This window comes from Dama dama, chromosome 29 (assembly GCF_033118175.1).
Source record: "Dama dama isolate Ldn47 chromosome 29, ASM3311817v1, whole genome shotgun sequence".
In the NCBI taxonomy this organism is placed as follows: Eukaryota; Metazoa; Chordata; class Mammalia; order Artiodactyla; family Cervidae; genus Dama; species Dama dama.
In genome coordinates, this window is record NC_083709.1 from 8,250,871 (window position 1) to 8,395,049 (window position 144,179).

Sequence of the window (144,179 nt, forward strand, 5' to 3'; positions counted from 1 at the left end):
TGAAAGTTGTGAAAAATATGAAGAGCTTCAAAAAGTGTCAAATATATGAGGAGAAAGAAACGGTCTGAAAAAAAGGAGGAGCATGAAGCGGTGTTCAAAAACATGAAGAGCCTGAAAAGGTGTGAAAAATATGAAGAGCTTCAAAAGCTGTCAAAAATGAGATGAGCAGGAAATGGTCTGAAAAAAAGCAGGAGCATGAAGCGTTGTTGAAAATCTTGAAGAGCTTGAAAAAGTGTGAAAAATATGAGGAGTTTCATAAGGTTTCAAAATATTAGGATCATGAAACGGTCTGAAAAATAGGAGCAACATGAAACGGTCTGAAAAATAAGAGGAGCATGAAATGGTGTTGAAAAACAGGAAGAGCCTGAAAATGTGAGAAAAATATGAAGAGCTTCAAAAGGTTTCAAAAATATGAGGAGCATGAAACTTTCTGAAAGAGGAGGAGCATGAAACCGTGTTCAAAAACATGAAGAGCCTGAAAAGGTGTGAAAAATATGAAGAGCCTTAAAAAATGTCAAAAATATGAGGAGTATGAAACGGTCTGAAAAATAGCAGGAGCATGAAGCGGTGTTGAAAAACATGAAGAGCCTGAAAAGGTGTGAAAAATATGAAGAGCTTCAAAAGGTGTAAAAAATGAGAGCAGCATGAAACGGTCTGAAACATAGGAGGAGCATGAAGTGGAGCTGAAAAACATGAAGTGCCTGAAAAGATGTGCAAAATATGAAGAGCTTCAAAAGGTGTAAAAAATGAGATGAGCATGAAACGTCTGAAAAATAGGAGGAGCATGAAGGGGAGCTGAAAAACCTGAAGAGCCTGAAAAGGTGTGAAAAATATGAAGAGCTTCAAAAGGTTTGAAAAATATGAGGAGCATGAAACGGTGAAAAATAGGAGGAGCATGAAGCGGGGTTGAAAAACATGAACAGTCTGAAAAGGTGTGGAAAATATGTATAGCTTCAAAAGGTGTTAAATACATGAGGAGCATGAAACGGTCTGAAAAATAAGAGGAGCATGAAGCGGTGTTCAAAAACATGAAGAACCTGAAAAGCTGTGAAAAATATGAAGAGCTTCAAAAGGTGTAAAAAATATGAGGAGCATGATATGGTTTGAAAAATAGGATTAGCATGAAGCGGTGTTCAAAACATGAAGAGCCTGAAAAGTTGTGAAAAATATGAAAAGCTTCAAAAGGTGTCAAAAATGAGATGAGCATGAAACCTTCTGAAAAATAGGAGGTGCATGAAGCGGTGTTGAAAAACATGAAGAGCCTGAAACGGTGTGAAATATATGAAGAGCTTCAAAAGGTGTCAAAAATATGAGGAGAATGAAACGGTCTGCAAAATAGGAGGAGCATGAAGCGGTGTTGAAAATCATGAATAGCCTGAAAAGGTGTAACAAATATGAAGAGCTTCAAAAGGTGTGAAATACATGAGGAGCATGAAACGGTCTGCAAAATAGGAAGAGCATGAAGCGGTATTGAAAATCATGAAGAGCCTGAAAAGGTGTGAAAAATATGAAGAGCTTCAAAAGGTGTGAAAAATATGAAGAGCTTCAAAAGGTGTGAAAAATATGAAGAGCTTCAAAAGATGTCAAAATGAGATGAGTATGAAACGGTCTGATAAACAGGAGGAGAATGAAGCGGTGTTGAAAATAATCAAGAGCCTGAAAAGGTGTGAAAAATATGAAGAGCTTCAAATGGTGTCAAATATTAGATGAGCCTGAAACGGTCTGAAAAATAGGAGGAGCATGAAGTAGAGTTGAAAAAAATGAAGAGCCTGAAGAGGTGTGAAAAATATGAAAAGCTTAAAAAGGTGTCAAAAATATGAGGAGCATGAAACGGTCTGAAAAATAGGAGTAGCATGAAGCGATGTTCAAAAACATGAAGAGCCTGAAAAGGTGTGAAAAATATGAAGAGCTTCAAAAGGTGTCAAAATGAGATGAGCATGAAACGGTCTGAAAACAGGAGGGGAATGAAGCGATGTTGAAAATCATCAAGAGCCTGAAAAGGTGTGAGAAATATGAAGAGCTTCAAAAGGTGTCTAAAATATGAGGAGCATGAAACAACCTGAAAAATATTAGGAGCATGAAGCGGTGTTCAAAAATATGAAGAGCCTGAAAAGGTGTGAAATATATGAAGAGCTTCAAAAGTTGTCAAAAATATGAGGAGCATGAAACGGTCTGAAAAATAGGAGGAACATGAAGCGGTGTTCAAAAACATGAAAAGCCTGAAAATGTGTGAAATATATGAAGAGCTTGAAAAGGTTTCAAAAATATGAGGAGCATGAAACGGTCTGAAAAGTAGGAGGAGCATGAAGCGGTGTTAAAAAACATGAAGAGCCTGAAAAGGTGTGAAAATATGAAGAGATTCAAAAACATGAAAAATATGAAGAGCTTCAAAAGGTGTGACAAATATGAAGAGCTTCAAAAGGTGTCAAAATGAGATGAGCATGAAACGGTCTGAAAAATAGGAGGAGCATGAAGCGGTGTTGAAAAACATGAAGAGCCTGAAGGTGTGAAAATATGAAGAGATTCAAAAATGAAAAATATGAAGAGCTTAAAAAGGTGTGACAAATATGAAGAGCTTCAAAATGTATCAAAAATGAGATGAGCATGAAACGGTCTGAAAAATAGGAGGAGCATGAAACGTTGTTGAAAATCATGAAGAGCAAGAAAAGGTGTGAAAAATATGAAGAGCTTCAAAAGGTGTGAAAAATATGAAGAGCTTCAAAAGGTGTGAAAAATATGAAGAGCTTCAAAAGGTGTCAAAATGAGATGAGAATGAAACGGACTGAAAAACAGGAGGAGAATGAAGCGGTGTTGAAAATCATCAAGAGCCTGAAAAGGTGTGAAAAATATGAAGAGCTTCAAAAGGAGTCAAAAATATGAGGAGCATGAAACGGTCTGAAAAATAGGAGGAGCATGAAACGGTGGTCAAAAACATGAAGAGCCTGAAAAGGTGTGAAAAATATGAAGAGCTTCAAAAGGTGTGAAATACATGAGGAGCATTAAACGGTCTGAAAAATAGGAGGAGCATGAATCGTTGTTCTAAAACATGAAGAGCCTGAAAAGGTGTGAAATATATGAAGAGCTTCAAAAGGTGTCAAAAATATGAGGAGCATGAAAAGGTGTGAAAATATGAAGACCTTCAAAAATATGAAAAATATGAAGAGCTTCAAAAGGTGTGACAAATATGAAGAGCTTCAAAAGGTATCAAAAATGAGATGAGCATGAAAATGTCTGAAAAATAGGAGGAGCATGAAGTGGTGTTGAAAAACATGAAGAACCCAAAAAGGTGTGAAAAATATGAAAAGCTTCAAAAGGTGTCAAAAATATGAGGAGCATGAAACGGTCTCAAAAATAGGAGGAGCATGAAGCGGTGTTCAAAAACATGAAGAGCCTGAAAAGTTGTGAAAAATATGAGGAACTTAAAAAGTGTGAAATACATGAGGAGCATTAAACGGTCTGAAAAATAGGAGGAGCATGAAGCGGTGTTGAAAAACGTGAAGAGCCTGAAAAGGTGTGAAAATATGAAGAGCTTCAAAAATATGAAAAATATGAAGAGCTTCAAAAGGTGTGACAAATATGAAGAGCTTCAAAAGGTATCAAAAATGAGAAGAGCATGAAAAGGTCTGAAAAATAGGAGGAGCATGAAGCGATATTGAATATCATGAAGAGCCTGAAAAGGTGTGAAAAAAATAAAGAGCTTCAAAAGGTGTGAAAAATATGAAGAGCTTCAAAAGGTGTCAAAATGAGATGAGCATGAAACGGTCTGAAAAATAGGAGGAGCATGAAGCGGTGTTGAAAAACATGAAGAGCCTAAAAAGGTGTGAAAATATGAAGAGCTTCAAAAGGTGTGACAAATATGAAGAGCTTCAAAAGCTATCAAAAATGAGATGAGCATGAAACGGTCTGAAAAATAGGAGGAGCATGAAGCGGTGTTGAAAATCATGAAGAGCCTGAAAAGGTGTGAAAAATATGAAGAGATTCAAAAGGTGTGAAAAATATGAAAAGCTTCAAAAGGTGTGAAAAATATGAAGAGCTTCAAAAGGTGTGAAATACATGAGGAGCATTAAACGGTCTGAAAAATATGAGGAGCATGAAGCGGTGTTCTAAAACATGAAGAGCCTGAAAAGGTGTGAAATATATGAAGAGCTTCAAAAGGTGTCAAAAATATGAGGAGCATAAAACTTTCTGAAAAAGAGGAGGAGAATGAAGCGGTGTTGAAAAACATCAAGAGCCTGAAAAGGTGTGAAAAATATGAAGAGCTTCAAAAGGTGTGAAATAGATGAGGAGCATTAAATGGTCTAAAAAATAGGAGGAGCATGAAGCGGTGTTCAAAAACATGAAGAGCCTGAAACGGTGTGAAATATATGAAGAGCTTCAAAAGGTGTCAAAAATATGAGGAGCATGAAACGGTATGAAAAATAGGAGGAGCATGAAGCAGTTTTGAAAAACATGAAGAGCCTGAAAAGGTGTGAAAAATATGAAGAGATTCAAAAGGTGTCAAAAATATGAGGAGCATGAAATGCTGTTGAAAAACATGAAGAGCCTGAAAAGGTGTGAAAAACATGAACAGCTTCAAAAAGTGTCAAAAATATGAGGAGCATGAAACGGTCTGAAAAATAGGAGGAGCATGAAGCGGTGTTGAAAAACATGAAGAGCCTGAAAACGTGTGAAAAATATGAAGAGCTTATAAAGGTGTCAAATTTATGAGGAGAATGAAACGTAATGAAAAATAGGAGGAGCATGAAACTGTGTTGAAAACATGAAGAGCCTGAAAAGGTGTGAAAAATAAGAAGAGCTTCTAAAGGTGTCAAAAATATGAGGAGCATGAAACGGTCTGAAAAATAGGAGCAGCATGAGGCTGTGTTGAAAACCATTAAGAGCCTGAAAAGGTGTGAAAAATATGAAGACCTTCAAAAGGTGTGAAATACATGAGGAACAAGAAACTCTCTGAAAAATAGGAGGAGCAAGAAGCAGTGTTGAAAAACATCAAGAGCCTGAAAAGGTGTGAAAATTATGAAGACCTTCAAAAGGTGTGAAATACATGAGGCGCATGAAACTCTCTGAAAATTAGGAGGAGCAAGAAGCAGTGTTCAAAAACATGAAGAGCCTGAAAAGGTGTGAAAAATATGAGAGCTTCAAAAGGTGTCAAAAATATGAGGAGCATGAAACGGTCTGAAAAATAGGAGGAGCATGAAGCGGTGTTCAAAAACATGAAGAGCTTGAAAGGTGTGAAAAATATGAAGAGCTTTAAAAGGTGTCAAAAATATGAGGAGCATGAAACGTTCTGAAAAATAGGAAGATCATGAAACGTTGTTCAAAAAAATGAAGAGCTTGAAAAGGTGTGAAAAATATGAAGAGCCTCAAAACGTGTCAAAAATATGAGGAGTATGAAACGGTCTGGAAATTAGCAGGAGCATGAAGCGGTGTTCAAAAACATGAAGAGCCTGAAAAGGTGTGAAAACTATGAAGAGCTTCAAAAGGTGTGAAAATATGAAGAGCTACAAAAGGTGTAAAAATTTAGATGAGCATGAAACGGTCTGAAAAATAGGAGGAGCATGAAACGGTGATGAAAAACATGAAGAGCCTGAAAAGGTGTCAAATATATGAAGAGCTTCAAAAGGTGTGAAAAATATGAAGAGCTTCAAAAGGTGTCAAATTTATGAGGAGCATGAAACGGTCTGAAAAATAAGCGGAGCATGAAACGGTGTTCAAAAACATAAAGAGCTTGAAAAGGTGTGAAATATATGAAGAGTTTCAAAACGTGTGAAATACATGAGGAGCATGAAACGATCTGAAAAAAAGGAGGACCATGAAGCGGTGTTCAAATACATGAAGATCCTGAAAAAGTGTGAAAAATATGAAGAGCTTCAAAAGGTGTCAAAAATGAGATATGCATGAAACGGTCTGAAAAATAGGAGGAGCATGAAGTGGTTGTTAAAAACATGAAGAGCCTGAAAAGGTGTGAAAAATATGAAGAGCTTCAAAAGGTGACAAAAATGTGATGAGCATGAAACGGTCTGAAAAATATGAGGAGCATGAAGCGGTGTTGGAAATCATGAAGAGTCTGAAAAGATGTGAAATATATGAAGAGCTTCAAAAGGTGTCAAAAATATGAGGAGCATGAAATGGTCTGAAAAATAGGAGGAGCATGAAACGATATTCAAAAACATGAAGAGCCTGAAGAGGTGTGAAATATATGAAGAGCTTCAAAAGGTGTGAAATACATGAGGAGCATGGAACGGTCTGAAAAATAGGAGAAGCATGAAGTTGTGTTGAAAAACGTGAAGAGTCTGAAAAGGTGTGAAAAATATGAAGAGGTTCAAAAGGTGTGAAAAATATGACGAGCATGATACGGACTTAAAAATAGGAGGAGCATGAAGCGGTGTTCAAAAACATGAAGAGCCTGAAAAGTTGTGAAAAATATGAAAAGCATGAAAAGGTTTCAAAAATATGAGGAGCATGAAACGATCTGAAAAATAGGAGGATCATGAAGCGGTGTTCAAAAACATGAAGAGGCTAAAAAGTTGTGAAAAATATGAAGAGCTTCAAAACGTGTGAAATACATGAGGAGCATGAAACGGTCTGAAAAATAGGAGGAGCATGAAGCGGTGTTCAAAAACATGAAAAGCCTGTAAAGGTGTGAAAAATATGAAGAGCTTCAAAAGGTGTGCAAAATATGAGGAGCATGAAACGGTCTGAAAAATTAGAGGAGCATGAAGAGGTGTTCAAAAATATGAAGAGCCTAAAAAGGTGTGAAAAATATGAAGAGCTTCAAAAAGTGTCAAAAATATGAGGAGCATGAAACGTTCTGAAAAATAGGAGAAGCGTGAAACTGTGTTCAAAAACATTAAGAGCCTGAAAAGGTGTGAAAAATATGGAGAGCTTCAAAACGTGTCAAAAATATGAGAAGCATGAAACGGTCTGAAAAATAGGAGAAGCATGAAACTGTGTTCAAAAACATGAAGAGCCTGAGAAGGTGTGAAAAATATGAAGAGCTTCAAAACGTGTCAAAAATATGAGGAGCATGAAACGGTCTGAAATATAGGAGAGGCAAGAAGCGGTGTTGAAAACATGAACAGCCTGAAAAGGTGTGAAAAATATGAAGAGCTTCAAAAGTTGTGAAAAATATGAAGAGCTTCAAAAGGTATGAAATACATGAGGAGTATGAAACTGTCTTGAAATTAGGAGGAGCATGAAGCGGTGTTAAAAAACATGAAGAGGCTTAAAAGGTGTGAAAAATATGAAGAGCTTCAGAAGGCGTGAAAAATATGAGGAGCATGAAACGGTCTGAAAAATAGGAGGAGCATGAAGCCGTGTTGAAAAACATGAAGAGCCTGAAAAAGTGTGAAATACATGAAGAGCTTCAAAAGGTGTAAAAAATATGAGGAGATTCAAAAGGTGTCAAAAATATGAGGAGCATGAAACGGTCTGAAAAAGAGGAGGAGCATGAATCGGTGTTGAAAATCCTGAAGAGCCTGAAAAGGTGTGAGAAATATGAAGAGCTTCAAAAGGTGTCAAAAATATGAAAAGCTTCAAAAGGTGTCAAAAATGAGAGGAGTATGAAGCGGTCTGAAAAATGGAGGAGCATGAAGCGGTGTTCAAAAACATGAAGAGCCTGAAAAGTTGTGAAAAATATGAAGAGCTTCAAAAGGTGTCAAAAATGAGATGAGCATGAAACGGTCTGAAAAATAGGAGGAGCATGATGTGGTGTTGAAAAAAAAGAAGAGACGGAAAAGGTGTGAAATATATGAAGGGCTTCAAAAGGTGTCAAAAATATGAGGAGAATGATGCGGTCTGAAAAATAGGAGGAGCATGAAGCGGTGTTCAAAAACATGAAGAGCCTGAAAAGGTGTGAAAAATATGAAGAGCTTCAAAAGGTGTCAAAAATATGAGGAGCATGAAACGGTCTGAAAAATAGGAGGAGCATGAAGCGCTGTTCAAAAACATGAAGAGCGTGAAAACGTGTGAAAAATTTGAGGAGCTTCAAAAGGTGTGAAATACATGAGGTGCATTAAACGGTTTGAAAAATAGGAGGAGCATGAAGCGGTGTTAAAAAACAGGAAAAGCCTGAAAAATTGTGAAAAATATGAAGAGCTTCAAAAGTTGTCAAAAATATGAGGAGCATGAAAAGGTCAGAAAAATAGGAGGATCATGAAGCGATGTTCAAAAACATGAAGAGCCTGAAAATGTGTGCAAAATATGAAGAACTTCAAAAGGTGTCAAAAATACGAGGATCATGAAAAGGTCTGAAAAATAGGAGGATCATGAAGCGGTGTTCAAAAACATGAAGAGCCTGAAAAGGTGTGAAAAATATGAAGAGCTTCAAAATGTGTCAAAAATATGAGGAGTATGAAACGGTCTGCAAAAAAGGAGGAGCATGAAGTGGTGTTGAAAAACTTGAAGAGCCTGACAAGGTGTGAAAAATATGAAAAGCTTCAAAAGTTGTCAAAAATATGAGGAGCATGAAACGGTCTGAAAAATAGGAGGAGCATGAAGCGGTGTTCAAAAACATGAAGAGCCTGAAAAGGTGTGAAAAATATGAAGAGCTTCAAAAGGTGTCAAAAATATGAGAAGCATGAAACGGTCTGAAAAATAGGAGGATCATGAAGCGGTGTTGAAAACTTGAAGAGCCTGAAAAGGTGTGAAAAATATGAAGAGCTTCAAAAGGTGTCAAAAATTTGAGGAGCATGAAACGGTCTGAAAAATAGCAGGAGCATGAAGAGGTGTTGAAAAACATGAAGAGCCTGAAAACGTGTGAAAAATTTGAGGAGCTTCAAAAGGTGTGAAATACATGAGGTGCATTAAACGGTTTGAAAAATAGGAGGAGCATGAAGCGGTGTTAAAAAACAGGAAAAGCCTGAAAAATTGTGAAAAATATGAAGAGCTTCAAAAGTTGTCAAAAATATGAGGAGCATGAAAAGGTCAGAAAAATAGGAGGATCATGAAGCGATGTTCAAAAACATGAAGAGCCTGAAAATGTGTGCAAAATATGAAGAACTTCAAAAGGTGTCAAAAATACGAGGATCATGAAATGGTCTGAAAAATAGGAGGATCATGAAGCGGTGTTCAAAAACATGAAGAGCCTGAAAAGGTGTGAAAAATATGAAGAGCTTCAAAATGTGTCAAAAATATGAGGAGTATGAAACGGTCTGCAAAAAAGGAGGAGCATGAAGTGGTGTTGAAAAACTTGAAGAGCCTGACAAGGTGTGAAAAATATGAAAAGCTTCAAAAGTTGTCAAAAATATGAGGAGCATGAACCGGTCTGAAAAATAGGAGGAGCATGAAGCGGTGTTCAAAAACATGAAGAGCCTGAAAAGGTGTGAAAAATATGAAGAGCTTCAAAAGGTGTCAAAAATATGAGGAGCATGAAACGGTCTGAAAAATAGGAGGATCATGAAGCGGTGTTGAAAACTTGAAGAGCCTGAAAAGGTGTGAAAAATATGAAGAGCTTCAAAAGGTGTCAAAAATTTGAGGAGCATGAAACGGTCTGAAAAATAGCAGGAGCATGAAGAGGTGTTGAAAAACATGAAGAGCCTGAAAACGTGTGAAAAATATGAAGAGCTTCAATAGGTGTGAAATACATGAGGAGCATTAAATGGTCTGAAAAATAGGAGGAGCATGAAGTGGTGTTCAAAAACATGAAGAGCCTAAAAAAGGTGTGAAAAATATGAAGATTTCAAAAGGTTTCAAAAATGAAATGAGCATGAAACGGTCTGAAAAATAGAAGGAGTATGATCTGGTGTTGAAAAAAAGGAAGAGACTGAAAAGGTGTGAAATATATGAAGAGCTTCAAAAAGTGTGAAATACATGAGGAGCATTAAACGGCCTGAAAAATAGGTGAAGCATGAAGCGGTGTTCAAAAACATGAAGAGCCTGAAAACGTGTGAAAAATATGAAGAGCTTCAAAAGGTGTGAAATACATGAGGAGCATTAAACGATCTGAAATATAGGAGAAGCATGAAGAGGAGTTCAAAAACAGGAAGAGCCTGAAAAGTTGTGAAAAATATGAAGAGCTTCAAAAGTTGTCAAAAATATGAGGAGCATGAAACGGTCTGAAAAATAGGAGGAGCATGAAGAAGTGTTCAAAAATATGAAGAGCCTGAAAAGGTGTGAAAAATATGAAGAGCTTCAAAAGGTGTGAAATACATGAGGAGCATGAAACTGTTTGAAAAATAGGAGGAGCATGAAGCGGTGTTCAAAACCATGAAGAGCCTGAAAAGGTGTGAAAAATATGAAGAGCTTCAAAAGGTGTCAAAAATATGAGGAGCATGATATGGTCTGAAAAATAGGAGGAGCATGAAGTGGTGTTCAAAAACATGAAGAGCCTAAAAAAGGTGTGAAAAATATGAAGATTTCAAAAGGTTTCAAAAATGAAATGAGCATGAAACGGTCTGAAAAATAGAAGGAGTATGATCTGGTGTTGAAAAAAAGGAAAATACTGAAAAGGTGTGAAATATATGAAGAGCTTCAAAAAGTGTGAAATACATGAGGAGCATTAAACGGCCTGAAAAATAGGTGAAGCATGAAGCGGTGTTCAAAAACATGAAGAGCCTGAAAACGTGTGAAAAATATGAAGAGCTTCAAAAGGTGTGAAATACATGAGGAGCATTAAACGATCTGAAATATAGGAGAAGCATGAAGAGGAGTTCAAAAACAGGAAGAGCCTGAAAAGTTGTGAAAAATATGAAGAGCTTCAAAAGTTGTCAAAAATATGAGGAGCATGAAACGGTCTGAAAAATAGGAGGAGCATGAAGAAGTGTTCAAAAATATGAAGAGCCTGAAAAGGTGTGAAAAATATGAAGAGTTTCAAAAGGTGTGAAATACATGAGGAGCATGAAACTGTTTGAAAAATAGGAGGAGCATGAAGCGGTGTTCAAAACCATGAAGAGCCTGAAAAGATGTGAAAAATATGAAGAGCTTCAAAAGGTGTCAAAAATATGAGGAGCATGATATGGTCTGAAAAATAGGAGGAGCAAGAAGCGGTGTTGAAAAAAAAGAAGAACCTGAAAACGTGTGAAAAATATGAAGAGCTTCAAAAGGTGGGAAAATATGAAGAGCTTCAAAACGTGTCAAAAATATGAGGAGCATGAAATGGTCTGAAAAATAGGAGGAGCATGAAGTGGTGTTGAAAACATGAAGAGCCTGAAAAGGTGTGAAATATATGAAGAGCTTCAAAAGGTGTGAAAAATATGAGGAGCATGAAATGGTCTGAAAAATAAGAGGAGCATGAAGCGGTGTCGAAAAACATGAAGAGCCTGAAAAGGTGTGAAAAATAAGAAGAGCTTAAAATGGTGTCAAAAATATGAGGAGCATGAACGGGTCTGAAAAATAGGAGGAGCATGAAGCGGTGTTGAAAAACTTGAAGAGCCTGAAAAGGCGTGAAAAATATGAAGAGCTTCAAAAGGTGTCAAAAATATGAGGAGCATGAAGCGGTCTGAAAAATACGAGGAGCATGAAACGGTGTTGAAAAACATGAAGAGTCTGAAAACGTGTGAAAAATATGAAGAGCTTCAAAAGGTGGGAAAATATGAAGAGCTTCAAAACGTGTCAAAAATATGAGGAGCATGAAATGGTCTGAAAAATAGGAGGAGCATGAAGTGGTGTTGAATACATGAAGAGCCTGAAAAGGTGTGAAAAATAAGAAGAGCTTAAAATGGTGTCAAAAATATGAGGAGCATGAACGGGTCTGAAAAATAGGAGGAGCATGAAGCAGTGTTGAAAAACTTGAAGAGCCTGAAAAGGTGTGAAAAATATGAAGAGGTTCAAAAGGTGTCAAAAATATGAGGAGCATGAAGCGGTCTGAAAAATACGAGGAGCATGAAACGGTGTTGAAAAACATGAAGAGTGTGAAAACGTGTGAAAAATATGAAGAACTACAAAAGGTGTGAAAAATATGAAGAGCTTCAAAAGGTGTCAAAAATGAGATGAGCATGAAATGGTCTGAAAAATAGTAGGAGCATGAAGTGGTGTTCAAAGAAATGAAGAGCCTGAAAAGGTGTGAAATATATGAAGAGTTTCAAAAGGTGTCAAAAATATGAGGAGAATGAAGCGGTGTCAAAAACATGAAGAGCCTTAAAAAGTGTGAAATACGAAGAGCTTCAAAAGTTGTCAAAAAAATGTGGAGCATGAAACGGTCTGAAAAATTGGAAGAGCATGAAACGGTGTTCAAAAATATGAAGAGCCTGAAAAGGAGTGAAAAATATGAAGAGACTCAAAACGTGTCAAAAATATGAGGAGCATGAAATGGTCTGAAAAATAGGAGGAGTATGAAGTTGTGTTGAAAAACATGAAGAGCCTGAAAAGGTGTGAAAAATATGAAGAGCTTCAAGAGTTGTGAAATACATGAAGAGCATGAAACGGTCTTAAAAATAGCAGGAGCATGAAACGTGTTCAAAAATATGAAGAGCCTGAAAAGGAGTAAAAAATATGAAGAGACTCAAAACGTGTCAAAAATATGAGGAGCATGAAACGGTCTGAAAAATAAGAGGAGCATGAAACCTTGTTCAAAAACATGAAGAGCCTGAAAAGATGTGAAAAATATGAAGAGCTTCAAGAGGTGTGCAATACATGAGGAGCATTAAACGGTGTGAAAAATAGGAGGAGCATGAAGTGTTCTTGAAAAAGATGAAGAGCCTGAAAAGGTGTGAAAAATATGAACAGTTTCAAAGGTTTGAAATACATGAGGATCATGAAATGGTTTGAAAAATAGGAGGAGCATGAAGCGGTGTTCAAAAACATGAAGAGCCTGAAAAGGCTTGGAAAATATGAAGAGCTTCAAAAGGTGTGAAATAAATGAGGATCATGAAACGGTCTGAAAAATAGGAGGAGCAAGAAGCGGTGTTGAAAAACATGAAGAGCCTGAAAACGTGTGAAAAATATGAAGAGTTTCAAAAGGTATGAAAAATATGAAGAACTTCAAAAGGTGTCAAAAAAGAGATGTGCATGAAACCGTCTGAAAAAGAGGGGAAGTATGAAGCAGTGTTGAAAAACATGAAGAGCCTGAAAAGGTGTGAAAAATATGAAGAGCCTCAAAAGGTGTCAAAAATATGAGGAGCATGAAACGGTCTGAAAAATAGGAGGAGCATGAAACCGTGTTCAAAAACATGAATAGCGTGAAAAGGTGTGAAAAATATGAAGAGCTTCAAAAGGTGTAAAAAATAGGAGGAGCATGAAGCAGTGTTAAAAAACATGAAAAGCCTGAAAAGGTGTGAAAAATATGAAGAGCTTCAAAATGTGTCAAAAATATGAGAAGCATGAAACGCTCTGAAAAATATGAGGAGCATGAAACGATGTTCAAAAATATGAAGAGCCTGAAAAGGTGTGAAAAATATGAAGAACTTCAAAAGGTCTGAAAAATAGGAGGAGAATGAAGTGGTGTTGAAAAACATGAAGAGCCTGAAAAGGTGTGAAAAGTATGAAGAGCTTCAAACGTGTCAATCATATGAGCAGCAAGAATCGGTCTGAAATATGCAGGAGCATGAAACGGTGTTCAAAAACATGAAAAGCCTGAAAAGTTGTGAAAATATGAAGAGCTTCAAAAGGTGTGAAATATATGAAGACCTTCAAAAGGTGTCAAAAATGAGATGAGCATTAAACGGTCTGGAAAAAAGGATGACCATGAAACGGTGGTGAAAAACATGAAGAGCCTCAAAATGTGTGAAAAATATGAAAAGCTTCAAAAGGTGTGAAAATATGAAGTGCTTCAAAATTGTCAAAAATGAGAGAAGCATGAAACGGTCTGAAAAATAGGAGGAGCATGAAGCGATGTTGAAAAACATGCAGAGCCTGAAAAGGTGTGAAATATATGAAGAGTTTCAAAAGGTGTCAAAAATATGAGGAGCATGAAACGGTGTGAAAAATAGGAGGAGCATGAAACGGTGTTCAAAAACATGAAGAGCCTGAAAAGGTGTCAAAAATATGAAGAGCTTCAAAAGGTGTGAAAAAAATGATGAGCATGAAACGGTCTTTAAAATAGGAGCAGCATGAAGCGGTGTTCAAAAACATGAAGAGCATGAAAAGGTGTGAAAAATATGAAGAGCTTCAAAAGGTGTGAAAAATATGAGGAGCATGAAACGGTCTGAAAAATAGGAGGAGCATGAAGCCGTGTTGAAAAACATGAAGAGCCTGAAAAGGTGTGAAACATATGAAGAGCTTCAAAAGGTTTCAAAAATATGAGGAGCATGAAATGACCTGAAAAATAGGAGGAGCATGAAGCGGTGTTCAAAAACATGAAGAGCCTGAAAAGGCTTGGAAAATATGAAGAGCTTCAAAAGGTGTGAAATAAATGAGGAGCATGAAACGGTCTGAAAAATAGGAGGAGCAAGAAGCGGTGTTGAAAAACATGAAGAGCCTGAAAACGTGTGAAAAATATGAAGAGTTTCAAAAGGTATGAAAAATATGAAGAACTTCAAAAGGTGTCAAAAAAGAGATGTGCATGAAACCGTCTGAAAAAGAGGGGAAGCATGAAGCAGTGTTGAAAAACATGAAGAGCCTGAAAAGGTGTTAAAAATATGAAGAGCTTCAAAAGGTGTGAAAAATATGAGGAGCATGAAACGGTCTGAAAAATAGGAGGAGCATGAAGCCGTGTTGAAAAACATGAAGAGCCTGAAAAGGTGTGAAACATATGAAGAGCTTCAAAAGGTGTGAAATACATGAGGAGCATGAAACGGTTTGAAAAATAGAGGAGCATGAAGCGGTGTTCAAAAACATGAAGAGCCTGAAAAGTAGTGAAAAATATGAAAGCTTCAAAAGGTGTCAAAAATATGAGGAGCATGAAATGGTCTGAAAATTAGGAGGAGCAAGAAGCGGTGTTGACAATCATAAAGAGCCTGAAAACGTGTGAAAAATATGAAGAGCTTCAAAAGCTGTGAAAAATATGAAGAGTTTCAAAAGATGTCAAAAATGAGATGAGCATGAAACGATCTGAAAAATAGGGGGAGCATAAATTTGTGTTGAAAAACATGAATAGCCTGAAAATGTGTGAAATATTTGAAGAGCTTCAAACGCTGTCAAAAATATGAGGAGCATGAAATGGTCTGAAATATAGGAGGAGCATGAAATGGTGTTCAAAAACATGAAGAGTCTGAAAAGTTGTGAAAAATATGAAGAGCTTCAAAAGGTGTGAAAAATATGAAGAGCTTCAAAAGGTGTGAAAAATATGAGGAGCTTCAAAAGGTGTCAAAAATATGAGGAGCATGAAACGGTCTGAAAAATAGGAGGAGCATGAAGTGGTGTTCAAAAAAATGACGAGCCTGAAAAGGTGTGAAATATATGAAGACCTTTAAAAGGTGTCAAAAATTTGAGGAGCATGAAACGGTCTGAAAAATAGGAGGAGCATGAAGCGGTGTTGAAAAACATGAAGAGCCTGAAATAGTGTGAGAAATATGAAGAGCTTCAAAAGGTGTCAAAAATATGAAGAGCTTCAAAAGGTGTCAAAAATGAGATGAGCATGAAGCCGTTTGAAAAATATTTGGAGGATGAAGTGGTGTTGAAAAACATGAAGAGCCTGAAAAGGTGTGAAATTTATGAAGAGCTTCAAAAGGTGTCAAAAATATGAGGAGCATGGAACGGTCTGAAAATAGGAGGAGCATGATGCGCTGTTCAAAAACATGTGGAGCCTGAAAAGGAGTGAAAAATATGAAGAGCTTCAAAAGGTTTCAAAAATATGAGGAGCATGAAATGACCTGAAAAATAGGAGGAGCATGAAGCAGTGTTCAAAAACATGAAGAGCCTGAAAAGGTGTGAAAAATATGAAGAGCTTCAAAAGGTGTGAAAAATATGAAGAGCTTCAAAAGGTGTGAAACATATGAAGAGCTTCAAAAGGTGTGAAATACATGAGGAGCACGAAACGGTCTGAAAAATAGGAGGATCATGAAACGGATTTCAAAAACATGAAGAGCCTGAAAAGGTGTGAAAAATATGAAGAGCTTTAAAAGGTGTCAAAAATTTGAGGAGCATGAAACGTTCTGAAAAATAGGAGGATCATGAAACGAAGTTCAAAAACATGAAGAGCCTGAAAAGGTGTGAAAAATATGAATAGCTTTAAAAGGTGTCAAAAATATGAGGAGAATGAAACGTTCTGAAAAAAAGGAGGATCATGAAACCGTGTTCAAAAATTTGAAGAGCCTGAAAATGTTTGAAAAATATGAATACCTTTAAAAGGTGTCAAAAATATGAGGAGCATGAAACGGTCTGAAAAATAGGAGGAGCATGAAGTGGTTGTGAAAAACATGAAGAGCCTGAAAACGTGTGCAAAATATGAAGAGCTTCAAAAGGTGTGAAATACATGAGGAGCATGAAACGGGCTGAAAATTCGGAGGAGGATGAAGAGGTGTAGAAAAATATGAAGAACATGAAAAGTTGTTAAAAATTTGAAGAGCTTCAAAAGTTGTGAAAATTATGAGGAGCATGAAACTCTCTGAAAAATAGGAGGACCAAGAAGCGGTGTTGAAAAACATGAAGAGCCTGAAAAGTTGTGATAAATATGAAGAGCTTCAAAAGGTGTCAAATATATGAGGAGCATGAAACGGTCTGAAAAATAGGAGGAGCATGAAACGGTGATCAAAAATATTAAGAACCTGAAAAGGTGTGAAAAATATGAAGAGCTTCAAAAGGTGTCAAATATATGAGGAGTATGAAACGGTCGGAAAAATAGCAGGAGCATGAAGCAATGTGGAAAAACATGAGGAGTCTGAAAACGTGTGAAAAATATGAAGAGCTTCAAAAGGTGTGAAATACATGAGGAGCATGAAACGGTCTGAAAAATAGGAGGAGCATGAAAAGGTGATCAAAAACATGGAGAGCCTGAAAAAGTGGGAAAAATATGAAGAGCTTCCAAAGGCGTGAAATACATGAGGAGCATGAAATGGTCTGCAAAAAAGGAGGAGCATGAAGAGGTGTTGAAAAACATGAAGAGCCTGAAAAGGTGTTAAAAATATGAAGAGCTTCAAAAGGTGTGAAAAATATGAGGAGCATGAAACGGTCTGAAAAATAGGAGGACCAAGAAGCGGTGTTGAAAAACATGAAGAGCCTGAAAAGGTGTGAAAAATATGAAGAGCTACAAAAGGTGTAAATATATGAGGACAATGAAACGGTCTGAAAAATAGGAGGAGCATGAAGCCGTGTTGAAAAACATGAAGAGCCTGAAAAGGTGTGAAAAATATGAAGAGTTTCAAAAGGTGTCAAATCTATGAGGAGCATGAAACGGTAGGAAAAATAGCAGGAGCATGAAGCCGTGTTGAAAAAAAAGAAGAGTCTGAAAACGTGTGAAAAATATGAAGAGCTTCAAAAATGTGAGAAATGTGAAGAGCTTCAAAAGGTGTGAAAAATATGAAGAGCTTCAAAAGGTGTCAAAAAAGCGATGAGCATGAGGGTCTGAAAAATAGGAGGAGCATGAAGTGGTGTGGAAAATCATGAAGATCCTGAAAAGGTGTGAAAAATATGAAGAGCTTCGAAAGATGTGAAAAATATGAAGAGCTTTAAAAGGTGTCAAAATGAGAAGAGCATGAAACGATCTGAAAAATAGTAGGAGCAAAAAGTGGTGTTGAAAAAATGAAGAGCCTGAAAAGGTGTGAAATATCTGAAGAGCTTCAAAAGGTGTCAAAAATATGAGGAGAATGAAATGGTCTGAAAAATAGGCGGAGCATGAAGCGTTGTTGAAAAACATGAAGAGCCTGAAAAGTGTGAAAAATATGAAGAGCTACAAAAGGTTTCAAAAATATGAGGAGCATGAAACGGTCTGAAAAATAGGAGGAGCATGAACTGGTGTTGAAAAACATGAAGAGCCTGAAAACGTGCGAAAAAAATGAAGAGCTTCAAAATGTGTCAAAAATATGTGGAGAACGAAATGGTCTGAAAAATAGGATGATCATGAAACGGTGTTGAAAAACATGAAGAGCCTGAAAAGGTGTGAAAAATATGAAGAGTATCTAAAGGTGTTAAAAATATGAGGAGCATGAAACGGTCTGAAAATTAGGAGGAGCATGAACTGGTGTTGAAAAACATGAAGAGGCTGAAAAGGTGTGAAAAATATGAGGAGCTTCAAAAGGTGTGATAAATATGAGGAGCATGATACGGTCTGAAAAATAGGAGGAGCATGAAGCGGTGTTCAAAACATGAAGAGCCTGAAAAGGTGTGAAAAATATGAAGAGACTCAAAACGTGTCAAAAATATGAGGAGTATGTAATGGTCGGAAAAATAGCAGGAGCATGAAGCGATGTGGAAAAACATGAGGAGTCTGAAAACGTGTGAAAAATATGAAGAGCTTCAAAAGGTGTGAAATACATGAGGAGCATGAAACGGTCTGAAAAATAGGAGGAGCATGAAACGGTGATCAAAAACATGGAGAGCCTGAAAAGGAGTGCAAAATATGAAGAGCTTCAAAAGGTGTAAAATATATGAGGAGCATGAAACGGTCTGAAAAATAGGAGGAGCATGAAGCGGTGGTCAAAAATAAAAAGAGCCTGAAAAGGTTTGAATAAGATGAAGAGCTTCAAAAGGTGTCAAACATATGAGGAACATGAAACAGTCTGAAAAATAGGATGAGCATGAAACGGTTTTTTAAAAGAAGTAGGGCATGAAAAGTTGTGAAAAATATGAAGAGCTTCAAACGTTGTCAAAAATATGAGAAGCATGAAACAGCCTGAAAAATTGGATAAGCATGAAACGGTTTTGAAAAAGATGAATAGAATAAAAGCTGTGAAAATTATGAAGAGCTTCAAAAAGTGTCAAAAATATGAGAAGCATGAAACGACGGAAAATTGGAGGAGCATGAAGCGCTGTTTAAAAACATGAAGAGCCTGAAAAGGTGTGAAAATTTTGAAGAGCTTCAAAAGGTTTCAAAAATATGAGGAGCATGAATCGGTCTAAAAATAGGAGGAGCATGAAGCGGTGTTCACCACTATGAAGAGGATGAAAAGGTGTGAAAAATATGAAGAGCTTCAAAATGTGTCAAAAACATGAGGATCGTAAAACGATGTGAAAAATAGGAGGAGCAAGAAGCGGTGTTGATAACATGAAGACCCTGAAAAGGTGTGAAAAACATGAAGAGCTTCTAAAGGTGTCAAAAATATGTGGAGCATGAAACGGTCTGGAAAATAGGAGGAGCATGAAGCGGTGTTCAAAAACATGAAGAGCCTGAAAAGGTGTGAAAATTATGAAGAGCTTCAAAAGGTTTCAAAAATATGAGGAGCATGAATCGGTCTAAAAATAGGAGGAGCATGAAGCGGTGTTCACCACTATGAAGAGGATGAAAAGGTGTGAAAAATATGAAGAGCTTCAAAATGTGTCAAAAACATGAGGATCGCAAAACGATGTGAAAAATAGGAGGAGCAAGAAGCGGTGTTGATAACATGAAGACCCTGAAAAGGTGTGAAAAACATGAAGAGCTTCTAAAGGTGTCAAAAATATGTGGAGCATGAAACGGTCTGGAAAATAGGAGGAGCATGAAGCGGTGTTCAAAAACATGAAGAGCCTGAAAAGGTGTGAAAAATATGAAGAGCTTCAAAAGGTGTGAAATACATGAGGAGCATGAAACTGTCTGAAAAATAGGAGGATCATGAAGCGGTGTTGAAAAACATTAGGAGCGTGAAAAGATGTGAAAAATATGAAGAGCTTCAAAAGGTGTCAAATATATGAGGTGCATGAAACAGTTTGAAAAATAGGATGAGCAAGAAACGGTTTTGAAAATGTGAAGCGCCTGAAAAGGTGTGAAATATATGAAGAGCTTCAAAAGGTGTCAAAAATATGAGAAGCATGAAACAACTGAAAAATAGGAGGAGCATGAAGCACTTTTAAAAACATGAAGAGCCTGAAAAGGTGTGAAATAATGAAGAGCTTCAAAACTTTAAATATGAGGAGCATGAAATGGTCTGAAAAATAGGAGGAGCATGAAGCTGTGTTCAAAAACATGAAGAGCCTGAAAAGGTGTGAAAAATATGAAGAGCTTCAAAAGGTGTCAAAAATATGAGGAGCATGAAACAGTCTGAAAAATAGGAGGAGCATGATTCATTGTTGTTAAACATGAAGAGCCTGAAAAGGTGTGAAAAATATGAAGAGCTTCAAAAGGTGTGAAAAATATGAAGAGCTTCAAAAAACGTGAAATACATGAGGTGCATTAAATGGTCTGAAAAATAGGAGGAGCATGAAGCGTTGTTGAAAAACATGAAGAGCTTGAAAAGGTGTGAAAAATATGAAGAGCATCAAAAGATGTCAAAAATATGAGGAGCATGAAACAGTCTGAAAAACAGGAGGAGCATGATGCATTGTTGTAAAACATGAAGAGCCTGATAAGGTGTGAAAAATATGAAGAGATTCAAAAGGTGTGAAAAATATGAAGAGCTTCAAAAGGTGTGAAAAATATGAAGAGCTTCAAAAGGTGTGAAAATTATGAAGACCTTCAAAACGTGTGAAAAATATGAAGAGCTTCAAAAGGTATCAAAAATATGAGGAGCATGAAACGGTCTGAAAACTAGGAGGGGCATGAAGCGGTGTGTAAAAACATGAAGAGTCTTAAAACGTGTGAAAATATGAAGAGCTTCAAAAATATGAAAAATATGAAGAACTTCAAATTGTGAAAAATATGAAGAGGTTCAAAGGGTGTCAAAAAAGAGATGAGCATGAAACGGTCTGAAAATTAGGAGGAGCATGAAGCGGTGTTGAAAATCATGAAGAGCCTGAAAAGGTGTGAAAAATATGAAAAGCTTCAAAAGATGTGAAAAATATGAAGAGCTTCAAAATGTGTCAAAATGAGATAAGCATGAAACGGTCTGAAAATTTGGAGGAGAATAAAGTGCTGTTGAAAAAAATGAAAAGCCTGAAAAGGTGTGAAATACATGAAGAGCTTCAAAAGGTGTCCAAAATATGAGGAGAAGAAACGGTCTGCAAAATAGGAGGAGCATGAAATGGTGTTCAAAAACATGAAGAGCCTGAAAATGAGTGAAAAATATGAAGAGCTTCAAAAGGTGTGAAAAATATGAAGAGCTTCAAAATGTGTCAAAAATTTGAGGAGCATGAAACCATCTGAAAAATAGGAGTTGCGTGAAATTGTGTTCAAAAACATGAAGAGCCTGAAAAGGTGTGAAAAATATGAAGAGCTTCAAAAGGTGTCAAAAATATGAGGAGCATGAAATGATCTGAAAAATAGGAGGAACATGAAACGGTCTGAAAGATAGGAGTTGCATGAAGTTGTGTTCAAAAACTTGAAGAGCTTGAAAAGATGTGAAAAATATGAAGAGCTTCAAAAGGTGGGAAATACATGAGGAGCAAGAAACGGACTGAAAAATAGGAGGAGCATGAAGCGGTGTTCAAAAACATGAAGAGCCTGAAAAGGTGTGAAAAATATGAAGAGCTTGAAAAGGTGTCAAAAATATGAGGAGCATGAAATGATCTGAAAAATAGGAGGAACATGAAACGGTCTGAAAAATAGGAGGAGCATGAAGCGGTGTTCAAAAACACGAATAGCCTGAAAAGGTGTGAAAAATTTGAAGAGCTTCAAAAGGTGTGAAATCCATGAGGAACATGAAACGGTCTGAAAAATAGGAGGAGCAGGAAGCTGTTTTCAAAAACATGAGAGCCTGAAAAGGTGTGAAAAATATGAAGAGGTTCAAAAGGTGTGAAATACATGAGGAGCATGAAACGGTCTGAAAAATAGGAGGAGCATGAAACGGTGTTCAAAAACATGAAGAGCCGGAAAAGGTGTGAAACATATGAAGAGCCTCAAAAGGTGTGAAATACATGAGGAGCATGAAACGGCCTGAAAAATAGGAGGAGCAGGAAGCTGTGTTCAAAAATATGAAGAGCCTGAAAAGGTGTGAAAAATATGAAGAGCTTCAAAAGGTTTGAAAAATATCAGGAGCATGAAACGGTCTGAAAAATAGGAGGAGTATGAAGCGGTGTTCAAAAACATGAAGAACCTTAAAAGATGTGAAAAATATGAAGAGCTTCAAAAGGTGTCAAAAATATGAGGAGGATGAAACGGTCTGAAAAATAGGAGGAGCATGAAGCGGTGTTCAAAAACATGAGGAGCCTGAAAAGGTGTGAAAAATATGAAGAGCTACAAAAGGTGTCAAAAATGTGAGGAGCATGAAACGGGGTTCAAAAACATGAAGAGACTGAAAATGTCTGAAAAATATGAAGAGCCTCAAAACGTGTCAAAAATATGAAGAGCTTCAGAAGGTGTGAAAAATATGAGGAGCATGATACAGTGTGAAAAATTAGAGAGGCATGAAACGGTGTTCAAAAACATGAAGACCCTGAAAACGTGTGAAAAATATGAAGAGCTTCAAAAGGTGTGAAATACATGAGGAGCATGAAACGGTCTGAAAAATACAAGGAGCATGAAGCGGTTTTCAAAAATATGAAGAGCCTGAAAAATTGTGAAAAATATGAAGAGCATAAAAAGGTGTCAAAAATATGAGGAGCATGAAACGGTCTGAAAAATAGGAGGAGCATGAAGCTGTGTTCAAAAACATGAAGAGTCTGAAAAGGTGGAAAAATATGAAGAGCGTCAAAAGGTGTGAAAAATATGAAGAGCTTCAAAAGGTGTCAATAATAAGAGGTGCAAGAAACAGTTTGAAATATAGGAGGAGAAAGAAACGATCTGAAAAATAGGAGGAGCATGAAGCGATGTTGAAAAACATGAAGAGCCTGAAAAGGTGTGACAAATATAAAGAGATTCAAAAGGTGTGAAAAATAAGAGGAGCATTAAACGGTCTGAAAAATAGGAGAAGCATGAAACGGTGTTAGAAACATGAAGAGCATGAAAAGGTGTGAAAAAAAGGAAGAGCTTCAAAAGGTGTCAAAAATATGAGGAACATGAAACGTTTTGAAAAATAGAAGGAGCATGAAGCGGTGTGGAAAAACATGATGAGCCTGAAAAGGTGTGAAAAATATGAAGAGCTTCAAAAGGTGTGAAAAATATGAAGAGCATGAAACGGTCTGAAAAATAGGAGGAGCATAAACCGGTGTTCAAAACCATGAAGAGCCTGAAAAGGTGTGAATAATATGAAGAGCTTCAAAATGTGTCATAAATATGAGGAGCATGAAACCGTCTCAAAATTAGGAGGAGCACGAAGCGGTGTTGAAAAACATGAAGAGCCTGAAAAGGTGTGAAAAATATGAAGAGCTTCAAAATTTGTCAAAAATATGAGGAGCATGAAACGTTCTGAAAATAGGAGGAGCATGAAGCGGTGTTGAAAAACATGAAGAGCCTGAAAAGGTGTGAAAAATATGAAGAGCTTCAAAAGGTGCCAAAAATATGAGGAACATGAAACGGTCTGAAAAATAGAAGGCGCATGAAGCGGTGTTTAAAAACATGAAGAGCCTGTAAAGCTGTGAAAAATATGAAGAGCTTCAAAAGGTGTCAAAAATATGAGGAACATGAAACGGTCTGAAAAATAGGAGGAGCACGAAACGGTGTTCAAAAATATGAAGAGCCTGAAAAGGTATGGAAAATATGAAGAGCTTCAAAAGGTGTTAAAAATATGAGGAACCAGAAACGGTCTCAAAAATAGGAGGAGCATGAAACGGTCTGAAAAATAAGAGGAGCATGAAACGGTCTGAAAAATAGGAGGAGCATGAAGCAGTGTTGAAAAACATGAAGAGCCTGAAAAGGTGTGAAAAATATGAAGAGCTTCAAAAGGTGTCAAAAATATGAGGAGCATGAACGGTCTGAAAAACTCTAGGAGCATGAAGCGGCGTAGAAAAACATGAAGAGCCTGAAAAGGTGTGAAAAATATGAAGAGCTTCAAAATATTTCAAAAATATGAGGGGCATGAACGGTCTGAAAAATAGGAGGAGCATGAAGCAGTGTTTCAAAACCTGAAGAGCCTGAAAAGGTGTGAAAAATATGAAGAGCTTCAAAAGGTGTGAAAAATATCAAGAGGTTCAAAAGGTGTCAAAAATGAGATGAGCATGAAACGGTCTGAATAATAGGAGGAACATGAAGTGGTGTTGAAAAACATGAAGAGCTTGAAAAGGTGTGAAAAATATGAAGAGCTTCAAAAGCTGTGAAAAATATGAAGAGCTTCAAAAGGTGTCAAAAATGAGATGAGCATGAAACGGTCTGAAAAATTGGAGGAGGATGAAGTGGTGTTGAAAACATGAAGAGCATGAAAAGGTGTGAAATATATGAAGAGCTTTAAAAGGTATCAAAAATATGAGGAGCATGAAACGGTCTGAAAAATAGGAGGAGCATGAAGTGGTGTTGAAAAACATGAAGAGCCTGAAAAGGTGTGAAAAATATGAAGAGCTTCAAAATATTTCAAAAATATGAGGGGAATGAACGGTCTGAAAAATAGGAGGAGCATGAAGCTGTGTTCAAAAACATGAAGTGACTGAAAAGGTGAGAAAAATATGAAGAGCTTCAAAAACGTGTGAAAAATATGAGGAGCATGAAACAGTCTGAAAAATAGGAGGAGCATGAAACGATGTTCAAAAACAGGAAGAGCCTGAAAAGGTGTGAAAAATATGAAGAGCTTCAAAAGCTGTGAAAAATATGAAGAGCTTCAAAAGGTGTCAAAAATGACATGAGCATGAAACGGTCTGAAAAGTAGGAGGAGGATGAAGTGGTGTTGAAAACATGAAGAGCATGAAAAGGTGTGAAATATATGAAGAGCTTCAAAAGGTATCAAAAATATGAGGAGCATGAAACGGTCTGAAAAATAGGAGGATCATGAAGCGGTGTTGAAAACATGAAGAGCCTGAAAAGATGTGAAATATATGAAGAGCTTCAAAAGGTGTCAAAAATGAGATGAGCATGAAACGGTCTGAAAATTAGGAGGAGGATGAAGTTGTGTTGAAAACATGAAGAGCCTGAAAAGCTGTGAAAAATATGAAGAGCTTCAATAGGTGTCAAAATATGAGGAGCATGAAACAGTCTGAAAAATAGGAGGAGCATGAAACGGTGTTGAAAAAGATGAAGAGCCTGAAAAATTTTGAAAAATAGGAAGAGCTTCAAAAGGTGTGAAATACATGCGGAGAATGAAACGGTCTGTAAAATAGGAGAAGCATGAAGCGGTGTTCAAAAACAGGAAGAGCCTGGAGTGGTGCGAAAAATATGAAGAGCTTCAAAAGATTTGAAAAAATATGAGGAGCATGAAAAGGTCTGAAAAAGAGGAGGAGCATGAAGGGGTGTTTAAAAACATGAACATCCTGAAAAGGTGTGAAAAATATGAAGAGCTTCAAAAGGTGTGAAAAATATCAAGAGCTTCAAAAGGTGTCAAAAATGAGATGAGCATGAAACGGTCTGAATAATAGGAGGAACATGAAGTGGTGTTGAAAAACATGAAGAGACTGAAAAGCTGTGAAAAATATGAAGTGCTTCAAATGGTGTGAAATACATGAGGAGAATGAAACGGTCTGAAAAATAGGAGGAGCATGAAGAGGTGTTGAAAAACATGAAGAGCTTCAAAAGGTGTGAAATATATGAAGAGCTTCAAAAGGTGTGAAAAATATGAAGAGCTTCAAAAGGTGTGAAATACTTGAGGAGAATTAAACGGTCTGAAAATAGGAGGAGCATGAAGCAGTGGTCAAAAACATGAAGAGCCTGAAAAGGTGTGAAAAATATGAAAAGCTTCAAAAGGTGTCAAAAATATGAGGATCATGAAACGGTCTGAAAAATAGGAGGAGCATGAAGCGGTGTTCAAAATATGCAGAGACAGAAAAGGTGTGAAAAATATGAAGAGCTTCAAAAGGTGTCAAAAATATGAAGAGCATAAAACGGTCTGTAAAATAGGAGGAGCATGAAGAGGTGTTCAAAAACATGAAGAGCCTGAAAGGTCTGAAAAATATGAAGAGCTTCAAAAGGTGTGAAATACATGAGGAGCATTAAACTTTCTGAAAAATAGGAGCAGCATGAAGCGGTGTTCAAAAACATGAAGAGCCTGAAAATTTGTGAAAAATATGAAAAGCTTCAAAAGGTGTCAAAAATGAGATGAGCATGAAACTGTACGAAAAACAGGAGGATGATGAAACGGTGTTGAAAAACATGAAGAGCCTGAAAACGTGTGAAAAATGTGAAGAGCTTCAAAAGGTGTGAAAAATATGAGGAGCATGAAACGGTCTGAAAAATAGGCGGAGCATGAAATGGTGTTCAAATACATGAAGAGACTGAAAAGGTGTGAAAAACATGAAGAGCTACAAATGCTGTGAAATATATGAGGAGCATGAAACGGTCTGAAAAATAGGAGGAGCATGAAACGCTGATCAAAGTCATGAAGAGCCTGAAAAGGTGTGAAAAATATGAAGAGCTTCAAAATGTGTCAAAAATATGAGGAGCATGAAACGGTCTGAAAAATAGGAGGAGCATGAAGCGGTGTTCAAAAATATGAAGAGCCTGAAAAGGTGTGAAAAATATGAAGAGCTTCAAAAGGTGTCAAAAATATGAGGAGCATGAAACGTTCTGAAAAATAGGAGGAGCATGAAACGCTGATCAAAATCATGAAGAGCCTGAAAATGTGTGAAAAATATAAAGAGCTTGAAAAGGTGTGAAATACATGAGGAGCATGAAACGGTCTGAAACATATGAGAAGCATGAAGTGGTGTTCAAAAACATGAAAAGCCTGAAAACGTGTGAAAAATATGAAGAGCTTCAAAAGGTGTGAAAAATATGAGGAGCATGATACGGCCTGAAAAATAGGAGGAGCATGAAGCGGTGTTGAAAAACATGAAGAGCCTGAAATATTGTGAAATATATGAAGGGCTTCAAAATATGTGAAAAATATGAGGAGCTTCATGATGTGTCAAAAATATGAGGAGCAGGAAACGGTCTGAAATATAGGAGGAGCATGAAGTGGTTTTGAAAAACTTGAAGAGCCTGAAAAGCTGTGAAAAATATGAAGAGCTTCAAAAGGTGTGAAATACATGAGGAGCATTAAACGGTCTGAAAAATAGGAGGAGCATGAAGCGGTGTTCAAAAACATGAAGAGCCTGAAAAGGTGTGAAAAATATAAAGAGCTTCAAAAGGTGTGAAATACATGAGGAGCATGAAACGGTCTGAAAAATATGAGAAGCATGAAGTGGTGTTCAAAAACATGAAGAGCCTGAAAAGGTGTGAAAAATATGAAGAGTTTCAAAAGGTGTGAAAAATATGAGGAGCATGATACGGTCTCAAAAATAGGAGGAGCATGAAGCGGTGTTCAGAAACATGAAGAGCCTGTCAAGGTGTGAGAAATATGAAGAGCTTCAAAAGGTGTGAAAAATATGAGGAGCATGATACGGTCTCAAAAATAGGAGGAGCATGAAGCGGTGTTCAGAAACATGAAGAGCCTGTCAAGGTGTGAGAAATATGAAGAGCTTCAAAAGGTGTGAAAAATATGAGGAGCATGATACGGTCTCAAAAATAGGAGGAGCATGAAGCGGTGTTCAAAAACATGAAGAGCCTGAAAAGGTGTGAGAAATATGAAGAGCTTCAAAAGGTGTCAAAAATATGAGGAGCATGAAACGGTCTGAAAAATAGGCGGAGCAAGAAGGGGTGTTGAAAAACATGAAGAGCCTGAAAATGTTTGAAAAATACAAAGAGCTTCAAAAGATGTGAAAAATATGAAGAGCTTGAAAAGGTGTCAAAAATGAGATGAGCATGAAACGGTCTGAAAAATAGGAGGAGCATGAAGCGGTGTTGAAAAACATGAAGAGCCTGAAAAGGTGTGTTAATTATGAAGAGGTTCTAAAGGTGTCAAAAATATGAGGAGCATGAAACGGTCTTAAAAATACGAGGAGAATGAAGTGGTGTTGAAAAAGATGAAGACCCTGAAAAGGTGTGAAACATATGAAGAGCATCTAAAGGTTTCAAAAATATGAGGAGCATGAAACGGCCTGAAAATAGGAGGAGCATGAAGCGGTTTTGAAAAACATGAAGAGCCTGAAAAGGTGTGTTAATTATGAAGAGGTTCTAAAGGTGTCAAAAATATGAGGAGCATGAAACGGTCTTAAAAATATGAGGAGAATGAAGTGGTGTTGAAAAAGATGAAGACCCTGAAAAGGTGTGAAAAATATGAAGAGCTTCAAAAGGTGTCAAAAATGAGATGAGCATGAAACGGTCTGAAAAATAGGAGGAGCATGAAGTGGTGTTGAAAAACATTAAGAGCCTGAAAATGTGTGAAATATATGAAGAGCTTCAAAAGGTGTCAAATATATGAGGAGCATGAAACGGCCTGAAAAATAGGAGGATCATGAAACGGTGTTGAAAAACATGAAGAGCCTGAAAATGTGTGAAATATATGAAGAGCTTCAAAAGGTGTCAAAGTTATGAGGGGCATGAAACGGTTTGAAAATACGAAGAGCATGAAGTCGTGTTGAATAACATGAAAAGCCTGAAAAGGTGTGAAAAATATGAAGAGCTTCTAAAAGTGTCAAAAATTTGAGGAGCATGAAACGGTGTGAAAAATAGGAGGAGCATGAAGCTGTGTTCAAAAACATGAAGAGCCTGAAAAGGTGTGAAATATATGAAGAGCTTCAAAAGGTGTCAAAAATGAGATGAGCATGAAAGGGTCTGAAAAATAGGAGAAGCATGAAGCAGTGTTGAAAATCATGAAGAGCCTGAAAAGGTGTGAAAAATATGAAGAGCTTCAAAAGCTGTCAAAATGAGATGAGCATGAAACGGTCTGAAAAATAGCAGGAGCATGAAGTGATGTTGAAAAAAATGAAAAGCCTGAAAAGGTGTGAAATATATGAAGAGTAACAAAAGGTGTCAAAAATATGAGGAGAAGGAAAAGGTCTGCAAAATAGGAGGAGCAAGAAATGGTGTTCAAAAACATGAAGAGCCTCAAAAGCTGTGAGAAATATGAAGAGCTTCAAAAGGTGTGAAATGCATGAGGAGGATTAAACGGTCTGAAAAATAGGAGGAGGATGAAGCGGTGTTCAAAAACATGAAGAGCCTGAAAAGGTATGAAAAATATTTAGAGCTGCAAAAGGTGTTAAAAATAGCAGGAGCATGAAACGGTGTTGAAAATCATGAAGGGCCTTGAAAAGGTGTGAAAAATATGAAAAGCTTCAAAAGGTGTAAAAAATGAGATGAGCATGATACGGTCTGAAAAATAGGAGGAGCATGAAGCAGTGTTGAAAAACATGAAGAGCGTGAAACGGTGTGAGAAATAAGAAGAGATTCAAAAGGTGTCAAAATATGAGGAGCATGAAACGGTCTGAAAAATTGCAGGAGCATGAAGCGGTGTTGAAAATCATGAAGAGCCTGAAACGGTGTCAAAAATATGAAGAGCTTCAAAAGATATGAAAAACATGAAGAGCTTCAAAAGGTGTCAAAATGAGATCAGCATGAAAAGGTCTGAAAAATAGGAGGAGCATGAAGTGATGTTGAAAATAATGAAAAGCCTGAAAAGGTGTGAAAAATATGAAGAGATTCAAAAAGTGTGAAAAATATGAAGAGCTTCAAAAGGTGTGAAAAATATGAGGTGCATGAAACGGTCTGAAAAATAGGAGGAGCATGAAGCGGTGTTGAAAAAAATGAAGAGCCTGAATAGGTATGAAATATATGAAGAGCTTCAAAATGTGTCAAAAATATGGGGAGTATGAAACGGTCTGAAAAATAGGAGGAGCATGAAGCGGTGTTCAAAAACATGAAGAGCCTGAAAAGGTGTGAAAAATATGAAGAGCTTCAAAAGGTTTCAAAAATATGAGGAGCATGAAAAGGTCTGAAAAATAGGAGGAGCATGAAGCGGTGTTGAAAAAGATGAAGACCCTGAAAAAGTGTGAAAAATATGAAGAGCTTCTAAAGGTTTCAAAAATATGAGGAACATGAAACGGCCTGAAAAAAGGAGGAGCATGAAGCGGTGTTGAAAAACATGAAGAGCCTGAAAAGGTGTGTTAATAATGAAGAGGTTCTAAAGGTGTCAAAAATATGAGGAGCATGAAACGGTCTTAAAAATACGAGGAGAATGAAGTGGTGTTGAAAAACATGAAGAGCCTGAAAAGGTGTGAACTATATGAAGAGCTTCAAAAGGTGTCGAAAATATGAGGAGCATGAAACGGTCTGAAAAAAAGGAGGAGCATGAAACGGTGTTGAAAAACATGAAGATCGTGAAAAGATGTGAAAAATATGAAGAGCTTCAAAAGGTGTCAAAAATATGAGGAGCATGAAACGGTCTGAAAAATAGGAGGAGCATGAAGCTGTGTTCAAAAACATGAAGAGTCTGAAAATGTGTGAAAAATATGAAGAGCATGAAACGGTCTGAAAAATAGAAGCTGCATGAAACGCTGTTGAAAAACATGAAGAGCCTGAAAACGTGTGAAAAATATGAAGAGCTTCAAAATGTGTGAAAAATATGAAGAGCTTCAAAAGGTGTCAAAAATGAGATGAGCATGAAACGGTATGAAAAATAAAAGGAGCATGAAGTGGTGTTGAAAAACATGAGGAGCCTGAAAGGTTCTGAAAAATATGAAGAGCTTCTAAAGGTGTCAAAAATATGAGTAGCATGAAACAGTCTGAAAAATAGGAGGAGCATGAAGCTGTGTTCAAAAACATGAAGAGCCTGAAAAGGTGTGAAATATATGAAGAGCTTCAAAAGGTGTCAAAATGAGATGAGCATGAAACGGTCTGAAAAATAGGAGGAGCATGAAGTGGTGTTGAAAAAAATGAAAAGCCTGAAAAGGTGTGAAATATATGAAGAGCTTCAAAAGGTGTCAAAAATATGAGGAGAATGAAACGGTCTGGAAAATAGGAGGAGCATGAAATGGTGTTCAAAAACATGAAGAGCCTGAAAATGTGTGAAAAATATGAAGAGCTTCAAAAGGTGTTAAAAATATGAGGAGCATGAAACGGTCTGAAAAATAGGAGGAGCATGAAGCAGTGTTCAAAAATATGAAAAGCCTGAAAAGTTGTGAAAAATATGAAGAGCTTCAAAACGTGTCAAAAATATTAGGAGCATGAAACGGTCAGAAAAATAGGAGGAGCATGAAACGGTGTTGAAAAACATGAAGAGCCTGAAAAGGTGTGAGAAATATGAAGAACTTGAAAAGGTGTCAAAAATATGAGGAGCATGAAACGGTCTGAAAAATAGGCGGAGCGAGAAGGGGTGTTGAAAAACATGAAGAGCCTGAAAATGTTTGAAAAATATAAAGAGCTTCAAAAGATGTGAAAAATATGAAGAGCTTCAAAAGGTGTCAAAAATGAGATGGGCATGAAACGGTCTGAAAAATAGGAGGAGCATGAAGCGGTGTTGAAAAACATGAAGAGCCTGAAAAGGTGTGTTAATTATGAAGAGGTTCTAAAGGTGTCAAAAATATGAGGAGCATGAAACGGTCTTAAAAATACGAGGAGAATGAAGTGATATTGAAAATAATGAAAAGCCTGAAAAGGTGTGAAAAATATGAAGAGATTCAAAAGGTGTGAAAAATATGAAGAGCTTCAAAAGGTGTGAAAAATATGAGGTGCATGAAACGGTCTGAAAAATAGGAGGAGCATGAAGTGGTGTTGAAAAAAATGAAGAGCCTGAATAGGTATGAAATATATGAAGAGCTTCAAAATGTGTCAAAAATATGAGGAGTATGAAACGGTCTGAAAAATAGGAGGAGCATGAAGCGGTGTTCAAAAACATGAAGAGCCTGAAAAGGTGTGAAAAATATGAAGAGCTTCAAAAGGTTTCAAAAATATGAGGAGCATGAAAAGGTCTGAAAAATAGGAGGAGCATGAAGCGGTGTTGAAAAAGATGAAGACCCTGAAAAGGTGTGAAAAATATGAAGAGATTCTAAAGGTTTCAAAAATATGAGGAGCATGAAACGGCCTGGAAACAGGAGGAGCATGAAGCGGTGTTGAAAAACATGAAGAGCCTGAAAAGGTGTGTTAATTATGAAGAGGTTCTAAAGTTGTCAAAAATATGAGGAGCATGAAACGGTCTTAAAAATACGAGGAGAATGAAGTGGTGTTGAAAAACATGAAGAGCCTGAAAAGGTGTGAACTATATGAAGAGCTTCAAAAGGTGTCGAATATATGAGGAGCATGAAACGGTCTGAAAAAAAGGAGGAGCATGAAACGGTGTTGAAAAACATGAAGATCGTGAAAAGATGTGAAAAATATGAAGAGCTTCAAAAGGTGTCAAAAATATGAGGAGCATGAAACGGTCTGAAAAATAGGAGGAGCATGAAGCTGTGTTCAAAAACATGAAGAGTCTGAAAATGTGTGAAAAATATGAAGAGCATGAAACGGTCTGAAAAATAGAAGCAGCATAAAACGGTGTTGAAAAACATGAAGAGCCTGAAAACGTGTGAAAAATATGAAGAGCTTCAAAAGTTGTGAAAAATATGAAGAGCTTCAAAAGGTGTCAAAAATGAGATGAGCATGAAACGGTCTGAAAAATAGGAGGAGCATGAAGTGGCGTTGAAAAACATGAAGAGCCTGAAAATGTGTGAAATATTTGAAGAGCTTCAAAAGGTGTCAAATATATGAGGAGCATGAAACGGCCTGAAAAATAGGAGGATCATGAAACGGTGTTGAAAAACATGAAGAGCCTGAAAATGTGTGAAATATATGAAGAGCTTCAAAAAGTGTCAAAGTTATGAGGGGCATGAAACGGTTTGAAAAATACGAAGAGCATGAAGTCGTGTTGAATAACATGAAAAGCCTGAAAAGGTGTGAAAAATATGAAGAGCTTCAAAAAGTGTCAAAAATTTGAGGAGCATGAAACGGTGTGAAAAATAGGAGGAGCATGAAGCTGTGTTCAAAAACATGAAGAGCCTGAAAAGGTGTGAAATATAAGAAGAGCTTCAAAAGGTGTCAAAAATGAGATGAGCATGAAAGGGTCTGAAAAATAGGAGGAGCATGAAGCGGTGTTGAAAATCATGAAGAGCCTGAAAAGGTGTGAAAAATATGAAGAGCTTCAAAAGGTGTCAAAATGAGATGAGCATGAAACGGTCTGAAAAATAGCAGGAGCATGAAGTGATGTTGAAAAAAATGAAAAGCCTGAAAAGGTGTGAAATATATGAAGAGTAACAAAAGGTGTCAAATATATGAGGAGAAGGAAAAGGTCTGCAAAATAGGAGGAGCAAGAAATGGTGTTCAAAAACATGAAGAGCCTCAAAAGCTGTGAGAAATATGAAGAGCTTCAAAAGGTGTGAAATACATGAGGAGGATTAAACGGTCTGAAAAATAGGAGGAGCATGAAGCGGTGTTCAAAAACATGAAGAGCCTGAAAAGGTATGAAAAATATTTAGAGCTTCAAAAGGTGTTAATAATAGTAGGAGCATGAAATGGTGTTGAAAATCATGAAGGGCCTTGAAAAGGTGTGAAAAATATGAAAAGCTTCAAAAGGTGTAAAAAATGAGATGAGCATGATACGGTCTGAAAAATAGGAGGAGCATGAAGCAGTGTTGAAAAACATGAAGAGCGTGAAACGGTGTGAGAAATAAGAAGAGATTCAAAAGGTGTCAAAATATGAGGAGCATGAAACGGTCTGAAAAATTGCAGGAGCATGAAGCGGTGTTGAAAATCATGAAGAGCCTGAAAAGGTGTGAAAAATATGAAAAGCTTCAAAAGATATGAAAAACATGAAGAGCTTCAAAAGGTGTCAAAATGAGATCAGCATGAAAAGGTCTGAAAAATAGGAGGAGCATGAAGCTGTGTTCAAAAACATGAAGAGCCTGAAAAGTTGTGAAAAATATGAAGAGCTTCAAAAGATGTGAAAAATATGAGGAGCATTAAACGGTCTGAAAATTAGGAGGAGCATGAAGCGGTGTTGAAAACCATGAAGAGTCTGAAAACGTGTGAAAAATATTAAGAGCTTCAAAAGTTGTCAAAAATATGAGGAGCATGAAACGGTCTGAAAAATAGGAGGAGCATGAAGTCGTGTTGAAAAACATGAAGAGTCTAAAAGGGTGTGAAAAATATGAAGAGCTTCAAAAGGTGTGAAAAATATGATGAGCATGAAACGGTCTGAAAAATAGGAGTCGCATGAAACGGTGTTCAAAAACATGAAGAGACTGAAAAGGTGTGAATAATATGAAGAGCTTGAAAAGATGTGAAATACATGAGGAGCATTAAACGGTCTGAAAAATAGGAGAAGCATGAAATGGTGTTCAAAAACACGAAGAGCCTGAAAAGGTGTGAAAAATATGAGGAGCATGAAACGGTCTGAAAAATAGGAGGAGCATGAAGCGGTGTTCAAAAACATGAAGAGCCTGAAAAGGTGTGAAAAATATGAAGAACATCAAAAGGTGTCAAAAATATGAGGAGCAAGAAACGGACTGAAAAATAGGAGGAGCATGAAACGGTATGATGCAGTGTTTAAAAACATGAAGAGCCTGAAATGGTGTGAAAAATATGAAGAGCTTCAAAAGGTGTCAAAATTTTGAGGAGCATGAAACGGTGTGCAAAAACATGAAGAGCCTGAAAACGTGTGCAAAACATGAAGAGCCTGAAAAGGTGTGAAAATAATGAAGAGCTTCAAAAGGTGTTAAAAATATGAAGAGCTTCAAAAGGTGTCAAATAGGAGATGAGCATGAAACGGTCTGAAAAATAGAAGGAGCATGAAACGGTGTTGAAAAACATGAAAAGCCTGAAAAAGTGTCAAAAATATGAAGAGCTTCAAAAGTTGTGAAAAATATGAAGAGCTTCAAAAGGTGTCAAATACGAGATGAGCATGAAACGGTCTGAAAAATAGGAGGAGCATGACGTGGTGTTGAAAACATGAAGAGCATGAAAAGGTGTTAAAAATATGAAGAGCTTCAAAAGGTGTCAAAAATATGAGGAGCATGAAACGGTCTGAAAAATAGGAGGAACATGAAGTGGTGTTGAAAAACTTGAAGAGCCTGAAAAGATGTGAAAAATATGAAGAGCTTCAAAAGGTGTCAAAAATATGAGGAACATGAAACGGTCTGAAAAATAGGAGGAGCATGAAACGGTGTTCAAAAACAAGAAGAGCCTAAAAACGTGTGAAAAACATGAAGAGCCTGAAAAGGTGTGAAAATTATGAAGAGCTTCAAAAGGTGTCAAAAATATGAGGAGCATGAAACGGTCTGAAAAATAGGAGGCTCATGAAACGGTGTTGAAAAACATGAAAAGCCTGAAAACGTGTCAAAAATATTAAGAGCTTCAAAAGGTGTGAAAAATATGAAGAGCTTCAAAAGGTGTCAAATACGAGATGAGCATGAAACGTTTCTGAAAAATAGGAGGAGCATGAAGTGGTGTTGAAAACATGAAGAGCATGAAAAGGTGTTAAAAATATGAAGAGCTTCAAAAGGTGTCAAAAATATGAGGAGCATGAAACGGTCTGAAAAATAGGAGGAGCATGAAGTGGTGTTGAAAAACTTGAAGAGCCTGAAAAGATGTGAAAAATATGAAGAGCTTCAAAAGGTGTCAAAAATATGAGGAACATGAAACGGTCTGATAAATAGGAGGAGCATGAAACGGTGTTCAAAAACAAGAAGAGCCTGAAAACGTGTGAAAAACATGAAGAGCCTGAAAAGGTGTGAAAATTATGAAGAGCTTCAAAAGGTGTCAAAAATATGAGGAGCATGAAACGGTCTGAAAAATAGGAGGCTCATGAAACGGTGTTGAAAAACATGAAAAGCCTGAAAACGTGTCAAAAATATGAAGAGTTTCAGGCTGGTGGGTAAAGCTGGGAGGTCCCGGCCGGGGGCGCCGGTTGGAGACATGATTGCAATGTGGGCCTTAGGATTTGAGCCAAAGAAAGAAGAAATTAAAAAGATGATAGCTGAAACTGACAAAGAAGGAATTGGCACCATTAATTTTGAAGAATTTTTTGCCATAATGAGTGTAAAAATGAGTGAAAAGGATGAAAAAGAAGAAATATTGAAGGCTTTCAAACTATTTGATGATGATGATACAGGAAGAATATCATTGAACAATATCAAGAGGGTTGCTAAGGAGCTAGGGGAAAATTTAACAGATGATGAACTTCAGGAAATGCTTGATGAGGCTGATCATGATGGGGATGGAGAAATAAACAAGGAAGAATTTTTGAAAATGATGCAAAAGACCACTCTTTATCAACACTGTCTTTAGTGCCTTTTGGAAAGTTGTTAACAAGTTTGTATTTGCTATAAGTTACATAATAGCTGAATATATTCATTTTCAGTGTTTAAGTTTATATACATAAACTGGTCTCTTGATGTCTAATCCATGTGAGAAGTTACATGTTGCTACCAATATGTTGTTAAATCTATAACATCAAGAAATAAAATGTAGTGACTTCCTTAAACTATGAATGTGAAGAACAGTACTAATTACAAGTGCTATTTTTAGAGCCCCAGGTTCTAAAACTTAGATTTTTTATTTCACTTATGGAAATTGGCCCCACATCATAAGCCAGCCATCAATTTCCCTATTATTTTCCTTTTGTGCAACTCTAAAAATGACATTTGCTTTTTAACTGATTATTCAGATATGTAAAGTCTTAAATAAAACTGGCAGCATCAAAAGGTGTGAAAAATATGAAGAGCTTCAAAAGGTGTCAAAAATGAGATGAGCATGAAACTGTCTGAAAAATAGGAGGAGCATGAAACGGTGTTCAAAAACATGAAGAGTCTGAAAAGGTGTGAAAAATATGAAGAGCTTAAAAAGGTGTCAAATACGAGATGAGCATGAAACGGTCTGAAAAATAGGAGGAGCATGAAACGGTGTTCAAAAACCTGCAGAGCCTGAAAAGGTGTGAAAAATATGAAGAGCTTCAAAAGGTATCAAAAACATGAGGAGCATGAACGGACTGAAAATTAGGAGGAGTATGAAGCGGGCTTGAAAAACATGAAGAGCCTGAAAAGGTGTGAATAATATGAAGAGCTTCAAAATGTTTCAAAAATATGAGGAGCATGAACGGTCTGAAAAATAGGAGGAGGATGAAGCGGTGTTGAAAAACATGAAGACCCTGAAAAGGTGTGAAAAACATGAAGAGCTTCAAAATGTGTCTAAAATGAGATGAGCATGAAACGGTCTGAAAAATAGGAGGAGCATGTAGTGGTGTTGAAAAACATGAAGAGCCCGAAAAGGTGTGAAATGTATGAAGAGCTTTAAAAGGTGTCAAAAATATGAGGAGCATGAAATGGTCTGAAAAATAGGAGGAGCATGAATCGGAGTAGAAAAACATGAAGAGCCTAAAAGGTATGAAAAATATGAAGAGCTTCAAAAAGTGTGAAATACATGAGTAGCATGAAACGGTCTGAAACATAGGAGGAGCATGAAGCGGTGTTGAAAAAATGAAGAACCTGAAAAGGTGTGCAAAATATGAAGAGCTTCAAAAGGTGTCAAAAATATGAGGAGCATGAAACGGTCTGAAAAATAGGAATAGCATGAAGTGATGTGGAAAAACATGAAGAGCCTGAAAAAGTGTTAAAAATATGAAGAGCTTCAAAAGGTGTCAAAAATATGAGGAACATGAAACTGTCTGAAAAATAGGAAGAGCATGAAACGGTGTTCAAAAACATGAAGAGCCTAAAAGGTATGAAGAACTTCAAAAGTGTGAAATACATGAGTAGCATGAAACGGTCTGAAAAATAGGCGGAGTATGAAGCGGTGTTGCAAAACATGAAGAGCCTGAAAAGGTGTGAAAAATATGAAGAGCTTCAAAAGGTGTTCAAAAAGGAGATGACCATGAAACGATCTGAAAAATAGGAGAAGGATGAAGCGATGTTGAAAAAAATGAAGAACCTGAAAAGGTGTGAAATACATGATGAGCTTTAAAAGGTGTCAAAAATATGAGGAGCATGAAACTGTCTGAAAAATAGGAGGAGCATGAAGCGGTGTTGAAAAACATGAAGAGCCTGAAAAGATGTGAAAAATATGAAGAGCTTCAAAAGGTGTCAAAAATATGATGTGAAAAATATGAAGAGCTTCTAAAGGTGTCAAAAATATGAGAAGCATGAAATGGTCTGAGAAATAGGAGGAGCATGAAACGGTGTTCAAAAACATGAAGAGCCTGAAAAGGTGTGAAAACCATGAAGACCTTCAAAGGTGTGAAAAATATGAAGAGCTTCAAAAGTTGTGAAAAATTAGATGAGCATGAATCGGTCTGAAAAATAGGAGGAGAATGAAACGGTGTTCAAAAACATGACGAGCCTGAAAAGGTGTGAAAAACATGAAGACCTTCAAGGTGTGAAATATATGAAGAGCTTCAAAAGGTGTGAAAAATATGAAGAGTTTCAAAATGTGTCAAAAATATGAGGAGCATGAAGCGGTCTGAAAAATAGGAGGAGCTGATGTGGTGTTGAAAAACATGAAGAGCCTGAAAAGGTGTGAACAATATGAAGAGCTTCAAAAGGTGTCAAAAATATTAGGAACATGAAACGGTCCGAAAAATAGGAAGAGGATGAAATGCTGTTCAAAAACATGAAGAGCCTAAAATGTGTGAAAAATATGAAGAGCTTCAAAATGTGTGAAATACATGAGGAGCATGAAACGGTCTGAAAAATAGGAGGAGCATTAAGCGCTGTTGAAAAACATGAAGAGCCTGAAAAGGTGTGAATAATATGAAGAGCTTCAAAATGTTTCAAAAATATGAGGAGCATGAACGGTCTGAAAAATAGGAGGAGGATGAAGCGGTGTTGAAAAACATGAAGACCCTGAAAAGGTGTGAAAAACATGAAGAGCTTCAAAATGTGTCTAAAATGAGATGAGCATGATACGGTCTGAAAAATAGGAGGAGCATGTAGTGGTGTTGAAAAACATGAAGAGCCTGAAAAGGTGTGAAATGTATGAAGAGCTTTAAAAGGTGTCAAAAATATGAGGAGCATGAAATGATCTGAAAAATAGGAGGAGCATGAATCGGAGTTGAAAAACATGAAGAGCTTGAAAAGGTGTGAAAAATATGAAGAGATTCAAAAGGTGTCAAAAATATGAGGAGCATGAAACGGTCTGAAAAATAGGAAGAGCATGAAATGGTGTTCAAAAACATGAAGAGCCTAAAAGGTATGAAAAATATGAAGAGCTTGAAAAAGTGTGAAATACATGAGTAGCATGAAACGGTCTGAAACATAGGAGGAGCATGAAGCGGTGTTGAAAAAATGAAGAACCTGAAAAGGTGTGCAAAATATGAAGAACTTCAAAAGGTGGCAAAAATATGAGGAGCATGAAACGGTCTGAAAAATAGGAATAGCATGAAGTGATGTGGAAAAACATGAAGAGCCTGAAAAAGTGTTAAAAATATGAAGAGCTTCAAAAGGTGTCAAAAATATGAGGAACATGAAACTGTCTGAAAAATAGGAAGAGCATGAAACGGTGTTCAAAAACATGAAGAGCCTAAAAGGTATGAAAAATTTGAAGAACTTCAAAAGTGTGAAATACATGAGTAGCATGAAATGGTCTGAAAAATAGGTGGAGTATGAAGCGGTGTTGCAAAACATGAAGAGCCTGAAAAGGTGTGAAAAATATGAAGAGCTTCAAAAGGTGTTCAAAAAGGAGATGACCATGAAACGATCTGAAAAATAGGAGAAGGATGAAGCGATGTTGAAAAAAATGAAGAACCTGAAAAAGTGTGAAATACATGATGAGCTTTAAAAGGTGTCAAAAATATGAGGAGCATGAAACTGTCTGAAAAATAGGAGGAGCATGAAGCGGTGTTGAAAAACATGAAGAGCCTGAAAAGGTGTGAAAAATATGAAGAGCTTCAAAAGGTGTCAAAAATATGATGTGAAAAATATGAAGAGCTTCTAAAGGTGTCAAAAATATGAGAAGCATGAAATGGTCTGAGAAATAGGAGGAGCATGAAACGGTGTTCAAAAACATGAAGAGCATGAAAAGGTGTGAAAAATATGAAGAGCTTCAAAAGTTGTGAAAAATTAGATGAGCATGAATCGGTCTGAAAAATAGGAGGAGAATGAAACGGTGTTCAAAAACATGACGAGCCTGAAAATCTGTGAAAAACATGAAGACCTTCAAGGTGTGAAATATATGAAGAGCTTCAAAAGGTGTGAAAAATATGAAGAGTTTCAAAATGTGTCAAAAATATGAGGAGCATGAAGCAGTCTGAAAAATAGGAGGAGCATGATGTGGTGTTGAAAAACATGAAGAGCCTGAAAAGGTGTGAACAATATGAAGAGCTTCAAAAGGTGTCAAAAATATTAGGAACATGAAACGGTCCGAAAAATAGGAAGAGGATGAAATGCTGTTCAAAAACATGAAGAGCCTAAAATGTGTGAAAAATATGAAGAGCTTCAAAATGTGTGAAATACATGAGGAGCATGAAACGGTCTGAAAAATAGGAGGAGCATGAAGCGCTGTTGAAAAACATGAAGAGTCTGAAAAGGTGTGAAAAATATGAAGAGCTTCAAAAGGTGTCAAAAATATGAGGAGCATGAAACGGTCTGAAAAATAGGAGGAGCATGAAGCGGTGTTGAAAAACATGAAGAGCCTGAAAAGGTGTGCAAAATATGAAGAGCATCAAAAGGTGTCAAAAAAATGAGGAGCATTAAATGGTTTGAAAATTAGGATGAGCATGAAGCGGTGTTCAAAAACATGAAGAGCACGAAAATGTGTGAAAAATATGAAGAGCTTCAAAAGGTGTCAAAAATATGAGGAGCATGAAATGACCTGAAAAATAGGAGGAGAATGAAGCAGTGTTCAAAAACATGAAGAGCCTGAAAAGGTGTGAAAACTCTGAAGAGCATCAAAAGTTGTCAAATATATGAGGAGCATGAAGCGGTCTGAAAAATAGGAGGAGCATGAAACGGTGTTCAAAAACATGAAGAGCTTAAAAAGGTGTGAAAAACATGAAGACCTTCAAGTTGTGAAATATATGAAGAGCTTCAAAAAGTGTGATAAATATGAAGAGTTTCAAAATGTGTCAAAAATATGAGGAGCATGAAGCGGTCTGAAAAATAGGAGGAGAATGAAGTGGTGTTGAAAAACATTAAGAGCCTGAAAAGGTGTGAAATATATGAAGAGCTTTAAAAGGCGTCAAAAGTATGAGGGCATGAAACGGTCTGAAAAATAGTAGGAGCATGAAGCGGTATTGAAAAAGATGAAGAGACTGAAAAGGTATCAAAAATATGAAGAGCTTCAAAAGCTGTCAAATATAGGAGGAGCATGAAACGGTCTTAAAAAAAGGAGGATCATGAAGCGGTTTTGAAAAACATGAAGAGCCTGAAAAGGTGTGAAAAAGATGAAGACCTTCAAAGGTGTGAAATATATGAAGAGCTTCAAAAGGTTTGAAAAATATGAAGAGTTTCAAAATGTGTCAAAAATATGAGGAGCATGAAGCGGTCTGAAAAATAGGAGGAGCATGAAGTGGTGTTGAAAAACATGAAGAGCCTGAAAAGGTGTGAACAATATGAAGAGCTTCAAAAGGTGTCAAAAATATGAGGAACATGAAACGGTCCGAAAAATAGGAAGAGCATGAAATGCTGTTCAAAAACATGAAGAGCCTAAAATGTGTGAAAAATATGAAGAGCTTCAAAATGTGTGAAATACATGAGGAGCATGAAACGGTCTGAAAAATAGGAGGAGCATGAAGCGCTGTTGAAAAACATGAAGAGTCTGAAAAGGTGTGAAAAATATGAAGAGCTTCAAAAGGTGTCAAAAATATGAGGAGAATGAAATGGTCTGAAAAAAAGGAAGAGCATGAAGCGGTGTTGAAAAACATGAAGAGCCTGCAAAGGTGTGCAAAATATGAAGAGCTTCAAAAGGTCGGAAATACATGAGGAGCATGAAATGGTCTGGAAAATAGGAAGAGCATTAAGCGGTGTTGAAAAACATGAAGAGCCTGAAAAGGTGGATAAAATATGAAGAGCTTCAAAAGGTGTCAAAAATATGAGGAGCATGAAACGGTCTGAAAAATAGGAGAAGCATGAAGTGGTGTGAAAAACATGAAGAGCCTGAAAACGTGTGAAAAATATGAAGAGCTTCAAAAGTTGTGAAAAATATGAAGAGCATCAAAAGGTGATAAAAATGAGATGAGCATGAAACGGTCTGAAAAATATGAGGAGCATGAAGCGGTGTTGGATATCATGAAGAGTCTGAAAAGGTGTGAAATATATTAAGAGCTTCAAAAGGTGTCAAAAATATGAGGAGCCTGAAACGGTCTGAAAAATAGGAGGAGCATGAAGCGGTGTTGAAAAACATGAAGAACCTGAAAAGGTGTGAAAAATATGAAGAGCTTCAAAAGGTGTCAAAATTATGAGGAGCATGAAACGGTCTGAAAAATAGGAGGAGCATGAAAGGGTGTTCAAATGCATGAAGAGCCTGAAAAGGTGTGAAAAATATGAAGAGCTTCAAAAGGTGTGAAATACATGAGGAACACGAAACAGTCTGGAAAATAGGATGAGCATGAAGTTGTGTTGAGAAACATGAAGAGACTGAAAAGGTGTGAAAAATATGAAGAGGTTCAAAAGGTGTGAAAAATATGACGAGTATGATACGGTCTGAAAAATAGGAGGAGCATGAAGCTCTGTTCAAAAACATGAAGATCCTGAAAAGTTGTGAAAAATATGGAAAGCTTCAAAACTTGTCAAAAATATGAGGAGCATGAAACATTCTGAAAAATAGGAGGATCATGAAGCGGTGTTCAAAATCATGAAGAGGCTGAAAAGGTGTGAAAAATATGAAGAGCTTCAAAACGTGTGAAATACATGAGGAGCATGGAAAAGTCTGTAAAATAGGAGGAGCATCAAGCGGTGTTCAAAAACATGAAGAGCCTGAAAAGGTGTGAAAAATATGAAGTGCTTCAAAAGGTGTGAAAAACAGGAGGAGCATGAAACGGGCTGAAAAATAGCAGGAGCCTGAAGCGGTGTTCAAAAACATGAAGAGCCTGAAAAGGTGTGAAAAATATGAAGAGCTTCAAAAGGTGTCAAAAATATGAGGAGCATGAAAAGGTCTGAAAAATAGGAGGAGAATGAAACGGTGTTCAAAAACATGAAGAGCCTGAAAAGGTGTGAAAAATATGAAGAGGTCTAGAAGGTGTGAAATACATGAGGAGCACGAAATGGTCTGAAAAATAGGAGGAGCATGAAACCGTGTTCAAAAACATGAAGAGCCTGAAAATTTGTGAAAAATATGAAGAGCTTCAAACGGTTGGAAATATATGAGGAGCATGAAACCGTCTTGAAAAACATGACGAGCCTGAAAAGGTGGATAATGAAGAGCTTCAAAAGGTGTCAAAAATATGAGGGGCATGAAACGGTATGAAAAATAGGAGAAGCGGGAAGTGGTGTTGAAAAACATGAAGAGCCTGAAAACGTGTGAAAAATATGAAGAGCTTCAAAAGTTGTGAAAAATATGAAGAGCATCAAAATTGATAAAAATGAGATGAGCATGAAACGGTCTGAAAAATATGAGGAGCATGAAGCGGTGTTGGAAATCATGAAGAGTCTGAAAAGGTGTGAAATATATTAAGAGCTTCAAAAGGTGTCAAAAATATGAGGAGCATGAAACGGTCTGAAAAATAGGAGGAGCATGAAAGGGTGTTCAAATGCATGAAGAGCCTGAAAAGGTGTGAAAAATATGAAGAGCTTCAAACGGTGTGAAATACATGAGTAACATGAAACGGTCTGGAAAATAGGATGAGCATGATGTTGTGTTGAAAAACATGAAGAGACTGAAAAGGTGTGAAAAATATGAAGAGGTTCAAAAGGTGTGAAAAATATGACGAGTATGATACGGTCTGAAAAATAGGAGGAACATGAAGCTCTGTTCAAAAACATGAAGATCCTGAAAAGTTGTGAAAAATATGGAAAGCTTCAAAACTTGTCAAAAACATGAGGAGCATGAAACATTCTGAAAAATAGGAGGATCATGAAGCGGTGTTCAAAATCATGAAGAGGCTGAAAAGGTGTGAAAAATATGAAGAGCTTCAAAAGGTTTGAAAAATAGGAGGAGCATGAAACGGGCTGAAAAATAGCAGAAGCATGAAGCGGTGTTCAAAAACATGAAGAGCGTGAAAAGGTGTGAAAAATATGAAGAGCTTCAAAAAATGTCAAAAATGAGATGAGCATGAAACGATCTGAAAAATAGGAGCAGCATGAAACGGTGTTCAAAAACATGAAGAGCCTGAAAAGGTGTGAAAAATATGAAGAGCTTCAAACGGTGTTAAATACATGAGGAGCATGAAACTCTCTGAAAAATAGGAGGAGCATGAAGCGGTTTTGAAAAACATGAAGAGCCTGAAAAGGTGAGAAAAATATGAAGAGCTTCAAAAGGTGTCAAAAATATGAGGAGCATGAAACGGTCTGAAAAATAGGAGGAGCATGAAACGGTCTGAAAAAAGGGAGGAGCATTAAGCGGTGTTGAAAAACATGAAGAGCCTGAACACTTGTGAAAAACATGAAGAGCTTAAAAGTTGTGAGAAATATGAAGAGCTTCAAAAGATGTCAAAAATGAGACGAGCATGAAACGGTCTGGAAAATAGGACGAGCATGAAGCGGTGTTGAAAACATGAAGAGCCAGAAAAGGTGTGAAAAATATGAAGAGCTTCAATAAGTGTCAAAAATATGAAGAGCATGAAACGGTCTGAAAAAAGAAGGATCATGAAGCAGTGTTGAAAAACATGGGGAGCCTGAAAAGGTGTGAAAAATATGAAGAGCTTCAAAAGGTGTCAAAAATATGACGAGCATGAAACGGTCTGAAAAATAGGAGGAGAATGAAACGGTGTTCAAAAACATGAAGAACCTGAAAAGGTGTGAAAAATATGAAGCGCTTTAAAAGGTGTGAAATACATGAGGAGCATGAAACGGTCTGAAAAATAGGAGGAGCATGAAACCGTGTTCAAAAACATGAAGAGCCTGAAAAGTTGTGAAAAATATGAAGAGCTTCAAACGGTTGGAAATATATGAGGAGCATGAAACCGTCTTGAAAAACATGACGAGCCTGAAAAGGTGGGTAAAATATGAAGAGCTTCAAAAGGTGTGAAATACATGAGGAGCATGAATCGGTCTGAAAAATAGGAGGAGCATGAAGTAGTGTTTAAAAACATGAAGAGACTGAATAGGTGTGAAAAATATGAAGAGCTTCAAAAGGTGTCAAAATATGAGGAGCATGAAACGGTCTGAAAAACAGGAGGATCATGAAGCCGTGTTGAAAAACATGGGGAGCCTGCAAAGGTGTGAAAAATATGAAGAGCTTCAAAAGGTCGGAAATACATGAGGAGCATGAAATGGTCTGGAAAATAGGAAGAGCATTAAGCGGTGTTGAAAAACATGAAGAGCCTGAAAAGGTGGATAAAATATGAAGAGCTTCAAAAGGTGTCAAAAATATGAGGAGCATGAAACGGTCTGAAAAATAGGAGAAGCATGAAGTGGTGTGAAAACATGAAGAGCCTGAAAACGTGTGAAAAATATGAAGAGCTTCAAAAGTTGTGAAAAATATGAAGAGCATCAAAAGGTGATAAAAATGAGATGAGCATGAAACGGTCTGAAAAATATGAGGAGCATGAAGCGGTGTTGGAAATCATGAAGAGTCTGAAAAGGTGTGAAATATATTAAGAGCTTCAAAAGGTGTCAAAAATATGAGGAGCCTGAAACGGTCTGAAAAATAGGAGGAGCATGAAGCGGTGTTGAAAAACATGAAGAACCTGAAAAGGTGTGAAAAATATGAAGAGCTTCAAAAGGTGTCAAAATTATGAGGAGCATGAAACGGTCTGAAAAATAGGAGGAGCATGAAAGGGTGTTCAAATGCATGAAGAGCCTGAAAAGGTGTGAAAAATATGAAGAGCTTCAAAAGGTGTGAAATACATGAGGAACACGAAACAGTCTGGAAAATAGGATGAGCATGAAGTTGTGTTGAGAAACATGAAGAGACTGAAAAGGTGTGAAAAATATGAAGAGGTTCAAAAGGTGTGAAAAATATGACGAGTATGATACGGTCTGAAAAATAGGAGGAGCATGAAGCTCTGTTCAAAAACATGAAGATCCTGAAAAGTTGTGAAAAATATGGAAAGCTTCAAAACTTGTCAAAAATATGAGGAGCATGAAACATTCTGAAAAATAGGAGGATCATGAAGCGGTGTTCAAAATCATGAAGAGGCTGAAAAGGTGTGAAAAATATGAAGAGCTTCAAAACGTGTGAAATACATGAGGAGCATGGAAAAGTCTGTAAAATAGGAGGAGCATCAAGCGGTGTTCAAAAACATGAAGAGCCTGAAAAGGTGTGAAAAATATGAAGTGCTTCAAAAGGTGTGAAAAACAGGAGGAGCATGAAACGGGCTGAAAAATAGCAGGAGCCTGAAGCGGTGTTCAAAAACATGAAGAGCCTGAAAAGGTGTGAAAAATATGAAGAGCTTCAAAAGGTGTCAAAAATATGAGGAGCATGAAAAGGTCTGAAAAATAGGAGGAGAATGAAACGGTGTTCAAAAACATGAAGAGCCTGAAAATGTGTGAAAAATATGAAGAGGTTTAGAAGGTGTGAAATACATGAGGAGCACGAAATGGTCTGAAAAATAGGAGGAGCATGAAACCGTGTTCAAAAACATGAAGAGCCTGAAAATTTGTGAAAAATATGAAGAGCTTCAAACGGTTGGAAATATATGAGGAGCATGAAACCGTCTTGAAAAACATGACGAGCCTGAAAAGGTGGATAATGAAGAGCTTCAAAAGGTGTCAAAAATATGAGGGGCATGAAACGGTATGAAAAATAGGAGAAGCGGGAAGTGGTGTTGAAAAACATGAAGAGCCTGAAAACGTGTGAAAAATATGAAGAGCTTCAAAAGTTGTGAAAAATATGAAGAGCATCAAAATTGATAAAAATGAGATGAGCATGAAACGGTCTGAAAAATATGAGGAGCATGAAGCGGTGTTGGAAATCATGAAGAGTCTGAAAAGGTGTGAAATATATTAAGAGCTTCAAAAGGTGTCAAAAATATGAGGAGCATGAAACGGTCTGAAAAATAGGAGGAGCATGAAAGGGTGTTCAAATGAATGAAGAGCCTGAAAAGGTGTGAAAAATATGAAGAGCTTCAAAAGGTGTCAAAACTATGAGGAGCATGAAACGGTCTGAAAAATAGGAGGAGCATGAAAGGGTGTTCAAATGCATGAAGAGCCTGAAAAGGTGTGAAAAATATGAAGAGCTTCAAACGGTGTGAAATACATGAGGAACATGAAACGGTCTGGAAAATAGGATGAGCATGATGTTGTGTTGAAAAACATGAAGAGACTGAAAAGGTGTGAAAAATATGAAGAGGTTCAAAAGGTGTGAAAAATATGACGAGTATGATACGGTCTGAAAAATAGGAGGAACATGAAGCTCTGTTCAAAAACATGAAGATCCTGAAAAGTTGTGAAAAATATGGAAAGCTTCAAAACTTGTCAAAAACATGAGGAGCATGAAACATTCTGAAAAATAGGAGGATCATGAAGCGGTGTTCAAAATCATGAAGAGGCTGAAAAGGTGTGAAAAATATGAAGAGCTTCAAAAGGTTTGAAAAATAGGAGGAGCATGAAACGGGCTGAAAAATAGCAGAAGCATGAAGCGGTGTTCAAAAACATGAAGAGCGTGAAAAGGTGTGAAAAATATGAAGAGCTTCAAAAAATGTCAAAAATGAGATGAGCATGAAACGATCTGAAAAATAGGAGCAGCATGAAACGGTGTTCAAAAACATGAAGAGCCTGAAAAGGTGTGAAAAATATGAAGAGCTTCAAACGGTGTTAAATACATGAGGAGCATGAAACTCTCTGAAAAATAGGAGGAGCATGAAGCGGTTTTGAAAAACATGAAGAGCCTGAAAAGGTGAGAAAAATATGAAGAGCTTCAAAAGGTGTCAAAAATATGAGGAGCATGAAACGGTCTGAAAAATAGCAGGAGCATGAAGCGGTGTTCAAAAACATGAAGAGCCTGAAAAGGTGTGAAAAATATGAAGAGCTTCAAAAGGTTTGAAAAATAGGAGGAGCATGAAACGGGCTGAAAAATAGCAGGAGCATGAAGCGGTGTTCAAAAACATGAAGAGCCTGAAAAGGTGTGAAAAATATGAAGAGCTTCAAAAGGTGTCAAAAATATGAGGAGCATGAAACGGTCTGAAAAATAGGAGGAGAATGAAACGGTGCTCAAAAACATGAAGAGCCTGAAAAGGTGTGAAAAATATGAAGAGCTTTATAAGGTGTGAAATACATGAGGAGAATGAAACGGTCTGAAAAATAGGAGGAGCATGAAACCGTGTTCAAAAACATGAAGAGCCTGAAAAGTTGTGAAAAATATGAAGAGCTTCAAACGGTTGGAAATACATGAGGAGCATGAAACGGTGTTGAAAAACATGAAGAGCCTGAAAACGTGTGAAAAATATGAAGAGCTTCAAAAGGTGATAAAAATGAGATGAGCATGAAACGGTCTGAAAAACATGAGGAGCATGAAGCGGTGTTGGAAATCATGAAGAGTCTGAAAAGGTGTGAAATATATTAAGAGCTTCAAAAGGTGTCAAAAATATGAGGAGCATGATACGGTCTGAAAAATAGGAGGAGCATAAAGCGGTGGTGAAAAACATGATAAACCTGAAAAGGTGTGAAGAATATGAAGAGCTTCAAAAGGTGTCAAAACTATGAGGAGCATGAAACGGTCTGAAAAATAGGAGGAGCATGAAAGGGTGTTCAAATGCATGAAGAGCCTGAAAAGGTGTGAAAAATATGAAGAGCTTCAAAAGGTGTAAAATACATGAGGAACATGAAACGGTCTGTAAAATAGGATGAGCATGAAGTTGTGTTGAAAAACATGAAGAGACTGAAAAGGTGTGAAAAATATGAAGAGCTTCAAAAAGTGTGAAAAATAGGAGGAGCATGAAACGGGCTGAAAAATAGCAGGAGCATAAAGCGGTGTTCAAAAACATGAAGAGCGTGAAAAGGTGTGAAAAATTTGAAGAGCTTCAAAAAATGTCAAAAATGAGATGAGCATGAAACGATCTGAAAAATAGGAACAGCATGAAACGGTGTTCAAAAACATGAAGAGCCTGAATAGGTGTGAAAAATATGAAGAGCTTCAAATGGTGTGAAATACATGAGGAGCATGAAACTCTCTGAAAAATAGGAGGAGCATGAAGCGGTTTTGAAAAACATGAAGAGCCTGAAAAGGTGAGAAAAATATGAAGAGCTTCAAAAGGTGTCAAAAATATGAGGAGCATGAAACGGTCTGAAAAATAGGAGGAGCATGAAACGGTGTTCAAAAACATGAAGAGCCTGAAAAGGTGTGAAAAATATGAAGAGCTTCAAAACGTGTCAAAAATATGAGGAGCATGAAACGGTCTGAAAAATAGGAGGAGCAAGAAGCGGTGTTGAAAAAGATTAAGAGCCTGAAAACGTTTGAAAAATATGAAGAGCTTCAAAAGGTGTGGAAAATATGAAGAGCTTCAAAATGTGTCAAAAGCGAGATGAGTATGAAACGGTCTGAAAAATAGGAGGAGCATGAAGTGGTGTTGAAAAACATGAAGAGCCTGAAAATGTGTGAAATATATGAAGAGCTTCAAAATGTGTCAGAAATGAGAGAAGCATGAAACGGTCGGAAAAATAGGATGAGCAAGAAGGGGTGTTGAAAAACATGAAGAGCCTGAAAAGGTTTGAGAAATATGAAGAGCTTCAAAAGCTGTGAAAAATATGAAGAGCTTCAAAAGTTGATAAAATGAGACGAACATGACACAGTTTGAAAAATAGGAGGAGCATGAAACCGTGTTCAAAAACATGAAGAGCCTAAAAAGGTTGAAAAATATGAAGAGCTTCAAAAGGTGTGAAAAATATGAAGAGCTTCAAAAGTTGATAAAATGAGACGAACATGACACAGTTTGAAAAATAGCAGGAGCATGAAACCGTGTTCAAAAACATGAAGAGCCTAAAAAGGTTGAAAAATATGAAGAGCTTCAAAAGGTGTGAAAAATATGAGGAGCATAAAACGGTCTGAAAAATAGGAGAAGCATGAAGTGGTGTTGAAAAACATGAAGAGTCTGAAAACGTGTGAAATATATGAAGAGCTTCAAAAGGTGTCAAAAATATGAGGAGCATCAAACGGTCTGAAAAATAGGAGGAACACAAGTGGTGTTCAAAAACATGAAGAGCCTGAAAAGGTGTGAAAAACATGAAGAGATTCAAAAGGTGTCAAAAATATGAGGAGCATGAATCGGTGTTGAAAAACATGAAGAGCCTGAAAAGGTGTGAAAAATATGAAGAGCTTCAAAAGGTGTCAAAAATATGAGGAGCATGAATCGGTGTTGAAAAACATGAAGAGCCTGAAAATGTGTGAAAAATATGAAGAGCTTCAAAAGGTGTCAAAAATATGAGGAGCATGAACCGGTCTGAAAATAGGAGGAGCATGAAGCGGTGTTCAAAAATATGAAGAGCATTAAAAGGTGTGAAACATATGAAGAGCTTCAAAAGGTGTCAAAAATATGAGGAGCATGAAACAGTCTGAAAAATAGGAAGAGCATGAAGCGGTGTTGAAAAACATGAAGAGCCTGAAAAGGTGTGAAAAATATGAAGAGCTTCAAAAGGTGTCAAAAATATGAGGAGCATGAAACGGTCTGAAAATTAGGAGGAACATGAAGCGGTGTTCAAAAACATGAAGAGCCTGAAAACGTGTGAAAAACATGAAGAGCTTAAAAGTTGTGAGAAATATGAAGAGCTTCAAAAGGTGTCAAAAATGAGACGAGCGTGAAACGGTCTGGAAAATAGGACGAGCATGAAGCAGTGTTGAAAAACATGGGGAGCCTGAAAAGGTGTGAAAAATATGAAGAGCTTCAAAAGGTGTCAAAAATATGAGGAGCATGAAACGGTCTGAAAAATAGGAGCAGCATGAAGCGGTGTAATAAACATGAAGAGCCTGAAAAGGTGTGAAAAATATGAAGAGCTTCAAAAGGTGTGAAAAAAATGAAGAGCTTCAAAATGTGTCAAAAATATGAGGAGCATGAAAAGATCTGAAAAATAGAAGCAGCATGAAACGGTGTTGAAAGACATGAAGAGCCTGAAAACGTTTGAAAAATATGAAGAGCTTCAAAAGGTGTGGAAAATATGAAAAGCTTCAAAATGTGTCAAAAGTGAGATGAGCATGAAACGGTCTGAAAAATAGGAGGAGCATGAGGGGTGTTGAAAAACATGAAGAGCCTGAAAATGTGTGAAATATATGAAGAGCTTCAAAAGTTGTCAGAAATGATAGAAACATGTAACGGTCTGAAAAATAGGATGAGCAAGAAGGGGTGTTGAAAAACATGAAGAGCCTGAAAACGTGTGAAAAATACGAAGAGCTTCAAAAGATGTGGGAAAATATGACGAGCTTCAAAAGGTGTCAAAAATGAGATGAGCATGAAACGGTCTGAAAAATAGGAGGAGCATGAAGCGGTGTTGAAAAACATGAAGAACCTGAAAAGCTGTGAGAAATATGAAGAGCTTCAAATTGTGTCAAAAATATGAGGAGCATGAAACGGTCTGAAAAATAGGAGGAGCATGAAGCGGTCTTGAAAAACATGAAGAACCTGAAAAGCTGTGAGAAATATGAAGAACTTCAAATGGTGTCAAAAATATGAGGAGCATGAAACGGTCTGAAAAATAGGAGGAGCATGAAGCGGTGTTGAAAAACATGAAGTACCTGAAAAGGTGTGAGAAATATGAAGAACTTCAAATGGTGTCAAAAATATGAGGAGCATGAAATGGTCTGAAAAATAGAAGGAGCATGAAGCGGTGTTCAAAAACATGAAGAGCCTGAAGTTGTGTGAAAAATATGAAGAGCTTCAAAAGGTGTCAAAAATATGAGGAGCATGAAACGGTCTGAAAAATAGGAGGAGCATGAAACGGTGTTCAAAAACATGAAGAGCCTGAAAAGCTGTGAAAAATGTGAAGAGCTTCAAAAGGTGTCAAAAAGGGATGAGCATCAAAAGGGCTGAAAAATAGCAGGAGCAAGAAGTGGTGTTGAAAAAAATGAGGATCCTGAAAAGGTGTGAAATATATGAAGAGCTTCAAAAGGTGTGAAATACATGAGGAGCATGAAACTCTCTGAAAACTAGATGGAGGATGAGTGTTGTTGTAAAACATGAAGAGCCTGAAAAGGTGTGAAAAATATGAAGAGTTTCAAAAGGTGTCCAAAATATGAGGAGCATGAAATGGTCTGAAAAATAGGAGTAGCATGAAGTGATGTTGAAAAACATGAAGAGCCTTAAAAGGTGTGAAAAATATGAAGAGCTTCAAAAGGTGTCCAAAATATGAGGAGCATGAAACGGTCTGAAAAACTGGAGGAGCATGAAGCGGTGTTTAAAAACCTGAAGAGCCTGAAAAGCTGTGAGAAATATTAAGAGCTTCAAAAGGTGTCAAAAATATGAGGAGCATGAAACGGTCTGAAAAATAGGAGGAGCATGACGCCGTGTTCAAAAACATGAAGAGCCTGAAAAGGTGTGAAAAATATGAGGAACTTCAAACGGTGTAAAATACATGAGGAGCATTAAACGGTCTGCAAAATAGGAGTAGCATGAAGCGGTGATGAAAATCATGAAGAGCCTGAAAACTTGTGAAAAATATGAAGAGCTTCAAAAGGTGTGAAAAATATGAAGAGCTTCAAAAGGTGTCAAAATGAGATGAGAATGAAATGGTCTGAAAAACAGGAGGAGAATGAAGTGGTGTTGAAAAAAATGAAGAGCCTGAAAAGGTGTGAAATATATGAAGAGCTTCAAAAGGTGTGAAAAATATGAGGAGAACGAAACGGTGTGAAAAATAGGAGGAGCATGGAGTGGGGTTGAAAAACATGAAGAGCCTGAAAAGCTGTGAGAAATATGAAGAGCTTCAAAAGGTGTGAAAAATATGAAGAGCTTCAAAAGGTTTCAAAAATATGAGGAGAATGAAACGGTCTGCAACATAGGAGGAGCATGAAATGGTGTTCAAAAACATGAAGAGCCTTAAAAGGTGTGAAAAATATGAAGTGATTCAAAAGGTGTGAAATACATGAGGAGGAATAAACGGTCTGAAACATAGGAGGAGCATGAAGCTGTGTTGAAAAACATGAAGAGCCTGAAAACGTGTGAAAAATATGAAGAGCTTCAAAAGGTGTGAAAAATATGAAGAGCTTCAAAAAGTGTCAAAAATTAGATGAGCATGAAACGGTCTGAAAAATAGGAGTAGCATGAAGTGGTGTTGAAAAATATGAAGAGCCTGAAAAGGTGTGAAAAATATGAAGAGCTTCAAAATGTGTGAAAAATATGAAGAGCTTCAAAAGGTGTCAAAATGAGATGAGCATGAACCGGTCTGAAAAATAGGAGGAGCATTAAGTCGGGTTGAAAAAATGAAAAGCCTGAAAAGGTGTGAAATATATGAAGTGCTTCAAAGGTGTCAAAAATATGAGGAGAATGAAACGGTCTGAAAAATAGGAGGAGCATGAAGTGGTTTTGAAAAACATGAAGAGCCTGAAAACGTGTGAAAAATATGAAGACCTTCAAAAAGTGTGAAAAATATGAAGAGTTTCAAAAGGTGTGAAAAAAGAGATGAGCATGAAAAGGTCTGAAAAATAGGAGGAGCATGAAGCGGTGTTGAAAATCATGAAGAGCCTGAAAAGGTGTGGAAAAATATGAAGAGCTTCAAAAGGTGTCAAAATGAGATGAGCATGAAACGGTCTGAAAAACAGGAGGAGAATGAAGCGGTGTTGAAAATCATGAAGAGCATGAAAAGGTGTGAAAAATATGAAGAGCTTCAAAAGGTGTCAAAAAGGGATGAGCATGAAAAGGTCTGAAAAATAGGAGGAGCAAGAAGTGGTGTTGAAAAAAAATGAGAAGCCTGAAAAGGTGTGAAATATGTGAAGAGCTTCAAAAGGTGTGAAATACATGAGGAGCATGAAACTCTCTGAAAAACAGGAGGAGCATGAAACGGTGATGACAATCATGAAGACCCTGAAAAGGTGTGAAAAATATGAAGAGATTCAAAAGGTCTCAAACATATGAGGAGCATGAAACAGTCTGAAAAACAGGATGAGCATGAAACGGTATTGAAAAAGATGAAGAGCAGGAAAAGGTGTGAAAAATATGAAGAGCTTAAAAACGTGTCAAAAATATGAGGAGCATGAAACGGTTTGAAAAATAGAAGCAGCATGAAGCGGTGTTCAAAAACATGAAGAGCCTGAAAAGTGTGAAGAATATGAAGAGCTTCAAAAGGTGTCAAAAATATGAGGAGCATGAAACGGTCTGAAACATAAGAGGAGCATGAAGCGGTGTTGAAAAACATGAAGAGTCTGAAAACGTATGAAAAATATGAAGAGCTTCAAAAGATGTGAAAAATATGAAGAGCTTCAAAAGGCGTCAAAAATATGAGGAGCAGGAAACGGTCTGAAATATAGGAGAGGAATGAAGTTGTGTTGAAAAACATGAAGAGCCTGAAAAGGTGTGAAATATATGAAGAGCTTGAAAAAGTCTGAAATATATGAGGAGCATGAAACTGTCTGAAAAATAGGAGGTGCATGAAGTGGTGTTCAAAAACATGAAGAGCCTGAAAAGGTGTGAAAAATATGAAGAACTTCAAAAGGTGTCAAAAATATGAGGAGCATGAAACTGTCTGAAAAATAAGATGAGCAAGAAACGGTTTTTAAAAAGATGAAGAGCATGAAAAGATGGGAAAAATATGTAGAGCTTCAAAATTTGTCAAAATTATGAGAAGCATGAAACGGTCTGAAAAATAGGAGGAACATGAAGTGTTGTTGAAAAACATGAAGAGCCTGAAAAAGTGTGAAATATATGAAGAGCTTCAAAAGATCTGAAAAATATGAGGAGCAGGAAACGGTCTGAAAAATATGAGAAGCATGAAACGGTCTGAAAAATATGAGGAGCATGAAGCGGTCATCAAAAACAGGAAGAGCCTGAAAAGGTGTGAAAAATATGAAGAGCTTCAAAAGGTGTGAAAAATATGAGGAGCATGAAACGGTCTGAAAAATAGGAGGAGCAGGAAACGGTGTTCAAAAACATGAAGAGCATGAAAAGATGTGAAAAATATGAAGAGCTTCAAAAGGTGTCAAACATATGAGAATCATGAAACGGTCTGAAAAATAGGAGGAGCATGAAACGGTGTTGAAAAACATGAAGAGCCTGAAATGGTGTGAAAATGTGAAGAGCTTCAAAATGTGTCAAAAATATGAGGAGCCTGAAAAGGTCTGAAAAATAGTAGGAGCATGAAACGGTGTTGAAAAACATGAAGAGCCTGAAAAGATGTGAAAAATATGAAGAGCTTCAAAAGGTGTCAAAAATATGAGGAGCATAAAACGGTCTAAAAAATAGGAGGAGCATGAAGTGGTCGTCAAAAAAAGGAAGAGCCCGAAAAGGTGTGAAAAATATGAAGAGCTTCAAAATGTGTCAAAATTATGAGAAGCATGAAACGATCTGAAAAATAGGAGGAACATGAAGTGTTGTTGAAAAACATGAAGAGCCTGAAAAAGTGTGAAATATATGAAGAGCTTCAAAAGATCTGAAAAATATGAGGAGCAGGAAACGGTCTGAAAAATATGAGGAGCATGAAACGGTCTGAAAAATATGAGGAGCATGAAGCGGTCATCAAAAACAGGAAGAGCCTGAAAAGGTGTGAAAAATATGAAGAGCTTCAAAAGGTGTGAAAAATATGAGGAGCATGAAACGGTCTGAAAAATAGGAGGAGCATGAAACGGTGTTCAAAAACATGAAGAGCATAAAAAGATGTGAAAAATATGAAGAGCTTCAAATGTGTCAAACATATGAGAAACATGAAACGGTCTGAAAAATAGGAGGAGCATGAAACGGTGTTGAAAAACATGAAGAGCCTGAAATGGTGTGAAAATGTGAAGAGCTTCAAAATGTGTCAAAAATATGAGGAGCCTGAAAAGGTCTGAAAAATAGTAGGAGCATGAAACGGTGTTGAAAAACATGAAGAGACTGAAAAGATGTGAAAAATATGAAGAGCTTCAAAAGGTGTCAAAAATATGAGGAGCATAAAACGGTCTAAAAAATAGGAGGAGCATGAAGTGGTCGTCAAAAACAGGAAGAGCCCGAAAAGGTGTGAAAAATATGAAGAGCTTCAAAATGTGTCAAAAATATGAGGAGCATGAAACTGTCTGAAAAATAGGAGGAGCATGAAGCGGTGTTGAAAAACATGAAGAGCCTGAAAAGGTGTGAAATATATGAAGAGCTTCAAAAGATTTCAGAAATGAGAGGAGCATGAATCGGTCTGAAAAATAGGAGAAGCATGAAGCGGTGTTGAAAAACATGAAGAGCCTGAAAAGGTGTGAAAAATATGAATATTTCAAAAGATGTGAAAAATAGGAAGAACTTCAAAAGCTGTCAAAAATGAGATGAGCATGAAACGGTCTGAGAAATAGGAGAAGCATGAAGTGGTGTTGAAAAACATGAAGAGCCTGAAAAGGTGTGAAAAATAGGAAGAGCTTCAAAAAATGTCAAAAATATGAGGAGCATGAAATGGTCTGAAAAATAGGAGCAGCATGAAACGGTGTTCAAAAACATGAAGAGCCTTTAAAGGTGTGAAAAATAGGACAAGCCTCAAAACGTGTCAAAAATATGAGGAGCATGAAACGGTCTGAAAAATAATAGGAGCATGAAGCGGTGTTGAAAAACATGAAGAGTCTGAAAAGGTGTGAAAAATATGAAGAGCTTCAAAAGGTATAAAAAATATGAGGAGCATGAAACGGTCTGAAAAATATGAGGAGCATGAAGCTATGTTGAAAAATATGAAGAGCTTGAAAAGCTTTGAAATATATGAAGAGCTTCAAAAGGTGTGAAATACATGAGGAGCATGAAACGATCTGAAAAATAGGAGGAGCATGAAACGGTGTTCAAAAACATGAAGAGCCTGAAAAGGTGTGAAAAATATGAAGAGCTTCAAAAAATGTCAAAAATATGAGGAGCATGAAATGGTCTGAAAAATAGGAGCAGCATGAAACGGTGTTCAAAACATGAAGAGCCTGAAAAAGTGTGAAAAATATGAAGAGGTTCAAAAGGTGTGGAATACATGAGGAGCATGAAACGGTCTGAAAAAAAACAGGAGCATGAAGCGGTGTTGAAAAACATGAAGAGCCTGAAAAGATGTGAAAAATATGAAGAGCTTCAAAAGGTGTCAAAATTATGAGGAGCATGAAACGATCTGAAAAATAGGAGGAGCATGAAGCGGTGTTCAAAAACATGAAAAGCCTGAAAAGGTGTGAAAAATATGAAGAGCTTCAAAAGGTGTCAAAAATATGAGGAGCATGATTGGAATGAAAAAGAGGAGCAGCATGAAGCGGTGTTGAAAAACATGAAGAGCCTGAAAACGTGTGAAAAATATGAAGAGCTTCAAAAGGTGTTAAAAATACGAGGAGCATGAAACGGTCTGAAATATAGCAGGACCATGAAGCAGTGTTGAAAAGCATGAAGAGCTTGAAAAGGTGTGAAAAATATGAAGAGCTTCAAAAGGTGTCAACAATATGAAGAGCTTCAAAAGGTGTCAAAAATGAGATGAACATGAAACGGTATAAAAACTAGGAGGAGCATGAAGTGGTGTGGAAAAACATGAAAAGCCTGAAAAGGTTTGAAAAATATGAAGAGTTTCAAAAGGTGTGAAATACATGAGGAGCAAGAAACGGTCTGAAAAATAGGAGAAGCATGAAGCGGTGTTGAAAAACATGAAGAGCCTGAAAAGGTGTGAAAAATATGAAGAGCTTCAAAAGGTGTGAAATACATGAGGAGCATGAAACGGTCTGAAAAATAGGAGGAGCATGAAGCGGTGTTCAAAAACACGAAAAGCCTGTAAAAGTGTGAAAAATATGAAGAGCTTCAAAAGGTGTCAAAAATATGAGGAGCATGAATCGGTATGAAAAAGAGGAGGAACATGAAGCGGTGTTCAAAAACATGAAGAGCCTGAAAAAGTTTAAAAAATATGAAGAGCTTCAAAAGATGTGAAAAATATGAACAGCTTCAAAAGGTGTCAAAAATGAGATGAGCATGAAGCGGTCTGAAAAAAGGAGGAGCATGATGCGGTGTGCAAAAACATGAACAGCCTGAAAAGGTGTGAAAAATATGAAAATCTTCAAAAGGTGTCAAAAATATGAGGAGCATGAAACGATCTGAAAAATAAGAAGAGCATGAAGTGGTGTTGAAAAACATGAAGTGCCTGAAAAGGTGTGAAAAACATGAAGAGCTTCAAAAGGTGTCAAAAATATGAGGAGCATGGAACGGTCTGAAAAATAGGAGGAGCATGAAGCTGTGTTCAAAAACATGAAGAGCCTGAAAAGGTGTGAAAAATATGAAGAGCCTCAAAACGTGCCAAAAATATGAGGAGTATGAAACGGTCTGGAAATTAGCAGGAGCATGAAGCGGTGTTGAAAAACATGAAGAGCCTGAAAACGTGTGAAAGATATGAAGAGCTTCAAAAATGTGAAAAATATGAACAGCTTCATAAGGTGTGAAAAATATGAAGAGCCTCCAAAGTTGTCAAAAATGAGATGAGCATGAAACGGTGTGAAAAATAGGAGGAGCATGAAGCGGTTTTAAAATTCATAAAGAGCCGAAAAAGGTTTGAAAAATATGAAGAGCTTCAAAAGGTGTCAAAAATATGAAGAGCTTCAAAATTTGTGAAAAATATGAGGAGCATGAAACGGTCTGAAAAACAGGAGGAGCATGAAGCAGTGTTCAAAAACATGAAGAGCCTGAAAAGGTGTGAAAAATATGAAGAGCTTCCAAAGGTGAGAAAAATATGAAGAGCTTCAAAAGGTGTCAAAAATTAGATTAGCATGAAAGGGTCTGAAAAATAGGAGGAGCATGAAGTGATGTTGAAAAACATGAAGAGCCTGAGAAGGTGTGAAATATATGAAGAGCTTCAAAAGGTGTGAAAAATATGAAGAGCTTCAAAAGTTGTGAAAAATATGAGGAGCATAAAACGGTCTGAAAAACAGGAGGAGCATGAAACGGGGTTCAAAAACATGAAGAGCCTGAAAAGGTGTGAAAAATATGAAGAGCTTCAAAAGGTGTGATATACATGAGGAGCATGAAACGGTCTGAAAAATAGGAGGACCATGAAGCGTCGTTCAAAAACATGAAGAGCCTGAAAAGGTGTGAAAAATATGAAGAGCTTCCAAAGGTGTCAAATATATGAGGAGCATGACGGTCTGAAAAATAGGAGGAGCATGAAGCGGTGTTCAAAAACATGAAGAGCCTGAAAAGGTGTGAAAAATATGAAGAGCTTTAAAAGATGTGAAAATACGAAGAGCTTCAAAAGATGTGAAAAATACGAAGAGCTTCAAAATGTGACAAAAATGTGATGAGCATGAAACGGTCTGAAAAATATGAGGAGATTGAAGCGGTGTTGGAAATCATGAAGAGTCTGAAAAGATGTGAAATATATGAAGAGCTTCAAAAGGTGTCAAAAATATGAGGAGCATGAAACGGTGATTAAAACACGACGAGCCTGAAAAGGTGTGAAAAATATGAAGAGCTTCAAAAGGTGTGAAATACATGAGGAGCATGAAACGGTCTGAAAAATAGGAGGAGCATTAACCAGTGTTCAAAAAAATGAAGAGCCTGAAAAAGTGTGAAAAATATGAAGAGCTTCAAATGTGTCAAAAATATGAAGAGCATGAAATGTTCTGAAAAATAGGAGGATCATGAAGCAGTGTTCAAAAACATGAAGAGCCTGAAAAGGTGTGTATAATATGAAGAGCTTCAAAAGGTGTGAAAAATATGAGGAGCATGAAACGGTCTGAAAAATAGAAGCGGCATGAAATGATGTTGAAAAACATGAAGAGCCTGAAAAGGTGTGAATAATATGCACAGCTTCAAAAGGTGTGAAATAAAATAGGAGCATGAAACTCTCTGAAAAATAGGAGGAGCATGAAGTGGTGTTCAAAAACATGAAGAGCCTAAAAAGTTGTGAAAAATATGAAAAGCTTCAAAAGGTGTCAAAAATGAGATGAGCATGAAACGGTCTGAAAAATAGGAGGATCATGAAACGGTGTTGAAAGACATGAAGAGCCTGAAAAGGCGTCAAAAATATGAAGAGTTATAAAAGGTGTCAAAAATATGAGGAGCATGAAACGGTCTGAAAAATAGGTGGAGCATGTAGCTGTGTTCAAAAACATGAAGAGCCTGAAAAGGTGTGAAAAATATGAAGAGCTTCAAAAGGTGTGAAAAATATGGAGAGCATGAAACGGTGTGAACAATAGAAGCAGCATGAAACGGTGTTGAAAAACATGAAGAGCATGAAAAGGTGTGAAAAATATGAAGAGGTTCAAAAGGTGTCAAAAATATGAGGAGCATGAAACGTTCTGAAAATTAGGAGGATCATGAGCGGTGTTCAAAAACATGAAGAGCCTGAAAAGTTGTGAAAAATATAAAGAGCTTAAAAAGGTGTGAAATATATGAGGAGCATGAAACTCTCTGAAAAATAGGAGGAGCATGAAGTGGTGTTCAAAAACATGAGGAGTCTTAAAAGGTGTGAAAAATATGAAGAGCGTCAATAGGTGTGAATAATATGAGGAGCAGGATACGGTCTGAAAAATAGGAGGAGCATGAAGCGGTGTTCAAAAACATGAAGAGCCTGAAAAATTGTGAAAAATATGAAAAGCTTGAAAAGGTGTCAAAAATGAGATGAGCATGAAACGGTCTGAAAAATAGGAGGAGCATGAAGCGGTGTTGAAAATCATGAAGAGCATGAAAACGTGTGAAAAATATGAAGAGCTTCAAAAGGTGTCAAAAATATGAGGAGCATGAAACGGTCTGCAAAAAAGGAGGAGCATGAAGTGGTGTTGAAAAACTTGAACAGCCAGAAAAGGTGTGAAAAATATGAAAAGCTTGAAAAGGTGGCAAAAATATGCGGAGCATGAAATGGTCTGAAAAATAGGAGGAGACTGAAGCGGTGTTTAAAAACAAGAAGAGTCTGAAAAGGTGTGAAAAATATGAAGAGCTTCAAAATGTGTCAAAAATATGAGGAGCATGAAACGGTCTGAAAAATAGCAGGAGCATGAAGCGGTGTTGAAAAACATGAAGAGCCTGAAAAGGTGTGAAAAATATGAAGAGATTCAAAAGGTGTCAAAAATATGAGGAGCATGAAATGGTGTTGAAAAACATGAAGAGCCTGAAAAGGTGTGAAAAACATGAACAGCTTCAAAAAGTGTCAAACATATGAGGAGCATGAAACGGTCTGAAAAATAGGAGGAGCAAAGCGGTGTTGAAAAACATGAAGAGCCTCAAAACGTGTGAAAAATATGAAGAGCTTCAAAAGGTGTGAAAAATATGAAGAGCTTCAAATGTGTCAAAAATGAGATGAGCATGAAACGGTCTGAAAAATAGGAGGAGCATGAAATGGATTTGAAAAAAATGAAGAGAGTGAAAAGGTGTGAAAAATATGAAAAGCTTCAAAAGGTGTCAAAAATGACATGAGCATGAAACGGTTTGAAAAAAAGGAGGAGCATGAAGTGGTGTTGAAAAAAAAGAAGAGACAAAAAAGTGTGAAAAATATGAGGATCATTGAAAGGTGTCAAAAATATGAGGAGCATGAAAAGGTCTGCAAAAAGGAGGAGCATGAAGTGGTGTTGAAAAACTTGAAGAGCCTGAAAAGGTGTGAAAAATATGAAAAGCTTCAAAATCTGTCAAAAATATGAGGAGCATGAAACGGTCTGAAAAATAGGAGGCGCATGAAGCGGTGTTCAAAAACATGACGAGCATGAAAAGGTGTGAAAAATATGAAGAGCTTCAAAAGGTGTCAAAAATATGATGAGAATGAAACGTTCTGAAAAATAGGAGGAGCATGAAGCTGTGTAGAAAACATGAAGAGCCTGAAAAGGTGTGAAAAATAAGAAGAGCTTCTAAAGGTGTCAAAAATATGAGGAGCATGAAACGGTCTGAGAAATAGCAGGAGCATGAAGCGGTGTTGAAAAACATGAAGAGCCTGAAAAGGTGTGAAAAATATGAAGAGATTCAAAAGGTGTCAAAAATATGAGGAGCATGAAACGGTCTGAAAAATAGCAGGAGCATGAAGCGGTGTTGAAAAACATGAAGAGCCTGAAAAGGTGTGAAAAATATGAAGAGATTCAAAAGGTGTCAAAAATATGAGGAGCATGAAATGGTGTTGAAAAACATGAAGAGCCTGAAAAGGTGTGAAAAACATGAACAGCTTCAAAAAGTGTCAAATATAAGAGGAGCATGAAACGGTCTGAAAATAGGAGGAGCAAAGCGCTGTTGAAAAACATGAAGAGCCTCAAAACGTGTGAAAAATATGAAGAGCTTCAAAAGGTGTGAAAAATATGAAGAGCTTCAAAAGGTGTCAAAAATATGAAGAGCTTCAAAAGGTGTCAAAAATGAGATGAGCATGAAACGGTCTAAAAACTAGGAGGAGCATGAAGTGGTGTGGAAAAACATGAAAAGCCTGAAAAGGCTTGAAAAATATGAAGAGTTTCAAAAGGTGTGAAATACATGAGGAGCAAGAAACGGTCTGAAAAATAGGAGAAGCATGAAGCGGTGTTGAAAAACATGAAGAGCCTGAAAAGGTGTGAAAAACATGAAGAGCTTCAAAAGGTGTCAAATATATGAGGAGCATGAAACAGTCTGAAAAATAGGAGGAGCTGAAGCTGTGTTCAAAAACATGAAGAGCCAGAAAAGGTGTAAAAAATATGAAGAGCTTCAAAAGTTGTCAAAAATATGAGGAGCATGAAACGGTCTGAAAAATAGCAGGAGCATGAAGCGGTGTTGAAAAACATGAAGAGCCTGAAAAGGTGTGAAAAATATGAAGAGATTCAAAAGGTGTCAAAAATATGAGGAGCATGAAACGGTCTGAAAAATAGCAGGAGCATGAAGCGGTGTTGAAAAACATGAAGAGCCTGAAAAGGTGTGAAAAATATGAAGAGATTCAAAAGGTGTCAAAAATATGAGGAGCATGAAATGGTGTGGAAAAACATGAAGAGCCTGAAAAGGTGTGAAAAACATGAACAGCTTCAAAAAGTGTCAAATATATGAGGAGCATGAAACGGTCTGAAAATAGGAGGAGCAAAGCGGTGTTGAAAAACATGAAGAGCCTGAAAACGTGTGAAAAATATGAAGAGCTTCAAAAGGTGTCAAAAATGAGATGAGCATGAAACGGTCTAAAAACTAGGAGGATCATGAAGTGGTGTGGAAAAACATGAACAGCCTGAAAAGGTTTGAAAAATATGAAGAGTTTCAAAAGGTGTGAAATACATGAGGAGCAAGAAACGGTCTGAAAAATAGGAGAAGCATGAAGCGGTGTTGAAAAACATGAAGAGCCTGAAAAGGTGTGAAAAATATGAAGAGCTTCAAAAGGTGTGAAATACATGAGGAGCATGAAACGGTCTGAAAAATAGGAGTAGCATGAGACGGTGTTGAAAAACATGAAGAGCCTGAAAAGATGTGAAAAATATGAAGAGCTTCAAAAGGTGTCAAAATTATGAGGAGCATGAAACGATCTGAAAAATAGGAGGAGCATGAAGCGGTGTTCAAAAACACGAAAAGCCTGTAAAAGTGTGAAAAATATGAAGAGCTTCAAAAGGTGTCAAAAATATGAGGAGCATGAATCGGTATGAAAAAGAGGAGGAACATGAAGCGGTGTTCAAAAACATGAAGAGCCTGAAAAAGTGTAAAAAATATGAAGAGCTTCAAAAGATGTGAAAAATATGAACAGCTTCAAAAGGTGTCAAAAATGAGATGAGCATGAAGCGGTCTGAAAAAAGGAGGAGCATGATGCGGTGTGCAAAAACATGAACAGCCTGAAAAGGTGTGAAAAATATGAAAATCTTCAAAAGGTGTCAAAAATATGAGGAGCATGAAACGATCTGAAAAATAAGAAGAGCATGAAGTGGTGTTGAAAAACATGAAGTGCCTGAAAAGGTGTGAAAAACATGAAGAGCTTCAAAAGGTGTCAAAAATATGAGGAGCATGAAACAGTCTGAAAAATAGGAGGAGCCTGAAGCTGTGTTCAAAAACATGAAGAGCCTGAAAAGGTGTAAAAAATATGAAGAGCTTCAAAAGTTGTCAAAAATATGAGGAGCATGGAACGGTCTGAAAAATAGGAGGAGCATGAAGCTGTGTTCAAAAAGATGAAGAGCCTGAAAAGGTGTGAAAAATATGAAGAGCCTCAAAACGTGTCAAAAATATGAGGAGTATGAAACGGTCTGGAAATTAGCAGGAGCATGAAGCGGAGTTGAAAAACATGAAGAGCCTGAAAACGTGTGAAAGATATGAAGAGCTTCAAAAATGTGAAAAATATGAACAACTTCATAAGGTGTGAAAAATATGAAGAGCCTCCAAAGTTGTCAAAAATGAGATGAGCATGAAACGGTGTGAAAAATAGGAGGAGCATGAAGCGGTTTTAAAATTCATAAAGAGCCAAAAAAGGTTTGAAAAATATGAAGAGCTTCAAAAGGTGTCAAAAATATGAAGAGCTTCAAAATTTGTGAAAAATATGAGGAGCATGAAACGGTCTGAAAAACAGGAGGAGCATGAAGCAGTGTTCAAAAACATGAAGAGCCTGAAAAGGTGTGAAAAATATGAAGAGCTTCAAAAGGTGTCAAAAATTAGATTAGCATGAAAGGGTCTGAAAAATAGGAGGAGCATGAAGTGATGTTGAAAAACATGAAGAGCCTGAGAAGGTGTGAAATATATGAAGAGCTTCAAAAGGTGTGAAAAATATGAAGAGCTTCAAAAGTTGTGAAAAATATGAGGAGCATAAAACGGTCTGAAAAACAGGAGGAGCATGAAACGGGGTTCAAAAACATGAAGAGCCTGAAAAGGTGTGAAAAATATGAAGAGCTTCAAAAGGTGTGATATACATGAGGAGCATGAAACGGTCTGAAAAATAGGAGGACCATGAAGCGTCGTTCAAAAACATGAAGAGCCTGAAAAGGTGTGAAAAATATGAAGAGCTTCAAAAGGTGTCAAATATATGAGGAGCATGACGGTCTGAAAAATAGGAGGAGCATGAAGCGGTGTTCAAAAACATGAAGAGCCTGAAAAGGTGTGAAAAATATGAAGAGCTTTAAAAGATGTGAAAATACGAAGAGCTTCAAAAGATGTGAAAAATACGAAGAGCTTCAAAAGGTGTCAAAAATTACATGAGCATGAAACGGTCTGAAAATTTGGAGGAGCAAGAAGTAGTGTTGAAAAAATGAAGAGCCTGAAAAGGTGTGAAAAATATGAAAAGCTTCAAAAGGTGTCAAAAATGAGATGAGCATGAAACGGTCTGAAAAATAGGAGGAGCATGAAGCTGTGTTGAAAAACATGAAGAGTCTGAAAAGTTGTGAAAGATATGAAGAGTTTCTAAAGATGTCAAAAATATGAGAAGCATGAAACGTTCTGAAAAATAGAAGGAGCATGAAGCGGTGTTGAAAGACATGAGGAGCCAGAGAACTTGTGAAAAATATGAAAAGCTTCAAAGGTGTGAAAAATATGAGGAGCATGAAACGGTCTGAAAATTAGAAGTGGCATGAAATGGTGTTCAAAAACATGAAGAGCTGAAAAGGTGTGAAAAATATGAACAGATTCAAAAGGGGTGAAATACATGAGGAGCATGAAACGGTCTGAAAATTAGGAGAAGCATGAAGTGGTGTTGGAAAACATGAAGAGCCTGAAAAGGTGTGAAAAATATGAAGAGCTTCAAAAGGTGTCAAACATATGAAGAGCATGAAACCGTCTGAAAAATAGTAGGATCATGAAGCAGTGTTCAAAAACATGAAGAGCCTGAAAATGTGTGAAAAATATTCAGAGCTTCAAAATGTGTCAAATATATGAGGAGCATGAAACGGTCTGAAAAATAGGAGGAGGATGAAACGGTGATTAAAAACATGAAGAGCCTGAAAACGTGTGAAAAATATGAAGAGCTTCAAAAGGTGTGAAATACATGAGGAGCATGAAACAGGCCGAAAAATAGGAGAAGCATGAAGTGGTGTGGAAAAACATGAAGAGCCTGAAAAGGTGTGAAAAATATGAAGGGCTTCTAAAGGTGTCAAAAATATGAGGAGCATGAAGGTCTGAAAAATAGGAGGAGCTTAAAGCGGTGTTCAAAAACCTGAAGAGCCAGAAAAGTGTGAAAAATATGAAGAGCTTCAAAAGGTGTCAAAAATATGAGGAGCATGAAACGGTCTGACAAATAGGACGAGCATGAAGAGGCGTTGAAAAAAAAGAAGAGCCTGAAAAGGTGTGAAATATATGAAGAGCTTCAAAAGGTGTCAAAAATATGAGGAGAATGAAACGGTCTGAAAAATAGGAGGAGCATGATGTGGTGTTGAAAAACATGAAGAGCCTGAAAAGGTGTGAAAAATATGAAGAGCTTCAAAAGGTGTGAAATACATGAGGACCATGAAACAGGCCGAAAAATAGGAGAAGCATGAAGTGGTGTGGAAAAACATGAAGAGCCTGAAAAGGTGTGAAAAATATGAAGAGCATCAAAAGGAGTGAAATACATGAGGAGCATGAAACGGTCTGAAAAATAGGAGAAGCATGAAGTGGTATTGAAAAACATGAAGAGCCTGAAAAGGTGTGAAAAATATGAAGAGCTTCAAAAGGTGTGAAATACATGAGGAGCATGAAACAGGCCGAAAAATAAGAGAAGCATGAAGTGGTGTGGAAAAACATGAAGAGCCTAAAAAGTTGTGAGAAATATGAAGAGCTTCAAAAGATGTGAAATACATGAGGACCATGAAACTCTCTGAAAAATAGGAGGAGCATGAAGCGGTGTTCAAAAATACGAAGAGCCTAAAAAGTTGTGAGAAATATGAAGAGCTTCAAAAGGTGTCAAAAATGAGATCAGCATGAAACGGTCTGGAAATAGGAGGAGCATGAAGCAGTGTTGAAAAACATGAACAGCATAAAAAGTTGTGAAAAATATGAAAAGCTTCAAAAGGGGTCAAAAATGAGAAGAGCATGAAACGGTCTGAGAAATAGGAGGATCAAGAAACGGTGTTGAAAAACATGAAGAGCCTGAAAACGTGTGAAAAATATGACGAGCTACAAAAGGTGTCAAAAATGAGATGAGCATGAAACGGTCTGAAAAATAGGAGGAGCGAGAAGCGGTGTTGAAAGACATGAGGAGCCAGAGAACTTGTGAAAAATATGAAGAGCTTCAAAAGGTGTGAAAAATATGAGGAGCATGAAACGGTCTGAAAATTAGAAGTGGCATGAAATGGTGTTCAAAAACATGAAGAGCTGAAAAGGTGTGAAAAATATGAAGAGCTTCAAAAGGGGTGAAATACATGAGGAGCATGAAACGGTCTGAAAATTAGGAGAAGCGCGAAGTGGTGTTGAAAAACATGAAGAGCCTGAAAAGGTGTGAAAAATATGAAGAGCTTCAAAAGGTGTCAAACATATGAAGAGCATGAAACCGTCTGAAAAATAGGAGGATCATGAAGCAGTGTTCAAAAACATGAAGAGCCTGAAAATGTGTGAAAAATATTCAGAGCTTCAAAATGTGTCAAATATATGAGGAGATTGAAACGGTCTGAAAAATAGGAGGAGGATGAAACGGTGATTAAAAACATGAAGAGCATGAAAACGTGTGAAAAAATATGAAAAGCTTCAAAATGTTTGAAGAATATGAAGAGTTTCAAAAGGTGTCAAAAATATGAGGAGCATGAAACGGTCTGAAAAATAGGAGGAGCATGAAATGGTGATCAAACACATGAAGGGCCTGAAAAGTTTTGAAAAATATAAAGAGCTTCAAAAGGTGTGAAATTCATGAGGAGCATGAAACTCTCTGAAATATAGTAGGAGCATGAAGCGGTGTTCAATAACATGAAGAGCCTGAAATATAGTGAAAAATATGCAAAGCTTCTACAGGTGTTAAAGATGAGATGAGCATGAAACGGTCTGAAAAATAGGAGGATCAAGAAACGGTGTTGAAAAACATGAAGAGCCAGAAAATGTGTGAAAAATATGAAGAGCTACAAAAGGTGTCAAAAATGAAATGAGCATGAAACGGTCTGACAAATAGGACGAGCATGAAGATGCGTTGAAAAAAAAGAAGAGCCTGAAAAGGTGTGAAATATATGAAGAGCTTCAAAAGGTGTCAAAAATATGAGGAGCATGAAACGGTCTGAAAAATAGGAGGAGCATGAAGCGGTGTTGAAAAATATGAAGAGCCTGAAAAGGTGTGAAAAATATGAAGAGCTTCAAAAGGTGTCAAAAATATGAGGAGCATGAAACGGTCTGAAAAATAGGAGGAGCATGAAATGGTGATCAAACACATGAAGGGCCTGAAAAGTTTTGAAAAATATAAAGAGCTTCAAAAGGTGTGAAATACATTTGGACATGAAACGGTCTGAAAAATAGGAGGAGCATGAGGCGGTTTTCAAATACATGAAGAGCCTGAAAAGTGTGAAAAATATGAAGTGCTTCAAAAGGTGTCAAAAACATGAGGAGCATGAAACGGTCTGTAAAATAGGAGGAGAATGAAGCTGTGTTGAAAAACAAGAAGAGCCTGAAAAGGTGTGAAATATATGAATAGTTTCAAAAGGTGTAACAAATATGAGGACCATGAAACAGTTTGAAAAATAGGAATAGCATGAAACGGTGTTCAAAAACATGAAGAGCCTGAAAAGGTGTGAAATATATGAATAGCTTCAAAAGGTGTAACAAATATGAGGACCATGAAACAGTTTGAAAAGTAGGAATAGCATGAAACGGTGTTCAAAAACATGAAGAGCCTGAAAAGGTGTGAAAAATATGAAGAGCTTCAAAAGGTGTCAAAAATATGAGGAGCATGAAACGGTCTGAAAAATAGGAGGAGCATGAAGCGGTGTTGAAAAAAAAGAAGAGACTGAAAAGGTGTGAAAAATATGAGGATCATCAAAAGGTGTCAAAAATATGAGGAGCATGAAAGGGTCTGCAAAAAGGAGGAGCATGAAGTGGTGTTGAAAAACTTGAAGAGCCTGAAAAGGTGTGAAAAATATGAAGAGCTTCAAAAGGTGTCAAAAATATGAGGAGCATGAAACGGTCTGAAAAATAGGAGGAGCATGAAGCGGTGTTGAAAAAAAAGAAGAGACTGAAAAGGTGTGAAAAATATGAGGATCATCAAAAGGTGTCAAAAATATGAGGAGCATGAAAGGGTCTGCAAAAAGGAGGAGCATGAAGTGGTGTTGAAAAACTTGAAGAGCCTGAAAAGGTGTGAAAAATATGAAAAGATTAAAAATCTGTCAAAAATATGAGGAGCATGAAACGGTCTGAAAAATAGGAGGAGCATGAAGCAGTGTTCAATAATATGAAGAGCCTGAAAAGGTGTGAAAAATATGAAGAGCTTCAAAAGTGTGAAAAATATGTGGAGCATAAAACGGTCTGAAAAATAGGAGGAGCATGATGTGGTGTTGAAAAAAATGAAAAGCCTGAAAAGGTGTGAATTATAGGAGGAGCTTTAAAAGGTGTCAAAAAAATGAAGAGAATGAAACGGTCTGTAAAATAGGCGGAGCATGAAGCGGTGTTGAAAAACATGAAGAGCCTGAAAAGGTGTGAAAAATATGAAGAGCTTCAAAAGGTGTGAAAAATATGAGGTGCATGAAATGGTCTGAAAAATAGGAGGAGCATGAAGCGGTGTTGAAAAACATGAAGAGCCTGAAAAGGTGTGAAAAATATGAAGAGCTTCAAAAGGTGTGAAAAATCTGAAGAGCTTCAAAAGGTGTCAAAAATTAGATGAGCATGAAACGGTCTGAAAAATAGGAGGAGCATGAAGTGGTGTTGAAAAAAATGAAGAGCCTGAAAAGGCGTGAAAAATATGAACGACTTCAAAAGATGTGAAATATATGAAGAGCTTCAAAAGGTGTCAAAAATATGAGGAGCATGAAACGGTCTGAAAAATAGGAGGAGCATGAAACGGTGTTCAAATACATGAACAGCCTAAAAAGGTGTGAAAAATATGAAGAGCTTCAAAAGGTGTGAAAAATAGGAGGTGCATTAAGCGGTGTTCAAACACAAGAAGAGCCTGAAACGGTGTGAAAAAAATGAAGAGCTTCAAAAGGTGTGAAAAATAGGAGGTGCATTAAACGGTGTTCAAACAAAAGAAGAGCCTGAAAAGGTGTGAAAAATATGAAGAGCTTCAAAAGGTGTTAAAAATATGTGGAGCATGAAACGGTCTGAAAAATAGGAGGAGCATGAAGTGTTGTTTAAAAGCATGAAGAGCCTAAAAAGGTGTGAAAAATATGAAGAGCTTAAAAAGGTGTGAAAAAAAAGAAGAGCTTCAAAAGGTGTCAAAAATATGAGGAGCATGAAACGGTCTGAAAAATAGGAGGAGCATGAAACGGTGTTCAAATACATGAAGAGCCTAAAAAGGTGTGAAAAATATGAAGAGCTTCAAAAGGTGTGAAAATATGAAGACCTGCAAAATGTGTAAAAATCGATGAGCATGAAATGATCTGAAAATTAGGAGCAGCACGAAGCGGTGTTGAAAAACATGAAGAACCTGAAAACGTGTAAAATATATGAAGAGCTTCAAAAAATATGAGAAATATGAACAGCTTCAAAATGTGTCAAAAATGAGATGAGCATGAAGCGGTCTGAAAAAAGGAGGAGCATGAAGTGGTGTTGAAAAACATGAAGAGCCTGAAAAGGTGTGAAATATATGAAGAGTTTCAAAAGATGTCAAAAATATGAGGAGGATGAAACGGTCTGAAAAATAGGAGGAGCATCAAACTGTGCTGAAAAACATGAAGAGCCTGAAAAGGTGTGAAAAATATGATGAGCTTCAAAACGTGTCAAAAATATGAGGAGCATGAAACGGTCTGAAAAATAGGAGGAGCATGAAACTGTGCTGAAAATCATGAAGAGCATGAAAACGTGTGAAAAATATGAAGAGCTTCAAAAGGGAAGAATGATATTAAGAGCTTGAATAGGAGTCAAAAAGAGATGAGCATGAAACGTTCTGAAAAATAGGAGGAGCATGAAGTGGTGGTCAAAAAAATGAAGACACTGAAAAAGTTTGAAATATATGAAGAGCTTCAAAAGGTGTCAAAAATATGAGGAGCATGAAACGGTCTGAAAAATAGGAGGAGCATGACGTGGTGGTGAAAAACATGAAGAGCCTGAAAAGGTGTGAAATATATGAAGAGCTTCAAAGGTGTGAAATATATGAAGAGCTCCAAAAGGTATCAAAAATATGAGGAGCATTAAACGGTCTGAAAAATAGGAGGAACATGAATCAGTGTTCAAAAACATGAAGAGCCTGAAAAGGTGTGCAAAATATGAAGAGCCTTAAAAAGTGTCAAATATATGAGGAGCATGAAACGGTCTGAAAAATAGGAGGAGTATGAAGCGGTGTTGAAAAAGGTGAAGAGCCTGAAACCGTGTGAAAAATATGAAGAGCTTCAAAACGTGTGAAAATAAGAAGATCTTCCAAAGGTGTCAAAAATGAGATGAGCATGAAATGGTCTGAAAAATAGGAGGAGCATGAAACGTTGTTCAAAAATATGAAGAGCCTGAAAAGGTGTGAAAATTAGTAAGAGCTTCGAAAGGTGTGAGAAATATGAGGAGCATGAAAAGGTCTGAAAAACAGGAGGAGCATGAAGTGGTGTTGAAAAACATGAAGAGCCTGAAAAGTTGTGAAATATATGAAGAGCTTCAAAAGGTGTCAAAAATATGAGGAGCATGAAACGGTCTGAAAAATAGGAGGAGCATGAAGTGGTGTTGAAAAACATGAAGTGCCTGAAAAGTTGTGAAATATATGAAGAGCTTCAAAAGGTGTGAAAAATATGAGGAGCTTCAAAAGGTGTCAAAAATATGAGGAGCCTGAAACGGTATGAAAAATAGGAGGAGGATGATACGGGGTTCCAAAACATGAAGAGCCTGAAAAGGTGAGAAAAATATGAAGAGCTTGAAAAGATGTGAAATACATGTGGAGTATGAAACGGTCTGAAAAATACAAGAAGCATGAATAGGTGTTCAAAAACATGAAGAGCCTGAAAAGGTGTGAAAAATATGAAGAGCTTCGAAAGGTGTCAAAAATATGAGGAACATGAAACGGTCTGAAAAATAGGAACAGCATGAAGCGGTGTTCAAAAACATGAAGAGCCTGAAAAGGTGTGAAAAATATGAAGAACTTCAAAAGGTGTGAAATACATGAGGAGGTTGAAACGGTCTGAAAATAGTAGGAGCATGAAGCGGTGTTGAAAAACATGAAGAGCCTGAAAACGTGTGAAAAATATGAAGAGCTTCAAAAGGTGTGAAAAATATGAAGAGCTTTCAAAGGTGTCAAAAATGAGATGCGCAGGAAACGGTCTGAAATATAGGAGGAGCATGAAGCGGTGTTCAAAAACATGAAGAGCCTGAAAAGGTGTGAAAAATATGAAGAGCTTCAAAAGGTTTCAAAAATATGAGGAGCATGAAACGGTCTGAAAAGTAGGAGGAGCAAGAAGCGGTCGTCAAAAATATGAAGAGCCTGAAAAAGTGTGAAAAATATGAAGTGCTTCAAAAGGTGTCAAAAATATGAGGAGCATGAAACGGTCTGAAAAGTAGGAGGAGCCTGAAGCACTCTTGTAAAACATGAAGAGCCTGAAAAAGTGTGAAAAATATGAAGAGCTTCAAAAGGTGTGAAAAATATGAAGAGCTTTCAATGGTGTCAAAAATGAGATGAGCAGGAAACGGTCTGAAAAATAGGAGGAGCATGAAGCGCTGTTCAAAAACATGAAGAGCCTAAAAAGGTGTGAAAAATATGAAGAGCTTCAAAAGGTGTGAAAAATATCAAGAGCTTGAAAAGGTGTCAAAAATGAGATGAGCATGAAACGGTCTGAAAAATAGAAGGAGCATAAAGTGGTGTTGAAAAACAAGAAGAGCCTGAAAATTTGTGAAATATATTAAGAGCTTCAAAAGGTGTCAAAAATATGAGGAGCATGAAAAGGTCTGAAAAATAGGAGGAGCATGAAGTGGTATTGAAAAACATGAAGAGCCGGAAAAGGTTTGAAAAATATGAAGAGCTTCAAAAAGTATCAAAAATATGAGGAGCATGAAACGGTCTGAAAAACAGGAGGAGCAAGAAGCGGCGTTGAAAATCATGAAGAGCCTGAAAAGGTGTGAAAAATATGAAGAGCTTCAAAAGGTGTGAAAAATATGAAGAGCTTCAAAAGGTGTGAAAAATATGAGGAACATGAAACGGTCTGAAAAACAGGAGGAGCAAGAAGCGGCGTTGAAAATCATGAAGAGCCTGAAAACGTGTGAAAAATATGAATAGTTTCAAAAGGTGTGAAAAATATGAAGAGCTTCAAAAGGTGTCAAAAATGAGATGAGCATGAAACGGTCGGAAAAAGAGGAGGAACATGAAGCAGTGTTCAAAAACATGAAGCGTCTGAAAAGGTGTGAAAAATGTGAAGAGCTGCAAAAAGTGTCAAAAATATGAGGAGCATGAAACGGTCGGAAAAATAGGAGGAGCATGAAGTAGTGTTGAAAAACATGAAAACACTGAAAATGTGTGAAAAATATGAAGAGCTTCAAAAGGTGTGAAATACATGAGGTGCATGAAACGGTCTGAAAAATAGGAGGAGCATGAAGCTGTGTTCAAAAACATGAAGAGCCTGAAAAGGTGTGAAAAATATGAAGAGCTTCAAAAGGTGTGAAAAATATGAGGAGCATGAAACAGTCTGAAAAATAGGAGGAGCATGATGCGGTGTTCAAAAAAATGAAGACCCTGAAAAGTTGTGAAAAATATGAAGAGCTTCAAAAGGTGTCAAAAATATGAGGAGCATGAAATGGTGTGAAATATAGGAGGAGCATGAAACGGTGTTGAGAAACATGAAGAGCCTGAAAAGGTGTGAAAAATATGAAGAGCTTCAAAAGGTGTGAAATATATGAGGAGCATTAAACGGTCTGAAAAACAGGAGGAGCATGAAGTGGTGTTCTAAAACATGAAGAGCCTAAAAAGGTGTGAAAAATATGAAGAGCTTCAAAAGGTGTGAAAAATAGGAGGTGCATTAAGCGGTGTTCAAACACAAGAAAAGCCTGAAACGGTGTGAAAAATATGAAGAGCTTCAAAAGGTGTGAAAAATAGGAGGTGCATGAAGCGGTGTTCAAACACAAGAAGAGCCTGAAAAGGTGTTAAAAATATGAAGAGCTTCAAAACGTGTCAAAAATATGAGGAGCATGAAACGGTCTGAAAAATAGGAGGAGCATGAAACGGTGTTCAAAAACAGGAAGAGCCTAAAAAGGTGTGAAAAATGTGAAGAGCTTCAAAACGTGTTAAAAATATGTGGAGCATGAAACGGTCTGAAAAATAGGAGGAGCACGAAGTGTTGTTTAAAAGCATGAAGAGCCTGAAAAGGTGTGAAATATATGAAGAGGTTAAAAAGGTGTGAAAAAAAAGAATAGCTTCAAAAGGTGTCAAAAATATGAGGAGCATGAAACGGTCTGAAAAATATGAGGAGCATGAAACGGTGTTCAAATACATGAAGAGCCTAAAAAGGTGTGAAAAATATGAAGAGCTTCAAAAGGTGCGAAAATATGAAGACCTGGAAAAGGTGTAAAAATCGATGAGCATGAAATGATCTGAAAATTAGGAGCAGCTCGAAGCAGTTTTGAAAAACATGAAGAGCCTGAAAACGTGTAAAATATATGAAGAGCTTCAAAAGATATGAAAAATATGAACAGTTTCAAAATGTGTCAAAAATGAGATGAGCATGAAGTGGTCTGAAAAAAGGAGGAGCATGAATTGGTGTTGAAAAACATGAAGAGCCTGAAAAGGTGTGAAAAATATGAAGAGCTTCAAAAGGTGTCAAAAATGAAATGAGCATGAAACGGTCTGAAAAATAGGAGGAGCATGAAGTGGTCGTGAAAAACATGAAGAACCTGAAAACGTGTGAAAAATATGAAGAGCTTCAAAAAGTGTGAAAAATATGAACAGCTTCAAAAGGTGTGAAAAATGAGATGAGCATGAAGCGGTCTGAAAAATAGGAGGAGCATGAAGTGTTGTCGAAAAACATGAAGAGCATGAAAAGGTGTGAAATATATGAAGATCTAGAAAAGGTGTCAAAAATATGCGGAGCATGAAACGGTCTGAAAAATAGGAGGAGCATGAAGTGTTGTAGAAAAACATGAAGAGCCTGAAAATGTGTGAAAAATATGAAGATCTACAAAAGGTGTCAAAAATATGAGGAGCATGAAACGGTCTGACAAATAGGAGGAGCATGAAGCGGTGTTGAAAAACATGAAGACCCTGAAAAGCTGTGAAAAATATGAAGAGCTACAAAAGGTGTGAAAAATATGTGGAGCATGAAAGAGTCAGAATTATAGGAGGAGCATGAAGTGGTGTTGAAAAACATGAATAGCCTGAAAAGGTGTGAAAAATATGAAGAGCTTCAATAGGTGTGAAAAATATGAGGAGCATGAAAAGGTCTGAAAAATAGTAGGAACATGAAGTGGTGTTGAAAAACATGAAGAGCCTGAAAAGGTGTGAAAATGAAGAAGAGCTTCAAAAGGTGTCAAAAATGACATGAGCATGAAACGGTCTGAAAAATAGGAGGAGCATGAAGTGGTCGTGAAAATCATGAAGAGCCTGAAAAGGTGTGAAATATATGAAGAGCTTCAAAAGTTGTGATAAAATGAGGAGGATCAAAAGGTGTCAAAAATATGAGGAGCATGAAACGGTCTGAAAAATAGGAGGAGCATGAAACGGTGTTCAAAAACATGAAGAGCCTGAAAAGGTGTGAAAAATATGAAGAGCTAAAAATTGTGAAATACATGAGGAGCCTGAAGCGGTCTGAAAAATAGGGGGAGCATGAAACGGTGTTGAAAAACATGAAGAGCCTGAAAAGGTGTGAAAAATAGGAAGAGCTTCACAAGGTGTCAAATATATGAGGAGCATGAAACGGTCTGAAAAATAGGAGGAGCATGAAGCAGTCATCCAAAACATGAAGAACCTGAAAAGTTTTGAAAAATATGAAGAGCTTCAAAAGGTGTGAAAAATATGAGGAACATGAAACGGTTTGAAAAATAGGAGGAGCATGAAACGGTCTTAAAAAAAGGAGGAGCATGAAACGGTGTTGAAAAACATGAAGAGCCTGAAAAGGTGTGAAAAATAGGAAGAGCTTCACAAGGTGTCAAATATATAAGGAGCATGAAACGGTCTGAAAAATAGGAGGAGCATGAAGCAGTCGTCAAAAACATGAAGAACCTGAAAAGTTTTGAAAAATATGAAGAGATTCAAAAGGTGTGAAAAATATGAGGAACATGAAATGGTCTGAAAAATAGGAGGAACATGAAACGGTCTGAAAAATAGGGGCAGCATGAAACAGTGTTGAAAGACATGAAGAGCTTCAAAGGTGTCAAAAATATGAGGAGCATGAAACGGTCTGAAAAATAAGAGGATCATGAAACGGTCTGAAAAATAGGAGCAGCATGAAATGGTGTTGAAAGACATGAAGAGCTTCAAAGGTGTCAAAAATATGAGGAGCATGAAACGGTCTGAAAAATAAGAGGATCATGAAACGGTCTGAAAAATAGGAGCAGCATGAAATGGTGTTGAAAGACATAAAGAGCTTCAAAAAGTGTCAAAAATATGAGGAGAATGAAACGGTTTGAAAAATAGGAGTAGCATGAAACGTTCTGAAAAATAGAGGCAGCATGGAATGGTGTGGAAAAACATGAGGATCTTCAAAAGTTGTGAAAAAATGAGGAGGTTCAAAAGGTGTCAAAAATATGAGGAGAATGAAACGGTCTGAAAAATAGGAGGGGCTTGAAACGGTGTTCCAAAACATGAAGAGCCTGAAAAGATGTGAAATATATGAACAGCTTCAAAAGCTGTGAAAAATATGAGGAGCATGAAACAGTTTGAAAAATAGGAGAAGCATGAAACAGTGTTGAAAACATGAAGAGCATGACAAGTGTGAAAAATATAAAGAGCATTAAAAGGTGTCAAAAATATGAGGAGCATGAAATGGTCTGGAAAAAAGGAGGAGTATGAAGCGGTGTTGAAAACATGAAAAGCCTGAAAATGTGTGAAAAATATGAAGAGCTTCCAAAGGTGTGAAAAATATGAATAGCTTCGAAATGTGTCAATATTGAGAGGAGCATGAAACGGTGTGAAAAATAGGAGGAGCATGAAGCGGTGTGCAAAAAGATGAAGAGCCTGAAAATGTGTGAAATATATGAAGAGCTTCAAAAGGTGTCAAATATATGAGGAGAATGAAACGGTCTGAAAAATAGGAGGCGCATGAAGTGGTGTTGACAAACATGAAGAGCTGAAAAGCTGTGAAAAATATGAAGAGCTTTAAAAGGTCTCAAATATATGTGGAGCATGAAATTTTCTGAAAATTAGGAGGAGCATGAAACGTTGTTCAAAACATGAAGAGCCTCAAAAGGTGTGAAAAATATAAAGAGCTTCAAAACCTGTCAAACATTGAGGAGCATGAAACGATCTGAAAAATAGGAAGAGCATGACGCAGTGTTGAAAAACATGAAGAGGCTGAAAAGGCGTGAAAAATATGAAGAACTTCAAAATGTGTCAAAAATATGAGGAGATTGAAACGGTCTGAAAAATATGAGGAGCATGAAACGGTGTTGAAAAACATGAAGAGCCTTAAAAAATGTGAAAAATATGAAGAGCTTCAAAACGTGTCAAAAATATGAGGAGACTGAAACGGTCTGAAAAATATGAGGAGCATGAAACGGTGTTGAAAAACATGAAGAGCCTTAAAAAATGTGAAAAATATGAAGAGCTTCCAAATGTGTCAAAAACAGGAGGAGATGAAACGGTGTTCAAAACCTGAAGAGCCTGAAAAGGTGTGAAAAATATGAAGAGCTTCAAAAGGTGTCAAAAAATATGAGGAGCATGAAACGGTCTGAACAAAAGGAGGAGCATGAAGCGGTGTTGAAGAACATGAAGAGCCTGCAAAGGTGTGAAAATATAAAGAGCTTCAAAAGGTGTCAAAAATATGAGAAGCATGAAACGGTCTGAAATATAGGAGGAGCATGAAACGGTGTTCAAAAACATGAAGAGCCTGAAAAGGTGTGAAAAATATGAAGAGCTTGAAAATGTGTGAAATACATGAGGAGCCTGAGGCGGTCTGAAAAATAGGAGGAGCATGAAACGATGTTGAAAAACAGGAAGACCCTGAAAATGTGTGAACAATATGAAGAGGTTCAAAAGGTGTCAAAAATATGAGGACCATGAAACAGTCTGAAAAATAGGAGGAGCATGAAGCGGTGTTGAAAAACATGAAGAACCTGAAAACGTGTGAAAAATAGGAAGAGCTTCAAAAGGTGTGAAAAATATGAACAGCTTCAAAAGGTGTGAAAAATGAGATGAGCATGAAGCTGTCTGAAAAATAGGAGGAGCATGAAGTGTTGTCGAAAAACATGAAGAGCATGAAAAGGTGTGAAATATATGAAGATCTAGAAAAGGTGTCAAAAATATGCGGAGCATGAAACGGTCTGAAAAATAGGAGGAGCATGAAGCGGTGTTGAAAAACATGAAGACCCTGAAAAGCTGTGAAAAATATGAAGAGCTACAAAAGGTGTGAAAAATATGTGGAGCATGAAAGGGTCAGAATTATAGGAGGAGCATGAAGTGGTGTTGAAAAACATGAAGAGCCTGAAAAGGTGTGAAAATGAAGAAGAGCTTCAAAAGGTGTCAAAAATGACATGAGCATGAAACGGTCTAAAAAACAGGAGGAGCATGAAGTTGTCGTGAAAATCATGAAGTGCCTGAAATGGTGTGAAATATATGAAGAGCTTCAAAAGTTGTGAAAAAATGAGGAGGTTCAAAAGGTGTCAAAAATATGAGGAGCATGAAACGGTCTGAAAAATAGGAGGAGCATGAAAAGGTGTTCAAAAACATGAAGAGCCTGAAAAGGTGTGAAAAATATGAAGAGCTGAAAAGGTGTGAAATACATGAGGAGCCTGAAGCGGTCCTAAAAAATAGGGGGAGCATGAAACGGTGTTGAAAAACATGAAGAGCCTGAAAAGGTGTGAAAAATATGAAGAGCTTCAAAATGTGTCAAAAATATGAGGAGCATGATACGGTTTGAAAAATAGGAGGAGCATGAAGTGGTGTTGAAAAACATGAAGAGCCTGAAAACGTGTGAAAAATATGAAGAGCTTGAAAAGGTGTGAAAAATATGAAGAGCTTCAAAAGGTGTCAAATATATGATGAGCATGAAACGGTCTGAAAAATAGGAGGAGCATGACGCGGTTTTCAAACACATGAAGTGCCTGAAAAGGTCTGAAAAATACGAAGAGCTTGAAAAGGTGTGAAAAATATGAAGAGCTTCAAAAGGTGTCAAAAATGAGATGAGCATGAAACGGTGTGAAATATAGGAGGAGCATGAAGCGGTGTTCAAAAACATGAAGAGCCTGAAAAGCTGTGAAAAATATGAAGAGCCTCAAGGTGTGAAATACTTGAGGAGCATGAATCATTCTGAAAAATAGGAGGAGCATGAAGCGGTATTGAAAAACATGAAGAGCCTGAAAAGGTGTGAAAAATATGAAGAGCTTCAAAAGGTGTCAAAACTATGAGGAGTATGAAAGGGTCTGAAAAATAGGAGCAGCATGAAACGGTGTTCAAAAACATGAAGAGCCTGAAAAGGTGTTAAAAATATGAAGAGCTTCAAAAGTTGTCAAAAATATGAGGAGCATGAAACGATCTGAAAAATAGGAGGAGCATGAAGCGGTGTTCACAAACATGAAGAGCCAGAAAAGGTGTGAAAAATATGAAGAGCTTCAAAAGGTGTCAAAAATATGAGGAGCATGTAACGGTCTGAAAAATAGGAGGAGCATGAAGCCGTGTTCAAAAACATGAAGAGCCTGAAATGGTGTGAAAAACATGAAGAGCCTAAAAGGTGTGAAAAATATGAAAAGCTTCAAAAGATGTCACAAATATGAGGAGCTTGAAACGGTCTGAAAAATTGGAGGATCATGAAGCGGTGTTCAAAAACATGAAGAGCCTGAAAAGGTTTGAAAAATACGAAGAGCTACAAAGGTGTGAAAAATATGAAGAGCTTCAAAAGCTGTCAAAAATGAGATGAGCATGAAACGGTCTGAAAAATAGGAGGAGCATGAAGTGGTGTTGAAAAACATGAAGAGCCTGAATAAGTGTGAAATATATGAAGAGATTCAAAAGTTGTGAAAAATATGAAGAGCTTCAAAAGGTGCGAAATACATGAGGAGCATGAAACGGTCTGAAACATAGGAGGAGCATGAAGCGGTGTTGAAAAACATGAAGAGACTTAAAACGTGTGAAATATATGAAGAGCTTCAAAAAGTGTGAAAAATATGAAGAGCTTAAAATGGTGTCAAAAATGAGATGAGCATGAAACGGTCTGAAAAATAGGTGGATCATGATGTGGTGTTGAAAAACATGAAGAGCCTGAAAAGTTGCGAAAAATATGAAGACCTTCAAAAGGTGTCAAGAATATGAGGAGCATGAAACGGTTTGAAAAATAGGAGGAGCATGAAACGGTGTTCAAAAACATGAAGAGCCTGAAAAGCTGTGAAAAATATGAAGAGCCTCAAGGTGAAATACTTGAGGAGCATGAATCGGTCTGAAAAATAGGAGGAGCATGAAGCGGTTTTGAAAAACATGAAGAGCCTGAATAAGTGTGAAATATATGAAGAGCTTCAAAAGTTGTGAAAAATATGACGAGCTTCAAAAGGTGGGAAATACATGAGGACCATGAAACGGTCTGAACAATAGGAGGAGCATGAAGCGGTTTTGAAAAACATGAAGAGCCTGAATAAGTGTGAAATATATGAAGAGCTTCAAAAGTTGTGAAAAATATGACGAGCTTCAAAAGGTGGGAAATACATGAGGACCATGAAACGGTCTGAACAATAGGAGGAGCATGAAGCGGTGTTGAAAAACATGAAGAGCCTGAAAAGTTGCGAAAAATATGAAGACCTTCAAAAGGTGTCAAAAATATGAAGAGCTTCAAAAAGTGCGAAAAATGAGATGAGCATGAAACGGTCTGAAAAATCGGAGGAGCATGAAGTGGTGTCGAAAAACATGAAGAGCCTCAAAAGGTTTGAAATAGTTGAGGAGCATGAATCGGCCTGAAAAATAGGAGGAGCATGAAGCGGTGTTGAAAGACATGAAGAGCCTCAAAAGGTGTGAAAAATATGAAGAGTTTCAAAAAGTGTCAAGAATGAGATGAGCATGAAATGGTCTGAAAAGTAGGAGGAGCATGAAGTGGTGTTGAAAAACATGAGGAGCCTGAAAAGATGTGAAAAATACGAAGAGCTTCAAAAGGTGTCCACAATATGAGGAGCATGAAACTGTCTGAGATATAGGAGGAGCATGAAGTGGTGCTGTAAAACATGAAGAGCCTAAAAGGTGTGAAAAATATGAAAAGCTTCAAAAGATGTCATAAATATGGGGAGCATGAAACGGTCTGAAAAATTGGAGGATCATGAAGCGGTGTTGAAAAACATGAAGAGCCTGAAAAGGTGTGAAAAATATTAAGAGCTTCAAAAGGTGTGAAAAATATGAAGAGCTGCAAAAAGTGTCAAGAATGAGATGAGCATGAAATGGTCTGAAAAGTAGGAGGAGCATGAAGTGGTGTTGAAAAACATGAAGAGCCTGAAAAGGTGTGAAATATATGAACAGATTCAAAAAGTGTCAAAAATATAAGGAACATGAAACGGTCTGAAAAATAGGAAGAGCATGAAGCCGTGTTAAAAAACATGAAGAGCCTGGAAGGGTGTAAAAAATATGAAGAGCTTCAAAAGGTGTCAAAAATATAAGGAACATGAAACGGTCTGAAAAATAGGAGGAGCATGAAGTGGTGTTGAAAATCATGAAGAACCTGAAAAGGTGTGTAAAATATGAAGAGCCGCAAAATGTGTGAAATACATGAGGAGCATGAAACGGTCTGAAAAATAGGAGGAGCATGAAGCGGTGTTCAAAAATATGAAGAGCCTGAAAATTTGTGAAAACTATGAACCGCTTCAGAAGGTGTCAAAAATGAGATGAGCATGAAACGGTCTGAAAAATAGGAGGAGCCTGAAGTGGTGTTGAAAAGCATTAAGAGCCTGAAAATGTGTGAAATATATGAAGAGCTTCAAAAGATTTCAGAAATGAGAGGAGCATGAAACGGTCTGAAAAATAGGAGGAGCATGAAGCGGTGTTGAAAAACATGAAGAGCCTGAAAAGGTGTGAAAAATATGAATAGTTTCAAAAGATGTGAAAAATATGAAGAACTGCAAAAGCTGTCAAAAATAAGATGAGCATGAAACGGTCTGAAAAATAGGAGGAGCATGAAAAGGTGTTCAAGAACATGAAGAGCCTGAAAAGTTGTGAAAAATATGAAGAGCTTCAAGTTGTGAAATACATGAGGAGCATGAATCGGTCTGAAAAATAGGAGAAGCATGAAACGATGTTGAAAAACATGAAGAGCCTCAAAACGTGTGAAAAATATGAAGAGCTCAAAAGGTGTCAAAAATATGAAGAGCTTCAAAAAGTGCGAAAAATGAGATGAGCATGAAATGGTCTGAAAAAGGAGGAGCATGAAGCGGTGTTGAAAAACATGAAGAGCCTGAAAAGTTGTGAAAAATATGAAGAACTTCAAAGGTGTCAAAAATGTGAGGAGCATGAACGGTCTGAAAAATAGGAGGAGCATGAAATCGTGTTCAAAAACATGAAGAGCCTGAAAAGGTGTGAAAAATATTAAGAGCTTCAAAATGTGTGAAATACAAGAGGAGCATGAATCGGTCTTAAAAATAGGAGGAGCATGAAGCGGTGTTGAAAAACATGAAGAACCAGAAAGGTGTGAAAAATATGAAGAGCCTGAAAATCTGTGAAAAATATGAAGAGCTTCAAAAGGTGTGAAAAATATGAAGAGCTTCAAAAAGTGTCAAAAACATGAGGAGCTTCAAAAGCTGTCAAAATTATGAGGAGCATGACACGGTCTGAAAAATATGAGCAGCATGAAACGTTGTCCAAAAACTTGAAGAGCCTGAAAAGGTGTGAAACATATGAAGAGCTTCAAAAGGTGTGAAATACAAGAGGAGCATGAATCGGTCTGAAAAATAGGAGGAGCATGAAGCGGTGTTGAAAAACATGAAGAACCAGAAAAGGTGTGAAAAATATGAAGAGCTTCAAAAGATGTCAAATATATGAGGAGCTTGAAACTGTCTGAAAAATAGGAGCAGCATGAAACGGTGTTCAAAAACATGAAGAGCCTGAAAAGGTGTGAAAAATATGAAGAGCTTCAGAGGTGTGAAATACATGAGGAGCATGAAGCGGTCTGAAAAATAGGAGGAGCATGATGCAGTTTTGAAAATCATGAAGAGCCTGAAAAAGTGTGAAATATATGAAGAGCTTCAAAAGGTGTCAAAAATATGAGGAGTATGAAACGGTCTGAAAAATAGGAAGAGCATGAAAAGGTCTGAAAAATAGGAGGAGCATGAATCGGTGTTGAAAAACATGAAGATCCTGAAAAGGTGTGAAAAATATGAAGAGCTTCAAAAGGTGTCAAAATTATGAGGAGCATGAAACGGTCTGAAAAATAGGAGGAGCATGAAACGGTCTGAAAAGTAGGAGGAGCATGAAGCGGTGTTGAAAAACCTGAAGAGCCTGAAAAGGGGTGAAATATATGAAGAGCTTCAAAAGGTGTCAACAAAAGGAGGAGCATGAAACGATGTGAAAAATAGGAGGAATATGAAGCGGTGTTGAAAAACCTGAAGAGCATGAAAAGGTGTGAAAAATATGAAGAGTTTCAAAAGGTGTCAAAACTATGAAGAGCATGAAACGGCCTGAAAAATAGGAGGAGCATGAAACGGCCTGAAAAATACGAGGAGCATGAAACGGTCTGAAAAATAGGAGGAGCATGAAGCGGTGTTGAAAAACCTGAAGAGCCTGAAAAGGCGTGATATATATGAAGAGCTTCAAAAGGTGTCAAAAATAGGAGGAGCATGAAACGGTCTGAAAAATAGGAGGAACATGAAGCGGTGTTGAAAAACCTGAAGAGCCTGAAAAAGTGTGAAATATATGAACAGCTTCAAAAAGTGTCAAAAATAGAAGGAGCATGAAATGGTCTGAAAAATAGGAGGAGCATGAAGCGGTGTTGAAAAACATGAAGACCCTGAAAAGCTGTGAAAAATATGAAGAGCTACAAAAGGTGTGAAAAATATGTGGAGCATGAAAGGGTCAGAATTATAGGAGGAGCATGAAGTGGTGTTGAAAAACATGAAGAGCCTGAAAAGGTGTGAAAATGAAGAAAAGCTTCAAAAGTTGTCAAAAATGACATGAGCATGAAACGGTCTGAAAAATAGGAGGAGCATGAAGTTGTCGTGAAAATCATGAAGTGCCTGAAATGGTGTGAAATATATGAAGAGCTTCAAAAGTTGTGAAAAAATGAGGAGGTTCAAAAGGTGTCAAAAATATGAGGAGCATGAAACGGTCTGAAAAATAGGAGGAGCATGAAAAGGTGTTCAAAAACATGAAGAGCCTGAAAAGGTGTGAAAAATATGAAGAGCTGAAAAGGTGTGAAATACATGAGGAGCCTGAAGCGGTCCTAAAAAATAGGGGGAGCATGAAACGGTGTTGAAAAACATGAAGAGCCTGAAAAGGTGTGAAAAATAGGAAGAGCTTCACAAGGTGTCAAATATATGAGGAGCATGAAACGGTCTGAAAAATAGGAGGAGCATGAAGCAGTCATCCAAAACATGAAGAACCTGAAAAGTTTTGAAAAATATGAAGAGCTTCAAAAGGTGTGAAAAATATGAGGAACATGAAACGGTCTGAAAAATAGGCGGAGCATGAAACGGTCTTAAAAATAGGAGGAGCATGAAACGGTGTTGAAAAACATGAAGAGCCTGAAAAGGTGTGAAAAATAGGAAGAGATTCACAAGGTGTCAAATATATAAGGAGCATGAAACGGTCTGAAAAATAGGAGGAGCATGAAGCAGTCGTCAAAAACATGAAGAACCTGAAAAGTTTTGAAAAATATGAAGAGATTCAAAAGGTGTGAAAAATAGGAGGAACATGAAACGGTCTGAAAAATAGGGGCAGCATGAAACAGTGTTGAAAGACATGAAGAGCTTCAAAGGTGTCAAAAATATGAGGAGCATGAAACGGTCTGAAAAATAAGAGGATCATGAAACGGTCTGAAAAATAGGAGCAGCATGAAACTGTGTTGAAAGACATAAAGAGCTTCAAAAGGTGTGAAAAATATGAACAGCTTCAAAAGGTGTCAAAAATGAGACGAGCATGAAACGGTCTGAAAAATAAGAGGAGCATGAAGCGGTGTTCAAAAATATGAAGAGCCTGAAAAGTTGTGAAAAATATGAAGAGCTTCAAAAGGTGTTAAAAATATGAGGAGAATGAAACGGTCTGCAAAAGAGGAGGAACATGAAATGGTGTTCAAAAACATGAAGAGCATGAAAAGGTGTGAAAAATATGAAAAGCTTCAAAAGGTGTCAAATATATATGGAGCATGAAAAGGGCTGAAAATTAGGAGGAGCATGAAGCGGTGTTCAAAAATATGAAGAGCCTGAAAAGGTGTGAAAAATATGAAGAGCTTCAAAATGTGTCAAAAATATGAGGAGCATGATACGGTTTGAAAAATAGGAGGAGCATGAAGTGGTGTTGAAAAACATGAAGAGCCTGAAAACGTGTGAAAAATATGAAGAGATTGAAAAGGTGTGAAAAATATGAAGAGCTTCAAAAGGTGTCAAATATTAGATGAGCATGAAACGGTCTGAAAAATAGGAGCAGCATGAATCGGTGTTGAAAAACATGAAGAGCCTGAAAAAGTGTGAAAAATATGAAGAGTTTCTATAGGTGTCAAAAATATGCGGAGCATGAAACGGTCTGAAAAATAGGAGCATGAAGTGCTGTTGAGAAACATGAAGAGCCTGAAAAGGTGTTAAAAATATGAAGAGCTTCAAAAGGAGTCAAAAATATGAGGAGCATGAAACGGTCTGAAAAAATAGGAGGAGCATGAAGCGGTGTTCAAAAACATGAAGAGCCTGAAAAGGTGTGAAAAATATGAAGAGCTTCAAAAGGTGTCAAAAATATGAGGAGCATGAAACGGTCTGAAAAATAGGAGGAGTATGAAGCGGTGATCAAAAACATGAAGAGCCTGAAAAGTTGTGAAAAATATGAAGAGCTTCAAAAGATGTGAAATACATGAGGAGCATGAAACGGGCTGAAAAATAGGAGAAGCATGAAGTGGTGTGGAAAAACATGAAGAGCCTGAAAAGGTGTGAAAAATATGAAGAGCTTCAAAAGGTATGAAATACATGAGGAGAATGAAATTCTCTGAAAAGTAGAAGGAGTTGAAGTGGTGTTGGAAAACATGAAGAGCCAGAAAAGGTGTGAAAAATATGAAGAGCTTCAAAAGGTGTCAAAAATACGAGGAGCATGAAACAGTCTGAAAAATAGGAGGAGCATGAAGCGGTGTTCAAAAATATGAAGAAACTGAAAATATGTGAAAAATATGAAGAGCTTCAAAAGGTATCAAAAATATGAGAAGCATGAAACGGTCTGAAAAATAGGAGGAGCATGAAGCGGTGTTGAAAAACATGAAGCGCTTGAAAAGGTGTGAAAAATATGAAGAGCTACAAAAGGTGTCAGAAAAATGAGGAGCATGAAACGGTGTGAAAAACAAGTGGAGCAAGAAGGAGTTTTGAAAAACATGAAGAGCCTGAAAATGTGTAAAAAATATAAAGAGCTTCAAAAGATGTGAAAAATATGAAGAGCTTCAAAAGGTGTCAAAAATGAGATGAGAAAGAAACGGTTTTAAAAATAGGAGCAGCATGAAGCGGTGTTGAAAAACATGAAGAACCTGAAAAGTTGTGAGAAATATGAAGAGCTTCAACAGGTGTCAAAAATATGACGAGCATGAAACGCTCTGAAAAAGAGGAGGAGCATGAAGCGGTGTTGAAAAACATGAAGAGCCTGAAAAGTAGTGAAAAATATGAAGAGCTTCTAAAGGTGTCAAAAATATGAGGAGCATGTAACGGTCTTAAAAATACGAGGAGCATGAAGTGATGTTGAAAAACATGAATAGCCTGAAAATGTGTGAAATATATGAAGAGATTAAAAATGTGACAAATATATGAGGAGCATGAAACGGTCTGAAAAATATGAGGAGCATGAAGCGGTGTTCAAAAATATGAAGAGCCTGAAAATGTGTGAAAAATATGAAGAGCTTTAAAAGGTGTCAAAAATATGAGGAGCATGAATCGGTCTGAAAAATAGGAAGAGCATGAAGCTGTGTTCAAAAACATGAAGAGCCTGAAAATGTGTGAAAAATATGAAGAGCTTCAAAAGGTGGAAAAATATGAGGAGCATGAAACGGCCTGACAAATAGGAGGAGCATGAAATGGTGTTCAAAAAGCTGAAGAGCCTGAAAAGGTGTGAAAAATATGAAGAGCTTCAAAAGGTGTCAAATATATGAGGAGCATGAAACGGTCTGAAAAAGGGGAGGAGCAAGAAGTGGTGCTGAAAAATATGAAGAGCCTAAAAGGTGTGAAAAATATGAAAAGCTTCAAAAGATGTCACAAATATGAGGAGCATGAAACGGTCTGAAAATAGGAGGAGCATGAAACGATGTTCAAAAACATGAAGAGCCTGAAAAGTTGTGAAAAATATGAAGAGCTTCAAAAGGTGTGAAAAATATGAGGAGCATGAAACGGTCAGAAAAATAGGAGGAGCATGAGGCGGTGTTGAAAAACATGAAGAGCTTCAAAAGTTGTGAAAAATATGAAGAGTTTCAAAAATGTGAAATATATGAAGAGCTTCAAAAGTTGTGAAAAATATGAACAGCTTCAAAAGGTGTCAAAAATGAGACGAGCATGAAACGGTCTGAAAAATAGGAGGAGCATGAAGCGGTGTGCAAAAAGATGAAGAGCCTGAAAATGTGTGAAATATATGAAGAGCTTCAAAAAGTGTCAAATATATGAGGAGAATGAAACGGTCTGAGAAATAGGAGGAGCATGAAGTGGTGTTGACAAACATGAAGAGCTGAAAAGCTGTGAAAAATATGAAGAGCTTTAAAAGGTCTCAAATATATGCGGAGCATGAAATTTTCTGAAAATTAGGAGGAGCATGAAACGTTGTTCAAAACATGAAGAGCCTCAAAAGGTGTGAAAAATATAAAGAGCTTCAAAACCTGTCAAACATTGAGGAGCATGAAACGATCTGAAAAATAGGAAGAGCATGACGCAGTGTTGAAAAACATGGAGAGGTTGAAAAAGCCTGAAAAATATGAAGAACTTCAAAATGTGTCAAAACTATGAGGAGACTGAAACGGTCTGAAAAATATGAGGAGCATGAAACGGTGTTGAAAAACATGAAGAGACTTAAAAAATGTGAAAAATATGAAGAGCTTCAAAACGTGTCAAAAATATGAGGAGATTGAAACGGTCTGAAAAATATGAGGAGCATGAAACGGTGTTGAAAAACATGAAGAGCCTTAAAAAATGTGAAAAATATGAAGAGCTTCCAAATGTGTCAAAAACAGGAGGAGATGAAACGGTGTTCAAAAACATGAAGAGCCTGAAAAGGTGTGAAAAATATGAAGAGCTTCAAAAGGTGTCAAAAAATATGAGGAGCATGAAACGGGCTGAACAAAAGGAGAAGCATGAAGCGGTGTTGAAGAACATGAAGAGCCTGCAAAGGTGTGAAAATATGAAGAGCTTCAAAAGGTGTCAAAAATATGAGGAGCATGAAACGGTCTGAAAAATAGGAGGAGCATGAAACGGTGTTCAAAAACATGAAGAGCCTGAAAAGGTGTGAAAAATATGAAGAGCTTGAAAATGTGTGAAATACATGAGGAGCCTGAAGCGGTCTGAAAAATAGGAGGAGCATGAAACGATGTTGAAAAACAGGAAGAGCCTGAAAATGTGTGAACAATATGAAGAGGTTCAAAAGGTGTCAAAAATATGAGGACCATGAAACAGTCTGAAAAATAGGAGGAGCATGAAGCGGTGTTGAAAAACATGAAGAACCTGAAAACGTGTGAAAAATATGAAGAGCTTCAAAAGGTGTGAAAAATATGAACAGCTTCAAAAGGTGTGAAAAATGAGATGAGCATGAAGCGGTCTGAAAAATAGGAGGAGCATGAAGTGTTGTCGAAAAACATGAAGAGCATGAAAAGGTGTGAAATATATGAAGATCTAGAAAAGGTGTCAAAAATATGCGGATCATGAAACGGTCTGAAAAATAGGAGGAGCATGAAGTGTTTTAGAAAAACATGAAGAGCCTGAAAATGTGTGAAAAATATGAAGATCTACAAAAGGTGTCAAAAATATGAGAAGCATGAAACGGTCTGACAAATAGGAGGAGCATGAAGCGGTGTTGAAAAACATGAAGACCCTGAAAAGCTGTGAAAAATATGAAGAGCTACAAAAGGTGTGAAAAATATGTGGAGCATGAAAGGGTCAGAATTATAGGAGGAGCATGAAGTGGTGTTGAAAAACATGAAGAGCCTGAAAAGGTTTGAAAAATATGAAGAGCTTCAATAGGTGTGAAAAATATGAGGAGCATGAAAAGGTCTGAAAAATAGTAGGAACATGAAGTGGTGTTGAAAAACATGAAGAGCCTGAAAAGGTGTGAAAATGAAGAAGAGCTTCAAAAGGTGTCAAAAATGACATGAGCATGAAACGGTCTGAAAAATAGGAGGAGGATGAAGTTGTCGTGAAAATCATGAAGTGCCTGAAATGGTGTGAAATATATGAAGAGCTTCAAAAGTTGTGAAAAAATGAGGAGGTTCAAAAGGTGTCAAAAATATGAGGAGCATGAAACGGTCTGAAAAATAGGAGGAGCATGAAAAGGTTTTCAAAAACATGAAGAGCCTGAAAAGGTGTGAAAAATATGAAGAGCTGAAAAGGTGTGAAATACATGAGGAGCCTGAAGCGGTCCTAAAAAATAGGGGGAGCATGAAACGGTGTTGAAAAACATGAAGAGCCTGAAAAGGTGTGAAAAATAGGAAGAGCTTCACAAGGTGTCAAATATATGAGGAGCATGAAACGGTCTGAAAAATAGGAGGAGCATGAAGCAGTCATCCAAAACATGAAGAACCTGAAAAGTTTTGAAAAATATGAAGAGCTTCAAAAGGTGTGAAAAATATGAGGAACATGAAACGGTCTGAAAAATAGGCGGAGCATGAAACGGTCTTAAAAATAGGAGGAGCATGAAATGGTGTTGAAAACCATGAAGAGCCTGAAAAGGTGTGAAAAATAGGAAGAGCTTCACAAGGTGTCAAATATATAAGGAGCATGAAACGGTCTGAAAAATAGGAGGAGCATGAAGCAGTCGTCAAAAACATGAAGAACCTGAAAAGTTTTGAAAAATATGAAGAGATTCAAAAGGTGTGAAAAATAGGAGGAACATGAAACGGTCTGAAAAATAGGGGCAGCATGAAACAGTGTTGAAAGACATGAAGAGCTTCAAAGGTGTCAAAAATATGAGGAGCATGAAACGGTCTGAAAAATAAGAGGATCATGAAACAGTCTGAAAAATAGGAGCAGCATGAAACGGTGTTGAAAGACATAAAGAGCTTCAAAAGGTGTGAAAAATATGAACAGCTTCAAAAGGTGTCAAAAATGAGACGAGCATGAAACGGTCTGAAAAATAAGAGGAGCATGAAGCGGTGTTCAAAAATATGAAGAGCCTGAAAAGTTGTGAAAAATATGAAGAGCTTCAAAAGGTGTTAAAAATATGAGGAGAATGAAACGGTCTGCAAAAGAGGAGGAACATGAAATGGTGTTCAAAAACATGAAGAGCATGAAAAGGTGTGAAAAATATGAAAAGCTTCAAAAGGTGTCAAATATATATGGAGCATGAAAAGGGCTGAAAATTAGGAGGAGCATGAAGCGGTGTTCAAAAATATGAAGAGCCTGAAAAGGTGTGAAAAATATGAAGAGCTTCAAAATGTGTCCAAAATATGAGGAGCATGATACGGTTTGAAAAATAGGAGGAGCATGAAGTGGTGTTGAAAAACATGAAGAGCCTGAAAACGTGTGAAAAATATGAAGAGCTTGAAAAGGTGTGAAAAATATGAAGAGCTTCAAAAGGTGTCAAATATATGATGAGCATGAAACGGTCTGAAAAATAGGAGGAGCATGACGCGGTTTTCAAACACATGAAGTGCCTGAAAAGGTCTGAAAAATACGAAGAGCTTGAAAAGGTGTGAAAAATATGAAGAGCTTCAAAAGGGTGTCAAAAATGAGATGAGCATGAAACGGTGTGAAATATAGGAGGAGCATGAAGCGGTGTTCAAAAACATGAAGAGCCTGAAAAGCTGTGAAAAATATGAAGAGCCTCAAGGTGTGAAATACTTGAGGAGCATGAATCATTCTGAAAAATAGGAGGAGCATGAAGCGGTATTGAAAAACATGAAGAGCCTGAAAAGGTGTGAAAAATATGAAGAGCTTCAAAAGGTGTCAAAACTATGAGGAGTATGAAAGGGTCTGAAAAATAGGAGCAGCATGAAACGGTGTTCAAAAACATGAAGAGCCTGAAAAGGTGTTAAAAATATGAAGAGCTTCAAAAGTTGTCAAAAATATGAGGAGCATGAAACGATCTGAAAAATAGGAGGAGCATGAAGCGGTGTTCACAAACATGAAGAGCCAGAAAAGGTGTGAAAAATATGAAGAGCTTCAAAAGGTGTCAAAAATATGAGGAGCATGTAACGGTCTGAAAAATAGGAGGAGCATGAAGCCGTGTTCAAAAACATGAAGAGCCTGAAATGGTGTGAAAAACATGAAGAGCCTAAAAGGTGTGAAAAATATGAAAAGCTTCAAAAGATGTCACAAATATGAGGAGCTTGAAACGGTCTGAAAAATTGGAGGATCATGAAGCGGTGTTCAAAAACATGAAGAGCCTGAAAAGGTTTGAAAAATACGAAGAGCTACAAAGGTGTGAAAAATATGAAGAGCTTCAAAAGCTGTCAAAAATGAGATGAGCATGAAACGGTCTGAAAAATAGGAGGAGCATGAAGTGGTGTTGAAAAACATGAAGAGCCTGAATAAGTGTGAAATATATGAAGAGATTCAAAAGTTGTGAAAAATATGAAGAGCTTCAAAAGGTGCGAAATACATGAGGAGCATGAAACGGTCTGAAACATAGGAGGAGCATGAAGCGGTGTTGAAAAACATGAAGAGACTTAAAACGTGTGAAATATATGAAGAGCTTCAAAAAGTGTGAAAAATATGAAGAGCTTAAAATGGTGTCAAAAATGAGATGAGCATGAAACGGTCTGAAAAATAGGTGGATCATGATGTGGTGTTGAAAAACATGAAGAGCCTGAAAAGTTGCGAAAAATATGAAGACCTTCAAAAGGTGTCAAGAATATGAGGAGCATGAAACGGTTTGAAAAATAGGAGGAGCATGAAACGGTGTCCAAAAACATGAAGAGCCTGAAAAGCTGTGAAAAATATGAAGAGCCTCAAGGTGAAATACTTGAGGAGCATGAATCGGTCTGAAAAATAGGAGGAGCATGAAGCGGTTTTGAAAAACATGAAGAGCCTGAATAAGTGTGAAATATATGAAGAGCTTCAAAAGTTGTGAAAAATATGACGAGCTTCAAAAGGTGGGAAATACATGAGGACCATGAAACGGTCTGAACAATAGGAGGAGCATGAAGCGGTGTTGAAAAACATGAAGAGCCTGAAAAGTTGCGAAAAATATGAAGACCTTCAAAAGGTGTCAAAAATATGAAGAGCTTCAAAAAGTGCGAAAAATGAGATGAGCATGAAACGGTCTGAAAAATAGGTGGAGCATGAAGTGGTGTCGAAAAACATGAAGAGCCTCAAAAGGTTTGAAATAGTTGAGGAGCATGAATCGGCCTGAAAAATAGGAGGAGCATGAAGCGGTGTTGAAAGACATGAAGAGCCTCAAAAGGTGTGAAAAATATGAAGAGTTTCAAAAAGTGTCAAGAATGAGATGAGCATGAAATGGTCTGAAAAGTAGGAGGAGCATGAAGTGGTGTTGAAAAATATGAGGAGCCTGAAAAGATGTGAAAAATACGAAGAGCTTCAAAAGGTGTCCACCATATGAGGAGCATGAAACTGTCTGAGATATAGGAGGAGCATGAAGTGGTGCTGTAAAACATGAAGAGCCTAAAAGGTGTGAAAAATATGAAAAGCTTCAAAAGATGTCATAAATATGGGGAGCATGAAACGGTCTGAAAAATTGGAGGATCATGAAGCGGTGTTGAAAAACATGAAGAGCCTGAAAAGGTGTGAAAAATATTAAGAGCTTCAAAAGGTGTGAAAAATATGAAGAGCTGCAAAAAGTGTCAAGAATGAGATGTACATGAAATGGTCTGAAAAGTAGGAGAAGCATGAAGTGGTGTTGAAAAACATGAAGAGCCTGAAAAGGTGTGAAATATATGAACAGATTCAAAAAGTGTCAAAAATATAAGGAACATGAAACGGTCTGAAAAATAGGAAGAGCATGAAGCCGTGTTAAAAAACATGAAGAGCCTGGAAGGGTGTAAAAAATATGAAGAGCTTCAAAAGGTGTCAAAAATATAAGGAACATGAAACGGTCTGAAAAATAGGAGGAGCATGAAGTGGTGTTGAAAAACATGAAGAGCCTGAATAAGTGTGAAATATATGAAGAGCTTCAAAAGTTGTGAAAAATATGACGAGCTTCAAAAGGTGGGAAATACATGAGGACCATGAAACGGTCTGAACAATAGGAGGAGCATGAAGCGGTGTTGAAAAACATGAAGAGCCTGAAAAGTTGCGAAAAATATGAAGACCTTCAAAAGGTGTCAAAAATATGAAGAGCTTCAAAAAGTGCGAAAAATGAGATGAGCATGAAACGGTCTGAAAAATAGGAGGAGCATGAAGCGGTGTTGAAAAACATGAAGACCCTGAAAAGCTGTGAAAAATATGAAGAGCTACAAAAGGTGTGAAAAATATGTGGAGCATGAAAGGGTCAGAATTATAGGAGGAGCATGAAGTGGTGTTGAAAAACATGAAGAGCCTGAAAAGGTGTGAAAATGAAGAAGAGCTTCAAAAGGTGTCAAAAATGACATGAGCATGAAACGGTCTAAAAAACAGGAGGAGCATGAAGTTGTCGTGAAAATCATGAAGTGCCTGAAATGGTGTGAAATATATGAAGAGCTTCAAAAGTTGTGAAAAAATGAGGAGGTTCAAAAGGTGTCAAAAATATGAGGAGCATGAAACGGTCTGAAAAATAGGAGGAGCATGAAAAGGTGTTCAAAAACATGAAGAGCCTGAAAAGGTGTGAAAAATATGAAGAGCTGAAAAGGTGTGAAATACATGAGGAGCCTGAAGCGGTCCTAAAAAATAGGGGGAGCATGAAACGGTGTTGAAAAACATGAAGAGCCTGAAAAGGTGTGAAAAATATGAAGAGCTTCAAAATGTGTCAAAAATATGAGGAGCATGATACGGTTTGAAAAATAGGAGGAGCATGAAGTGGTGTTGAAAAACATGAAGAGCCTGAAAACGTGTGAAAAATATGAAGAGCTTGAAAAGGTGTGAAAAATATGAAGAGCTTCAAAAGGTGTCAAATATATGATGAGCATGAAACGGTCTGAAAAATAGGAGGAGCATGACGCGGTTTTCAAACACATGAAGTGCCTGAAAAGGTCTGAAAAATACGAAGAGCTTGAAAAGGTGTGAAAAATATGAAGAGCTTCAAAAGGTGTCAAAAATGAGATGAGCATGAAACGGTGTGAAATATAGGAGGAGCATGAAGCGGTGTTCAAAAACATGAAGAGCCTGAAAAGCTGTGAAAAATATGAAGAGCCTCAAGGTGTGAAATACTTGAGGAGCATGAATCATTCTGAAAAATAGGAGGAGCATGAAGCGGTATTGAAAAACATGAAGAGCCTGAAAAGGTGTGAAAAATATGAAGAGCTTCAAAAGGTGTCAAAACTATGAGGAGTATGAAAGGGTCTGAAAAATAGGAGCAGCATGAAACGGTGTTCAAAAACATGAAGAGCCTGAAAAGGTGTTAAAAATATGAAGAGCTTCAAAAGTTGTCAAAAATATGAGGAGCATGAAACGATCTGAAAAATAGGAGGAGCATGAAGCGGTGTTCACAAACATGAAGAGCCAGAAAAGGTGTGAAAAATATGGAGGATCATGAAGCGGTGTTCAAAAACATGAAGAGCCTGAAAAGGTTTGAAAAATACGAAGAGCTACAAAGGTGTGAAAAATATGAAGAGCTTCAAAAGCTGTCAAAAATGAGATGAGCATGAAACGGTCTGAAAAATAGGAGGAGCATGAAGTGGTGTTGAAAAACATGAAGAGCCTGAATAAGTGTGAAATATATGAAGAGATTCAAAAGTTGTGAAAAATATGAAGAGCTTCAAAAGGTGCGAAATACATGAGGAGCATGAAACGGTCTGAAACATAGGAGGAGCATGAAGCGGTGTTGAAAAACATGAAGAGACTTAAAACGTGTGAAATATATGAAGAGCTTCAAAAAGTGTGAAAAATATGAAGAGCTTAAAATGGTGTCAAAAATGAGATGAGCATGAAACGGTCTGAAAAATAGGTGGATCATGATGTGGTGTTGAAAAACATGAAGAGCCTGAAAAGTTGCGAAAAATATGAAGACCTTCAAAAGGTGTCAAGAATATGAGGAGCATGAAACGGTTTGAAAAATAGGAGGAGCATGAAACGGTGTTCAAAAACATGAAGAGCCTGAAAAGCTGTGAAAAATATGAAGAGCCTCAAGGTGAAATACTTGAGGAGCATGAATCGGTCTGAAAAATAGGAGGAGCATGAAGCGGTGTTGAAAAACATGAAGAGCCTGAATAAGTGTGAAATATATGAAGAGCTTCAAAAGTTGTGAAAAATATGACGAGCTTCAAAAGGTGGGAAATACATGAGGACCATGAAACGGTCTGAACAATAGGAGGAGCATGAAGCGGTGTTGAAAAACATGAAGAGCCTGAAAAGTTGCGAAAAATATGAAGACCTTCAAAAGGTGTCAAAAATATGAAGAGCTTCAAAAAGTGCGAAAAATGAGATGAGCATGAAACGGTCTGAAAAATCGGAGGAGCATGAAGTGGTGTCGAAAAACATGAAGAGCCTCAAAAGGTTTGAAATAGTTGAGGAGCATGAATCGGCCTGAAAAATAGGAGGAGCATGAAGCGGTGTTGAAAGACATGAAGAGCCTCAAAAGGTGTGAAAAATATGAAGAGTTTCAAAAAGTGTCAAGAATGAGATGAGCATGAAATGGTCTGAAAAGTAGGAGGAGCATGAAGTGGTGTTGAAAAACATGAGGAGCCTGAAAAGATGTGAAAAATACGAAGAGCTTCAAAAGGTGTCCACCATATGAGGAGCATGAAACTGTCTGAGATATAGGAGGAGCATGAAGTGGTGCTGTAAAACATGAAGAGCCTAAAAGGTGTGAAAAATATGAAGAGCTTCAAAAGATGTCATAAATATGGGGAGCATGAAACGGTCTGAAAAATACGAGGAGCATGAAACCGTGTTGAAAAATATGAAGACCATGAAAGGGTGTGAAAAACATGAAGAGCTTCAAAAGGTGTCAAAAATATGAGGAGCATGAAACGGTCTGAAAAATAGGAGGAACATGAAACGGTTTGACAAATAGGAGGAGCATGAAACGGTGTTGAAAAACATGAAGAACCTGAAAGGTGTCGAAAATATGAAGAGCTTCAAAATGTGTCAAAAATATGAGGAGCATGAAACGGTTTGAAAAATAGGAGGAGCATGAAACGGTGTTGAAAAACATGAAGAACCTGAAAGGTGTCGAAAATATGAAGAGCTTCAAAATGTGTCAAAAATATGAGGAGCATGAAACGATCTGAATAATCGGAGGAGCATGAAAGCGTGTTGAAAAACATGAAGAGCACGGAAAGGTGTGAAAAATATGAAGAGCTTCAAAAGGTGTCAAAAATATGAGGACCATGAAACGGTCTGAAAAATAGGAGGAGCATGAAGCGGTGTTGAAAAACATGAAGAGCCTGAAAAGTTGTGAAATATATGAAGAGCTTCAAAAGGTGTAAAAAATATGAGGAGTTTGAAACGGTCTGAAAAATAAGAGGATCTGGTTTCCTCAGTGTGTATGCCCAGAAGTGGAATTGCTGGGTCATATGGCAGTTCTATTTCCAGTTTTTTAAGAAATCTCTACACCGTTTTCCATAGCGGCAGTACTAGTGTGCATTCCCACCAACAGTATAAGAGGGTTCCCTTTTCTCCACTCCCTCTCCAGCATTTATTGCTTGTAGACTTTTGGATAGCAGCCATCCTGACTGGCATGTAATGGTACCTCATTGTGGTTTTGATTTGTATTTCTCTAATAATGAGTGATGCTGAGCATCTTTTCATGTGTTTGTTATCCATCTGTATGTCTTCTTTGGAGAAATGTCTGTTTAGTTCTTTGGCTCATTTTTTATTGGGTCATTTATTTTTCTGGAATTGAGCTGCAGGATTTGCTTGTATATTTTTGAGATTAATCCTTTGTCTGTTTCTTCATTTGCTATTATTTTCTCCCAATCTGAGGGCTGTCTTTTCACCTTACTTATAGTTTCCTTTGTAGTGCAAAAGCTTTTAAGTTTCATTAGGTCCCATTTGTTTAGTTTTGCTTTTATTTCCAATATTCTGGGAGGTGGGTCATAGAGGATCTTGCTTTGATTTATGTCGGAGAGTGTTTTGCCTATCTTCTCCTCTAGGAGTTTTAGTTTCTGGTCTTACATTTAGATCTTTAATCCATTTTGAGTTTATTTTTGTGTATGGTGTTAGAAAGTGTCCTATTTTCATTCTTTTACAAGTGGTTGACCAGTTTTCCCAGCACCACTTGTTAAAGAGGTTGTCTTTTTTCCATTGTATATCCTTGCCTCCTTTGTCAAAGATAAGGTGTCCATAGGTTCGTCTGAAAGAGACACGTGCACCCCAATGTTCATCGCAGCACTGTTTATAATGGCCAGGACATGGAAGCAACCTAGATGCCCGTCAGCAGATGAATGGATAAGAAAGCTGTGGTACATATACACCATGGAATATTACTCAGCCATTAAAAAGAATTCATTTGAATCAGTCCTAATGAGATGGATGAAGCTGGAGCCCATTATACAGAGTGAAGTAAGCCAGAAAGATAAAGAACATTACAGCATACTGACACATGTATATGGAATTTAGAAAGGTGACAACGATAACCCTATATGCAGAACAGAAAAAGAGACACAGAAATACAGAACAGACTTTTAAACTTTGTGGGAGACTGTGAGGGTGGGATATTTCAAAAGAACAGCATGTATGCTATCTATGGTGAAACAGATTACCAGCCCAGGTAGGATGCACGAGACAAGTGCTCCGGCTTGGTGCACTGGGAAGACCCAGAGGAATCGGGTGGAGAGGGAGGTGGGAGGGGGAATCGGGACTGGGAATACATGTAAATCCATGGCTGATTCATATCAAAGCATGACAAAACCCACTGGAAAAAAAATAAAAAAAATAAAAAAAAAATAAAAAAAAATAACAATAAAAAAAAAAAAAGGGGAGCATGAAACGGTGTTCAAAAACATGAAGAGCCTGAAAAGGTGTGGAAATTATGAAGAGCTTCAAAAGGTGTCAAATATATGAGGAGCATAAAACGGTCTGAAAAAAAGGAGGAGCATGAAATGGTGTTGAAAAACATGAAGAGCCTGAAAAGGTGTGAAAAATATGAAGAGCTTCAAAAGGTTTCAAAAATATGAGAGGCATGAATGGTCTGAAATATAGGGGGAGCATGAAGCGGTGTAGAAAAACAAAAGGTGTCAAATATATGAGGAGCATGAAACGGTCTGAAAAAAAGGAGGAGCATGAAATGGTGTTGAAAAACATGAAGAGCCTGAAAAGGTGTGATAAATATGAAGAGTTTCAAAACGTGTCAAAAAGATGAGGAGCATGAAACGGTCTGAAAAATAGGAGAAGCATGAAGCGGTGTTGAAAAATATGAAGAGCCTGAAAAGGTGTGATAAATATGAAGAGTTTCAAAACGTGTCAAAAAGAAGTGGAGCATGAAATGGTTTGAAAAATAGGAGGAGCATGAAACGATGTTGAAAAAAAATGAAGAGCTTGAAAAAGTGAGAAAAATATAAAGAGCTTCAAAAAGTGTGAAAAATATGAAGAGCGTCAAAAGGTGTCAAAAATGAGATGAGCATGAAACGGTCTGAAAAGTAGGAGGAGCATGAAGTGGTGTTGACAAACATGAAGAGCCTGAAAACGTGTGAAAAATATGAAGGGCTTTAACAGGTGTGAAAAATATGAAGAGCTTCCAAAGGTGTCAAAAATATGAGGAGCATGAATCGGTCTCAAAAAATAGGAGAGAGCATGAAGCGGATTTGAAAAACATGAAGAGCCTGAAATGGTGTGATAATTATGAAGCACTTCAAAAGGTGTCAAAATTATGGGGAGCATTAAACGGTATGAAAAATAGGAGGAGCTTGAAACCTTGTTGAAAAATATGAAGAGCATGAAAAGGTGTGAAAAATAGGAGGAACATGAAGCGGTGTTGAAAAACATGAAGAACCTGAAAAGGTGTGAAAAAATATGAAGAGCTTCAAAAGGTGTCAAAAATATGAGGAGCATGAAACAGTCCGAAAAATAGGAGCAGCATGAAGCGGATTTGAAAAACATGAAGAGCCTTAAAAGATGTCAAAAATATGAAGCACTTCAAAAGGTTTCAAAAATATAAGGAGCATGAAACGGTCTGAAAAATAGGAGGAGCATGAAACGCTTTTCAAATCGTGAACAGCCGGAAAAGGTGTGAAAAATATGAAGAACTTCAAAAGCTGTCAAAAATATGAGGAGTATGAAACGGTGTTCAAAAACATGAAAAGCCTGAAAATGTGTGAAATATATGAAGAGCTCCAAAAGGTGTCAAAAATAGGAGGAGCATGAAGCGGTGTAGAAAAACCTGAAGAGCCTGAAAAGGTGTGAAAAATATGAAGATCTTCAAAAGGTGTCAAAAATATGAGGAGCATGAAACAGTCTGAAAGAGAGGAGGAGCATGAAACGGTGTTGAAAAACATGAGGAGCATGGAAAGGTGTGAAAAATATGAAGAGCTTCAAAAGGTGTCAAAAATATGAGTAGCATGAAACTGTCTGAAAAATACGAGGAGCATGAAACCGTGTTGAAAAATATGAAGACCATGAAAGGGTGTGAAAAACATGAAGAGCTTCAAAAGGTGTCAAAAATATGAGGAGCATGAAACGGTCTGAAAAATAGGAGGAACATGAAACGGTTTGACAAATAGGAGGAGCATGAAACGGTGTTGAAAAACATGAAGAACCTGAAAGGTGTCGAAAATATGAAGAGCTTCAAAATGTGTCAAAAATATGAGGAGCATGAAACTGTTTGAAAAATAGGAGGAGCATGAAACGGTGTTGAAAAACATGAAGAACCTGAAAGGTGTCGAAAATATGAAGAGCTTCAAAATGTGTCAAAAATATGAGGAGCATGAAACGATCTGAATAATCGGAGGAGCATGAAAGCGTGTTGAAAAACATGAAGAGCACGGAAAGGTGTGAAAAATATGAAGAGCTTCAAAAGGTGTCAAAAATATGAGGACCATGAAACGGTCTGAAAAATAGGAGGAGCATGAAGCGGTGTTGAAAAACATGAAGAGCCTGAAAAGTTGTGAAATATATGAAGAGCTTCAAAAGGTGTAAAAAATATGAGGAGTTTGAAACGGTCTGAAAAATAAGAGGATCTGGTTTCCTCAGTGTGTATGCCCAGAAGTGGAATTGCTGGGTCATATGGCAGTTCTATTTCCAGTTTTTTAAGAAATCTCTACACCGTTTTCCATAGCGGCAGTACTAGTGTGCATTCCCACCAACAGTATAAGAGGGTTCCCTTTTCTCCACTCCCTCTCCAGCATTTATTGCTTGTAGACTTTTGGATAGCAGCCATCCTGACTGGCATGTAATGGTACCTCATTGTGGTTTTGATTTGTATTTCTCTAATAATGAGTGATGCTGAGCATCTTTTCATGTGTTTGTTATCCATCTGTATGTCTTCTTTGGAGAAATGTCTGTTTAGTTCTTTGGCTCATTTTTTATTGGGTCATTTATTTTTCTGGAATTGAGCTGCAGGATTTGCTTGTATATTTTTGAGATTAATCCTTTGTCTGTTTCTTCATTTGCTATTATTTTCTCCCAATCTGAGGGCTGTCTTTTCACCTTACTTATAGTTTCCTTTGTAGTGCAAAAGCTTTTAAGTTTCATTAGGTCCCATTTGTTTAGTTTTGCTTTTATTTCCAATATTCTGGGAGGTGGGTCATAGAGGATCTTGCTTTGATTTATGTCGGAGAGTGTTTTGCCTATCTTCTCCTCTAGGAGTTTTAGTTTCTGGTCTTACATTTAGATCTTTAATCCATTTTGAGTTTATTTTTGTGTATGGTGTTAGAAAGTGTCCTATTTTCATTCTTTTACAAGTGGTTGACCAGTTTTCCCAGCACCACTTGTTAAAGAGGTTGTCTTTTTTCCATTGTATATCCTTGCCTCCTTTGTCAAAGATAAGGTGTCCATAGGTTCGTCTGAAAGAGACACGTGCACCCCAATGTTCATCGCAGCACTGTTTATAATGGCCAGGACATGGAAGCAACCTAGATGCCCGTCAGCAGATGAATGGATAAGAAAGCTGTGGTACATATACACCATGGAATATTACTCAGCCATTAAAAAGAATTCATTTGAATCAGTCCTAATGAGATGGATGAAGCTGGAGCCCATTATACAGAGTGAAGTAAGCCAGAAAGATAAAGAACATTACAGCATACTGACACATGTATATGGAATTTAGAAAGGTGACAACGATAACCCTATATGCAGAACAGAAAAAGAGACACAGAAATACAGAACAGACTTTTAAACTTTGTGGGAGACTGTGAGGGTGGGATATTTCAAAAGAACAGCATGTATGCTATCTATGGTGAAACAGATTACCAGCCCAGGTAGGATGCACGAGACAAGTGCTCCGGCTTGGTGCACTGGGAAGACCCAGAGGAATCGGGTGGAGAGGGAGGTGGGAGGGGGAATCGGGACTGGGAATACATGTAAATCCATGGCTGATTCATATCAAAGCATGACAAAACCCACTGGAAAAAAAATAAAAAAAATAAAAAAAAAATAAAAAAAAATAACAATAAAAAAAAAAAAAGGGGAGCATGAAACGGTGTTCAAAAACATGAAGAGCCTGAAAAGGTGTGGAAATTATGAAGAGCTTCAAAAGGTGTCAAATATATGAGGAGCATAAAACGGTCTGAAAAAAAGGAGGAGCATGAAATGGTGTTGAAAAACATGAAGAGCCTGAAAAGGTGTGAAAAATATGAAGAGCTTCAAAAGGTTTCAAAAATATGAGAGGCATGAATGGTCTGAAATATAGGGGGAGCATGAAGCGGTGTAGAAAAACAAAAGGTGTCAAATATATGAGGAGCATGAAACGGTCTGAAAAAAAGGAGGAGCATGAAATGGTGTTGAAAAACATGAAGAGCCTGAAAAGGTGTGATAAATATGAAGAGTTTCAAAACGTGTCAAAAAGATGAGGAGCATGAAACGGTCTGAAAAATAGGAGAAGCATGAAGCGGTGTTGAAAAATATGAAGAGCCTGAAAAGGTGTGATAAATATGAAGAGTTTCAAAACGTGTCAAAAAGAAGTGGAGCATGAAATGGTTTGAAAAATAGGAGGAGCATGAAACGATGTTGAAAAAAAATGAAGAGCTTGAAAAAGTGAGAAAAATATAAAGAGCTTCAAAAAGTGTGAAAAATATGAAGAGCGTCAAAAGGTGTCAAAAATGAGATGAGCATGAAACGGTCTGAAAAGTAGGAGGAGCATGAAGTGGTGTTGACAAACATGAAGAGCCTGAAAACGTGTGAAAAATATGAAGGGCTTTAACAGGTGTGAAAAATATGAAGAGCTTCCAAAGGTGTCAAAAATATGAGGAGCATGAATCGGTCTCAAAAAATAGGAGAGAGCATGAAGCGGATTTGAAAAACATGAAGAGCCTGAAATGGTGTGATAATTATGAAGCACTTCAAAAGGTGTCAAAATTATGGGGAGCATTAAACGGTATGAAAAATAGGAGGAGCTTGAAACCTTGTTGAAAAATATGAAGAGCATGAAAAGGTGTGAAAAATATGAAGAGCTTCAAAAGGTGTCTAAATATGAGGAGAAGGAAACGGTCTGAAAAATAGGAGGAGCATGAAACGGTGTTCAAAAACAGGAGGAACATGACAAATTGTGAAAAATATGAAGAGTTTCAAAAGGTGTCAAAAATATGAGGAGCATGAGACGGTCTGAAAAATAGGAGGAGCAAGAAACGGTGTTCAAAAATATGAAGAGCCTGAAAAGTTGTGAAAAATATGAAGAGCTTCAAAAGGTGTCAAAAATATGAGGAGCATGAAATGGTCTGAAAAATATGAGGAGCATGAAACGGTGTTCAAAATCATGCAAACCCTGAAAAGGTGTGAAATATATGAAGAGCTTCAAAAGGTGTCAAAAATGTGAGGAGCATGAAACGGTCTGAAAAATAGGAGGAACATGAAGCGGTGTTGAAAAACATGAAGAACCTGAAAAGGTGTGAAAAAATATGAAGAGCTTCAAAAGGTGTCAAAAATATGAGGAGCATGAAACAGTCCGAAAAATAGGAGCAGCATGAAGCGGATTTGAAAAACATGAAGAGCCTTAAAAGATGTCAAAAATATGAAGCACTTCAAAAGGTTTCAAAAATATAAGGAGCATGAAACGGTCTGAAAAATAGGAGGAGCATGAAACGCTTTTCAAATCGTGAACAGCCGGAAAAGGTGTGAAAAATATGAAGAACTTCAAAAGCTGTCAAAAATATGAGGAGTATGAAACGGTGTTCAAAAACATGAAAAGCCTGAAAATGTGTGAAATATATGAAGAGCTCCAAAAGGTGTCAAAAATAGGAGGAGCATGAAGCGGTGTAGAAAAACCTGAAGAGCCTGAAAAGGTGTGAAAAATATGAAGATCTTCAAAAGGTGTCAAAAATATGAGGAGCATGAAACAGTCTGAAAGAGAGGAGGAGCATGAAACGGTGTTGAAAAACATGAGGAGCATGGAAAGGTGTGAAAAATATGAAGAGCTTCAAAAGGTGTCAAAAATATGAGTAGCATGAAACTGTCTGAAAAATACGAGGAGCATGAAACCGTGTTGAAAAATATGAAGACCATGAAAGGGTGTGAAAAACATGAAGAGCTTCAAAAGGTGTCAAAAATATGAGGAGCATGAAACGGTCTGAAAAATAGGAGGAACATGAAACGGTTTGACAAATAGGAGGAGCATGAAACGGTGTTGAAAAACATGAAGAACCTGAAAGGTGTCGAAAATATGAAGAGCTTCAAAATGTGTCAAAAATATGAGGAGCATGAAACGGTTTGAAAAATAGGAGGAGCATGAAACGGTGTTGAAAAACATGAAGAACCTGAAAGGTGTCGAAAATATGAAGAGCTTCAAAATGTGTCAAAAATATGAGGAGCATGAAACGATCTGAATAATCGGAGGAGCATGAAAGCGTGTTGAAAAACATGAAGAGCACGGAAAGGTGTGAAAAATATGAAGAGCTTCAAAAGGTGTCAAAAATATGAGGACCATGAAACGGTCTGAAAAATAGGAGGAGCATGAAGCGGTGTTGAAAAACATGAAGAGCCTGAAAAGTTGTGAAATATATGAAGAGCTTCAAAAGGTGTAAAAAATATGAGGAGTTTGAAACGGTCTGAAAAATAAGAGGATCTGGTTTCCTCAGTGTGTATGCCCAGAAGTGGAATTGCTGGGTCATATGGCAGTTCTATTTCCAGTTTTTTAAGAAATCTCTACACCGTTTTCCATAGCGGCAGTACTAGTGTGCATTCCCACCAACAGTATAAGAGGGTTCCCTTTTCTCCACTCCCTCTCCAGCATTTATTGCTTGTAGACTTTTGGATAGCAGCCATCCTGACTGGCATGTAATGGTACCTCATTGTGGTTTTGATTTGTATTTCTCTAATAATGAGTGATGCTGAGCATCTTTTCATGTGTTTGTTATCCATCTGTATGTCTTCTTTGGAGAAATGTCTGTTTAGTTCTTTGGCTCATTTTTTATTGGGTCATTTATTTTTCTGGAATTGAGCTGCAGGATTTGCTTGTATATTTTTGAGATTAATCCTTTGTCTGTTTCTTCATTTGCTATTATTTTCTCCCAATCTGAGGGCTGTCTTTTCACCTTACTTATAGTTTCCTTTGTAGTGCAAAAGCTTTTAAGTTTCATTAGGTCCCATTTGTTTAGTTTTGCTTTTATTTCCAATATTCTGGGAGGTGGGTCATAGAGGATCTTGCTTTGATTTATGTCGGAGAGTGTTTTGCCTATCTTCTCCTCTAGGAGTTTTAGTTTCTGGTCTTACATTTAGATCTTTAATCCATTTTGAGTTTATTTTTGTGTATGGTGTTAGAAAGTGTCCTATTTTCATTCTTTTACAAGTGGTTGACCAGTTTTCCCAGCACCACTTGTTAAAGAGGTTGTCTTTTTTCCATTGTATATCCTTGCCTCCTTTGTCAAAGATAAGGTGTCCATAGGTTCGTCTGAAAGAGACACGTGCACCCCAATGTTCATCGCAGCACTGTTTATAATGGCCAGGACATGGAAGCAACCTAGATGCCCGTCAGCAGATGAATGGATAAGAAAGCTGTGGTACATATACACCATGGAATATTACTCAGCCATTAAAAAGAATTCATTTGAATCAGTCCTAATGAGATGGATGAAGCTGGAGCCCATTATACAGAGTGAAGTAAGCCAGAAAGATAAAGAACATTACAGCATACTGACACATGTATATGGAATTTAGAAAGGTGACAACGATAACCCTATATGCAGAACAGAAAAAGAGACACAGAAATACAGAACAGACTTTTAAACTTTGTGGGAGACTGTGAGGGTGGGATATTTCAAAAGAACAGCATGTATGCTATCTATGGTGAAACAGATTACCAGCCCAGGTAGGATGCACGAGACAAGTGCTCCGGCTTGGTGCACTGGGAAGACCCAGAGGAATCGGGTGGAGAGGGAGGTGGGAGGGGGAATCGGGACTGGGAATACATGTAAATCCATGGCTGATTCATATCAAAGCATGACAAAACCCACTGGAAAAAAAATAAAAAAAATAAAAAAAAAATAAAAAAAAATAACAATAAAAAAAAAAAAGGGGGAGCATGAAACGGTGTTCAAAAACATGAAGAGCCTGAAAAGGTGTGGAAATTATGAAGAGCTTCAAAAGGTGTCAAATATATGAGGAGCATAAAACGGTCTGAAAAAAAGGAGGAGCATGAAATGGTGTTGAAAAACATGAAGAGCCTGAAAAGGTGTGAAAAATATGAAGAGCTTCAAAAGGTTTCAAAAATATGAGAGGCATGAATGGTCTGAAATATAGGGGGAGCATGAAGCGGTGTAGAAAAACAAAAGGTGTCAAATATATGAGGAGCATGAAACGGTCTGAAAAAAAGGAGGAGCATGAAATGGTGTTGAAAAACATGAAGAGCCTGAAAAGGTGTGATAAATATGAAGAGTTTCAAAACGTGTCAAAAAGATGAGGAGCATGAAACGGTCTGAAAAATAGGAGAAGCATGAAGCGGTGTTGAAAAATATGAAGAGCCTGAAAAGGTGTGATAAATATGAAGAGTTTCAAAACGTGTCAAAAAGAAGTGGAGCATGAAATGGTTTGAAAAATAGGAGGAGCATGAAACGATGTTGAAAAAAAATGAAGAGCTTGAAAAAGTGAGAAAAATATAAAGAGCTTCAAAAAGTGTGAAAAATATGAAGAGCGTCAAAAGGTGTCAAAAATGAGATGAGCATGAAACGGTCTGAAAAGTAGGAGGAGCATGAAGTGGTGTTGACAAACATGAAGAGCCTGAAAACGTGTGAAAAATATGAAGGGCTTTAACAGGTGTGAAAAATATGAAGAGCTTCCAAAGGTGTCAAAAATATGAGGAGCATGAATCGGTCTCAAAAAATAGGAGAGAGCATGAAGCGGATTTGAAAAACATGAAGAGCCTGAAATGGTGTGATAATTATGAAGCACTTCAAAAGGTGTCAAAATTATGGGGAGCATTAAACGGTATGAAAAATAGGAGGAGCTTGAAACCTTGTTGAAAAATATGAAGAGCATGAAAAGGTGTGAAAAATATGAAGAGCTTCAAAAGGTGTCTAAATATGAGGAGAAGGAAACGGTCTGAAAAATAGGAGGAGCATGAAACGGTGTTCAAAAACAGGAGGAACATGACAAATTGTGAAAAATATGAAGAGTTTCAAAAGGTGTCAAAAATATGAGGAGCATGAGACGGTCTGAAAAATAGGAGGAGCAAGAAACGGTGTTCAAAAATATGAAGAGCCTGAAAAGTTGTGAAAAATATGAAGAGCTTCAAAAGGTGTCAAAAATATGAGGAGCATGAAACGGTCTGAAAAATATGAGGAGCATGAAACGGTGTTCAAAATCATGCAAACCCTGAAAAGGTGTGAAATATATGAAGAGCTTCAAAAGATATCAAAAATAGGAGGAGCACGAAGCGGTGTAGAAAAACATGAAGAGCCTGAAAAGGTGTGAAAAATATGAAGAGCTTCATAAGGTGTCAAATATATGAGGAGCATGAAACGGTCTGAAAAATGGGAGGAGCATGAGGTGGTGTTCAAAAACATGAAGAGCCTGAAAAGGTGTGAAAAATATGAAGAGCTTCAAAATGTGTCAAAAATATGAGGAGCAAGAAACGGTCTGAAAATTAGGAGGAGCATGAAGCCATTTTCAAAAACTTGAAGAGCCTGAAAAGGTGTGAAAAATATGAAGAGCTTCAAAACGTCACAAAAAAATGAGGAGCATGAAACAGTCTGAAAATAGAAGGAGCATGAAGCGGTGTTCAAAAACATGAAGAACCTGAAAATGTGTGAATAATATGAAGAGCTTCAAAAGGTGTCAAAAATATCAGGAGAATGAAACGGTCTGAAAAAAAGGAGGAGCATGAAGCGTTGTTGAAAAACATGAAGAGCCTGAAAAATTGTGAAAAATATGAAGAGCTTCAAGAGGTGTCAAAAATATCAGGAGCATGGAACGGTCTGAAAAATAGGAGGAGCATGAAGCGTTGTTGAAAAACATGAAGAGCCTGAAAAGGTGTGAAAAATATGAGAGCGTGAAAAGGTATGAAAAATATGCAGAGCATGAAACTGTGTTCAAAAACATGAAGAGCCTGAAAAGTTGTTCAAAATATGAAGAGCTTCAAAAGGGGTCAAAAATGTGAGGAGCATGAGACGGTCTGAAAAATAGGAGGAACATGAAACGGTGTTCCAAAACATGAAGAGCCTGAAAAGGTGTGAAAAATATGAAGAGCTTCAAAAGGTGTCAAAAATATGAGGAGCAAGTAACGGTCTGAAAATTAGGAGGAGCATGAAGCCGTGTTCAACATCTTGAAGAGCGTGAAATGGTGTGAAAAATATGAAGAGCTTCAAAAGGTGTCAAAGATATGAGGAGCATGAAACGGTCTGAAAAATAGGAAGAGCATGAAATGGTGTTCAAAAACATGAAGAGGCTGAAAAGGTGTGAAATATATGAAGAGCTTCCAAAGCTGTCAAAAATATGAAGAGCATGCAACGGTCTGAAAAATAGGAGGAGCATATAAAGGTGTTCAAAAACATGAAGAGCCTGAAGGGTATTAAAAATATGCAGAGCTTCAAAACTTCTCAAAAACATGAGGAGCATGAAACGGTCTGAAAAATAGGAGGAGTATGAAACGGTGTTCAAAAACATGAAGAGCCTGAAAAGGTGTGAAAAATATGAAGAGCATGAAAATGTGTGAAAAATATGAGGAGAATGAAACTGTGTTCAAAAACATGAAAATCCTGAAAAGGTGTGAAAAATATGAAGAGCTTCAAAACGTCTCAAAAACATGAGGAGCATGAAACAGTCTGAAAATAGAAGGAGCATGAAGCGGTGTTCAAAAACATGAAGAGCCTGAAAAGGTGTGAATAATATGAAGAGCTTCAAAAAGTTTCAAAATATGAGGAGCATGATACGGTCTAAAAATAGGAGGAGCATGAAACTGTGTTGAAAACATGAAGAGCCTTAAAAGGTGTGAAAAATATGAAGAGCTTCAAAAGGTGTCAAAAATATGAGGAACATGAAACGGTGTTCAAAAACATGAAGAGCCTGAAAAGGTGTGAAAAATATGAAAAGCTTCAAAAGGTGTCAAAAATATGAGGAGCATGAAACGGTCTGAAAAATAGGAGGAGCACGAAATGGTGTTCAAAACCATGAAGAGCCTGAAAATGTGTGGAAAATATGAAGAGATTCAAAGGGTGTCAAAAATATGAGGAGCATGAAACTGTCTGAAATAAAGGAGGAGCATGAAGCGGTGTTGAAAACCATGAAGAGCCTGAAAAGGTGTGAAAAATATGAAGAGCTTCAAAAGGTGTCAAACATAGGAGGAGCAGAAAACGGTCTGAAAAATAGGAGGAGCATGAGGCCGTGATCAAAAACATGAAGAGCATGAAAAGGTGTGAAAAATATGAAGAGCTTCAAAAGGATTGAAATACATGAGGAGCACGAAACGGTCTGAAAAAAAGGAGGAGCATGAAGCGGTGTTCAAAAACATGAAGAGCCTGAAAAGGTGTGAAAAATATGAAGAGCTTCAAAATGTGTCAAAAATATTAGGAGCAGGAAACGGTCTGAGAAATAGGAGGAGCATGAAACGGTGTTCAAAAACATGAAGAGCCTGGAAAAGTGTGAAAAATATGAAGAGCTTCAAAAGGTGTGTAATATATGAGGAGCATGAAACGGTCTAAAAAATAGGAGGAGCATGAAGCTGTGTTGAAAAACATGAAGAGCCTGTAAAGGAGTGAAATAAATGAAGAGCTTCAAAAGGTGTCAAAAATATGAGGAGCAAGAAACGGTCTGAAATATAGGAGGAGTATGAAGCGGTGTTGAAAAACCTGAAGAGACTGAAAACGTGTGAAATATATGAAGAGCTTTAAAAGGTGTGAAAAATATGAAGATCTTCAAAAGGTGTCAAAAATATGAGGAGCATGAAACGGTCTGAAAAATAGGAGAATGAAGCGGTGTTGAAAAACAAGAAAAACCTGAAAAGGTGTCAAAAATATGAAGAGCTTCAAAACGAGTCAAAAATATGAGGAGCATGAAACAGTCTGAAAAATGGAGGAGCATGAAGCGGTGTTCAAAAACATGAGAACCAGAAAAGGTGTGAAAAATATGAAGAGCTTCAAAAGTTGTGAAATATATGCGGAGCATGAAACGGTCGGAAAAGTATGAGGATCATGAACCGGTGTTCAAAACATGAAGAGACTGAAAAGGTGAGAAAAATATGAAGAGCTTCAAAATGTGTCAAAAATATTAGGAGCAGGAAACGGTCTGAAAAATAGGAGGAGCATGAAACGGTGTTCAAAAACATGAAGAGTCTGGAAAGGTGTGAAAAATATGAAGAGCTTCAAAAGGTGTGTAATATATGAGGAGCATGATACGGTCTAAAAAATAGGAGGACCATGAAGCCGTGTTGAAAAACATGAAGAGACAGTAAAGGAGTGAAATAAATGAAGAGCTTCAAAAGGTGTCAAAAATATGAGGAGCAAGAAACGGTCTGAAATATAGGAGGAGCATGAAGCGGTGTTGAAAAACATGAAGAGCATCAAAAGGTGTCAAAAATATGAAGAGCTTCGAATGGTGTCAAAAATATTATGAGCATGAAACGGTCTGAAAAATAGGAGGAGCATGAAGCGGTGTTGAAAAACATGAAGAGCTTGAAAAGGTGTGAAAAATATGAAGAGCTTCAAAATGTGTCAAAATTATGAGGAGCATGAAATGATCTGAAAAATAGGAGGAGCAGGAAGCCGTGTTGAAAAACATGAAGAGCCTGAAAAGCTGTGAAAAATATGAAGAGCTTCAAAAGGTGTCAAAACTATGAGGAGCATGAAACGGTCTGAAAAACTGGAGGAGCATGAAGCGGTGTTGAAAAACATGAAGAGAATGAAAAGGTGTGAAAAATATGAAGAGCTTCAAAATGTTTCAAAAATATGAGGAGCATGAAATCGTCTGAAAAATAGGAGAAGCATGAAGCGGTGTTGAAAAACATGAAGAGCCTGAAAAGATGTGAAATATGTGAAGAGCTTCCAAACGTGTCAAAAATACCAGGAGCATGAAACAGTCTGAAAAATAGGAGGAGCATGAAGCGGTGTAGAAAAACATGAAGAGCTTGAAAAGGTGTGAAAAAAATGAAGATATTCAAAATGTGTCAAAAATATGAGGAGCATGAAACGGTCTGAAAAATAGGAGGAGCATGAAATGCTGTTGAAAAACATGAAGAGCCTGAAAAGGTGTGAAAAATATGAAGAGCTTCAAAAGGTGTGAAATATATGAAGAGCATGAAACGGTCTGAAAAATAGGAGGAGCATGAAGCTGTATTCAAAAACATGAGAACCAGAAAAGGTGTGAAAAATATGAAGAGCTTCAAAAGGTGTCAAAAATATGAGGAGCATGAAACGGTCTGAAAAATAGGAGAATGAAGCGGTGTTGAAAAACAAGAAAAACCTGAAAAGGTGTGAAAAATATGAAGAGCTTCAAAACGTGTCAAAAATATGAGGAGCATGAAACAGTCTGAAAAATGGAGGAGCATGAAGCGGTGTTCAAAAACATGAGAACCAGAAAAGGTGTGAAAAATATGAAGAGCTTCAAAAGTTGTGAAATATATGCGGAGCATGAAACGGTCGGAAAAGTATGAGGATCATGAACCGGTGTTCAAAACATGAAGAGACTGAAAAGGTGTGAAAAATATGAAGAGCTTCAAAATGTGTCAAAAATATTAGGAGCAGGAAACGGTCTGAAAAATAGGAGGAGCTTGAAGCGGTGTTGAAAAACATGAAGAGCATGAAAAGTAGTGAAAAATATGAAGAGCTTCAAAAGGTGTCACAAATATGAGGAGCATGAAACGGTCTGAAAAATAAGAGGAGATGCAGTAGTGTTCAAAAACATGAAGAGCCTGAAAATGTGAGAAAAATATGAAGAGCTTCAAAAGGATTGAAATACATGAGGAGCATGAAACGGTCTGAAAAAAAGGAGGAGCATGAAGCGGTGTTCAAAAACATGAAGAGCCTGAAAAGGTGTGAAAAATATGAAGAGCTTAAAAAGGTGTCAAAACTATGAGGAGCATGAAACGGTCTGAAAAAAAGGAGGAGCATTAAGCGGTGTTCAAAAATATGAAGAGCCTGAAAAAGTGTGAAAAATATGAAGAGCTTCAAAATGTGTCAAATATATTAGGAGCAGGAAACGGTCTGAAAAATAGCAGGAGCATGAAACGGTGTTCAAAAACATGAAGAGCCTGAAAATGTGTGAAAAATATGAAGAGCTTCAAAATGTGTCAAAAATATTAGGAGCATGAAACGGTCTAAAAAATAGGAGTAGCATGAAGCTGTGTTGAAAAACATGAAGAGCCTGTAAAGGAGTGAAATAAATGAAGAGCTTCAAAAGGTGTCAAAAATATGAGGAGCAAGAAACGGTCTGAAATATAGGAGGAGTATGAAGCGGTGTTGAAAAACCTGAAGAGACTGAAAACGTGTGAAATATATGAAGAGCTTCAAAAGGTGTGAAAAATATGAAGATCTTCAAAAGGTGTCAAAAATATGAGGAGCATGAAACAGTCTGAAAAATAGGAGAATGAAGCGGTGTTGAAATACAAGAAAAACCTGAAAAGGTGTCAAAAATATGAAGAGCTTCAAAACGTGTCAAAAATATGAGGAGCAGGAAACGGTCTGAGAAATAGGAGGAGCATGAAACGGTGTTCAAAATCATGAAGAGCCTGGAAAAGTGTGAAAAATATGAAGAGCTTCAAAAGGTGTGTAATATATGAGGAGCATGAAACGGTCTAAAAAATAGGAGGAGCATGAAGCTGTGTTGAAAAACATGAAGAGCCTGTAAAGGAGTGAAATAAATGAAGAGCTTCAAAAGGTGTCAAAAATATGAGGAGCAAGAAACGGTCTGAAATATAGGAGGAGTATGAAGCGGTGTTGAAAAACCTGAAGAGACTGAAAACGTGTGAAATATATGAAGAGCTTCAAAAGGTGTGAAAAATATGAAGATCTTCAAAAGGTGTCAAAAATATGAGGAGCATGAAACGGTCTGAAAAATAGGAGAATGAAGCGGTGTTGAAAAACAAGAAAAACCTGAAAAGGTGTGAAAAATATGAAGAGCTTCAAAACGTGTCAAAAATATGAGGAGCATGAAACAGTCTGAAAAATGGAGGAGCATGAAGCGGTGTTCAAAAACATGAGAACCAGAAAAGGTGTGAAAAATATGAAGAGCTTCAAAAGTTGTGAAATATATGCGGAGCATGAAACGGTCGGAAAAGTATGAGGATCATGAACCGGTGTTCAAAACATGAAGAGACTGAAAAGGTGTGAAAAATATGAAGAGCTTCAAAATGTGTCAAAAATATTAGGAGCAGGAAACGGTCTGAAAAATAGGAGGAGCTTGAAGCGGTGTTGAAAAACATGAAGAGCATGAAAAGTAGTGAAAAATATGAAGAGCTTCAAAAGGTGTCACAAATATGAGGAGCATGAAACGGTCTGAAAAATAAGAGGAGATGCAGTAGTGTTCAAAAACATGAAGAGCCTGAAAATGTGAGAAAAATATGAAGAGCTTCAAAAGGATTGAAATACATGAGGAGCACGAAACGGTCTGAAAAAAAGGAGGAGCATGAAGCGGTGTTCAAAAACATGAAGAGCCTGAAAAGGTGTGAAAAATATGAAGAGCTTAAAAAGGTGTCAAAACTATGAGGAGCATGAAACGGTCTGAAAAAAAGGAGGAGCATTAAGCGGTGTTCAAAAATATGAAGAGCCTGAAAAAGTGTGAAAAATATGAAGAGCTTCAAAATGTGTCAAAAATATTAGGAGCAGGAAACGGTCTGAAAAATAGCAGGAGCATGAAACGGTGTTCAAAAACATGAAGAGCCTGAAAATGTGTGAAAAATATGAAGAGCTTCAAAATGTGTCAAAAATATTAGGAGCATGAAACGGTCTAAAAAATAGGAGGAGCATGAAGCTGTGTTGAAAAACATGAAGAGCCTGTAAAGGAGTGAAATAAATGAAGAGCTTCAAAAGGTGTCAAAAATATGAGGAGCAAGAAACGGTCTGAAATATAGGAGGAGTATGAAGCGGTGTTGAAAAACCTGAAGACACTGAAAACGTGTGAAATATATGAAGAGCTTCAAAAGGTGTGAAAAATATGAAGATCTTCAAAACGTGTCAAAAATATGAGGAGCATGAAAGAGTCTGAAAAATAGGAGAATGAAGCGGTGTTGAAAAACAAGAAAAACCTGAAAAGGTGTCAAAAATATGAAGAGCTTCAAAATGTGTCAAAAATATTAGGAGCAGGAAACGGTCTGAGAAATAGGAGGAGCATGAAACGGTGTTCAAAAACATGAAGAGCCTGGAAAAGTGTGAAAAATATGAAGAGCTTCAAAAGGTGTGTAATATATGAGGAGCATGAAACGGTCTAAAAAATAGGAGGAGCATGAAGCTGTGTTGAAAAACATGAAGAGCCTGTAAAGTGGTGAAATAAATGAAGAGCTTCAAAAGGTGTCAAAAATATGAGGAGCAAGAAACGGTCTGAAATATATGAGGAGTATGAAGCGGTGTTGAAAAACCTGAAGAGACTGAAAACGTGTGAAATATATGAAGAGCTTCAAAAGGTGTGAAAAATATGAAGATCTTCAAAAGGTGTCAAAAATATGAGGAGCATGAAACGGTCTGAAAAATAGGAGAATGAAGCGGTGTTGAAAAACAAGAAAAACCTGAAAAGGTGTGAAAAATATGAAGAGCTTCAAAACGTGTCAAAAATATGAGGAGCATGAAACAGTCTGAAAAATGGAGGAGCATGAAGCGGTGTTCAAAAACATGAGAACCAGAAAAGGTGTGAAAAATATGAAGAGCTTCAAAAGTTGTGAAATATATGCGGAGCATGAAACGGTCGGAAAAGTATGAGGATCATGAACCGGTGTTCAAAACATGAAGAGACTGAAAAGGTGTGAAAAATATGAAGAGCTTCAAAATGTGTCAAAAATATTAGGAGCAGGAAACGGTCTGAAAAATAGGAGGAGCATGAAACGGTGTTCAAAAACATGAAGAGTCTGGAAAGGTGTGAAAAATATGAAGAGCTTCAAAAGGTGTGTAATATATGAGGAGCATGAAACGGTGTAAAAAATAGGAGGACCATGAAGCCGTGTTGAAAAACATGAAGAGACAGTAAAGGAGTGAAATAAATGAAGAGCTTCAAAAGGTGTCAAAAATATGAGGAGCAAGAAACGGTCTGAAATATAGGAGGAGCATGAAGCGGTGTTGAAAAAAATGAAGAGCATCAAAAGGTGTCAAAAATATGAAGAGCTTCGAATGGTGTCAAAAATATTATGAGCATGAAACGGTCTGAAAAATAGGAGGAGCATGAAGCGGTGTTGAAAAACATGAAGAGCTTGAAAAGGTGTGAAAAATATGAAGAGCTTCAAAATGTGTCAAAATTATGAGGAGCATGTAATGATCTGAAAAATAGGAGGAGCAGGAAGCCGTGTTGAAAAACATGAAGAGCCTGAAAAGCTGTGAAAAATATGAAGAGTTTCAAAAGGTGTCAAAACTATGAGGAGCATGAAACGGTCTGAAAAACTGGAGGAGCATGAAGTGGTGTTGAAAAACATGAAGAGAATGAAAAGGTGTGAAAAATATGAAGAGCTTAAAAATGTTTCAAAAATATGAGGAGCATGAAATCGTCTGAAAAATAGGAGAAGCATGAAGCGGTGTTGAAAAACATGAAGAGCCTGAAAAGATGTGAAATATGTGAAGAGCTTCAAAACGTGTCAAAAATACCAGGAGCATGAAACAGTCTGAAAAATAGGAGGAGCATGAAGCGGTGTAGAAAAACATGAAGAGCTTGAAAAGGTGTGAAAAAAATGAAGATATTCAAAATGTGTCAAAAATATGAGGAGCATGAAACGGTCTGAAAAATAGGAGGAGCATGAAATGCTGTTGAAAAACATGAAGAGCCTGAAAAGGTGTGAAAAATATGAAGAGCTTCAAAAGGTGTGAAATATATGAAGAGCATGAAACGGTCTGAAAAATAGGAGGAGCATGAAGCTGTGTTCAAAAACATGAGAACCAGAAAAAGTGTGAAAAATATGAAGAGCTTCAAAAGGTGTGAAATATATGCGGAGCATGAAACGGTCGGAAAAATAGGAGGATCATGAAGCGGTGTTCAAAACATGAAGAGACTGAAAAGGTGTAAAAAATATGAAGAGCTTCAAAAGGTGTGAAAAATATGAGGAGCATGAAACGGTCTGAAAAATAAGAGGAGCATGAAGTGATGTTCAAAAACATGAAGAGTCTGAAAATGTGTGAAAAATATGAAGAGCTTCAAAAGGTTTCAAAAACATAAGGAGCATGAAACGGTCTGAAAAATAGTAGGAGCATGAAACGGTGTTCAAAAAGATGAGAAGCCTGAAAAGGTGTGAAAAATATGAAGAGCTTCAAAATGTGTGAAATACTTGAGGAGCATGAAACGGTCTGAAAAACAGGAGGAGCATGAAGCGTTGTTGAAAAACATGAAGAGCCTGAAAAGATGTAAAAAACATGAAGAGCTTCAAAAGGTGTCAAAAATATGAGGAACATGAAACGGTCTGAAAAATAGGAGGAGCATGAAATGGGGTTGAAAATCATGAAGAGTCTGAAAAGGTGTGTAAAATGAGAAGAGCTTCAAAAGGAGTGAAATACATGAGGAGCATGAAACCGTCTGAATTATAGGAGGAGCATGAAGTGGTGTTCATAAACATGAAGAGCCTGAAAAGGTGTGAAAAATATGAAGAGCTTCAAAAGCTGTCAAATAAGAGATGAGCATGAAACGGTCTGAAAAATAGGAGGAGCATGAAGCGGTGTTCACAAACATGAAGAGCCAGAAAAGGTGTGAAAAATATGAAGAGCTTCAAAAGGTGTCAAAAATATGAGGAGCATGAAACGGTCTGAAAAATAGGAGGAGCATGAAGCCGTGTTCAAAAACATGAAGAGCCTGAAATAGTGTGAAAAACATGAAGAGCCTAAAAGGTGTGAAAATATGAAAAGCTTCAAAAGATGTCACAAATATGAGGAGCATGAAACGGTCTGAAAAATTGGAGGATCATGAAGCGGTGTTCAAAAACATGAAGAGCCTGAAAAGGTGTGAAAAATATGAAGAGCTTCAAAATGTGTCAAAAATATGAGGAGCATGAAACGGTCTAAAAAACGGAGGAGCATGAAGCGGTGTTGAATAATATGAAGAGACTGAAAAGGTGTGAAAAATATGAAGAGCTTCAAAAGATGTGAAAAATATGAGGAACATGAAACGGTCTGAAGAATAGGAGGAGGATTGTAGCGATGTTCAAAAACATGAAGAGCATGAAAAGGTGTGAAAAATGTGAAGAGTTTCAAAAGGTGTGAAATACAAGAGAAGCATGAAACAGCCTGAAAAATAGGAGGAGCATGAAGCGGTGTTGAAAAACATGACGAAACAGAAAAGGTGTGAAAAATATGAAGAGCTTCAAAATGTGTCAAAAATATGAGGAGCATGAAACTGTCTGAAAAATAGGAGGAACATGAAACGGTGTTCAAAAACATTAAGAGCCTGAAAAGGTGTGAAAAATATGAAGAGCTTCAAAAGGTGTCAAAAATATGAGGAGCATGAAAAGGTCTGAAAAATAGGAGGAACATGAAACGGTGTTCCAAAACATGAAGAGCCTGAAAAGGTGTGAAAAATATGAAGAGCTTCAAAAGGTGTCAAAAATATGAGGAGCATGAAACGGTCTGAAAAATAGGAGGAGCATGAAACGGTGTTCAAAAACATGAAGAGCCTGAAAATGTGTGAAAAATATGATGAGCTTCAAAGGTGTGAAAAATATGAAGAGCTTCAAAAGCTGTCAAAAATGAGATGAGCATGAAACGGTCTGAAAAATAGGAGGAGCATGAAGTGGTGTTGAAAAACATGAAGACCCTTAAAAGGTGTGAAAAATATGAAGAGCGTCAAAAGGTGTAAAAATGAGATGAGCATGAAACGGTCTGAAAAATAAGAGGAGCATGAAGTGGTGTTGAAAACATGAAGATCCTGAAAAAGTGTGAAATATATGAAGAGCTTCAAAAGGTGTCAAAAATATGAGGAACATGAAACGGTCAGAAAAATAGGAGGATCATGAAGCGGTGTTGAAAAACATGAAGAGCCTGAAAAGGTGTGAAAAATATGAACAGCTTCAAAAGGTGTAAAAAATATGAAGACATTCAAAGGTGTCAAAATTATAAGGAGCAAGAAACGGTCTGAAAATAGGAGGAGCATGAAACGGTGTTGAAAAACATGAAGAGCCTGAAAAGGTGTGAAAAATATGAAGAGCTACAAAAGGTGTCAAAAATATGAGGAGCATGAAACGGTCTGAAAAATAGTAGGATCATGAAGCGGTGTTGAAAAACATGAAGAGCCTGAAAAGGTGTGAAAAATAAGAAGAGCTTCAAAAGGTGTCAAAAATATGAGGTGCATGAAACAGTCTGAAAAATATGAGGAGCATGAAACGGTGTTCAAAAACATGAAGAGCCTGAAAAGGTGTGAAAAATATGAAGAGCTTCAAAAGGTGTGAAATTCATGAGGAGCATGAAACGGTCTGAAAAATAGGAGGAGCATGAAGCGGTGTTGAAAAACATGAAGAGCCTGAAAAGGTGTGAAAAATATGAAGAGCTTCAAAAGGTGTGAAAAATATGAGGATCATGAAACGGTCTGAAAAACAGGAAGAGCATGAAGCCGTGTTGAAAAACATGAAGAGCCTGAAAAGATGTAAAAAACATGAAGAGCTTCAAAAGGTGTCAAAAATATGAGGAACATGAAACGGTCTGAAAAATAGGAGGAGCATGAAATGGGGTTGAAAATCATGAAGAGTCTGAAAAGGTGTGTAAAATGAGAAGAGCTTCAAAAGGAGTGAAATACATGAGGAGCATGAAACCGTCTGAATTATAGGAGGAGCATGAAGTGGTGTTCATAAACATGAAGAGCCTGAAAAGGTGTGAAAAATATGAAGAGCTTCAAAAGCTGTCAAATAAGAGATGAGCATGAAACGGTCTGAAAAATAGGAGGAGCATGAAGCGGTGTTCACAAACATGAAGAGCCAGAAAAGGTGTGAAAAATATGAAGAGCTTCAAAAGGTGTCAAAAATATGAGGAGCATGAAACGGTCTGAAAAATAGGAGGAGCATGAAGCCGTGTTCAAAAACATGAAGAGCCTGAAATAGTGTGAAAAACATGAAGAGCCTAAAAGGTGTGAAAATATGAAAAGCTTCAAAAGATGTCACAAATATGAGGAGCATGAAACGGTCTGAAAAATTGGAGGATCATGAAGCGGTGTTCAAAAACATGAAGAGCCTGAAAAGGTGTGAAAAATATGAAGAGCTTCAAAATGTGTCAAAAATATGAGGAGCATGAAACGGTCTAAAAAACGGAGGAGCATGAAGCGGTGTTGAATAATATGAAGAGACTGAAAAGGTGTGAAAAATATGAAGAGCTTCAAAAGATGTGAAAAATATGAGGAACATGAAACGGTCTGAAGAATAGGAGGAGGATTGTAGCGATGTTCAAAAACATGAAGAGCATGAAAAGGTGTGAAAAATGTGAAGAGTTTCAAAAGGTGTGAAATACAAGAGAAGCATGAAACAGCCTGAAAAATAGGAGGAGCATGAAGCGGTGTTGAAAAACATGACGAAACAGAAAAGGTGTGAAAAATATGAAGAGCTTCAAAATGTGTCAAAAATATGAGGAGCATGAAACTGTCTGAAAAATAGGAGGAACATGAAACGGTGTTCAAAAACATTAAGAGCCTGAAAAGGTGTGAAAAATATGAAGAGCTTCAAAAGGTGTCAAAAATATGAGGAGCATGAAACGGTCTGAAAAATAGGAGGAACATGAAACGGTGTTCCAAAACATGAAGAGCCTGAAAAGGTGTGAAAAATATGAAGAGCTTCAAAAGGTGTCAAAAATATGAGGAGCATGAAACGGTCTGAAAAATAGGAGGAGCATGAAACGGTGTTCAAAAACATGAAGAGCCTGAAAATGTGTGAAAAATATGATGAGCTTCAAAGGTGTGAAAAATATGAAGAGCTTCAAAAGCTGTCAAAAATGAGATGAGCATGAAACGGTCTGAAAAATAGGAGGAGCATGAAGTGGTGTTGAAAAACATGAAGACCCTTAAAAGGTGTGAAAAATATGAAGAGCGTCAAAAGGTGTAAAAATGAGATGAGCATGAAACGGTCTGAAAAATAAGAGGAGCATGAAGTGGTGTTGAAAACATGAAGATCCTGAAAAAGTGTGAAATATATGAAGAGCTTCAAAAGGTGTCAAAAATATGAGGAACATGAAACGGTCAGAAAAATAGGAGGATCATGAAGCGGTGTTGAAAAACATGAAGAGCCTGAAAAGGTGTGAAAAATATGAACAGCTTCAAAAGGTGTAAAAAATATGAAGACATTCAAAGGTGTCAAAATTATAAGGAGCAAGAAACGGTCTGAAAATAGGAGGAGCATGAAACGGTGTTGAAAAACATGAAGAGCCTGAAAAGGTGTGAAAAATATGAAGAGCTACAAAAGGTGTCAAAAATATGAGGAGCATGAAACGGTCTGAAAAATAGTAGGATCATGAAGCGGTGTTGAAAAACATGAAGAGCCTGAAAAGGTGTGAAAAATAAGAAGAGCTTCAAAAGGTGTCAAAAATATTAGGAGCATGAAACTCTCTGAAAAATAGGAGGAGCATGAAACGGTGTTCAAAAACATGAAGAGCCTGAAAAGGTGTGAAAAATATGAAGAGCTTCAAAAGGTGTGAAATTCATGAGGAGCATGAAACGGTCTGAAAAATAGGAGGAGCATGAAGCGGTGTTGAAAAACATGAAGAGCCTGAAAAGGTGTGAAAAATATGAAGAGCTTCAAAAGGTGTGAAAAATATGAGGATCATGAAACGGTCTGAAAAACAGGAAGAGCATGAAGCCGTGTTGAAAAACATGAAGAGCCTGGAAGGGTGTAAAAAATATGAAGAGCTTCAAAAGGTGTCAAAAATATAAGGAACATGAAACGGTCTGAAAAATAGGAGGAGCATGAAGTGGTGTTGAAAATCATGAAGAACCTGAAAAGGTGTGTAAAATATGAAGAGCCGCAAAATGTGTGAAATACATGAGGAGCATGAAACGGTCTGAAAAATAGGAGGAGCATGAAGCGGTGTTCAAAAATATGAAGAGCCTGAAAATTTGTGAAAACTATGAAGCGGTTCAGAAGGTGTCAAAAATGAGATGAGCATGAAACGGTCTGAAAAATAGGAAGAGCATGAAGTGGTGTTGAAAAACATTAAGAGCCTGAAAATGTGTGAAATATATGAAGAGCTTCAAAAGATTTCAGAAATGAGAGGAGCATGAAACGGTCTGAAAAATAGGAGGAGCATGAAGCGGTGTTGAAAAACATGAAGAGCCTGAAAAGGTGTGAAAAATATGAATAGTTTGAAAAGATGTGAAAAATATGAAGAACTTCAAAAGCTGTCAAAAATGAGATGAGCATGAAACGGTCTGAGAAATAGGAGAAGCATGAAGTGGTGTTGAAAAACATGAAGAGCTTGAAAAAGTGTGAAATATATGAAGAGCTTCAAAAGGTGTGAAAAATATGAAGAGCTTCAAGAGTTGTCAAAAATATGAGGAGCATGAAACGGTCTGAAAAATAGGAGGAGCATTGTAACATTGTTGAAAAAATTGCAGAGCCGGAAAAGGTGTGAAAAATATGAAGAGCTTCAAAAAGTGTCAAAAATATGAGGAGCATGAAAAGGTCTGAAAAATAGGAGGAGCATGAAGCGGTGTTGAAAAATATGAAGAGCCTGAAAAGGTGTGAAAAATATGAAGAGCTTCAAAAGGTTTCAAAAATATAAGGAGCATGAAACGGTCTGAAAAATAGTAGGAGCATGAAACGGTGTTCAAAAAGATGAGAAGCCTGAAAAGGTGTGAAAAATATGAAGAACTTCAAAATGTGTGAAATACTTGAGGAGCATGAAACGGTCTGAAAAACAGGAGGAGCATGAAGCGTTGTTGAAAAACATGAAGAGCCTGAAAAGGTGTGAAATTTATGAAGAGCTTCAAAAGGTGTGAAAAATATGAGGAGCATGAAACGGTCTAAAAAATAAGAGGAGCATGAAGCCGTGTTGAAAAACATGAAGAGCCTGAAAAGATGTAAAAAACATGAAGAGCTTCAAAAGGTGTCAAAAATATGAGGAACATGAAACGGTCTGAAAAATAGGAGGAGCATGAAGTGGAGTTGAAAATCATGAAGAGTCTGAAAAGGTGTGTAAAATGAGAAGAGCTTCAAAAGGAGTGAAATACATGAGGAGCATGAAACCGTGTGAATTATAGGAGGAGCATGAAGCGGTGTTCATAAACATGAAGAGCCTGAAAAGGTGTGAAAAATATGAAGAGCTTCAATAGCTGTCAAATAAGAGATGAGCATGAAACGGTCTGAAAAATAGGAGGAGCATGAAGCGGTGTTCACAAACATGAAGAGCCAGAAAAGGTGTGAAAAATATGAAGAGCTTCAAAAGGTGTCAAAAATATGAGGAGCATGAAACGGTCTGAAAAATAGGAGGAGCATGAAACGGTGTTCAAAAACATGAAGAGCCTGAAAATGGATGAAAAATATGAAGAGCTTCAAAGGTGTGAAAAATATGAAGAGCTTCAAAAGCTGTCAAAAATGACATGAGCATGAAACGGTCTGAAAAATAGGAGGAGCATGAAGTGGTGTTGAAAAACATGAAGACCCTGAAAAGGTGTGAAAAATATGAAGAGCTTCAAAAGGTGTCAAAAATACGAGGAATATGAAACAGTCTGAAATATAGGAGGAGCATGAAGTGGTGTTGAAAATCATGAAGAGATGAAAAGGTGTGTAAAATATGAAGAACTTCAAAAGGTGTGAAATACAAGAGGAGCATGAAACGGTCTGAAAAATAGGAGGAGCATGAAGTGGTGTTCAAAAACATGAAGAGCCTGAAAAGGTGTGAAAAATATTAAGAGCTTCAAAAGGTGTGAAATACAAGAGGAGCATGAAACAGCCTGAAAAATAGGGGGAGCATGAAGCGGTGTTGAAAAACATGACGAAACAGAAAAGGTGCGAAAAATATGAAGAGGTTCAAAAGGTATGAAAAATATGACGAGATTCAAAGCTGTCAAAAATATGAGGAGCATGAAACGGTCTGAAAATAGGAGGAGCATGAAACAGTGTTCAAAACATGAAGAGCCTGAAAAATGTGAAAATATGAAGAGCTTCAAAATTTGTCAAAAATATGAGGAGCATGAAACGGTCTGAAAAATACGAGGAGAATGAAGCGGTGTTCAAAAACATGAAGATCCTGAAAAGGTGTGAAAAATACGAAGAGCTTCAAATGGGGTGAAATACATGAGGAGCATGAAACTGTCTGAAAAATAGGAGGAGCATGAAGCGGTGTTCAAAAATATGAAGACACTGAAAATGTGTTAAAAATATGAAGAGCTACAAAAGGTGTGAAATACATGAGGAGCATGAAACGGTGTATAAATAGGAGGAGCATGAAGCGGTGTTCAAAAACATGAAGAGTCTGAAAAGGTCTGAAAAATATGAAAAGCTTCAAAAGGTGTGAAATACATGAGGAGCATGAAACGGTCTGAAAAATAGGAGGATCATGAAGCGGTGCGGAAAAATATGAAGAGCCTGAAAACGTGTGAAAAATATGAAGAGCTTCAAAATGTGTCAAGAATGAGATGAGCATGAAATGGTCTGAAAAATAGGAGGAGCATGAAGCGGTGTAGAAAAATATTAAGAGCCTGAAAAGGTGTGAAAAATATGAAGAGCTTCAAAAGGTGTGAAAAATATGAAGAGCTTCAAAAGGTGTCAAAGATATGAGGAGCATGAAACGGTCTGAAAAATAGGAGGAGCATGAAGCGGTGTTCAAAAATATGAAGACACTGAAAATGTGTTAAAAATATGAAGAGCTTCAAAAGTGTCAAAAATATGAGGAGCATGAAACGGTCTGAAAAATAGGAGGAGCATGAAACGGAGTTCAAAACCATGAAGAGCCTGAAAAGGTGTGAAAAATATGAAGAGCTTCAAAAGGTGTCAACAATATGAGCAGCATGAAACGGTCTGAAAAATAGGAGGAGCATGAAACGGTGTTCATCAACATGAAGAGCCTCAAAAGGTGTGAAAAATATGAAGAGCTTCAAAAGCTGTCAATAATATGAGGAGCATGAAACGGTCTGAAAAACAGGACGATCATGAAGCGGTGTTGAAAAATTTGAAGAGCCTGAAATGTTGTGAAAAATATGAAGAGCTTCAAAAGGTGTGAAAAATATGAAGAGCTTCCAGAGGTGTCAAAAATGAGATGAGCATGAAACGGTCTGAAAAATAGGAGGAGCATGAAGTGGTGTTGAAAAACATGAAGTGCCTGAAATGGTGTAAATATATGAAGAGCTTCAAAAGGTGTGAAAAATATGAAGAGCTTTAAATGGTGAGAAATATATGAGGAGCATGAAACGGTCTGAAAAATATGAGGAGCATGAAGCGGTGTTGAAAAACCTGAAGGGCCTGAAAAGTTGTGAAATATATGAAGAGCATCAAAAGGTGTCAAAAATATGAGGAGCATGAAACGGTCTGAAAAATAGGAGGAACATGAAGCCGTGTTGAAAAACATGAAGAGCCTGAAAAGGTGTGAAAAATATGAAGAGCTTCAAAAGGTGTCAAAAAATGTGGAGCATGTAACGGTTTGAAAAATAGGAGGAACATGAAGCGGTGTTCAAAACCATGAAGATCCTGAAAAGGTGTGAAAAATACGAAGAGCTTCAAATGGGGTGAAATACATGAGGAGCATGAAACTGTCTGAAAAACAGGAGGAGCATGAAGCGGTGTTCAAAAATATGAAGACACTGAAAATGTGTTAAAAATATGAAGAGCTTCAAAAGTGTCAAAAATATGAGGAGCATGAAACGGTCTGAAAAATAGGAGGAGCATGAAACGGTGTTCAAAACCATGAAGAGCCTGAAAAGGTGTGAAAAATATGAAGAGCTTCAAAAGGTGTCAACAATATGAGCAGCATGAAACGGTCTGAAAAATAGGAGGAGCATGAAACGGTGTTCATCAACATGAAGAGCCTCAAAAGGTGTGAAAAATATGAAGAGCTTCAAAAGCTGTCAATAATATGAGGAGCATGAAACGGTCTGAAAAACTGGACGATCATGAAGCGGTGTTGAAAAAATTGAAGAGCCTGAAATGTTGTGAAAAATATGAAGAGCTTCAAAAGGTGTGAAAAATATGAAGAACTTCCACAGGTGTCAAAAATGAGATGAGCATGAAACGGTCTGAAAAATAGGAGGAGCATGAAGTGGTGTTGAAAAACATGAAGTGCCTGAAATGGTGTAAAATATATGAAGAGCTTCAAAAGGTGTGAAAAATATGAAGAGCTTCAAATGGTGAGAAATATATGAGGAGCATGAAACGGTCTGAAAAATATGAGGAGCATGAAGCGGTGTTGAAAAACCTGAAGGGCCTGAAAAGTTGTGAAATATATGAAGAGCATCAAAAGGTGTCAAAAATATGAGGAGCATGAAACGGTCTGAAAAATAGGAGGAACATGAAGCCGTGTTGAAAAACATGAAGAGCCTGAAAAGGTGTGAAAAATATGAAGAGCTTCAAAAGGTGTCAAAAAAATGTGGAGCATGTAACGGTTTGAAAAATAGGAGGAGCATGAAGCGGTGTTCAAAAACATGAAAATCCTGAAAAGGTTTGAAAAATACGAAGAGCTTCAAATGGGGTGAAATACATGAGGAGCATGAAACTGTCTGAAAAATAGGAGGAGCATGAAGCACTGTTCAAAAACATGAAGAGCTTGAAAAGGTGTAAAAAATATGAAGAGCTACAAAAGGTGTGAAATACATGAGGAGCATGAAACGGTGTATAAAATAGGAGGAGCATGAAGCGGTGTTCAAAAACATGAAGAGTCTGAAAAGGTCTGAAAAATATGAAAATCTTCAAAAGGAGTGAAATACATGAGGAGCATGAAACGGTCTGAAAAATAGGAGGATCATGAAGTGGTGTGGAAAAATATGAAGAGCCTGAAAACGTGTGAAAAATATGAAGAGCTTCAAAAAGTGTCAAGAATGAGATGAGCATGAAATGGTCTGAAAAATAGGAGGAGCATGAAGCGGTGTAGAAAAATATTAAGAGCCTGAAAAGGTGTGAAAAATATGAAGAGCTTCAAAAGGTGTGAAAAATATGAAGAGCTTCAAAAGGTGTGAAATATATGAGGAGCATGAAACGGTCTGAAAAATAGGAGGAGCATGAAGCGGTGTTCAAAAATATGAAGACACTGAAAATGTGTTAAAAATATGAAGAGCTTCAAAAGTGTCAAAAATATGAGGAGCATGAAACAGTCTGAAAAATAGGAGCAGCATGAAACGGTGTTCAAAACCATGAAGAGCCTGAAAAGGTGTGAAAAATATGAAGAGCTTCAAAAGGTGTCAACAATATGAGCAGCATGAAACGGTCTGAAAAATAGGAGGAGCATGAAACGGTGTTCATCAACATGAAGAGCCTCAAAAGGTGTGAAAAATATGAAGAGCTTCAAAAGCTGTCAATAATATGAGGAGCATGAAACGGTCTGAAAAACAGGACGATCATGAAGCGGTGTTGAAAAATTTGAAGAGCCTGAAATGTTGTGAAAAATATGAAGAGCTTCAAAAGGTGTGAAAAATATGAAGAGCTTCCAGAGGTGTCAAAAATGAGATGAGCATGAAACGGTCTGAAAAATAGGAGGAGCATGAAGTGGTGTTGAAAAACATGAAGTGACTGAAATGGTGTAAAATATACGAAGAACTTCAAAAGGTGTGAAAAATATGAAGAGCTTCAAATGGTGAGAAATATATGAGGAGCATGAAACGGTCTGAAAAATATGAGGAGCATGAAGCGGTGTTGAAAAACCTGAAGGGCCTGAAAAGTTGTGAAATATATGAAGAGCATCAAAAGGTGTCAAAAATATGAGGAGCATGAAACGGTCTGCAAAATAGGAGGAACATGAAGCCGTGTTGAAAAACATAAAGAGCCTGAAAAGGTGTGAAAAATATGAAGAGCTTCAAAAGGTGTCAAAAAAATGTGGAGCATGTAACGGATTGAAAAATAGGAGGAGCATGAAGCGGTGTTCAAAAACATGAAGATCCTGAAAAGGTGTGAAAAATACGAAGAGCTTCAAATGGGGTGAAATACATGAGGAGCATGAAACTGTCTGAAAAATAGGAGGAGCATGAAATGGGGTTGAAAATCATGAAGAGTCTGAAAAGGTGTGTAAAATGAGAAGAGCTTCAAAAGGAGTGAAATACATGAGGAGCATGAAACCGTCTGAATTATAGGAGGAGCATGAAGTGGTGTTCATAAACATGAAGAGCCTGAAAAGGTGTGAAAAATATGAAGAGCTTCAAAAGCTGTCAAATAAGAGATGAGCATGAAACGGTGTGAAAAATAGGAGGAGCATGAAGCGGTGTTCACAAACATGAAGAGCCAGAAAAGGTGTGAAAAATATGAAGAGCTTCAAAAGGTGTCAAAAATATGAGGAGCATGAAACGGTCTGAAAAATAGGAGGAGCATGAAGCCGTGTTCAAAAACATGAAGAGCCAGAAAAGGTGTGAAAAATATGAAGAGCTTCAAAAGGTGTCAAAAATATGAGGAGCATGAAACGGTCTGAAAAATAGGAGGAGCATGAAGCCGTGTTCAAAAACATGAAGAGCCTGAAATAGTGTGAAAAACATGAAGAGCCTAAAAGGTGTGAAAATATGAAAAGCTTCAAAAGATGTCACAAATATGAGGAGCATGAAACGGTCTGAAAAATTGGAGGATCATGAAGCGGTGTTCAAAAACATGAAGAGCCTGAAAAGGTGTGAAAAATATGAAGAGCTTCAAAATGTGTCAAAAATATGAGGAGCATGAAACGGTCTAAAAAACGGAGGAGCATGAAGCGGTGTTGAATAATATGAAGAGACTGAAAAGGTGTGAAAAATATGAAGAGCTTCAAAAGATGTGAAAAATATGAGGAACATGAAACGGTCTGAAGAATAGGAGGAGGATTGTAGCGATGTTCAAAAACATGAAGAGCATGAAAAGGTGTGAAAAATGTGAAGAGTTTCAAAAGGTGTGAAATACAAGAGAAGCATGAAACAGCCTGAAAAATAGGAGGAGCATGAAGCGGTGTTGAAAAACATGACGAAACAGAAAAGGTGTGAAAAATATGAAGAGCTTCAAAATGTGTCAAAAATATGAGGAGCATGAAACTGTCTGAAAAATAGGAGGAACATGAAACGGTGTTCAAAAACATTAAGAGCCTGAAAAGGTGTGAAAAATATGAAGAGCTTCAAAAGGTGTCAAAAATATGAGGAGCATGAAACGGTCTGAAAAATAGGAGGAGCATGAAGCGGTGTTCAAAAATATGAAGACACTGAAAATGTGTTAAAAATATGAAGAGCTTCAAAAGTGTCAAAAATATGAGGAGCATGAAACAGTCTGAAAAATAGGAGCAGCATGAAACGGTGTTCAAAACCATGAAGAGCCTGAAAAGGTGTGAAAAATATGAAGAGCTTCAAAAGGTGTCAACAATATGAGCAGCATGAAACGGTCTGAAAAATAGGAGGAGCATGAAACGGTGTTCATCAACATGAAGAGCCTCAAAAGGTGTGAAAAATATGAAGAGCTTCAAAAGCTGTCAATAATATGAGGAGCATGAAACGGTCTGAAAAACAGGACGATCATGAAGCGGTGTTGAAAAATTTGAAGAGCCTGAAATGTTGTGAAAAATATGAAGAGCTTCAAAAGGTGTGAAAAATATGAAGAGCTTCCAGAGGTGTCAAAAATGAGATGAGCATGAAACGGTCTGAAAAATAGGAGGAGCATGAAGTGGTGTTGAAAAACATGAAGTGACTGAAATGGTGTAAAATATACGAAGAACTTCAAAAGGTGTGAAAAATATGAAGAGCTTCAAATGGTGAGAAATATATGAGGAGCATGAAACGGTCTGAAAAATATGAGGAGCATGAAGCGGTGTTGAAAAACCTGAAGGGCCTGAAAAGTTGTGAAATATATGAAGAGCATCAAAAGGTGTCAAAAATATGAGGAGCATGAAACGGTCTGCAAAATAGGAGGAACATGAAGCCGTGTTGAAAAACATAAAGAGCCTGAAAAGGTGTGAAAAATATGAAGAGCTTCAAAAGGTGTCAAAAAAATGTGGAGCATGTAACGGATTGAAAAATAGGAGGAGCATGAAGCGGTGTTCAAAAACATGAAGATCCTGAAAAGGTGTGAAAAATACGAAGAGCTTCAAATGGGGTGAAATACATGAGGAGCATGAAACTGTCTGAAAAATAGGAGGAGCATGAAATGGGGTTGAAAATCATGAAGAGTCTGAAAAGGTGTGTAAAATGAGAAGAGCTTCAAAAGGAGTGAAATACATGAGGAGCATGAAACCGTCTGAATTATAGGAGGAGCATGAAGTGGTGTTCATAAACATGAAGAGCCTGAAAAGGTGTGAAAAATATGAAGAGCTTCAAAAGCTGTCAAATAAGAGATGAGCATGAAACGGTGTGAAAAATAGGAGGAGCATGAAGCGGTGTTCACAAACATGAAGAGCCAGAAAAGGTGTGAAAAATATGAAGAGCTTCAAAAGGTGTCAAAAATATGAGGAGCATGAAACGGTCTGAAAAATAGGAGGAGCATGAAGCCGTGTTCAAAAACATGAAGAGCCAGAAAAGGTGTGAAAAATATGAAGAGCTTCAAAAGGTGTCAAAAATATGAGGAGCATGAAACGGTCTGAAAAATAGGAGGAGCATGAAGCCGTGTTCAAAAACATGAAGAGCCTGAAATAGTGTGAAAAACATGAAGAGCCTAAAAGGTGTGAAAATATGAAAAGCTTCAAAAGATGTCACAAATATGAGGAGCATGAAACGGTCTGAAAAATTGGAGGATCATGAAGCGGTGTTCAAAAACATGAAGAGCCTGAAAAGGTGTGAAAAATATGAAGAGCTTCAAAATGTGTCAAAAATATGAGGAGCATGAAACGGTCTAAAAAACGGAGGAGCATGAAGCGGTGTTGAATAATATGAAGAGACTGAAAAGGTGTGAAAAATATGAAGAGCTTCAAAAGATGTGAAAAATATGAGGAACATGAAACGGTCTGAAGAATAGGAGGAGGATTGTAGCGATGTTCAAAAACATGAAGAGCATGAAAAGGTGTGAAAAATGTGAAGAGTTTCAAAAGGTGTGAAATACAAGAGAAGCATGAAACAGCCTGAAAAATAGGAGGAGCATGAAGCGGTGTTGAAAAACATGACGAAACAGAAAAGGTGTGAAAAATATGAAGAGCTTCAAAATGTGTCAAAAATATGAGGAGCATGAAACTGTCTGAAAAATAGGAGGAACATGAAACGGTGTTCAAAAACATTAAGAGCCTGAAAAGGTGTGAAAAATATGAAGAGCTTCAAAAGGTGTCAAAAATATGAGGAGCATGAAACGGTCTGAAAAATAGGAGGAACATGAAACGGTGTTCCAAAACATGAAGAGCCTGAAAAGGTGTGAAAAATATGAAGAGCTTCAAAAGGTGTCAAAAATATGAGGAGCATGAAACGGTCTGAAAAATAGGAGGAGCATGAAACGGTGTTCAAAAACATGAAGAGCCTGAAAATGTGTGAAAAATATGATGAGCTTTAAAGGTGTGAAAAATATGAAGAGCTTCAAAAGCTGTCAAAAATGAGATGAGCATGAAACGGTCTGAAAAATAGGAGGAGCATGAAGTGGTGTTGAAAAACATGAAGACCCTTAAAAGGTGTGAAAAATATGAAGAGCGTCAAAAGGTGTAAAAATGAGATGAGCATGAAACGGTCTGAAAAATAAGAGGAGCATGAAGTGGTGTTGAAAACATGAAGATCCTGAAAAAGTGTGAAATATATGAAGAGCTTCAAAAGGTGTCAAAAATATGAGGAACATGAAACGGTCAGAAAAATAGGAGGATCATGAAGCGGTGTTGAAAAACATGAAGAGCCTGAAAAGGTGTGAAAAATATGAACAGCTTCAAAAGGTGTAAAAAATATGAAGACATTCAAAGGTGTCAAAATTATAAGGAGCAAGAAAAGGTCTGAAAATAGGAGGAGCATGAAACGGTGTTGAAAAACATGAAGAGCCTGAAAAGGTGTGAAAAATATGAAGAGCTACAAAAGGTGTCAAAAATATGAGGAGCATGAAACGGTCTGAAAAATAGTAGGATCATGAAGCGGTGTTGAAAAACATGAAGAGCCTGAAAAGGTGTGAAAAATGAGAAGAGCTTCAAAAGGTGTCAAAAATATGAGGTGCATGAAACAGTCTGAAAAATATGAGGAGCATGAAACGGTGTTCAAAAACATGAAGAGCCTGAAAAGGTGTGAAAAATATGAAGAGCTTCAAAAGGTGTGAAATTCATGAGGAGCATGAAACGGTCTGAAAAATAGGAGGAGCATGAAGCGGTGTTGAAAAACATGAAGAGCCTGAAAAGGTGTGAAAAATATGAAGAGCTTCAAAAGGTGTCAAAAAATGTGGAGCATGTAACGGTTTGAAAAATAGGAGGAACATGAAGCGGTGTTCAAAACCATGAAGATCCTGAAAAGGTGTGAAAAATACGAAGAGCTTCAAATGGGGTGAAATACATGAGGAGCATGAAACTGTCTGAAAAACAGGAGGAGCATGAAGCCGTGTTCAAAAATATGAAGACACTGAAAATGTGTTAAAAATATGAAGAGCTTCAAAAGTGTCAAAAATATGAGGAGCATGAAACGGTCTGAAAAATAGGAGGAGCATGAAACGGTGTTCAAAACCATGAAGAGCCTGAAAAGGTGTGAAAAATATGAAGAGCTTCAAAAGGTGTCAACAATATGAGCAGCATGAAACGGTCTGAAAAATAGGAGGAGCATGAAACGGTGTTCATCAACATGAAGAGCCTCAAAAGGTGTGAAAAATATGAAGAGCTTCAAAAGCTGTCAATAATATGAGGAGCATGAAACGGTCTGAAAAACTGGACGATCATGAAGCGGTGTTGAAAAAATTGAAGAGCCTGAAATGTTGTGAAAAATAAGAAGAGCTTCAAAAGGTGTGAAAAATATGAAGAGCTTCCACAGGTGTCAAAAATGAGATGAGCATGAAACGGTCTGAAAAATAGGAGGAGCATGAAGTGGTGTTGAAAAACATGAAGTGCCTGAAATGGTGTAAAATATATGAAGAGCTTCAAAAGGTGTGAAAAATATGAAGAGCTTCAAATGGTGAGAAATATATGAGGAGCATGAAACGGTCTGAAAAATATGAGGAGCATGAAGCGGTGTTGAAAAACCTGAAGGGCCTGAAAAGTTGTGAAATATATGAAGAGCATCAAAAGGTGTCAAAAATATGAGGAGCATGAAACGGTCTGAAAAATAGGAGGAACATGAAGCCGTGTTGAAAAACATGAAGAGCCTGAAAAGGTGTGAAAAATATGAAGAGCTTCAAAAGGTGTCAAAAAAATGTGGAGCATGTAACGGTTTGAAAAATAGGAGGAGCATGAAGCGGTGTTCAAAAACATGAAAATCCTGAAAAGGTTTGAAAAATACGAAGAGCTTCAAATGGGGTGAAATACATGAGGAGCATGAAACTGTCTGAAAAATAGGAGGAGCATGAAGCACTGTTCAAAAACATGAAGAGCTTGAAAAGGTGTAAAAAATATGAAGAGCTACAAAAGGTGTGAAATACATGAGGAGCATGAAACGGTGTATAAAATAGGAGGAGCATGAAGCGGTGTTCAAAAACATGAAGAGTCTGAAAAGGTCTGAAAAATATGAAAATCTTCAAAAGGAGTGAAATACATGAGGAGCATGAAACGGTCTGAAAAATAGGAGGATCATGAAGCGGTGTGGAAAAATATGAAGAGCCTGAAAACGTGTGAAAAATATGAAGAGCTTCAAAAAGTGTCAAGAATGAGATGAGCATGAAATGGTCTGAAAAATAGGAGGAGCATGAAGCGGTGTAGAAAAATATTAAGAGCCTGAAAAGGTGTGAAAAATATGAAGAGCTTCAAAAGGTGTGAAAAATATGAAGAGCTTCAAAAGGTGTGAAATATATGAGGAGCATGAAACGGTCTGAAAAATAGGAGGAGCATGAAGCGGTGTTCAAAAATATGAAGACACTGAAAATGTGTTAAAAATATGAAGAGCTTCAAAAGTGTCAAAAATATGAGGAGCATGAAACAGTCTGAAAAATAGGAGCAGCATGAAACAGTGTTCAAAACCATGAAGAGCCTGAAAAGGTGTGAAAAATATGAAGAGCTTCAAAAGGTGTCAACAATATGAGCAGCATGAAACGGTCTGAAAAATAGGAGGAGCATGAAACGGTGTTCATCAACATGAAGAGCCTCAAAAGGTGTGAAAAATATGAAGAGCTTCAAAAGCTGTCAATAATATGAGGAGCATGAAACGGTCTGAAAAACAGGACGATCATGAAGCGGTGTTGAAAAATTTGAAGAGCCTGAAATGTTGTGAAAAATATGAAGAGCTTCAAAAGGTGTGAAAAATATGAAGAGCTTCCAGAGGTGTCAAAAATGAGATGAGCATGAAACGGTCTGAAAAATAGGAGGAGCATGAAGTGGTGTTGAAAAACATGAAGTGACTGAAATGGTGTAAAATATACGAAGAACTTCAAAAGGTGTGAAAAATATGAAGAGCTTCAAATGGTGAGAAATATATGAGGAGCATGAAACGGTCTGAAAAATATGAGGAGCATGAAGCGGTGTTGAAAAACCTGAAGGGCCTGAAAAGTTGTGAAATATATGAAGAGCATCAAAAGGTGTCAAAAATATGAGGAGCATGAAACGGTCTGCAAAATAGGAGGAACATGAAGCCGTGTTGAAAAACATGAAGAGCCTGAAAAGGTGTGAAAAATATGAAGAGCTTCAAAAGGTGTCAAAAAAATGTGGAGCATGTAACGGATTGAAAAATAGGAGGAGCATGAAGCGGTATTCAAAAACATGAAGATCCTGAAAAGGTGTGAAAAATACGAAGAGCTTCAAATGGGGTGAAATACATGAGGAGCATGAAACTGTCTGAAAAATAGGAGGAGCATGAAGCGGTGTTCAAAAATATGAAGACACTGAAAATGTGTTAAAAATATGAAGAGCTTCAAAAGGTGTGAAATTCATGAGGAGCATGAAACGGTCTGAAAAATAGGAGGAGCATGAAGCGGTGTTGAAAAACATGAAGAGCCTGAAAAGGTGTGAAAAATATGAAGAGCTACAAAAGGTGTCAAAAATATGAGGAGCATGAAACGGTCTGAAAAATAGTAGGATCATGAAGCGGTGTTGAAAAACATGAAGAGCCTGAAAAGGTGTGAAAAATAAGAAGAGCTTCAAAAGGTGTGAAAAATATGAAGAGCTTCAAAAGGTGTGAAATATATGAGGAGCATGAAACGGTCTGAAAAATAGGAGGAGCATGAAGCGGTGTTCAAATATATGAAGACACTGAAAATGTGTTAAAAATATGAAGAGCTTCAAAAGTGTCAAAAATATGAGGAGCATGAAACAGTCTGAAAAATAGGAGCAGCATGAAACAGTGTTCAAAACCATGAAGAGCCTGAAAAGGTGTGAAAAATATGAAGAGCTTCAAAAGGTGTCAACAATATGAGCAGCATGAAACGGTCTGAAAAATAGGAGGAGCATGAAACGGTGTTCATCAACATGAAGAGCCTCAAAAGGTGTGAAAAATATGAAGAGCTTCAAAAGCTGTCAATAATATGAGGAGCATGAAACGGTCTGAAAAACAGGACGATCATGAAGCGGTGTTGAAAAATTTGAAGAGCCTGAAATGTTGTGAAAAATATGAAGAGCTTCAAAAGGTGTGAAAAATATGAAGAGCTTCCAGAGGTGTCAAAAATGAGATGAGCATGAAACGGTCTGAAAAATAGGAGGAGCATGAAGCGGTGTTCAAAAATATGAAGACACTGAAAATGTGTTAAAAATATGAAGAGCTTCAAAAGGTGTGAAATTCATGAGGAGCATGAAACGGTCTGAAAAATAGGAGGAGCATGAAGCGGTGTTGAAAAACATGAAGAGCCTGAAAAGGTGTGAAAAATATGAAGAGCTACAAAAGGTGTCAAAAATATGAGGAGCATGAAACGGTCTGAAAAATAGTAGGATCATGAAGCGGTGTTGAAAAACATGAAGAGCCTGAAAAGGTGTGAAAAATAAGAAGAGCTTCAAAAGGTGTCAAAAATATGAGGTGCATGAAACAGTCTGAAAAATATGAGGAGCATGAAACGGTGTTCAAAAACATGAAGAGCCTGAAAAGGTGTGAAAAATATGAAGAGCTTCAAAAGGTGTGAAATTCATGAGGAGCATGAAACGGTCTGAAAAATAGGAGGAGCATGAAGCGGTGTTGAAAAACATGAAGAGCCTGAAAAGGTGTGAAAAATATGAAGAGCTTCAAAAGGTGTGAAAAATATGAGGATCATGAAACGGTCTGAAAAACAGGAAGAGCATGAAGCCGTGTTGAAAAACATGAAGAGCCTGGAAGGGTGTAAAAAATATGAAGAGCTTCAAAAGGTGTCAAAAATATAAGGAACATGAAACGGTCTGAAAAATAGGAGGAGCATGAAGTGGTGTTGAAAATCATGAAGAACCTGAAAAGGTGTGTAAAATATGAACAGCCGCAAAATGTGTGAAATACATGAGGAGCATGAAACGGTCTGAAAAATAGGAGGAGCATGAAGCGGTGTTCAAAAATATGAAGAGCCTGAAAATTTGTGAAAACTATGAAGCGGTTCAGAAGGTGTCAAAAATGAGATGAGCATGAAACGGTCTGAAAAATAGGAAGAGCATGAAGTGGTGTTGAAAAACATTAAGAGCCTGAAAATGTGTGAAATATATGAAGAGCTTCAAAAGATTTCAGAAATGAGAGGAGCATGAAACGGTCTGAAAAATAGGAGGAGCATGAAGCGGTGTTGAAAAACATGAAGAGCCTGAAAAGGTGTGAAAAATATGAATAGTTTGAAAAGATGTGAAAAATATGAAGAACTTCAAAAGCTGTCAAAAATGAGATGAGCATGAAACGGTCTGAGAAATAGGAGAAGCATGAAGTGGTGTTGAAAAACATGAAGAGCTTGAAAAAGTGTGAAATATATGAAGAGCTTCAAAAGGTGTGAAAAATATGAAGAGCTTCAAGAGTTGTCAAAAATATGAGGAGCATGAAACGGTCTGAAAAATAGGAGGAGCATTGTAACATTGTTGAAAAAATTGCAGAGCCGGAAAAGGTGTGAAAAATATGAAGAGCTTCAAAAAGTGTCAAAAATATGAGGAGCATGAAAAGGTCTGAAAAATAGGAGGAGCATGAAGCGGTGTTGAAAAATATGAAGAGCCTGAAAAGGTGTGAAAAATATGAAGAGCTTCAAAAGGTTTCAAAAATATAAGGAGCATGAAACGGTCTGAAAAATAGTAGGAGCATGAAACGGTGTTCAAAAAGATGAGAAGCCTGAAAAGGTGTGAAAAATATGAAGAACTTCAAAATGTGTGAAATACTTGAGGAGCATGAAACGGTCTGAAAAACAGGAGGAGCATGAAGCGTTGTTGAAAAACATGAAGAGCCTGAAAAGGTGTGAAATTTATGAAGAGCTTCAAAAGGTGTGAAAAATATGAGGAGCATGAAACGGTCTAAAAAATAAGAGGAGCATGAAGCCGTGTTGAAAAACATGAAGAGCCTGAAAAGATGTAAAAAACATGAAGAGCTTCAAAAGGTGTCAAAAATATGAGGAACATGAAACGGTCTGAAAAATAGGAGGAGCATGAAGTGGAGTTGAAAATCATGAAGAGTCTGAAAAGGTGTGTAAAATGAGAAGAGCTTCAAAAGGAGTGAAATACATGGGGAGCATGAAACCGTGTGAATTATAGGAGGAGCATGAAGCGGTGTTCATAAACATGAAGAGCCTGAAAAGGTGTGAAAAATATGAAGAGCTTCAATAGCTGTCAAATAAGAGATGAGCATGAAACGGTCTGAAAAATAGGAGGAGCATGAAGCGGTGTTCACAAACATGAAGAGCCAGAAAAGGTGTGAAAAATATGAAGAGCTTCAAAAGGTGTCAAAAATATGAGGAGCATGAAACGGTCTGAAAAATAGGAGGAGCATGAAACGGTGTTCAAAAACATGAAGAGCCTGAAAATGTGTGAAAAATATGAAGAGCTTCAAAGGTGTGAAAAATATGAAGAGCTTCAAAAGCTGTCAAAAATGACATGAGCATGAAACGGTCTGAAAAATAGGAGGAGCATGAAGTGGTGTTGAAAAACATGAAGACCCTGAAAAGGTGTGAAAAATATGAAGAGCTTCAAAAGGTGTCAAAAATACGAGGAATATGAAACAGTCTGAAATATAGGAGGAGCATGAAGTGGTGTTGAAAATCATGAAGAGATGAAAAGGTGTGTAAAATATGAAGAACTTCAAAAGGTGTGAAATACAAGAGGAGCATGAAACGGTCTGAAAAATAGGAGGAGCATGAAGTGGTGTTCAAAAACATGAAGAGCCTGAAAAGGTGTGAAAAATATTAAGAGCTTCAAAAGGTGTGAAATACAAGAGGAGCATGAAACAGCCTGAAAAATAGGGGGAGCATGAAGCGGTGTTGAAAAACATGACGAAACAGAAAAGGTGCGAAAAATATGAAGAGGTTCAAAAGGTATGAAAAATATGACGAGATTCAAAGCTGTCAAAAATATGAGGAGCATGAAACGGTCTGAAAATAGGAGGAGCATGAAACAGTGTTCAAAACATGAAGAGCCTGAAAAATGTGAAAATATGAAGAGCTTCAAAATTTGTCAAAAATATGAGGAGCATGAAACGGTCTGAAAAATACGAGGAGAATGAAGCGGTGTTCAAAAACATGAAGATCCTGAAAAGGTGTGAAAAATACGAAGAGCTTCAAATGGGGTGAAATACATGAGGAGCATGAAACTGTCTGAAAAATAGGAGGAGCATGAAGCGGTGTTCAAAAATATGAAGACACTGAAAATGTGTTAAAAATATGAAGAGCTACAAAAGGTGTGAAATACATGAGGAGCATGAAACGGTGTGTAAATAGGAGGAGCATGAAGCGGTGTTCAAAAACATGAAGAGTCTGAAAAGGTCTGAAAAATATGAAAAGCTTCAAAAGGTGTGAAATACATGAGGAGCATGAAACGGTCTGAAAAATAGGAGGATCATGAAGCGGTGCGGAAAAATATGAAGAGCCTGAAAACGTGTGAAAAATATGAAGAGCTTCAAAATGTGTCAAGAATGAGATGAGCATGAAATGGTCTGAAAAATAGGAGGAGCATGAAGCGGTGTAGAAAAATATTAAGAGCCTGAAAAGGTGTGAAAAATATGAAGAGCTTCAAAAGGTGTGAAAAATATGAAGAGCTTCAAAAGGTGTCAAAGATATGAGGAGCATGAAACGGTCTGAAAAATAGGAGGAGCATGAAGCGGTGTTCAAAAATATGAAGACACTGAAAATGTGTTAAAAATATGAAGAGCTTCAAAAGTGTCAAAAATATGAGGAGCATGAAAGGGTCTGAAAAATAGGAGGAGCATGAAACGGAGTTCAAAACCATGAAGAGCCTGAAAAGGTGTGAAAAATATGAAGAGCTTCAAAAGGTGTCAACAATATGAGCAGCATGAAACGGTCTGAAAAATAGGAGGAGCATGAAACGGTGTTCATCAACATGAAGAGCCTCAAAAGGTGTGAAAAATATGAAGAGCTTCAAAAGCTGTCAATAATATGAGGAGCATGAAACGGTCTGAAAAACAGGACGATCATGAAGCGGTGTTGAAAAATTTGAAGAGCCTGAAATGTTGTGAAAAATATGAAGAGCTTCAAAAGGTGTGAAAAATATGAAGAGCTTCCAGAGGTGTCAAAAATGAGATGAGCATGAAACGGTCTGAAAAATAGGAGGAGCATGAAGTGGTGTTGAAAAACATGAAGTGCCTGAAATGGTGTAAATATATGAAGAGCTTCAAAAGGTGTGAAAAATATGAAGAGCTTTAAATGGTGAGAAATATATGAGGAGCATGAAACGGTCTGAAAAATATGAGGAGCATGAAGCGGTGTTGAAAAACCTGAAGGGCCTGAAAAGTTGTGAAATATATGAAGAGCATCAAAAGGTGTCAAAAATATGAGGAGCATGAAACGGTCTGAAAAATAGGAGGAACATGAAGCCGTGTTGAAAAACATGAAGAGCCTGAAAAGGTGTGAAAAATATGAAGAGCTTCAAAAGGTGTCAAAAAATGTGGAGCATGTAACGGTTTGAAAAATAGGAGGAACATGAAGCGGTGTTCAAAACCATGAAGATCCTGAAAAGGTGTGAAAAATACGAAGAGCTTCAAATGGGGTGAAATACATGAGGAGCATGAAACTGTCTGAAAAACAGGAGGAGCATGAAGCGGTGTTCAAAAATATGAAGACACTGAAAATGTGTTAAAAATATGAAGAGCTTCAAAAGTGTCAAAAATATGAGGAGCATGAAACGGTCTCAAAAATAGGAGGAGCATGAAACGGTGTTCAAAACCATGAAGAGCCTGAAAAGGTGTGAAAAATATGAAGAGCTTCAAAAGGTGTCAACAATATGAGCAGCATGAAACGGTCTGAAAAATAGGAGGAGCATGAAACGGTGTTCATCAACATGAAGAGCCTCAAAAGGTGTGAAAAATATGAAGAGCTTCAAAAGCTGTCAATAATATGAGGAGCATGAAACGGTCTGAAAAACTGGACGATCATGAAGCGGTGTTGAAAAAATTGAAGAGCCTGAAATGTTGTGAATAATATGAAGAGCTTCAAAAGGTGTGAAAAATATGAAGAGCTTCCACAGGTGTCAAAAATGAGATGAGCATGAAACGGTCTGAAAAATAGGAGGAGCATGAAGTGGTGTTGAAAAATATGAAGAGCCTGAAAAGGTGTGAAAAATACGAAGAGCTTCAAATGGGGTGAAATACATGAGGAGCATGAAACTGTCTGAAAAATAGGAGGAGCATGAAGCGCTGTTCAAAAACATGAAGAGCTTGAAAAGGTGTAAAAAATATGAAAAGCTTCAAAAGGTGTGAAATACATGAGGAGCATGAAACGGTCTGAAAAATAGAAGGATCATGAAGCGGTGTGGAAAAATATGAAGAGCCTGAAAACGTGTGAAAAATATGAAGAGCTTCAAAAAGTGTCAAGAATGAGATGAGCATGAAATGGTCTGAAAAATAGGAGGAGCATGAAGCGGTGTAGAAAAATATTAAGAGCCTGAAAAGGTGTGAAAAATATGAAGAGCTTCAAAAGGTGTGAAAAATATGAAGAGCTTCAAAAGGTGTGAAATATATGAGGAGCATGAAACGGTCTGAAAAATAGCAGGAGCATGAAGCGGTGTTCAAAAATATGAAGACACTGAAAATGTGTTAAAAATATGAAGAGCTTCAAAAGTGTCAAAAATATGAGGAGCATGAAACAGTCTGAAAAATAGGAGGAGCATGAAACCGTGTTCAAAACAATGAAGAGCCTGAAAAGGTGTGAAAAATATGAAGAGCTTCAAAAGGTGTCAACAATATGAGCAGCATGAAACGGTCTGAAAAATAGGAGGAGCATGAAACGGTGTTCATCAACATGAAGAGCCTCAAAAGGTGTGAAAAATATGAAGAGCTTCAAAAGCTGTCAATAATATGAGGAGCATGAAACGGTCTGAAAAACAGGACGATCATGAAGTGGTGTTGAAAAATTTGAAGAGCCTGAAATGTTGTGAAAAATATGAAGAGCTTCAAAAGGTGTGAAAAATATGAAGAGCTTCCAGAGGTGTCAAAAATGAGATGAGCATGAAACGGTCTGAAAAATAGGAGGAGCATGAAGTGGTGTTGAAAAACATGAAGTGCCTGAAATGGTGTAAAATATACGAAGAGCTTCAAAAGGTGTGAAAAATAGGAAGAGCTTCAAATGGTGAAAAATATATGAGGAGCATGAAACGGTCTGAAAATTATGAGGAGCATGAAGCGGTGTTGAAAAACCTGAAGGGCCTGAAAAGTTGTGAAATATATGAAGAGCATCAAAAGGTGTCAAAAATATGAGGAGCATGAAACGGTCTGAAAAATAGGAGGAACATGAAGCCGTGTTGAAAAACATGAAGAGCCTGAAAAGGTGTGAAAAATATGAAGAGCTTCAAAAGGTGTCAAAAAAATGTGGAGCATGTAACGGTTTGAAAAATAGGAGGAGCATGAAGCGGTGTTCAAAAACATGAAGATCCTGAAAAGGTGTGAAAAATACGAAGAGCTTCAAATGGGGTGAAATATATGAGGAGCATGAAACTGTCTGAAAAACAGGAGGAGCATGAAGCGGTGTTCAAAAATATGAAGACACTGAAAATGTGTTAAAAATATGAAGAGCTTCAAAAGTGTCAAAAATATGAGGAGCATGAAACGGTCTGAAAAATAGGAGGAGCATGAAACGGTGTTCAAAACCATGAAGAGCCTGAAAATGTGTTAAAAATATGAAGAGCTTCAAAAGTGTCAAAAATATGAGGAGCATGAAACGGTCTGAAAAATAGGAGGAGCATGAAACGGTGTTCAAAACCATGAAGAGCCTGAAAAGGTGTGAAAAATACGAAGAGCTTCAAATGGGTTGAAATACATGAGGAGCATGAAACTGTCTGAAAAATAGGAGGAGCATGAAGCGCTGTTCAAAAACATGAAGAGCTTGAAAAGGTGTAAAAAATATGAAGAGCTACAAAAGGTGTGAAATACATGAGGAGCATGAAACGGTGTATAAATAGGAGGAGCATGAAGCGGTGTTCAAAAACATGAAGAGTCTGAAAAGGTCTGAAAAATATGAAAAGCTTCAAAAGGTGTGAAATACATGAGGAGCATGAAACGGTTTGAAAAATAGGAGGATCATGAAGCGGTGTGGAAAAATATGAAGAGCCTGAAAACGTGTGAAAAATATGAAGAGCTTCAAAAAGTGTCAAGAATGAGATGAGCATGAAATGGTCTGAAAAATAGGAGGAGCATGAAGCGGTGTAGAAAAATATTAAGAGCCTGAAAAGGTGTGAAAAATATGAAGAGCTTCAAAAGGTGTGAAAAATATGAAGAGCTTCAAAAGGTGTGAAATATATGAGGAGCATGAAACGGTCTGAAAAATAGGAGGAGCATGAAGCGGTGTTCAAAAAAATGAAGAGGCTAAAAAGGTGTGAAAAATATGAAGAGCTTCAAAAAGTATCAAAAATATGAAGAGCTTCAAAAGATGTGAAATACATGAGGAGCATGAAACGCTCTGAAAAACAGGAGGAGCAGGAAGCGATGTTCAAAACATGAAGAGCCTGAAAAGTTGTGAAAAATATGAAGAGCTTCAAAAGGTGTCAAATATATGAGGAGCATGAAACGGTCTGAAAAATAGGAGGAGCATGAAGCGGTGTTCAAAAACATGAAGAGCCTGAAAAGGTGTGAAATGTATGAAGAGCTACAAAAGGTGTCAAAAATAAGAGGAGCATGAAACAGTCTGAAAAATAGGAGGAGCATGAAGTGGTGTAGAAAAACATGAAGAGCCTGAAAAAGTGTGAAAAAATGAACAGCTTCAAAAGGTGTGAAAAATATGAAGACATATAAGAGTGTCAAAATTAGGAGGAGCAAGAAACGGTCTCAAAATAGGAGGAGCATGAAGTGGTGTTGAAAAATATGAAGAGCCTGAAAAGGTGTGAAATATATGAAGAGCTTCAAAATGTGTCAAAAATATGAGGAGTATGAAACGGTCTGAAAAAGAGGTGGATCATGAAACAGTGTTTAAAAACATGAAGAGCCTGAAAAGGTGTGAAAAAAATGAAGAGCTCAAAAGGTGTGAAAAATATGAGGAGCATGAAACGGTCTGAAAAATAGGAGGGCATGAAACGGTGTTCGAAAACATGAAGAGCATGAAAATTTGTGAAAATATGAAGACCTTCAAAACGTGTCAAATTGAAATGAGCATGAAACGGCCTGAAAAACAGGAGGTGCATGAAGCGGTGTTGAAAAACATGAAGAGCCTGAGAACGTGTGAAAAATATGAAGAGCTTCTAAAAGTGTGAAAAATATGAAGAGCTTCAAAAGGTGTCAAAAATGAGATGAGCATGAAACGGCCAGAAAAATAGGAGGAGCATGAAGTGGTGTTGAAAAACATGATGAGCCTGAAAAAGTGTGAAATATATGAAGAGCTTCAAAAGTTGTCAAATATATGAGGAGCATGAAACGGTCTGAAAAATAGGAGGAGCATGAAGGGGTGTTGAAAAACATGAAGAACCTGAAAATGTGTGAAAAATATGAAGAGCTTCAAAAGCTGTCAAAAATATGAGGAGCATGAACGGTCTGGAAAATAGGAGGAGCATGAAGCGGTCTTGAAAACCATGAAGAGCCTGAAAAGGTGTGAAAAATAAGAATAGCTTCAAAATGTTCAAAATTATGAGGAGAATGAACGGTCTGAAAAATAGGAGGAGCATGAAGCGGTGTTGAAAAACAAGAAGAGCCTGAAAAGGTGTGAAAAGTATGAAGACCTTCAAAAGGTGTGAAGTACATGAGGAGCATTAAACGCTCTGAAAAATAAGAGAAGCATGAAGTTTTTTTCAAAAACATGAAGATCCTGAAAAGGTGTGAAATATATGAAGATCTTCAAAACGTGTGAAAAATATGAGGGGCATGAAACGGTCTGAAAAATAGGAGGTGCATGAAGCGGTGTTGAAAACATGAAGAGCCTGAAAACGTGTGAAAAATATGAACAGCTTCAAAAGGTGTGAAAATATGAAGAGCTTCAAAAGGTTTGAAAAATATGAAGAGCTTCAAACGGTGTCAAAAATGAGATGAGCATGAAATGGCCTAAAAAATAGGAGGAGCATGAAATCTTGTTGAAAAACATGAAGAGCCTGAAAACGTATGAAAACTATGAAGAGCTTCTAAAGGTGTCAATAATATGAGGAGCATGAAACAGTCTGAAAAATAGGATGAGAATGAAACGGTTTTGAAAAAGATTAAGAGCAGGAAAGGTGTGAAAATTATGAAGAGCTTCAAAAGGTGTCAAAAATATGAGGAGCATGAAACGGTCTGAAAAATCGGATGAGCAAGAAGCGGTGTTTAAAAACATGAAGAGCCTGAAAAGGTGTGAAATATATGAAGAGCTTCAAACGGTGTCAAAAATATGAGGAGCATGAAACGGTCTGAAAAATAGGAGGAGCATGAAGCGGTGTTGAAGAACATGAAGAGCCTGAAAAGGTGTGAAAAATTGGAAGATCTTCACAAGGTGTCAAATATATGAGGAGCATGAACGGTCTGAAAAATAGGAGGAGCATGAAGTGGTGATGAAAAACATGAAGAGCCTGAAAAGCTGTGAAAAATACGAAGAGCTTCAAAAGGTTTCAAAAATATGAG